General features: G+C 39.0%; 9 protein-coding genes and 4 non-coding genes across 17 annotated transcripts; 5 read left to right on the top strand and 8 right to left on the bottom strand.

The window, feature by feature from the left end:
• The first annotated feature begins 1,955 nt into the window (after nt 1-1,955).
• Nucleotides 1,956-14,590, top strand: LOC141587509 (putative pectinesterase 11). Its single transcript, XM_074408991.1, has 4 exons — nt 1,956-2,090; nt 12,533-12,994; nt 13,418-13,615; nt 14,109-14,590. The coding sequence occupies exons 1-4, from the start codon at nt 1,956-1,958 to the stop codon at nt 14,487-14,489; spliced, it is 1,176 nt and encodes a 391-aa protein (XP_074265092.1). The 3' UTR covers nt 14,490-14,590.
• Nucleotides 14,591-16,523: 1,933 nt separating this feature from the next.
• LOC141586323 (putative pectinesterase 11) lies at nt 16,524-19,356 on the top strand. Its single transcript, XM_074407515.1, has 4 exons — nt 16,524-16,951; nt 17,579-17,767; nt 18,524-18,759; nt 18,890-19,356. Exons 1-4 carry the CDS (start codon nt 16,553-16,555, stop codon nt 19,035-19,037), a joined length of 972 nt encoding a protein of 323 aa, XP_074263616.1. The 5' UTR covers nt 16,524-16,552; the 3' UTR covers nt 19,038-19,356.
• Nucleotides 19,357-19,965: 609 nt separating this feature from the next.
• Nucleotides 19,966-25,913, bottom strand: LOC141586317 (AT-rich interactive domain-containing protein 5-like). Its single transcript, XM_074407502.1, has 14 exons — nt 25,798-25,913; nt 24,795-25,134; nt 24,522-24,658; nt 24,346-24,385; nt 23,693-23,745; nt 23,493-23,538; nt 23,129-23,221; nt 22,175-22,291; nt 22,009-22,060; nt 21,835-21,904; nt 21,622-21,688; nt 21,471-21,521; nt 20,610-20,702; nt 19,966-20,323 (listed from the first exon to the last, which is right to left on the bottom strand). Exons 2-14 carry the CDS (start codon nt 25,113-25,115, stop codon nt 20,216-20,218), a joined length of 1,248 nt encoding a protein of 415 aa, XP_074263603.1. The 5' UTR covers nt 25,116-25,134; nt 25,798-25,913; the 3' UTR covers nt 19,966-20,215.
• A 1,755-nt stretch (nt 25,914-27,668) lies between these two features.
• Nucleotides 27,669-31,909, bottom strand: LOC141586321 (purine permease 3-like). Of its 2 annotated transcripts, none has more exons than XM_074407512.1 (5): nt 31,470-31,909; nt 31,112-31,201; nt 30,234-30,547; nt 28,857-29,287; nt 27,669-28,234 (listed from the first exon to the last, which is right to left on the bottom strand). In XM_074407512.1, exons 3-5 carry the CDS (start codon nt 30,508-30,510, stop codon nt 27,881-27,883), a joined length of 1,062 nt encoding a protein of 353 aa, XP_074263613.1. In that variant the 5' UTR covers nt 30,511-30,547; nt 31,112-31,201; nt 31,470-31,909; the 3' UTR covers nt 27,669-27,880. The 2 variants fall into 2 exon arrangements, with proteins under 2 accessions (XP_074263613.1, XP_074263614.1); XM_074407513.1 differs by having other exon boundaries at nt 31,112-31,204; nt 31,470-31,780.
• A 12,124-nt stretch (nt 31,910-44,033) lies between these two features.
• Nucleotides 44,034-51,577, bottom strand: LOC141586319 (chaperone protein dnaJ 1, mitochondrial). 3 transcript variants are annotated; one of them, XM_074407509.1, is made up of 20 exons: nt 51,234-51,577; nt 51,080-51,140; nt 50,858-50,956; nt 50,670-50,761; nt 49,743-49,826; nt 49,619-49,657; nt 49,265-49,399; nt 48,999-49,040; nt 48,801-48,888; nt 48,174-48,238; nt 47,879-47,941; nt 47,715-47,787; nt 47,533-47,624; nt 46,843-46,914; nt 46,637-46,693; nt 46,071-46,119; nt 45,875-45,944; nt 45,689-45,778; nt 44,856-45,050; nt 44,034-44,486 (listed from the first exon to the last, which is right to left on the bottom strand). In XM_074407509.1, the coding sequence occupies exons 1-19, from the start codon at nt 51,288-51,290 to the stop codon at nt 44,951-44,953; spliced, it is 1,428 nt and encodes a 475-aa protein (XP_074263610.1). In that variant the 5' UTR covers nt 51,291-51,577; the 3' UTR covers nt 44,034-44,486; nt 44,856-44,950. The 3 variants fall into 3 exon arrangements, with proteins under 3 accessions (XP_074263610.1, XP_074263611.1, XP_074263612.1); XM_074407510.1 differs by having other exon boundaries at nt 44,856-45,085; nt 51,234-51,533; XM_074407511.1 differs by lacking the exon at nt 44,034-44,486 and having other exon boundaries at nt 45,028-45,102; nt 51,234-51,533.
• A 6,016-nt stretch (nt 51,578-57,593) lies between these two features.
• LOC141586316 (serine/threonine-protein kinase PEPKR2-like) lies at nt 57,594-61,244 on the top strand. The gene is made up of 4 exons (XM_074407500.1): nt 57,594-57,860; nt 57,944-58,756; nt 59,932-60,228; nt 60,674-61,244. The coding sequence occupies exons 2-4, from the start codon at nt 57,967-57,969 to the stop codon at nt 61,030-61,032; spliced, it is 1,446 nt and encodes a 481-aa protein (XP_074263601.1). The 5' UTR covers nt 57,594-57,860; nt 57,944-57,966; the 3' UTR covers nt 61,033-61,244.
• Nucleotides 61,245-61,660: 416 nt separating this feature from the next.
• LOC141589042 (small nucleolar RNA snoR114) lies at nt 61,661-61,750 on the bottom strand. The gene has a single exon (XR_012519999.1). It is a non-coding gene; the product is annotated as a small nucleolar RNA snoR114 (small nucleolar RNA).
• Nucleotides 61,751-61,756: 6 nt separating this feature from the next.
• TRNAG-GCC (transfer RNA glycine (anticodon GCC)) lies at nt 61,757-61,827 on the bottom strand. Its single transcript has one exon. It is a non-coding gene; the product is annotated as a tRNA-Gly (tRNA).
• A 10,496-nt stretch (nt 61,828-72,323) lies between these two features.
• On the bottom strand, nt 72,324-72,411 carry LOC141589041 (small nucleolar RNA snoR114). The gene has a single exon (XR_012519998.1). It is a non-coding gene; the product is annotated as a small nucleolar RNA snoR114 (small nucleolar RNA).
• Nucleotides 72,412-72,417: 6 nt separating this feature from the next.
• TRNAG-GCC (transfer RNA glycine (anticodon GCC)) lies at nt 72,418-72,488 on the bottom strand. The gene has a single exon. It is a non-coding gene; the product is annotated as a tRNA-Gly (tRNA).
• A 294-nt stretch (nt 72,489-72,782) lies between these two features.
• Nucleotides 72,783-76,011, bottom strand: LOC141586315 (bet1-like protein At4g14600). The gene is made up of 4 exons (XM_074407499.1): nt 75,646-76,011; nt 75,340-75,466; nt 74,134-74,190; nt 72,783-73,189 (listed from the first exon to the last, which is right to left on the bottom strand). The coding sequence occupies exons 1-4, from the start codon at nt 75,681-75,683 to the stop codon at nt 73,028-73,030; spliced, it is 384 nt and encodes a 127-aa protein (XP_074263600.1). The 5' UTR covers nt 75,684-76,011; the 3' UTR covers nt 72,783-73,027.
• Nucleotides 76,012-82,807: 6,796 nt separating this feature from the next.
• Nucleotides 82,808-93,752, top strand: LOC141586314 (uncharacterized). Its single transcript, XM_074407498.1, has 6 exons — nt 82,808-83,103; nt 91,670-91,768; nt 91,879-91,920; nt 92,934-93,063; nt 93,160-93,261; nt 93,367-93,752. Exons 1-6 carry the CDS (start codon nt 82,888-82,890, stop codon nt 93,495-93,497), a joined length of 720 nt encoding a protein of 239 aa, XP_074263599.1. The 5' UTR covers nt 82,808-82,887; the 3' UTR covers nt 93,498-93,752.
• Nucleotides 93,753-104,344: 10,592 nt separating this feature from the next.
• LOC141586312 (putative inactive cadmium/zinc-transporting ATPase HMA3) lies at nt 104,345-110,386 on the top strand. 2 transcript variants are annotated; one of them, XM_074407497.1, is made up of 11 exons: nt 104,346-104,480; nt 105,530-105,713; nt 105,871-106,128; nt 106,556-106,653; nt 106,741-106,996; nt 107,084-107,221; nt 107,559-107,886; nt 108,164-108,366; nt 108,444-108,634; nt 109,132-109,990; nt 110,081-110,386. In XM_074407497.1, the coding sequence occupies exons 1-11, from the start codon at nt 104,427-104,429 to the stop codon at nt 110,293-110,295; spliced, it is 2,784 nt and encodes a 927-aa protein (XP_074263598.1). In that variant the 5' UTR covers nt 104,346-104,426; the 3' UTR covers nt 110,296-110,386. The 2 variants fall into 2 exon arrangements, with proteins under 2 accessions (XP_074263597.1, XP_074263598.1); XM_074407496.1 differs by having other exon boundaries at nt 104,345-104,480; nt 109,132-110,386.
• Nucleotides 110,387-114,955: the final 4,569 nt, after the last annotated feature.

The following is a 114,955-nucleotide window of genomic DNA, read 5'->3' as shown; positions in this document are numbered from 1 at the left end:
TGATTCAAGATTTTAAACAAGCAAGATCAAATGAGAGAAGGGACAATATTACCTTACCTAAGGCAAGAGCTAGAATCAAACTACCATGACAATTTTACATTGCCCCAAAACAAGATTCAAAACTAAGAAGGTTAGGCCTAGACATTAGTTAATCAAAATGCAAAGAGATGAAGAGCATGAGTTTACCTTTTCCCCCTCTTGACATCATCAAAAAGGATAGGGATGTCAAAGGCATTAGAGTGCAGATAATCACAAGAAAACGCAAAAAGACACATGTAACCGTGACAAGGTAACAAAGTCAACACAAACATATAGTTTAACATAGGTTAACCATAGTTCACCATGGCTAAATAGAGTTTAAGATACACCACCAAGCATCAAAATAACAAGTAAAGAAAATAGTCTTAGAAGGGCACAACAAGGTGGGACAAAAGAAAAGGCAAGGACAAAGGTTAAGGGGGCCGAGAATAAAAGGGATAGGCTAAGGGGAGGAAGCTTGTTCACCATCCGAACCACTACCCAAAGGATCATCATCCAATGGAGCATCATCACCATGTTCCTTTGTTGAGACAAGAGTGGAGATGATATCCACCTCACCACGAATGAGGTCCACGGTGGAAGCAAGGGCCGAGATTGCCAAATCCTTTTGATGGGCATCTTGCTTCATCCAAGCACTCAACTCAGCCACGGCTTGAAGAACTTCCCGCATACTACCCGAATTCACTTGACTAGACGACCCAACCTCAGGATCCGTCTTAATTGTTACAGAAATCAATTCATCATTTTCCACCTTGATGAGCATTTTCCCCATTTGACCATTACTCATAACATCGCACATGTCCAAAGAACCCAAGCTAGTACTCACTAAAACCCCTTGTGCCTTGAGCACAACCGACAACCACATTCCATAGGGCAAGTGAAGCATGCTAGAAGAGGGTCTACGAAGTTTGGTCGAAATAAGATGAAAACGCTTAAACATTAACCCAACTAAGTTCACCTTTTTGTGAGTTGCAATATGATAGATTAAATATTGTTGGGCTATGGTGAGTTTTCCCCGATCACCCGAGTGATAAATTGATTGACACAACATATTAAAAATGATTCGAAGAGGAGGGGGTATTTGGGTATTACTCACTGGACCACAAGTGACGGCTTTGGGACACACGACTTGAGCAACACTAAGGGGTGAGGCATAAGGTAAAGCAACCCATGTTTCGGAGGGGAGTTTGTCATAACCTCCGGCTGGGATATCAAGGGCGGTAGCAAAATCAGATTGAGTAAGTTTCACAGGCTTACCATTCACCTTAGCCGTGAGGAATTCACCCGATTTGTCAACTCGGACGGATGCAAAGAATTGAGTCACCTCACTCACAAAAACCGGTTCACGCATTGCCAACAATTTTTCCCAACCTTGAGCCAATATCATGTCACGGACAGTATGAAAAGCAGGAGGCTCGAACCAAGTTTGGTTGTAAACCCAAGGAGAGTGGATAGTTTTGGGATTCATCAACCTCTCACAATTTTTGTAGATAGAGGTAGGAAGATCTAGACTTTCAAGGTGATCCCAAACAAGAGCCAAATCCCATTTAGAGGTTAGGGAAACCGAATCTGAGGGAGAAAGGTACACTAATTTCTTCTTTGAGGGTTTCGATTTTTTCAATGGTGGTTCACTGGGTGTTTCAACAGGAGGATTAACAGTAGGGTTTTCGATGTTGCTTTGCTCGACACTTTCAGAAATGGGGGGTAACTGGGATGAGGAAGCTTTTTCTTTCCTTTTGTTGTTTTTCTTTGCCGGAATCGGATCTGATTCGGCAGACTTGGTTGGATTCTCATTCAAATCAATTTCATTTTCTTCAATATCATCAACATTCACCATAACCGGTTCAGAGGAAGAGCTTGGGACGGTAGTACTTTTCTTCCGACCTCCTCGAGTACGACGCCCGACCATAGTGGAGATGGGGATGTCGTCTGGTGATGATGGAACAGTGGAGAGCGGTGATGGATGTGGGTTTGGTGGATCTGGGTTAGGTGAAGGAATCGTGTTTGAGGTTTGTGGAGGAAAGGCATGGGAGATTTTGGGTGAAGGCATGGTTTGAGTTGTTGATGTTGGTGGGTCAGATGTGACGGGTGGTGAGGTCATTCTTGTGGGTTTGATGGGTATTGTTGTGTTGAAAGATGTTTTTACCATGGTGGGTTAAGGTAGGTTAGTGGGTAGGTGAGATGGTAGGATTTGGGGAGATGAAGGGATAGACGGGTTGTAGGATTTTGGTGGGTTAGTAAGTTTGGACGGGTATAGGGATAGAAGGTGGGTTGAATGGAGTAAATGGCCCGATAAATGAGGGAGGTGAGGTAGTTGGCCCAACTAAACACATTTAATTACTCGAAATAAAAACGCAAGGTAACATATAATAAACGTAAATTTAGATATGAGGTTGAGTGATTACCGACTCACAAATACGGTGTCAATTTTTGGTCTAAACATGATGTCAATGCACTTAGAATACTTAATGACATATATCCAATTTTAATTTAATCAATTAAGGAAATTTGTAAAACTCACACTAAAAATCACAAGCAATTAATTAACCCAACTTCTAGTCTAAATTTCTCAAAATGTTCTCTTGCAAGTGGCTTAGTAAAAATATCGGCAATTTGATTTTCGGTCTTGCAAAAGATAAGTTTAACATGTCCTTTCTCCACATGATCACGAATAAAATGGTGACGAATATCAATATGTTTGGTTTTAGAGTGTTGAATAGGATTTTTGGAAATATTTATTGCACTCGTATTATCACACATTATGGGAACGGAGTCAAAAATAATACCAAAATCCAAGAGTTGTTGTCTTACCCAAAGTAATTGAGAACAACAATGTGCGGCACTAACGTACTCACTTTCGGCTGTTGAAAGAGCTACCGTGTTTTGTTTCTTTGAGCCCCACGAGATCAAGCAAGGACCCAAGAATGTTGCAATTCCGGAGGTGCTCTTTCTATCAACCGTACATCCCGCATAGTCCGCATCCGAAAAGCCTATGAGATCAAAAGGACAATGTAAGGGATACTACAAGTAAAGATTTTGTGTTCCAATCAAATACCGAAGAATTCGTTTAACGGCTTTAAAATGTGATTCTTTCGGATTTGCTTGGAACCTAACACATAAACAAACACTAAATAGAATGTCGGGACGACTTGCGGTCAAGTAGAGAAGTGAGCCTATCATACCTCTATACACCTTATCACTAACATTCTTACCGAGTTCATCTTTGTCCAATTTGGACCCGGCTACCATAGGTGTATCATGAGGCTTACCATTAGTCATCCCAAATTTCTTAAGCATTTCCTTAATATACTTTTGTTGATGGATCATGATTCCATCTTTTGATTGCTTAATTTGGAGCCCAAGGAAAAATCCTAGCTCACCCATCATGCTTATTTCAAACTCCGATTTCATTAGTTCCGAAAAATATAAGTAAAGGAGTTCATTTGTTGCACCAAATATAATGTCATCAACATATACTTGTACAACCAACAGTTCGCTGGACTGTTGCTTCAAGAACAATGTTTTGTCAACGGAGCCTCTTTTAAAACCATTTTCAATAAGAAACTTAGACAATCTATCATACCAACACCTAGGTGCTTGTTTTAAACCATAAAGAGCTTTGTCTAATTTGAAAACATGGTTAGGCAAATCATTGTTCTCAAAACCCGGTGGTTGTTCTACAAAGACATCTTCTTCCAAATATCCATTTAAGAAAGCGGTTTTGACATCCATTTGGAAGAGTTTAATGCCTTTGTGAGCCGCAAAAGCTATAAGTAATCGTATGGCCTCAAGTCTAGCTACCGGTGCATAGGTTTCATCGTAATCAATACCCTCTTGTTGGTTATAACCTTGCACCACTAGTCTAGCCTTGTTCCTTACAATTTCTCCCAAGTCATAAAGCTTATTGCGAAAGACCCACCTAGTACCAATAACGGTACGATTAGGCGGTCTAGGGACTAAGTGCCATACCTCATTTCTTTTGAATTGATTGAGTTCTTCTTGCATGGCAAGCAACCAGTCTGCATCAGTCAGGGCGACTGTTACATTTGAAGGTTCAATTTGAGAGAGGAAGGCATTGTGGGCACAATACTCATTGAGATGAGCGAGATTGTTGAGGGATGATCTTGTTCGAATTCCCGAGTTGAGATCACTAGTGAGATTAGAGAGTGGATGAGAGCTTTGATGTTTCCACTTCTTTGGAACAACGGTTTCTTGTTCCCCCTCAGGCAACATCGATCCACGGTGGTTTTTCTTTTGGCCTGGAGTGATCTTCATCATCACCGTTTTTTTGGGTTACTTGATTACGGAGGTGGAGGCAACGATCGTTGGGTCTGTTGCTTCCATAGAAGAAACAGTAGCAGAGGTGCTACGTGTTCCCCCTGAGTTGCTGATCTCTTTTGAAGGTGACAGTCTCTGTGTCTGTTGCAAATCAGTGATGGGTGCTTCTTCATCCTCGAACACAAAGTCCTTTCGAACAAGGCCAATCTCAAACTCATCGTCATCGCTATCATCATCATCATCATTCACGTTTTGTACCTGTTCAAGCACACTAGATTCATCAAAAATGACATGAATGCTTTCTTCAATTAACAAGGTTCGTTTATTGTAGACTTTATAGGCCTTGCTATGGTCGGAGTACCCAATAAACACTCCTTCATCACTATGTGGATCGAACTTACCCAAGTTGTTTTTACCATTGTTATGAACAAAACATTTGCTTCCAAAACATCTAAAATATGAAATGTTGGGTTTTCTTCCACGTAGCGATTCATAGGGAGTTTTATTCAAAATACTCCTTATCATGACACGATTATGAATGTAGCAAGCGGTATTTACCGCTTCGGCCCAAAAGTTCTTGGGCAACTTACTAGATAATAACATTATTCTAGCCATTCCTTCAAGGGTTCTATTCATCCTTTCAACCACACCATTTTGTTGTGGTGTTCTAGGAGCCGAGAAGTTATGGTCTACACCATTGTCATCACAATAAGCACCAAATGATGAGTTTTTGAATTCGGTTCCGTGATCGGTTCTCATTGAAACAAGTTTTAAACCAAGTTTGTTTTGAATCTTTTTTAACCAAATTAGAAACTCATCAAATGTCTCATCCTTAGAGCTTAGGAAGAGTGCCCAAACGAACCTAGAGTAATCATCAACAATGACACACACATAACGACTACCACCTCTACTTCTAGTTCTCATTGGTCCACACAAGTCGATATGTAAAAGTTGCAAAGGTTGAGATGTACTCATAATTCTTTTGGATTTAAAGGAACTTCTAACATGTTTGCCTCTAGCACATTCATCACATACTTTATCAAAATCAAACTTTATGTTGGGAATACCTTCAACTAAGTCAAGTCTTTTAAGAGTATTAAGAGTTTTTGTACTAACATGACCAAACCTTTTATGCCATAACCAAGGATCATTGTTCATTACACTCATGCAAGACATGGTGTGACCGGATAGAGTGTTCAAATTAGTTAAGTATACGTCTTTGATACGTCTTCCTTCGAGTATTAGTTCATTAGTAGTGGCATCAAATATTCGACACAAATTAGCACTAAATTCTACAATATTACCCTTAACACAAAGTTGAGAGATACTAAGGAGATTATGCTTCAAACCTTTGACAAGCCGCACGTTGTCGACACAAAGTAATGATGACTTACCAACCTTTCCAATGCCAATTACTTCACCTTTCTTGTTGTCACCAAACCTTACCGTGCCACCATCATATGCTTTAAGTGAGAGGAATTGGCTTCTATCACCCGTCATGTGACGAGAGCATCCACTATCCAAGTACCAATTGCGGCCGCCTCTCACCAAGCCCTACACAAAATTAGTTTTTGAGTTTAGGAACCCAAATGAATTTGGGTCCCTTTTTGTGATCAACATGTCTTGTGGTGTCTTCCTTAATGCACATTTGCTTTATTGTTTTGGTATTCTTGTTAATGTCATCAAATCGTTTTGTACATCCATTAAAAACATGACCATTGTCACCACAATAATTGCAAATGATGTATTCGGGAAGACCCACGTATTTCCTTCCTCTAAAATTAGTTTTAGGCTTCTGGATGCAACAGTCGGTCTGACCGTTCCATTTGAACCCCAAACCAGCAACTTTATCACATTTCTCGGTTTTATTCGTGAGGAAATTTAACACGGTTTGACTTCCTTCCCACTTTTCAGTGATGTTCTTAGCATTAACAAGTTCATTGGTCAAGTCATTGACACGGGAGAGGAGATGCAAATTCTTTTCTTTTTCTCTTTTGAGTTCATCATTGTTGACACTTTCTATGGACAATCTTTTCTCAACAATGAAGTCATGGGTGTGGTTGTTGAGTTTAGACACGAGATGCATGATTCTTTCTTTGGACTCTTCATATTTAGATGTCATCTCGTCAAGTCTTTTGTTTAGATCAACGATTTCATCGGATCTACGATGAGGAGAAGACCTAGAAGTGCTACATTCGGGCATACCTTTTTGAAAGAAAGTAAGCCTATCATGGAGGACTTCTATTTCATTCTTGAGACAAACAACCTCACCCTTAAGACACTTGTTTTCATTTTCCAAACATTCAATCTTTTCTTTAGACTTGTTTAAATCCTTGTCAGAAGCAACAGTCTTAGACACTGTTTCTCTTAGGTCTACAACTTCAACTACAAGGTCATAGATCTCATTCTCAAGAGCGTCTTTGTCCTTCAAAAGATCATCACGTTCCTTGGTTAGTGAGGAAACTTGCATCACCAAGGTAGTGTTGACATTTTCAAGGTCAGAGATGTCCGTGGGGGTCAACCTAAGACATTCTAGTTCTTTAGTCAAATGTTTGTTTAACTTGTTGACTCTTTTAACCTCATCATAAGCCTCAGATGTGACAGTGACGCTGTCTGTTGCTTTTAGTTTATTTTTCAGATTAAAGTTCTCTTGAGCAATTTCCTCAATCTCATTTTGCATTACCTCAAGCTTGTCATTTTGAAACCGACACTTATCAAAAAGTTGGTCAAGAAGCTTACATACTTTCTCTTTGGAGTAAGTTCTAGCCTTGGCCTTTAGATGATTTACCTCGTTGTCGGAATCGGAGTCGGAATCGTCGGGATTAGCCATGAGGCATCTTAAGTGTTCAAGTTTTGAGGTTTTTGAGACTTTTTCTTTACCATGATTTGCAAGACACATTTTAGCCTCAAGTTCCTCCTCGATGAGTTCCTCATCTTCTTCGGAGTCGGACATTCCTCAAATAGCACTCATGACTCTATGTTTATAGTCCTTTTTAACCTTTTCTCTTCTTTCCTTTGATTTGATTTCTTCCCACTTGGGACATTCTTTAATTTGGTGAGTTTTATCACCACATTTAAAGCATCCCACGGTGGAGTTAGGTCGTTTCTTAGGAAAGCGTTTTTTCGAGTAATTATTAGTGAACCTTTTGTTTCCTTGTCCATTGACCAACCCAGCTAGATTCCTTGTGAACATAGCAAACTCGTCTTCCTCCTCATCTTCTCCATCACTTGGAGAGGATGTGAGGGCGAGACTCTTTCCCTTTGATGACTCACTAGAATGCTTATCGAGGTTAAACTCGTGAGCCATTAGTGATCCCATTAGTTCATGAAGAGATAGGGTTGACAAGTCTTTAGCTTCCTCTATGGCGGTGACTTTAGGTTGCCATTTAGGGGATAGACTACGAAGGATTTTTCGAATGATGTCCTCGGACTCGAAATTCCTTCCTAGACTTTTAAGCTCATTAATAATACAAGAAAAACGTGAAGAGAAACTATTTAAGGACTCGTCTTTTGACATTCTAAACATCTCATATTGTTGCATGAGAAGGTCAATACGGTGTTTTCTTACTTGGGACGTCCCTTCATAGGCAAGTACAAGAGAATCCCAAATAGATTTTGCCGTAGGACATCCGGAGATTCGACTAACTTCCCCCTCACCAACACAACGTTGAAGAATCGACATTGCTTTGGAATTCTTTTCGGCAAGCTTGAAGTCGTTCTCATTGTAATTTCTTTCCTCTTTTGTCTTGGTGAAACCGTTTAGAATATCGGTTTCCTCAATAACTAGAGGTCCATTTTGGATGATGTTCCAATATTGATAATCAATACTTTTGATGTAATGTTCCATTTTGAGTTTCCACCATCCAAAATTCGAACCGGTAAAGACCGGGATCTTGGAGTGTTTCTCGGAATCCATTACCCACGAATCAAACTCTAAGGCGATTAGCCTCGATCAAGAGCACGAGGCTCTGATACCAATTGTTGAGTTTATGGATTCAAGTACCTAAGAGGAGGAGGGGGTGAATTAAGTACTATTTTAAAAAATTTAACTTCAACTTTATTGAATTAAAGTGAGTTAAGAGAACAAAAGAGATTAGAGGATACTTCGAATAATATTGAAAGACTAAACAAGTATCGAGATAAATGTTTGCTAAAGTATGAAAGTAACAACTGTTCTGACTGTAGCTATTTGTCTCAGTTTATGGAATACGTACTGCAAACCAAATGTGACAGTATGATGAACTGTTACTTCTAAGATTAAGCAAAGCAAAACAAACAAACAAAGTAAATTGCAGCGGAAATAAAGTAAGACAATGGAACACGAGATTTTTGAATTGGTTCGGCAAGAAACTCAAGTGCCTACGTCCAATCTACCTTTTTATTGCTTTCTTTTAGTGATCTACTCGGACAACTAAAAGACCCTTACAATAAAAGACACCAACCTACTCCGGTTATAAAGCTAGTACAAGAACTACTCCGTTCTTATGACAAGCTAACTCGCAACCTACTCCGGTTGCCAAGAGTTAAAAGACTACTCCGTCCTAAACTCTACTAACACACTTAGAATGTTATAGGATCAAGTTTCCACTAACATATTCTTAGCAAAGAATAGAGATGGACAACTTTTACAAGATCAACAATTCATAAGCAAGAGAGTTTACTATATTAAAGTAACAGTAGCCACGACTGTAACAACTTGAAGACTTTTAAAGGTTTTTGCAAAGACAACGATTTTTAAGCTTTAAAAACAATTTGCAAAGTTGGAAAATTATTTCAGAAAAGTCTTGGGATTTTATGAGGGAGATGGCTCGCCTTTTATAGAGGAAATGGGTGAGGAGGTTGCTAGGGTTTTGAAGGGTCAAAGACCACACATGTGAAGGGCATTAGCAACCACCCAAAACTTGCACCAAAGAGGGCTCTTTTGCAAAGGCAAGAATAGAGAAAGAGTGTTTGAAAGATATCCTTAAAAGCTCATGCAATTTCAGAAAACAAAGGATGTGAGACAAGTCACATGATGACAAGTTAACACAAATATGGCAAAAAACATTTCTTGTTTTCTAAAAGACCAAAGGGTTGAATTTGCATAAAGAGGAAACATTTTGAAATTAATAAATATTCAAACCACTCTTTGTTGAAGACCAACTCCTAATAAAATCTGAAGTTTTATCTTTGAAAAATAAGAGTCACGTGAAAGGTTTTTGAAAGATAAAAAGGGCTTCAAGTTTTACGAATTGTGGCAACAAACCAAGCAGCTGTTTACTAATGAAAGCGACGGTCGTCTTGACTGTTTCTATTACTCTAAGATACTCTACTTTCTCACTTGTACATTAGATGACACTAAGACTCAATACAATGGGATGATTAACAACTTCAACACTTCTTAATCCATGCTTGATTTAATCATTAATCCTGAAAAGGTAAACTAAGATAACACAAATCAAATGGGCATGTTATCATCAACATAAGGAACCCAACAATATATATAAGGGGTGTTGAACCCGTCATTTGGGACAACTCCTACACCACTTTTACATGTTTTTCATACCTTTATTTCAGTTCTTAGTTTAGTTTAGTTTAGTTTAGCATTTCCTTTATGTTATAAACAATTTCAATTAAGCATTTCTAGTTATATTCAAGTTACAATTCACGTTATTTCCATTTGTTATCTTGTTTTTCATTTCCAAGTTCTATTTCCATTGTCAAGTTAATCTCATTTTTAGTATTACTTTTATTATTCATTTACTAGTTAGTATGTTCATGTTTATTATTTCATATGTCATTGGTTTAATGTTCATTATGCAAGAGTAGTTTATTTGTCTAGGGAAGCCATGTATAAATAGATTTTGCAATTGTTGAATTAGGATGCATGTTATAGTAATCGTATAATAGTTTCTATCACATGCTTGTATTGATTTGTTATTCTTTGATTGTCAGTCACTATCTTAGAATAAATTTGTTAATTCACTTTTATAAGTCGAGAGACACGAAATTGAATTAAACTAAACATGTTTTAGTAGACCGATCTAGCCATATCGCTAGAACCCGTTCTATGGTTGACAATAAGGCCGAGAGGTGGTTGTCTTTAAACCTAAACAATTATCGTTTTATCAATTTCCTAGTTTGGCATGAGCATTTACATAATTTGCATGTATGAATCGACTTCTCTAGGCTCTTTCTTTATTATTGATTTCTTTCATTGCTTTATCTTTATTTTACAAACCCAACTAAACATTCATACGATAACCGACCTTGATAGAATTCACTCAATGACAACTTGTTTAGCAACTCCCGTCTCCTTGTGTTCGACCCCTATTACTACATTCATTTGTCTTAGGGTATTTATCTTTGACTAGGTTGCGACATCCTATCAAATTTTGGCGTCGTTGCCGGGGAGCACGATTTTGTTTGCTAATTAGTTGTTGAATTTTATCTTGTTATATTTGTCCCGAGGAACACTTGTTCCCTGGGACCGTTCTCACGGTTTCTTTGTAGTTTTAGTGCCTATTTTGTAGGTAATAAAGCTTGGCATTTTATAATGAATGATGGATTCTGATTCCCACAACTCAAAGATGAGCCTTTTCACGACTATCTTGAACGGTTCTACTACTTTCGCAATAGTCTAATCTCTCCTGGATACTTCCTTGATGAGGATTACTTGGGTCATCTCGTGCTCGATGGCATGGATTTTGAGACCCGTAAATTGACTCTAAACTTGAGTAGTGAGAGTGTCTACTACATGGTTGGGGCGGAATATATACGTATTTTAAGTTTTCTAACAAAATATGACAATGATAACCAATTATACCATGACCTAGTGGTTACCAGGGGCGTCTTAAAACAAATGGAGGCTCGGTGCGACACGGGAAAATGAGGCCCTAAATATGAATGCACAAGTCTATTACAGTTCAATGTTTGTATTGAAGTTTATTTATAAAAGCTTGTAATCCGGCGACCAAAAGTGGAGGCCCGGTTCCCACGCCCGTGGTTGCCCGTGGCCTTAGACACCCCTGGTGGTTACGAGCCATACACTCTAGCATAGGATCAAACATTGATACTTCATCAACCCAAAAAAGGGCATAAACCCTCACTAGAATATGACAATGATAACTGATAAGTAAGACGTTCATTCCTCATTTTCTCTTCAAAAGTAATTACTCGTATAGTCGTATTAATTAGTTATTCTTTTCCAAGAAAATATTCGATCAAATCGAACTTTTATAAAAAAAAAAAAAAAAAAATACCCCCTTCATTTTGTTATATTTTTTCATTTTATCTTTTCACTATATCTAAGGGAGATCAAGTTACACAATTTTACTTTCTTAACAGTTATGATCAAAGTTTTGAAACTTTGACCTTCGGAAAATTAATTAGAAGAACATAAACTAAATTTATCGAGAGAGTAAAATTTTTTGTTGCCATTATTATTAACATAGATGGGTTTCGAATTTATGTTATGTTGACGACCGTGACGAGCACGACGTTCATCCCCCGTTCCTAAGTTAATTATGCTTATAGTGTTGGTTAACGGCGCACAACGGTATAAGCACCCGTCAAACAAGAGACATCCATTGAATGTCTTAAAAAGAAAGCGATATGACATTTTGACATGGTTTGCTACATGTAAATTTGAAGCAACTTAACCATGTTTATTTCTTTGATCATATCCGTTAGATTATACTACTTCGAATCGGATTAGTTCTCTTTCGATTAACCTTCCACAACTACGATATCTATTACTCATGGGTCTAATTTATTTCCGCATCTGATTAGGTTTCCCAATCTAATTACAAAACTATTAGTAAGGTTTTCTACTTTGCTTAGAAAACTTTATTTGAGATTACTATATATAAACTCTCATACGTAGTAAATTTTATTCATTCAGAAATCTATAATCTTCAAGATCAATTGTAGCTAACACATTGTTACTGAAACACATAAACCCGTATTATTTATTTGTTTTCTTTAATTCTTTCTTGCTTGCATCCATCAAAACAATATCTCTTATATTCACTTTTTTGGACAATTATTTAATCTTTAATGTAAATAGCAAGAAATCAGGCGTTAGTACATCCCCTTAATCACAATATTAAGTCATAATTACATCTTACTAAGTAACGTTGCTAGCAAAATAAAACTTCTATATATAATCAAACACCATATCTTTGTTCTTCATAACTTCCAAACTCTAATTGTTTTTTTTTTTTTTTTGTTAAAGGGAGCAGCAAGGACGATTTTGATACTGCCGGGATTCCAAACTCTAATTAGTGAAAAACAACAATTACTAATGGCGGCATTACGTAACTCTTTTTCCATGACCATATTAGTGATACTTGTATTATGTTGCTTAACTACCCATGCTAATGCGCGGGTGCCTAGCGAGAAATTAAATTGGAAACGGCTAATAATTGTCGATCAATCGGGCAAAGGCAATTACACGAAGATACAAGATGCGATCGACGCAGTTCCGAGTAATAATGTCGACTCGATTCTTATTAGAGTTGAGCCAGGAATTTACGAGGAAAAAGTTTTGGTGCCTTTAGATAAACCGTTCATAATACTTAGTGGAAGAATTGCTGGAACTACTATAATCAGTTGGGCTGATAGTGGTGATATTTGGGATTCTCCTACTCTTACTGTTCTTGCTTCTGATTTTGTGGGCCGTTATCTTACTATTCAGGTACACTTCTTCCGTCCTTGTCGATAATTATCTGCATTATTTATTTTAGAGCGTCTCAGTTAATAATTACTATAATTTTTTAAAATTAAGTTCGTGTTGTACCTAGTAATTAAAAAAATTATTCTCAGTTTTTGTGATATGAGCGTAATTTTTATGTGCACGATTAATAATTTATTTTGTTCACGGTCCAAAATCACTTGTTATCTCTTTTATGGATTTTAATTCATAGGTGCAATGTGCATATGATGCTTAAACTTGTCTTAAATCTCTTTAATATTATTTAACAAGTTCTCGTATCAGACGGTCCTCAAAATAAGATTAATATTACTTTGTGACAGCTACAGAAGTATTGAGATAGTCATTATTTATCAATTTTTGCCCAATACTCAAATAGTGTATTAACTAGTTTAATGTTTTGTTGTGGGATTTCAGAATACATATGGAGAAGGAGCGAAAGCAGTGGCATTGAGGGTGACAAGCGATAGGGCGGAGTTTACAGCATGTCGAATCACTTCATATCAAGATACACTTCTAGATGAGCGTGGTAGGCACTTTTACAACAACTGCTATATTGAAGGAGGCACTGATTTCATTTTCGGCAATGCAGAGTCTCTCTTCCAAGTAAGTTGTTACTCTTTATCATTACTAGCATTTGTTACACTATAGTTTTCCTTATGATCACGCGTTATCTCACTAGACCTAGTAAAACTGACCTAACCTGAATGACCGGACTGCAACGACCTGAATTAATTCATCTAAAATAAAACTTAGTAATTATGGCTCGAAACAATGAATCCATCTAAAATGCTTGATATCAACATTGATTCAAGCCAGATGTCAACTAGCTTAGTTGGTAAAGTCATAGGAAGTGGTAGTCATGACCTGGTTTGAACACTGCTAGTATCAAAATCGAGCCTGGAGCTCCATTTACACCAAAAGAAGAATACAATGACTCAAGCCACCTAACCCGTATAACACATTTGCCAATTTTATCATGATTATACCACGATAAAAACACTTTATTATCACACCCGCAAACTAAAATAAGACATTGTTCGGAGAATATTATAGAACCCTTTGTTAACACGTACTTACCTAATATTTTGTGATGCAGAATTGTCACATACATTCGATATCAAAGCGAAACGGAGCAATAACGGCACAAAAAAGGGAAACAACAGAAGAAGAAACAGGATTTTATTTCATGGGAGGTCGGGTCACAGGGATCGAAAGTTGCACACTAGGAAGGCCATGGGGTCCTTATTCAAGAGTAGTGTTTATGAACACTTACATGGGTAACGCGGTAAATCCTGAAGGATGGGACGATTGGGGTAAACCGTTTACACATAATTCGGTTTACTATGGTGAATATAAATGTTACGGTCCAGGGGCAAATCGGTCAAATCGGGTTCAATGGTCTCTTAATCTTACTGATCAACAAGTGTCGGGATTTTATAAGTATCTTAGGAGTCCTACATCTTGGCTCAAACGTTGATTCTATTGTGTTTAGGGAGTACTACTTGTTAGATGTATATATCTGGTAGAAATACTTGTGTGACTATTACGATAATATTAGAGTCTTAATTCCAAAATAGTTGTGTGATAATTTGTTGAATTTGTTCTTGTGTAGATTCTTTTTACTGCTTTGATTCAAATTCCATTGATATTATTTAATTTTTTGATATTGTATCAATTGTGATCACACCTTGTCATGCATGTGAGCGTCGAGGATGCTCTTTAACGATTCTGATCAATTGATTATGAGAAATATGCCTCGTACTTAGTTTATTCTAACTTGTACGACATTATTATAACATTTAAAAATCGATCAATTTCGTACCTCTTATTCTTCTAATTAAGTCAAAATTCTTTTAAAACAGCAATATTCATTTTAATAGTAAAAAATAATCTTACGATTTATATTTCTGGTCTCACTTACGGTCATCATAATTAATACTCGTATTAACACAAGAGCATATCTCTTTCTTGTCTACCGGCGGTAGTACAACGTTCAACGGTCCATTTCAAAAAAGTAAGGCAAATAAGCTAATCATTTGGTAAGATTACACTTAGAATGAAATTATGGTACTCGTATTGAATTAGAATTACGGCTGTATTTAACATAAAAATAGTGTTTAATGTTTGATAATATTTTGTCCCTAACCCACTAATGTTTGGTCAAAGTCTCCTAATTTACCATCATGTTTCACAATAGCCAACGAACTCTTCAAATCTACCTAATTTATTTATTTTTGCATATAATTATTGAAATATACATAAACTCGTGAGAATTTGTTATTTTCCCTAACTCATAAACATTTGGTCATAATCTCGTTATTTTACACTTGGTGCATGAACTTGCATAATTAGTTAAATAAGTCGACAATTTTATGTCTTACGATATTGATTTCCATGTAACTGTTGATATTGTATCGGTATGTACTAAGACATTTTCTGAAGAAGTATTGGCTATCTAGTTTATTGGGTAGACGTACATAGTTAGTTTTAAAAAGTATAAAACACAAGTTTTAAATACTTAAAATGGTGTACCAAAAAAAAATACTTAAAATGACTATTAATAAATAATACTCCCATATTATTTTAATTTTCTCATCACTTCCCCAATTATGTAAGGGAAATTTGAGGATCGAGAAAAAAAAAAACAAAAATACAAAGATAGTACTCCCTCCTAGTTTGAGTGTTGGTTCCCCTTTCCATTTCCATGCTAGTCGGCTGTTGGTTCCTCTTTCCTTTTTTGGTAAGTTTTGTGTGGTCAAAATTCAATTCCATGTGGGGTAGGGTGTTTTGTGTGGTCCAATTCATTTCCTTAATTTTGGTGCCCAAAAGAAAGGGAACCAACACTCAGACGAGGAGGGAGTAATATATACTCACTCCGTAACTTTGAGCATTTAGTGTCACAACAAACGAATTCTCGGCGCGTTAAGCAGTTAAAACGGTTTCAAAAAGTCGAAAACAAGATTAGTTCTCGAATAACAAATTCAACAAAACATGTTTTCCATCACAACCAAATTCTACCAACCCATGCAATAAAACCAACTTTCTTTAACCAACAGAATTAAAGCAATATTAAGCTATGATAACATTTGCACACAAAATTTGTTGCTAAAAAACCAAACCTAACTTGGCTCGTTTACACAAACGTGGGTAACGTGCATTTCAATCACGTTGACCTCCCTATACATCAATTTACTTGACTAAAATAATGCTTTTACTTCTAACTTTTTCCTCATTTTTCTTGTCAACCGCAACTATTTAATTTATACATCCCATAATTTCATGAATTAGTCTTGTGTAAAGCGGTTTTATACTAATATAAGTGTAAACAGACCCAAACACAACCCTATTAACGGTTAAAAGTGGTTATTAAAGATCCTGTTTTACGATAAATTTATATAAAACCGTCTTGTACAAGTATTTGGGCAATTTTTTAATTTTTAATTTTTAATTAGTCATCACTTATATATAAATACACTCAATCCCATTTTCCATACTTCATAACTAGATTACATTTTAAGTTAACTTTGATTTTATATACTCATGAAAATGGGGATTCCACACCATTTTTTCAGTATATTGTTTACGTTTGCTCTTTGTACAATGGCGGCTCCTAGGGCGGATACTCAACCTACAACCACAAAAAGGTCGACAAGGGAGCGGATTGTAACGGTCGATAAGTCCGGTAAGGGGGACTATAAGAAGATACAAGATGCCATAAATGACGTTCCATCTAATAATGTTCATCCTATTTTTATAAGGGTTGAACCAGGAATTTACAACGAGAAAATTACTGTACCTGCTGATAAACCTTTGATTACACTTAGTGGTAGAAATGCTGAAACTACTGTAATTACTTGGAATGACAGTGGTGATATTATCAAATCTCCTACTTTTACTGTCTTGGCTTCTGATTTTGTCGGTCGATATCTTACTATTCAGGTAAGGATGATATTGGGTGTTACTGAGTTTCAATTTTAAACATATTCTCGTTATTAAAAAATTGTTTTTGCAGTTCCCTTTAAATAGAACAGTTTTTTGGGAAAATGCACGCTGTGCTCTTGAAGTTTCAAATTTTACCCGAAATACCCAATTTTTTGTTCCAAAAAACTTTAAGAGGTTATAACTCGTGTCTACAAGTTCAGAAAGTGATAATTTTTTCTTTCAAATCGATTATCTTTCCGAGAACTACGATTTGAAAAAAAAAATTGTCGTATTTGGATCTCGGGCTAGGAGTTTTTGTACGTCAAAGTTTTTTTACCGAACAAACTTTGAGTGACCATATCTCTTGGTCACGAATTCCAAACTCGACAATTTTTTTTTTCAAGTCATAGTTCTCGAAAAGATAATTAATTTGAAAAAAATCGTCACTTTCTGAGCTCGTAAACACGAGTTATAGCCTCTTAAAATTTCTGGATAAAAAAGTTGATGTATTTCGGGCAAAATATCAAAGTTCAAGAGCACTGCGTGCATTTCCCACAGCTTTTTTTGACATTGTATCGGGTTTTTAACAAAAAATATCGTGTTAAAAACGATGACATTATGTGTAACTGTATATATATGGTGCAGAACACGTTTGGTTCGAAGGGGAAGGCAGTGGCATTGAGAGTAGCAGGGGATAAAGCAGAGTTCAGTGCATGTAGAATTCTGTCATACCAGGATACACTTCTGGATGAAACCGGCACGCATTTCTATAGCAATTGTTACATTGAAGGAGCTACTGATTTCATTTGTGGCAATGCTAATTCTCTTTTCCAGGTACATACTATGAACTTCGCTTTTTTTTGTGAAATGTAACTAGGTCGAGTTGTTTCAGGTCGGGTCATTTGATCTGTCGAGTCAACTTGGGTCTGGGTTGTACTTTTCATGTTCGGGTGAAGAGGTCAGTTATAGTCGAGGAGGTTTTTTTTTTGGATATTCTCTCGCCTACCCCTGAACTTTTTCGTTTTCTAAGGTGTAACCCTCGTTTTTCACAAAAAAAAAAAACTTTGACCGACAATAATTATCTGTTACGAGTTCAGAAAACGATAATTTTTTTTTTTCAAATCAATTATCTCATCAAGGCCTTGAATTTGAAAAAAAAATCACCGCTTTTTGAACTCGTAGCCAGTAGTTATTGCTGGTCAAAGCTTTTTTAACGAATAAACTTTGACCGACCATACTTCCCGACTATGAGTTGAGACGTCGGTGAATTCTTTTTCAAACTGAAAGCCTCTTAAAGACGGTTAATTTGAAAAAACGTTTATCGTATTCTGAACTTGTAGCCAAGAGTTATTGACAGTCAAAGTTAATGAAAAAAGTTGAGGGGTACACGAGAGAATATTCTTTTTTTGTAAAGGGAGGCGATTTTGATGCTAACGAGGTTTGGACCCACGTCATGAATACAAATCTCATGACTTTACCAACTAAGCTAGTTGACATCTGCATAGTCGAGGAGGTTTGGTCTAACAAAAAGCCTCGTATGTCGAAAGCAGATAGGGATTGTTTGTGGTAATAATTTTGTTAAAATTGTAGAAATGTCATTTGCATTCGACATCAAAGAAGAAGGGAGCAATAACAGCACAACAAAGGAAGTCATCAGAGGAAAACACAGGATTCTATTTTGTAGGATGCAAGATAACTGGTGTCAAATCTTGTACACTAGGAAGGCCATGGGGACCTTACTCGAGGGTCGTCTACGCTCAAACTTACATGTCTAGCGCGGTTTTACCTCAAGGTTGGGATGATTGGGGTAAAATTTCTACCCACAGGTAATTTCTTACAGGCTTCTCTAGATCAAATTTCGTTATTAAACAGTTTTTATTGTAAAATTCAATCCGATTCTCATACTGTATGAGTCCGTCTCTTAATATTCATCATATCATATGAGTTTATGTGCAGAACCGCGTTTTATGGAGAGTATATGTGCTTTGGTCCCGGAGCAAACAGAACAAGACGAGTTGAATGGTCGCGAAGTCTGACAAACCAAGAAGTTTTCTCCTTCATGAGTTTGAGCTCGGAGAATGGGAAGACTTGGATTATGTCTTAGCTCGAAACAGCGATGTACACTTGGGAGAGTTATTCAGCTGCAGTTCCTTAGTGATTAGCGAGTTAATTACGCAGTATATTAGTATGTATATCAGTTGTATTAAATATATCCTGCCATTGATTTGTAAATTATAAAGAACATTGATCATCACTAGAGAAAATTATTTGATTAGTTTTTTTTCCTAAAAGATAAATGTCGATCTAAATACTTCATTGTCCCATTCAATTACTTAAAACCATTTTTTTATTATAGACTACGGGAGTACGGACTATCAGTATCTTTTTTCAGATAAATTAGTGAGTGGTTTGATTTTACAAAAGTCTTCGAGTAAATAACAAGTCTATTAAAAAACGTCCAAAATAATGGTTTGTTGTAAATAAGAATTTGTGCTAGGTAAATAATCGTAAACTAATGAGTTAGTTACTCGTATTTAATAAGTTTTTCCAATTTAGCAATCAAGCATTGGGTGCTCGTAAGTAGAGCTGGCCATCAGCACGGGCTGACCGGGCCCGGTGCGGACCAGGCACGCCTTGACCCAGCCCAGCCCTAGCCCGGCATTAACCCTGGCTGGCCCGGGTCCTGAAATTCCAGCCCAGTCCGTCTAGCCCGCCATTTTAGCAAAAATAAAAAATAAAATGGCAAGGCTCATCAGCCCGGCCCGGCCCGCACTTGGCCCATCTCGAGTCCTGGCCCGGGTCAAGCGAGCCCGGCCAAGCCCGCCACTCCCCTTGGCCTGGCCTGGGTCTGATCAGGAGAGCCCAGCCCACTCCTTGGCCAGCCCGGCCCGAGTACAGGTCTACTCGTAAGTGGAGTAGCTGGGTGCCTGGGTTGAGCCGTATAAAATGTCTCTTAACCATTGTAGTGGACCGAGTACTGACTGCAGGACTATGGCTAAGAAGTGGTAGATCTTTTAGAGAGAAAAAAATGAGGCCGAAATATAATGGTGCAACTTCTAGTAACATTTTTTTTTCAGTACAAACAAATTCTAGTAACATAAAATGTGAATTTTTTACACAAATGAAACTCAAACTACCACAAACCTACAGATATTCAGGGAATGGGAAAATACACTACAAGAAACCACCATCTAGATATCCCTGAATTGATCTAACCTAGCCTAAACCATGTCAGCTACTCTTTGTTCGAGATTAGTACCTCCAACTTTAGAGAAAGGAAAATTATTGGATGGTGTGCCGCGCAAAAGGGACTCGGACAAAGAGCCTGCCGTGCAGGCTGACAACAGCCGATGTATGTAGTGTGTCGATTCTTGCTGGCAAGTTTACAATCTGCACAACATTAGCAACAGATTAGGGCACAAATGTGGAGGGAGATGGGCGATATTCTCTATTTATTCCAAGGTAATTAATGGTCTGTATCGCACCAACAATTCTCATATAATTATGGCCTGCAGACTAGCAAAACTAAACCGGCCCGAACATTTCTCATATAATCTCAAGCATTCAAGAGCACGGGGCATTATACACCCTTATCAGCTTCAAAACACGTCAATGTCAAAAATCGTTCTTATGGCAATAATACCAAAAAAAAAATCTCAGTGTTATTGGAAAATACCTTCTTGAAAGGAGTGATTCCCCAAGGATTGTCTAGTTGCTCAGGCATACCAGTAATGACCACACGTCCAGAAGCATCTGACTGTACTCTGACCTGAATCATTACAGAACATATGTGTTGAACTTTTTATTATTGAAGTACACCTTTTTATCGAGCACACTCCAAGCAATGACAGCATGTTCACATAGCCATAAGATAATCGAATTGAGAAAATAATCACACGAAAGAAGCTGTCAAGAAAGCAGAATACGTCAAGGGTTGAAACCCTCAAAATGTACACAGTAGGTGTACAAACGACAAGTCAAGCTGCCGATGGCTCAGTAGCATATAGAAGTTAGGAGTACACGACAAAAAACATCAACTTTTATACTGGCATGCCAACTGAGTTTATATGAAACCTTTCATAGGTAATTTAATGCCACAAGAACTGAGTCTGGTCTCAGTACCACTACTATGACAACAGCTGATCTTTATAATTTTTGTTTACATGATTAATTGATCATCCCAATTTCATTCACTTCCCTATCAGTCTATCTTGGCACATGTACTGTGTACAAGTAAAAACTCCAATACATTCCACGGTACATGTACTGTGTAGTGTGTACAAGTAAACCTAATTGGCCGTAAAAAAAAAAAAAAAAAAAGGTTCTGACCATATATCTAACCCACATATTGAAATGTCCCCACGATTCACGATAAATACAAGCATTGCCTTAACAAAACCACATGAGCACAAAACCTTTCTAATGAGCAGATGAAGACATTAACCGATATTCACAATGCACGATTATTTAACAGATCATCGAACCAGGAGAATGTAAGGAACATAAAAACATTTACTTCAAGAATCAAGGACAATACCTCCTCACGGAGAAGCCCAGGAATTAATGCATAAACTTCAAAACAATCCTTCTGTATAACAAAACAGGAACATAGTGTCATGATGATCTTTATGATAGATAAGAAAAGATAGGGGTAAACTTGATGACCTAATATTAACTTAGAAACTCACACATTCTCGGACATTGATTTTAACCCAATCAGCAGGGGGTCCAACGTCAATAATTGTGGCCACGAGTCTATCAATAAAGGAAAACAAGATCGTTAGAGAAACAGAAATAAGAATGAATAGATAGTCCATTACTTACAAGGCTAAGATAGACTGATAGGGTGCGATTAGAGAGAAGAGATAAAATAGAAGAGAGAGGGAATATGAGATCTTAACGGTTTTTCTGTTTCGGCTAGCATATCATCTTCTTCATGCTCGAAATTACTTGGTTTCCTTTGCTTTACACCTGAAATAGTAGATTGTGAAAACACGTCAGCATCTGAACACCAGGAAATGTTCAGAAAATGCAAACATATAGGCACATAGCATGCTACATGTAAAGCAACATACCAATGTTTTTAAGATGCTTTTCACGCTTATGTGAAGAACTGAGATTCTTGTCCTGACAAAATAATATACGGTTTTAGGAACATCCAGCGGCAACGTGAAATTGAAATTGAAAGAGAGATGGCTCAGACCATCATAGTTATATATATTCTTTACGTATCAAACGCACCTTTCCTATTGGCTCCCCAACTTCTCCATAACCAGATTTTCGTTGAGCATGCCAACCCTGCATTGCACGAGTAGCTGCATCTCTCCTCACCCTACCTGAACTAGTAATTCCTCCTCCCTAAACAGAAACAGTACGAGTGGAATATAATGAAGAGAAGGTCTATTTGTACTCAACAGAATTCCTGCACTCCTATGTCCTAACCGAGCATATTTTTCAAGAAACTTTGGGATGATAAAAAGGAAAATAGCACCTCCCACAAAGAAAACGAGTCAGGAAAGAATATAAAAAAATCAAAATTGTGTCTGGGCTCAGAATATATGTGCAGGGAAAAGATCAAATATAATCTAGAAGCTGCATTCAACCTCGAAATAATACAGCCAATATCAAGTAGCCTACTGACTACAGTAAATGCTGAAGTATATACCAGTCCACTAACAGTCACAAACTCACAACCTATAGAAAACCCTTCAGATCAGAGAAGTAATTGAGTGCAATAATATTACACATCAGAGAGTGACGCATTTTTTTTTTTTCATTCCTTTGTCCCCTTTGAAAAAGAGAATTACTTTCTTTCATTTTAAGATTGAGAGATCAAGTTCTGCAATGTTTTGCTGTTAACCTTTCCATTACATAATTCATTCACACAATACACAAAAAGAAAAGTACACATCATGCACATCAAGTTCTCGTTGTTGAGATTTTATTTTGCTCTTCTGACTAAGACGGAAGGCGGAACTAAGGCCAAACACTCTTGCCACCGAAGAGGTACCGTCAAGTGATCAAAACGATGATACAACATATACACTCTTGTCACCGAAAAGGTAAACGCCTCTTAAGGCCAAAAACTCTTATTATGCAACATCTACATAATCACATATACGCAAATAAAAGTACCTAATATGGATTCAACACGATGATACATACAGCTGAAGCATTCAGATAAATAAGACCTACCTCAATTTCAGCAGAAGCACGCTCGGCGGAAGGAGAATCTGGAAATTCAACCTCACCTATCTCTATTTTATGTTTCTCATATTCCAAAAGTGCCTGCACAAAATAGCCAACAAATCAACCTTGAGGGTTTGAAAATTGAAAATTTAATAATTTAAAAGCGTAGCAAAAATAAGAACAAGCACGTGAATAACAAAAATAAAGAAAAAAAAATCTGTATCAAGTGTGTTTTAGCGGCCAAGCAGAAAGCTTTATAGTAACCTTGTGCTTTAAAGCTACAAGAGTAAGGACAGTAGGAGAAATAATTTGAAGCAAAATCCAGTGTTTTCATTGAAAGAGAACTTTAAACTAAGAATGCAGGTGTTACCTTTTCGTAGAAAATTCGAAACGTCCAAGATATGGTGGTACAAGTTCTGAAAAGAATGACAGCCATTATTTCAATCCGATGCATAAAATTACTAATCAAAATATTTGAAATGTCAACTACAACGTGTCTGCTGACAGAATATGCACTGATATCTCACGAAACGTAAATAAAGAGTAAAGAGAATGGGTGTCGTATCTTACTTAGGTGGATGGAAAGATTCTCCAATTTGCCGCCAAAGCTTGTAAAACGTTACCTAGCAACTCAGAGAAAGAGAACTCGTAAAACACTCAAGTGCACCTAGACAGCATACATAAAGACATATTCCCTCCATCCCATTTATGATTGTCCCCATTTGATTAAAAATCATATTTACGTTCTGCTGATGAAAAATCCCTACTACCTCTTGACCTGCAGAATTACATGTAAAGATATAACATTACCTTCGTCATTGTGTCATTTTTTATTTTACCCGGTATAGAAATAGTAAGATGACCCAAAAAGTAAACACTAAAACTTTGGAGAGACGGTCTCTCACTAAATTATTGAGAGACCAACCTTTCGTACCCTTTTATTTATATTTCGTACCCCTTTTGTTGTTGATCGTATTATAGTACTTTCGTACCTATTTACATAATAAATGTACCCATTTTATCATTAATCATGATTTGTACCTATTTTATTACCTTTAGTACCACTTTTTCTTAAAATTGTATAATGGTCTCTCAATAAAACTTATTAAGAGACAGTCTCTCAGGAGACCTACTCAAAAGTAAATGAGGACAATATAAACTCGATGGAGGAATACTATAGTATCCACCACCAAAAGTCAACATAAATGTGCAAGAAATCATACCCTATCATATCCACCCAATTTAACCACAGCTCTCCATAACCTAGTACAAAAGAGAGGACGATAATAACTAATGTTAACAACCATTCAACACTTCGAAGGCATCATTTCATAATCGAAATTTAAGGAAAATAGAAAATAAATTATCAAACCATAACTCCTAAAGGGTGGTACCATACTTAAGTAAGTTCAGAGGAACCCCATAGAACTTGGGGGGTCTAAAGTCCAGGTATCTCTCCTTGCAAAACGCTTGCAATTCTTTCATAAACTCAACTTGTTCTTCTTTAGTTCCTGCCTCCTCGTCATCCTCAATTGTCTACAAGTAATCAAAAAGTCGGAATTATCCTCCAAACAAGTAACTCAAAAGCAAACACCACTACCAACGTATTCACAATCCCATCCTCAAACACAAAATTTAACTCTATTATGAGAAGAAAGAACCTAACAGGCACCTTTAATCTTTTGCGACCACTCCCGGAACGTCCACCAGGAAGAGACCTAGCCAATAACCTTCCCGAGATACGAGCAGGAGTTGGTTCAACAGAATTCCCACCATTTTGAACTTTATTAACGGATTCTTCTTCAGCCACCCGAACCTTCTCCTCAATCATCTTCTCATTGCCATTACCATTGACATTTCCATTCCCATTTTCATTCAAGCCATGGCTTCCATGGTTGTAATCATCACCCATTGAAGGTGAATCACCTTCATCAAGCTCAGCTTCTTCATCAGCACCATTACGCACCACCATTTCCGTGTCACTGTTCCCCATTTTAACCCTTACAAAAACCCTAATTCAAAAACATCAAATCTCCGAACAATCAAACCCTAATTTACATAACTATCACACAGCTCAAAAGCACTAAATTTTTCACAATTAACAGCAAAACTTTCTTTCTTATTTCACATGTAATTAAAAATACAATTTGGTAATTACAAATAGAGCGAGTCTTGTTTAAAACCGTCTTAAGTTCACAACATAGTCATTATAACCATCACTACATAAACAACCTCGCATCGAAAGAGGCCGTCTTAAACAACATCAAATCAGACTTTGTCTTACAAGTAATATCAACAATCAAACCTACAACATTCTTATACATGCAAATCTACTATTCAAACACCTAGATATAAACTTATATTGGCACTGTCTCGGTCATTTATTTACCTTTGATTAAAATACCCCTCACAATGAAGACGGAAGAGTATTTAAACAGCAAATTGAAAGAATCAAATCACCAATTATAAACTGTATAGAATAAGACCGTCTTATAGTATAGGACGGAACTTTTTACGGGTGAGACACTCGTTTATTACTGTTAACAAATGAGTGACGGTCTTACACGATAATTATTGGAAACAAATTGGGGGAAATGTAGTAATGTACATATTTACATAATTAAAATAAATAAATTTCGCAAAAAAAAAATAGGATAGAGAGAAGAAAACGATACCAGGTAGAAAGAGAAGGAAGAGACGGCGAAACGGAGGGTGAAGGAAGTTTAGCGGGAATTTGGGAAGAGAGAAACGGGGAATGTGGAAAAAAAATGTATTTACCCGTTTGTTTACACAATTCGGGTTAATATGGCCTACTTATCGGGCTTTTATAATACCGTTCGAAAACATAGGACCGAGAATTGGTAAATGGATCAATCGGGCTGGGTCAGTTCGGGCCACTTCGAATTAGGTCATTTTGTTATCGGGTCACTTCGGATCGGGCCATTTTGGGTCGGGTCATTTCGGATGATGATTTTGCATTAATTCAATCACTTCGAGTCATTATGGGTCACCCAAGTCGGGTCACTCCGGGTTGGGTCACTTTCTCTTCGGGTCATTTTTGGGTCTTGAGTCAACCTTATCGGGTCGGGTCATTCGGGTCAGGGACCTTAAAGTAAAACAACAATCAATAAGAGCATTAGCAATAGATGAACCTTCAATAGGTTTGTTCTCATACCACATAAGATAATATACAAACTCATTTACTTACAAACCTCATAGTAACAATAGATAAACCTCTTCAAAGTTCATAACATGGCCCACTATACTATTTCTTCTCTCACATTCCCTATCCGCAAACCTGGTTTAACTACAATCAAGCTAAATCTTATTCAGGAGGATCTCAAGTGAGTGGCTTTGGGATGTCGGGCGGCTATGGAGGAAGAGCCGCTAGTGAAGGTGGTGGTTTGAGATGCTATAATTGTGGTGACCTTGGCCACAAGAGGAATGAGTGGACTAGCACTCCAAAGAGGCCCAACTGGAGGTTTGGGCAAGGTAATTCTTACCCCACCCCTTCTTAAAGTGGAACTAGCAACCGGAACTCGGGAACATGGAGCAACCAAAGGAATGCCAACTCGACCTACGATGGTGGAATTAAATAACCGTGGAAACTTCAACCAGGGAGCACCATTAAGGGCAACAAGCTACATTGGAGGCAACACTTCGGGGGCTAGGCCAACGAACTCGGCAAGCACGGTGCATGCAAGGAGAGCCCAAGGCTAGTGGCAAGCTCTTTGCCATGGACAAGAAAAGCGTTGAGGAGGATGCTCATGTGGTCTCTGGTACATTTCTTATTAATTCTCATCCTTGTTTCGTTTTATTTGACTCGGGAGCCATACATTATTTTGTACTAAGAATCGTATGTTGACCCTAGGTGTGTGGGGGGGGGGGGGGGGGGGGAACTAGCTAATGACGACGTGTCCCTATCTTCTGGAGAATTATTGTGTGTTCAAGGGTGTATAAATAGGAGTCGGTTTTGGTACATGAGACAAATTTTCCGGTAAATTGTTTTGAATTTTCTTTGGAGGGGTTTGAAATAATTTTAGGAGTCGACCAAATCTGAGGTGAGATTTTGAAAACCTTGTGCCCTATCTTTGAAGGACATTGGGGTGACTTCATTTTCAACGACTGGACTTGGCTAACTCTGTCAAGTGTTGGTGATAGAAGTATATATCAATGGCCATAGTCGATGAGTTATCTGAATTCATGGTCAATTCAATTGAATAAAGCTACCCACCTATATGTGGGTTAAGTTATCTGAATTCAGGAAATCACTAATATGAACGGTTTTTCGCTTAAACTTCTTTGGTAAAGGAGGGAAGGGCTGGTCATTAGGAACCGGGTATCAAGGAAAGGTTTTTCAGTTGGAAGATTACTGTTTTCCGGCCGAAAGTTAGAATCAAGGACTATTTTTAGGCGATTTTTAGGAATTTTAGAGAGGAATTTTTAGAGAGATGTCATGTTATATTATGATTTATGAGTATATTACTCTCATGACTGATCAGTTATATTAGCTGACATCTGCAAAACTGCAACACTAGCGATATAAAAATAGTACAACCACATTGATGTAGCATCAAACCATAAAATAATCTTAAGCAGCAAATAATCCTCCCATCAAAAACAATGGAGGGTCTTTGTGATAAAAATGTTTGCACCTTTACATAAACCTAACTTTGGGTAGTAAATTCCTCAAACGATAATATTCTTAAACCTTAAAAAAAGAAACATTTAGAATTGCAAATCTTCACAATTGAAAGACTAATTAACAATCAAAGACACATCATCAATAGAATCAATGTGCTTCAATTCCTTCATCCTTTGTTTCTTGTTCTCCGTAACTTCGCCGTAAAAATAAGAGAGAAAACCCCAAAGAGAAAGAATTAGAGAAACACCTTTCTCGACTTGGAAGTTTTCGTGGTAGAAAATGACGGCCATAATTTCTGTGATCGGAAGTGCAAGTGCTATTATAACTCCGGATAGTAACGATGATCCATAGTGTATTACTCCGGCCGCGCCCAAGTAGAAACATTGCCATATTATGGCGTTACATATCATTACAACAAAGTACATTGTAGTACCAAGCTTGTAGTCTTGTAGTTCTTGTGCATATGTCTGCAATCATACGTTTTATAATGAGCTTCTCATTTGATATTTTAAGGTCAAAATTCGCAAAATTTTGACCTTAAAATGATCTAAAAATATAAACGTATTTCACAAAGGTATATATTTCAAAAAAGTGATGGTCTAGGGGTTGTCTTTCGACATTATGAAAACTCAAATCCCTCTTCAAAATAATTTCATCATTTTATTTTTTGAGATCAAATTCTAAAAACCCGACCTTAAATAAGTGTTAAAATATTAAAAATTAAAACATGATTATAAAATATTTTACATCCATCATAGAAATGTACTACGGAGTATTTTATAGGAAAAAAAATCCTGACTAGAAAAAACTAGCGTATAAATAATAAAGAAATATAAAGTTAAACTGATGTTTCGGAGACTGAAAAAAGTCAAATGAAAAGATATATGAAGTTTGAGAGACTAGTAGTAATTTTGTGACCATAATAAACCCCAACATTAATCATCCGAAAAACATTATGAATTGTTTAATTTACGATTAAAGTGTTGTCTTAAATTCAGACGCGTAAAATGAAATGGTAAGACAATTTTACTATAATGAACCCTATTACCAAAAAAAATGAAACTTTAATATAGACAAAAGATTATTTACCTTATAATCACCACTAGCAAACATGCCAAGAGTACACATAAGAGTAGCAGAAAAGGATAAAACCAGCTGAAACTCCATAACCAAAGAGTAATTTATACTCTGTTTAGCCTTCTTGTAAGCGAGTTCGATCAACGGAAGCATAACAGCAAAAAATGCAGATGAAGCAAGGGTTAAAAAGAAGCCACTGTAATACTGTAAACTTGTTTCACCTTCTGGTTTATCACTGCTTACATGAAGTGCTAATACTATTGCTCCAAAGGTAAGAAGTGCAACTGCATTTACTGAGTATGCAGTAAATTTTTGACCTACTAATATAAATGCAAATCCTGCTGTGAATGCTAATTGTGTTGCTAATATTAGGGATGATGTTGAGACTGGTATGTGTTTTACTCCGTATGCATAGCAGTAATCTCCTGCTCCTGCTACTATTCCTGCATGTCGCCAATTTTATGTTAGAATATAAAACCGATCATGAGATTTCAATTTTATGTTAGAATATAAAACAAATTTTATGTTATACTGGTCGATTCATGCAAGACTGTCTTATTATAAGATTTGCATGAATCGACCAGTATAATACCGATCATGAGATTTCAATTTTATGTTAGAATATAAAACAAATTTTATGTTATGTTGGTCGATTCATGCAAAACTGTCTTATTATAAGATTTGCATGAATCGACCAGTATAATAGGCTGGCTAGATAACATTTTCTTAGGGTTGGTGGAACATTTGGTTAAATAAGGCGGTCTCACGTTAAAAATAAGACGAACTATTAAATAAGTTTGTTCCAGATAAATAGTTTGAAACCGTTTCTGAAGATATTTATTGTAATTATATGTTATTAGGGTCGGGATGTCATTAGGGTTGTTATAGCTAGGAGTCGTTTGGTTCAACATACGAAGATAGAATTCCCGGGAAGATTAAATTCATATGAACTTGAAAATCATGTGAATTGTATAAATGTTGTTTGGTTGGATGTGGGAACTTCAATTCATGTGGGAATTTCCACTTACCTAGACTTCCTACATCATGTAGGAATTGAAGTTCCATAGGAAGTTCCATTTCCCATTAATTGGACAACCAAACAAGACTTCATTTAACTACTTCCCATGATTTTCCAATTCCCATGAATTTAAAAAGCAACCAAACAACCCCTATAATGTCGTAAAATACGAGTAGCATACAAGGCTAAAAAGTACTTAGTTGGTCTTGAACTAAAGAAAGAAGCATTCATTTGAATTATTTCATTTATTTATTTACTTATGATTAAAATCTGCTTTAAAAAGAATAAAAATGGTAAATAAACGATTCGAACAGATGCAATTCAATAACATGAAATCGTTTGCATTAGTGTTAAGCATAGAAGAAGAATACCAATGAGAGCAGCAAAGAGGGCCGTCATGGGCCGAATATAAACAAGCTTGGAAGCCCGGTCAACGGCCCGTCGTCGAAAGTAAGCAACAAGAAGAGGGACGATCATAATAGGCCAACCACCGGTTTCTAACCAAGAAGAAAGCCATATACTTTTGCCACCATGCAAATAATATAATCTCATTACTAACGGTCCACAACTTATACCCGTTGCTAATATCACACAATTTAATATTAGTAAAAATTTCTTCATATTTCTGCTTGTATCTCTTGACTCCATTTCTCTTGTTAATTCTTCTCCTTTTAACTTCTTAAATCTGCAATTTTCATGTTTATAAGGTAATTAATTAACATGTTCAATTAATCAATTATCCGTCTTTTTCTACCATTTTGGTATCGGATCAATCCAAAAAAAATGCACGCGTAAAATAATTTACTCACGAGTAGGTCTTCTGAGAAACGGTCGTCTCTCAATAAATTTATTGAGAGACTATTTTATAATTTTAAGAAAAAAGTTGTATTAATAAAATAGGTATAAATTATGATTAAAGATAAAATGAGTACATTTATTATGTAAATAAGTACGAAATTACTACTCATATGTTACAGTCAACCACAACAGGATCACAAAATACAAACAAAAAAGTACGGAAAACTGGTCTCCCGTGTTTCAATACCTTATTGAAAAACCGTCTCTCCAAAGTTTTAATGTTTACGAAATTACGTGTGAAGATTTAGGATAACTAGTTAGATTAAAAGTGTCAAATTATTGATACGTAACACCTTATGAAGTAAAAGAGGTCTTCGCCTAGTAATTAAGATAGAAATACTCGGAACACGATATTGCAAGTTCGAATTAAGTAAAGGATATATAGAATTACCTAAGAAATAGAAGGCCTTGAGTTGTTTTGCCGTGGTGATGAGTAAAACTCTTCCTTGTGGGGCCAGATTTAGATGTATGATATTAATCCCTGCTAATTTTCGGTACAAGCAAAAAGATTATTAAAATTACAAGTCGTAGATTAATTGGTGACGCTTCTTTTTATTGTGAAATCATAACTAGAACGTTATCGAATTATAAGATTGTTATTAAAAAAATAAGTAAAAATTAGGTGACCTATAGACAGTTTTTGAGATGATCCAATTCGAGAACGAATTGGAATGTAATCGGATGCTTTTTAAAATTACACTCACTATCCATTATACAATACACGATATAAATAGCAATTACAAACGTACCTTAACCCGGAACGTACGTGAAAAATGTTGGCCAATAATAAACTTGATCGGCAAGAGTTGGATAAAAGCAGGAAATGGTGAAGCAGGAGAATTAACAAATTATCCAAACTGCTGCTTATAAATAGTGAATTATCACGGATAATATATTTTATTATGGTAATATTATTAGAATGGAAAGTTTAGATATTTGAATGGAAAAATGCTATAAATTATAAGATTATTGGGCAATTAATCCGGAAAATAAAGCATGGCAACTTATCAATTTTTACTGTCAATAACTTATAGGGAGATGATGATTCTCAAAACAGAATATTTGTGATAAGTAACTCCCCTTTTCGCTTTTATTTTATGAATAAAATCCCACAATTATGATTTATGATGGATGTGATTAGATATTGAATTAGACGTCAAATATGGCTTCGCATAAATAGGCGGCCTATATCAACCACACAAAATCTCATTGAAGACGGCACGTATCCGTCACTTTGGAGTGACGGATATCATTTCCTCTCACAAATGACCCAAATAGATGAGAGAGAACCACATGGGGTGCCCCACCTTGTCCCCCGTATCCGTTTTATGAGTGGCATTACCCGTCACCTGCTCCGACCCATCTTCAACAAGACTTATTGTATCAACCAAGACACTGGATTTGTTTGCTTGTGGACACATACACTCTTGACTTTTCAATGCCTCATAAAGTGGGTAAGGGCAAATTGGTAAGCAAGCAATATAAGTTCCGTGTTTTAGTTGATTTGGTTAGCTGCTCTTTCTCTCTCTTTCATTTATTTACTTTTTTTTTTTTTTTCTTAAAGTTATACAAATAATCCGGCAGATAGTTTTAGACTTTTAGTAGTGGAATAGTTGGATTTGGACTCTAATTCTTGTATAGTAGCGGAGTGGTTAAACTCTAATTCTTGTACTCCCTTCTATTCTAAATAATCCTTTTTATTTTTTTCGTCTATTCACAATATTCTCTTTATTTTCTTATTTGACAATTTTTTATACTTATTTTAATCACCTCACCCCACACCACAACAATATCCCATAATACTCACACTTTATCTTATTTTAATCACCTTATCCCACAATAATACTTATTTTAATCACCTTACCCTACAATAATACTTATTTTAATCACACAATACCTTCCCTCTCTCCAATCTCCTACCCCCACACAAATATTTTACCATATAATACTCATTTCCTTAATTCTTGTGCCTCCCTTGAATAAGGAGGGTTATTTAGAATAGGAGGGAGTACATTACGCCATTCATTTATAAAATGGTCACATATGGCCCGTCTAAAGGTTTCAGATGAAAATGGCCGTCTGAAACAAAAATTTGTTTAAATCATGTTTATAGTTATTTTACTCATTTATATGTTACCTCATATTCTCTATGTTCTTCCACAATTATTTTTTGGTTGAATTTAGAGAGAGGATGATATGTGGAAGTAAATGAAAATAAGAGAGAAAATGTGAGGTCACAAGATACTATAACCACAAAAAATAGATAAATAAGGAAAGTAGAAGATCTTTGTGAATTTGCCGTTTTAGAAAATGTGGAAGATGTTCCGGGTGTAATTCCGGAGCAGGATTTGTGACCACGTAAGCTTGTAGAATGACGTCTTTTGCTTGTCTCTTCCTTTCGCTCTCTCCTGCAACAATGAACAAACTGAGGACTCGGCTTGGTACCGAACGAACTCACTCCGACGCTCAAGTCAGTAAACTTAAAGAGATTAAGTTGTGTGTTACTTGGCAAAGTATATTGTAGAGAGATAAGGGAGTTTATACCAGATTAATAGTGAGTTTTGGGATAGTTTTCGGATCCTTTTCTCAATGAGAGAAGTGGAGTATTTATAGGCTTTCACCTTTTGTCACGTAGTGGCCAAGTGGCCAAGTGGCTAGCAGGTGGAAAGACCGTTCTACCCTCGTACGAGTGACCCATGGCGGGCGTGAGCTGGTTGACTCCATGCCGAGGGGACTTGGATGTGAGTACGCGGATATGTCTCTCGGCCGGCTAGATGTCGAGACCGAGACCCAAGTGACAGGCCGACTGGCTGAGTCGGTTAGGCTGCCTAATACGTTGACTTGCTTTGACCTTCCTCAATATGTTGACTCGGTCAGCGGGTGCAGAATATGCCCCATCAATTTGCCCCCAGCGTAGTCTATGCCGTGGCATGGACCTTCGATGAGTGTTGAGCGTATTCTGCGCATGTTGGACTTCTTCCCCGGCTTCTTCTTCCTCGGCTTGGTTACTCGTTTCAGCCGCATCAGATCCCCTCCACATGGATGTGTAATGGACATCAAATGTGGAAAAGAAAATGGCGGCGCTGGCCGAGATCAAGGTTGAGAGTGTCGTGTGCTTTTGATTGCCCCTCCCGGCCGGTGCTGCCAAGCTTGGCTGATCAGCGGGCCGGTGGCAAGTAGATACCAAGGAGCGTGTCGAAGAAGATTTGTAACTGTATGTCGATTGACATTCCGTGGCTGCATGCTTGACACGTGGCTTGGCATTGATTGGTGGACGTTTCATGGGCTTTGCCCTGATTGGTCCGCCTCATAGGCTTTGCTCTATAAATAGAGCAGTTACCCCCTCATTTTGGCCATCAAAACTTCGTTTTCTCAAAAAAATTCCTCTTTCTTAGCTTTTTCGAAGAAATTTCTCTCTAGTCTTCAAAGCGTTATTCGGCGTAACACTTTCTTCCAAGGTAAACAAACAAATTTTTTCCAACTTTTTACTTGTTTAAATAATTGTTACTACTATGTCTTTTGCTGATGCCATGCCTAGTACCTCTGCGCCGGGGGGCGAACCGTCGCATCCTGATGAGCAGGAGCCACTGGTTGTCACCCCGATAGGGTTCGGGGGCCCCAAGTCTCCTTCTCCTGGAATTGATGAGAGATTTTTGGAGGGTATTGATGATGATGATGATGAGGCGACACCTTCTGTCGTAAAAAGGCCGCATTTCTCGTGGCACGGCGACGCCTGTTCGATCAATCCTGATCGTGCTTGGACGAACAAGTTCGCTAGTTGTTCCGGTTCTGACCTTTTTGAAGATCATTACTCCTTCGGCGAGGGGTATAGAATAATTGTTCCTGAGGGTGATCAGGCCGTCTGCTGCCCTCCCGAGGGTTGTAACGGCGTGTACATCATACACCTGGAGTATGGGCTCCGGTTTCCTTTTAATGAATACGTTGCTGCCATCATTAAAGCCATGAATGTCGCCGTGGCCCAACTGCATCCGTTGGCCATCAGGACGATTGTTGGCTTTGTATGGTTATGTCTTTTTAAAGGGGAGGCCCCAACGGTGAACCTCTTCCGCCGCTCCACCATCTTCGACGGACTACCCTAGGTGGCACGGGGTGGTACAAAGATACTGAGACCGAGGCGGGTTACGTTACCATTTCCAATTTGACATCTTGCAAGGACTGGAAGGGGCGGTGGGTATACGTCGAGGTTCCGGAGGACTATCCGCCGCCCTTGGTCCTTTCGAGTCGCGTCACTTTGCGGTGTGAGAATCAAGGGGAGCATGACGGATATGTCTCCGGAATAAGCTTAAGATGGACGCCTTGAAGGTCTATCTTAATGAGGACGAAAAGCGGACAATGAGGCTGTTTGAGGTCGAGAAGGATGGCACGCCGAAGGGATGGATGCCCCGACGCAGATCGTTCTTCGAGGATGAGCCGCTTTGCCACGTCGACCTCATACCTACCCTCAACCAGGGTAAGTGGGGTCGGTATGAGGCCCATCTTTGCTTTTTATGTTTCGTACTTGAGCCTTGGTTTATTTCTTTTGCTTAACTCCCGCTTCGTTTCTTTTCCGGACCGATTTGGCCGGAACCGCCCTCTCCGTCCTCGAGAGGTTGGGACTTGACGAGAACGGGAGAGTTGTTGAGCCGCATCCTAAGGCCGCGCCACGTGATCGCAGACGCCCCTCACGAACTTATGGAGCAAAGATTGAAGGCAATGGATGTGGCGGCGGCTCAAGCGCAGATTGCTTTGTAACGTCTTGCGTCGGAGACCAAAGACAACGCTCTGGCGACAAACGGCGTCAACTCCAGCTCAATCTTCAATCCCCGTAGTCCAAAAGGAGCGGGTGGTCGTCGATGTTGAAGAGGAGGTCACCGTTGTGGAGGGTCCTCCTCCTTCAAATAAGAGAAAAGAGGCCGAGCTCGCCGCTAACGCTTATTCGAGGCCGGGAAAGGAAAGGGACCAGTAGGCCCTCGCCCCAAGAAGGCTAAGACTGGTACGGATCTAACCCATGGCTCGGATTTAGCGGGTTCATTGGGCATTCCTGATGACAGGCTCTCTGACATGTCAATGAATGTTGACATGGATGCTTTGTCTGGGTTTTTTGTAGATCAGCCGCCGTCAGCTGTCGTTCTCACTGAACGGCAATTGGAGAAGCAGCCTGTGCAGGCGGGCGTTAGAAATGTCACCGTCGACTCCTCATCCCAAAAGGTTTCCCCCGCTCAGCTTGTGGCGGAAGGCAGAAGGTTGTCCAAGAGGCTGGGGAAGTGGACTGAACTAGCCGCCAATCATATTATGGAGCAGGAAGAGGTCATGGCTCAAGCTGGCCCCGTGCTCGAACGGCTTAGGATCGAGCTTGCGGCTTCTAAGAAGGAGGCCGAGAAGTCGAAGAAAGACTTCCAGGCCGCCATAAAGGACTTCCTCCCTGAGCGAAAGCTTAGAGAGGATGCTGAGAAGGCGGTCCTAGCCAAGAGGACCAAGGTTTAGGCTGCATTGGCTGATGCCGCTAAGCTGCGGGAGGAGCGGGACAAATTTGAGGGCGGCTATAACGCCGTGGTTGGGCAGAAGGAGAGATGGAAGATTCTGCATTCGGCGGAGGCGAAGGAGCACAAGAACACAAAGGCTATCCTTGCCCAGAGGGAGAAGGACATTGAGACGCTGAAAACCGTCATCATCCCTGACATGTGTGCCCAGTACCGGGACCAGGCCGAAGATGTTACCAGGGAGGTAATTAAAGAGCTCCTTCCCGTGGAAAGATTTTGACCGGCTTCTTGATGAGAAGGCGGCTGCTGCATAGGCAAAGGCTGCGGAGAAGGCAAAGGCGGCGAAGGCCGCTGAGGAGGCTGCGGAGAAGGCGGCTCGGGATGCTAAGGTGAAGGAGGCCAGGGAGGAAGCTGAGAGGGTAAAGGCAGGTGAAGCTGCCAAGTCGGCTTCTGGGCCGCCCACTGATGGTGATGCTGCTACTGCTGCCGGTGGCGAGCAGAAACAAGTATAGGGAGACGGGCGGTCGTCACCAAATTCACCGGCCCTTGACGGCTTCACTGTTCGGGGCCAACTATTGAGCCTTTCCTCCCTGCCATCCTTTTGGCGCTTCAAGTCTTATGTCTGTAACCTTTTGTTGTACCTTTTGTTTTTGTTAAACTTTGGTAGGTTGTGTTTAGGCTATCCCTATGGGGACGGCCGTCGATTTTGTTTTGCCTCACCTGTAAACATTTTTCAATAAAGTTTGTTTATTTTGTGTCCATTAAGTTGTCCTCTTACGTTTCAACATATTGAGCGCTTTTTCGTTTTTACTTTCGGCTTGGCCGAGGCAGTTAGAAGGCGCATCTCAATTGTACTTAAACGTTTTTAAACATGTTAGCATGTCGGTCGCTTCCTCCTCCACTCCCGGTCTTAGCCGAGGCGGTCAGATTTGCGCTTCCCAACTGCTGTTGTAAACATGTCTTCAAACATGTTGGCATGTCGGTCGCTTCCTCCTCCACTCCCGGTCTTAGCCGAGGCGGTCAGATTTGCGCTTCCCAACTGCCGTTGTGAACATGTTAGCGTATCGGTCGTTGTTTCCCCGTCACTCGCGGCTTTGGCCGAGGCAATCGAGGTTACGGCTCGACAGCGTTCGTATCTATAGACATATTGATCGCTTCCTCTGCCACTCCGGATTGGCGGGGCGGCAGATTTGCGTTCTCAAATGTACTTATACGTTCTTAAGCATGTTGGTCGCTTTCGCGAGTATCAATCGCATTGGTAGTGATTGCCGGTTGGCGTCTACTAAGCATGTTGGTCGCTTTCGCGAGTATCAATCGCCATTGCGGTGATGCCGGCCTTGGCGTGGCGTCTACCTTGGTACGACTACGGAGGGGACTCTTCATTTTGATGGAAAACTTGGATCACTCTTCATTAGATATAATCACGCTTTGGGGTGCCCACAACGGTCTCGGACACCTCCGCCGCTATATGAAGTATTTTCTAAGGTTGTCGTGTTCCAATGGCTCATTAGAGGCACTCCCTCCATGTCCGTGGAGCCGTCGTCCCCGGCCTCATTTCTTCAACCACTTTGTAGGGTCCTTCCCAGTTGGCCGTCATTTTTCCATGGACGTTTCCTTTGTTTGTGGCGGCGACTTTCTTAGGACTAGATCTCCTACTCTTAAGTCCCTTTTGTGGACCCTACGGTTGTATGCTCTTCTCATTCGGTTTTGATATCTTTGCCGCCAAGTTGAGCCGTGCCGTATCTCGACTTTCTTCGACCAGTGTCTAGGGAGGCTCTCGGGCATTCCTCATTTTCGATCGGGTCAAAAGTTTGCGTTCTAAATGTCGTCACCGGCCGCTTCAATTGGCGGGACGACCTCGGACCCATAGACAAGGTGGAATGGATGCCCGTTGCTTCTTTTTCCGTGGTTTGAAGTGACCACAGGACGCCGGGTAGTTCATCAGCCCACCTTCCCTTTAGATCTTCAACCTTCTTTTTCAACCCGTTCAATATTGTTTTATTAGCTGCATCCGCCTGCCCGTTGCTCTGAGGGTGGCAGACGGAGGAGTATGCGAATTTGATACCGAGCTCTTCCAGCTAGTTCATCACCATGTCACTCCAAAACTCTCGACCGTGGTCAAATACCATGACTTGGGGTAACCCAAAACGAGTTATGATGTTCTCCCAAATCACCTTTCTTACGGCCGCCGTGGTCTTGGCGAGTGTACCGCGACGACCTCGACCCATTTGGTGAAGTAGTCAACGGCGACGATCGGGTACTTCCTTCCTCCGGAGGTCAGTCGGAAATGGTCTTAGTAAATCCATCCCCCATTGTGCAAATGGTAGGGGACTAAGTCACCGGGTTGCGAGTCTCGGGAAGGTGCATGTATTACCGGAGCATGCATCTGACAATTCTTACACTTCTTGGTCTTTGCTCTGGAATCTTTCAACATGGTAGGCCAGAAGTAGCCGGCTCGGAGAGCTTTGTGGGCCAGCGTTCTTGCCCCCATGTGGTGTCCACAGATGCCTTCGTGAATCTCTGTCAGTATTAGCTCCGCGTCGGCTGGGCCAACACATTTCAAAAGTGGTCTTATTACGGACCTTCTATACAATTCTCCTTCGAACACCAAGTACCTTGCTGCGATCCTTCTCATCTTCTGAGAGAGACTGCGGTCCTCCGGTAACTCTTTTGTAAGTTTGTATTTCATTATCGGAGTCATCCACGTCGTCTCGGCTTCGATGTCGCCCACCATGCCGATGGTCTCAGTGATGCTTTTAGCATTCCTGATATCCACTAGCACGGTTCGACTGACATTCTTGATGCTTGAACTGACAAGTTTTGAGATAGCGTCGGCTCGGTTGTTCTCAGACCTGGGGATGCACTGTATTTGGAAAGATTTCAATTTTGCGGTGTCGGCTTTTACCCTTTTCAGGTACCTCGCCATCCCGTCGTCTCGAGCCTCATACTCTCCTCTGATTTGATTGGTCACTAGGAGTGAATCTGTCTTCAACACAATATGCTCCGCCCCGGCAGCTCTAGCTAACTCGACTCCAGTTATCACCGCCTCATATTCGGATTTGTTGTTTGAGGCCGAGAAGGTAAACTTCAAGGCGTACTCAAACTCGTCCCCGTTAGGGGCCTGGTGATAAGGATGCGGCTCTGAGTTTGTTCGCCGTGGAGGACCCGTCGGTATATACTTCCCATACACCGGGATGTGATTCTTCTTGATATGTGCACTCAGCCAGGAAGTCTGCAAGCGCTTGCCCCTTTATCGAAGGTCTCGGCTTGTACTGAATGCCAAAGCCGGAGAGCTCCACCGCCCATTTGATAAGTCTGCCGGATTTTTCGAATTTTTCTAACGCTTTCTCCAATAGCTAGTCGGTTAAGACCGTCACGGGATGTGCGTCGAAGTAGGGTTTTAACTTACTTGCGGCAACGACGACGGCGAAGTTTTATTTTCTTCCCGGACAATTACGGCACTGACCGTGGCCGAGGTAACTGCTAAGTATAGATATAGCGTCTCCCCCATCATCGGCCTGGACAGGGTCGGCAGTGTCAGAAGGTGAGCTTTCAGTTGCCTGAAAGTTGTGCTCTGTTGCTCCCCCCAGCTAAAGTCTTTATTCCCTTTTAGCACCGTAAAGAACGGAGTGCTCTTGTCGGCCGACCGAGAGATGAAGCGGGCAAGAGCTGTCATTCTCCCGGTCAGTGTCATAACCTCTTTTCGATTTCTCGGCTCCGGCAGGTCTAGTATTGCCTGGACTTTCTCTGGATTGGCATCAATTCCTCTGGCGCTGACAAGCACGCCGAGGAACTTGCCGGCCCGGACACCGAAGTTGCATTTCATTGGGTTAAGCTTCATCTTATATTTCCTTAGTGAACAAAATGTTTCGCTCAAGTCGGCCAAGTGCTCGCTGTCAGACTTGCTTTTTACAATAGCATCGTCGACGTAAGCCTCGATGTTTCGCCCTTTTTGATCTTGAAACACTATGTCCACCAGCCTAGTGTAAGTTGCGCCAGCGTTTTTCAAACCGAACGGCATCATTTTATACATGTATGTGCCGTTACCGGTGATGAATGCGCACTTAGGCATGTCTTCTTCGGCCATAAACACCTGATGATACCCTGAGAAGGCGTCTAGCAGGCTTAGCATGGTGTAGCCTGCCGTTGCGTCAATTAAACTATCTATTCGAGGCAAGGGATAACCATCTTTAGGGCATGCTTTATTAAGATTGGTGAAATCAACACACATCCTCCACGCCCCTGATGACTTCCTCACCATTACAACATTTGCTAGCCACTCAGGGTAAGTACAAGGCATGATAAAGCCTGCTTCTAACAATTTGTCTACCTCGGCCTTGATGGCCTCATCCTTCTCGGCCGAGGAGTTCCTCATCTTCTCTTGCTGACAGGGCGGCGGTGGAGAGTACGTTCGGCTTGTGAACGATCACCTCCCGCTCACGCCCGACATCTCGGCGGGCCGAGTACGCGAAGACGTCTTTGTTCTTCCTCGCAGTCCGGAGATTGGCTCGAATTTTGGCTCCGGGACACCGACAATCGCAACGATTACGGTGCGCCCGGGTCAATTTCCACTTCCTCGATGCAGGCTCCTTCGACCATGCTGACGTTGTTGGTGCTCATCGGATCACCCTCCCGTTGTAAGGATGGGCTCTTCCCTTTCTCTCGATTTTTCGCCACTTTGAGGGATTGCATGTTGCACCCCCAGCGGATACTTGGACATTGACTATTTCGTCTCTTTCGTCCTTTGAGATGAGCTTTTGCGCTTCCCCGGTCAGAGATATACATCAATGTCGGGGCCGGATGGACATCACTGCGTCGGCCTCGCTCAAAGTGACTCGGCCTATGAGAACATTGTAGGCAGACGAACCACCAATGACCACGAACTCGGATAAAACATTCTTGGCCGCATCGGCTGCCAAACATCACCGTGATCGATTGACCCCGGGGGTACCAGGCCGGAGAAGTCAGTATAGCGGGTTGGTGCGAGGGGCTCGGTCTTCATCTTGAGGCCGAGATTGAGAAAGCACTCCATGAACATGATGTTTGTGTAGGCGCCTGTGTCAATCATGCACCTTTTGACCAAGTGGTTGGCTATGTCTAGGTGGACTACAAGCGGGTCGCTGTGCGGAGCAACGACTCCCTCGTAGTCCTTCTTCCCAATGGTTATATCGGGGATTGTGGAAGCGGGGATCGTTGTTTTGGGCACAAAGTTGATGGCTTGGTATAGCTCATTCGGTGCCGTTTGTGCCCATTAGTGACCCACCGTTCTCGTTCCCAGATGACAACCTGGATCACTCCCATTCGAATGGAATACGATTTTCTATTCACCCCGTCGGAGCTTGTTTACGGCCTCCAACTACATACTTCTTTGAGGGCCCCCTTTCGGATCGGCTCCTCGATGGCGTTCTTCGGATGCTGCGACGTTGTAGGTCTTATGGCCGCTTGGCCATGGTAGTCGCAAAAGCGGCTCATGTCGCCGTCCCCCTCGCCTTGGGGGCCTTGCCCATTCGCCCTTCATTCTTGCTTAAGGCGAAGACCTCGGCCCAGGTGATTTGACCGGGGGGTGAGGCTGGCATCCGCTTCGGGTGTATGGTCCCGAACTCCCCCCGGCACCCGCCGAGTTCTGCTTCCTATTAAATCTCTCAGGCCGTGACCGATTCATGTCACGGCGACCTTCATCAACATTCTCCCGTGGCTCTTCCTCTCTCGAGTGCCCAGTTCGCCGTGGCCTACCCAGGTCTTGTGATAGTCCTCCACCTTTACAGCTCGGTCGGCCATCTTTCTGGCGGTGTCTAGGTTGAGGTCCTCGCATTTGATCAGCTCGTTTTTGAACTCGCCTTTCGGGAGGCCTTTCATCAGTGCGAAGGCCGCTAGTTCGGTGTTCAGCTCTCGGATCTGCGAACCTTTGCGTCGAATCTCTTCACGTAACCGTAGAGACTCGTCCTCCCCCTGTCGGATAGTGAGGAGATCCGATGTCTCCACGACCCTTCTCTTGTTGCAAGCATCTTTGGGCTATGAAGTTATCCCTTAGGTCGGCGTAGCGATATCTAGAACCATTAGGTAGCCCCTTGTACCAACTCCGAGCCATCCCATGCAGGGTCGTTGGGAAGACTCGGCACCAAACCTCGTCAGGTTGCTCCCATACCGACATGTACGACTCGAAAGCCTCGGCATGGTCGGTTGGGTCGCTATCCCCTTTGTATGATAGGGCGGCGGCTTCGGTTTAGTCGGCACGAGAGACTTCGAGGACATAGGCACTGAGGGGCTGTCTGACCACGTGTCGAATGACACGCGGCGATCGGCTCCTTGCAGCCCTAGTCCGGCTTCTCTCCATTGGGCGGGAAGGGCTTCTTGTGGTCCGACTTTGGAGAGTCGGGCTTCTTTCATTTCTTCGGGGCGGGCCTCGTTGTTGCCGCGGCGAGCTGTCCTCCCCTCGAGTGGGGAAGGACTTTGTGCCGCCACGGCACCACGGGCTTCGGCGGCGTCCTAGCTTGCGCGGCTCCTTGTATCGCCCCGGACAAGTTGTTCGGGGTCACTTTATGGGCCCTGGTCGCCCATGGGTGCGCTGCCGTCACCGTCGTTGCGGCGGGGGTGATCGGCGTACTACCCATCGTCAGTCCGGGAATAGCTTTAGTTTGGTCGCATCGACCACATGTCTCACGACGGTGACTTGGCGTGGCGGCGGTGTTCGGCTCTCTTGGCATCCCGTACGCCGGTTCTATGACCCGGCTGGGTGGGACTCACCCGATCTCAGAATTAGGGAACGTGTCATCCTGGTAGAATGCAGTTTCGTCGCTCACAATTATTTCTTGTTGTTTTGACATCTTCTTAGCTTGCTGAGTGGGTTTTGTTTTTGTTTGGGTTTTTCTCAATATGTTGACTCGGTCAGCGGGTGCAGAATATGCCCCATCAGAAGATATTAGAGAATAGGATATAGTACTAATTTTTGTTAAATATTTTACTTCATAAAAACCCTTTTTCGCAAATGGGAATACAAGTATCAATTTGAAGACTTTCACCTCAAGAAAGCAAGATGTTGGGTCTGGGAAAAGGGATTAATATTAGGCCTCGTTTGGTCGTCATACGGGAATTAATTTCCCATGTTTTTATAAAACACATGAATACGTTTGGTTGGCATTCGGGAGTTAAATTGACACGGGAGTTTCCAACTACCTAGGGAGGCTAGGTAATTAAACTCCTCCATTATGGGGAGTTGAGAATGCCTAGGAAAATAGAATTCAGGGGATTTTGGGTAAACAAACTTCTATTTTCCCAATTCATGGAATTTTTCAATTCCCCCGTTTTTAATGTGCCAACCAAACGAGCCCTTAGTGTCAATTCAAACACTTTCAATGAACTGTAAAAATGACTTTAACTATAGCAACTTAGCAAGTATTGATCATTTATATAGACAATTGAGAAAGTTCGAAATTTCGGGCATCTGATTTACACATGATATGGCAGATATGCAGCAAATCAATTGTCCCAATAAATCATTTTCATTAAATCCATCAATTCATAAATACTCGGTATAAGTCTATATGTTAGTCTATATTTGATATTTAAGAAATACTTCGTACAAAATAGTACTATAAATTGGTGATTAGGACCTACGATCAGGGTCTCAAACCATTAAACTAAGACATATTCGGCACCCATCTGTAGTCGTCGTGCTCAGCCCAATGCACTTAACACTAGCACTATAGAGTAATGATTACCAATCTTAACAAGACAGTAGGAAGATCTTAACTACGCTTTATGGCCAGTGGAGATCGAAGCCAGACTAAATCGCGTGTAAGATGTAACCAAGAAAAACCGAGGCAAATTTGGGTAGTCCACGGCAACAAAAAAGGAAACAATTACAGTTGCAAAATTGCAATATACTCAAAGATGAACAAATAATGCTAAAGACGAGTCTTGAATCAGGACTTCTACATTTGGTTAAAGCAACTCAAAATATGGAGCATGGACTACGAAAGGCTGATACTACTCTAGCCCCAAACTCGCAAAATTTTGTTGCAAAATAGTCTATCGAACGCCTTAAAAGTTGCAAAATACAAATTGCTACCCCAAGTTCAAAATCCACACTCCCCCATCAAAATTGTTGGCTTCTAAATCCTAAACGTGTTCGGAATGTATTACTTGTTCCCATACGGTTTAAATGGCTTAAGAAAATCATAATTACAGTAATGGTGCGCCTTTGTATCAGTGTCCTACCTGAATGACAACTGTGTGAAACATTTTCTTGGACTCCAGCGAACAACCTTGGTTCAGTGAAAAGCACGACTGAAAATATGCAACATCGTTTTGTTAATCCTATTAGTCATAAAGATCTTCAGATACAAACAATAATATCATCAATCATCACACCACCTCAATGGCATTTGCCTGTGGCAGGGTAAATGAGTAAGATTTGTTCAACTAATTATTATGTTTAAAGCATAGATATACAGAATGAACATAATGAAAATTGAGTCGTAAATGCATAGCATTACAGGGAAGTATCGAGAGCTTAGTGAGTCATTTTGGCAATATTTCATCATATTCCATAGCACAAGCCCATAAAATAAAGATCAGTATGAGTGCAATCCAAGAAACATTTACCCAGATTAAATTGAATTATATGCAATACTTGTAAAACAATATTGACTATACCTTCAAAATCGTCAATGATCATCATCAGGTTGAGCCTTGGGAGAGTGAAGATAACAAGCAAAGTATTAAGCAAGGAGGATTCGTCTGTCATAGCCTCAGAGCATGATTTTCTTCAAAAATAGAAGGATCAACAGGAGTAGAGACGCCTCTAGCAATAGTTTGGAACTATTTCCGCTTTGCAAAATCTGCTGCAACCTGAAAGTTAACCAGTAGACAGCTGCTGGTGAAGCCTGTTCATTTCCAGCATCTATATCAAAATCAGAAGGGCAACAAGACTAGAGGCCTCACTTCCGACAAAATTGCAGAGACGTGAAAAAATGGTTCACAAAACCAGTATCCCTATAATTTAAATGCAAAAACACCAGGATACGGTTTGGTTTTCCATGAAAGACTGTCCCATACAAGACTTAGGATTTTCATTGAAACATCTAATCCTGGCTAGACAAATCAGACGAATCTGCTTATGTGGTTAGTGAGGGAGCAGCTGGTTCAAAGATAGCTCATTGAGCTGATAACTTATTTATTACCACGTCAATGCCCCAATTCCCCAGCGACTCTTACTAGGATCCTGATAAGGAGAGAACAAGGATCTGTATGGCCATAACCATAAACCATATGATTGCAAAGAGACTGTTCCCATAAAAAGGAATCATAGTAACATAAGCAATTATGAGGAGGGATCCTAGAAATGTCCTTTTGCATGAGCCCAAGATTCCTATAAATTCCCGTGGGCATAACTGTAATCATCTAAGGCAGTTAACATTTATCAGAGTGGCTCAAGCTCCCAAAGTGAGGTCACGAAACAAACATCGAGATTTGTTATTTAAACTCACCAACTCCCTTCAAAAGATGAATCTTCTTCACGATTCATTTCTTCCATCTCAAACTCTTCAAGTATAGCTCTTTGGCGTTCATTTACCTTCCTAAAAGAAATTAAAAGCAACCAGTCAAAATCCAGGACAGTTTCCACAATGCGAAGTAATCGACCATGGGTTTGAGGGAAAACTGGAAACACTTACGTCGGGAAAGTTACACGAAATATCACATGTTGATCACCACGTTTGATAAAAACACCACGTTTTGGCAATCCTGAAACAAGTGCTTTTTGAGTACATGATCGCAATAATTGTCTTTTCTACAGTCATTGAGGAAGAAAACAACAAAATACATCAAAAAATACATAGCGATATAGTATACACTATCCATAATGGTTACCTCTCCCTCTTAGAACCACCGCCTGTCCTGGCTGTACACCCTTTGGTATCTGAAGTTAAAATCAGTTGGTCAGGAATAGTAACTTCACATATAGGTGAACATAGGTTGACAAAGTGTCGTATTATAGCATTTGTTACTTTAGCAGACAAGAGATAAAAAGGTAAAAGCATTGATCAGGAAATAGGCAGAAGATAAACATTGCATGCCTCCCTCCCTCCCCCTTTCAATATTTGATTTGACGGATGCAGCCGGAAAGTTGTGGTCAAGTATAATAAAAATAAAACAAAAGAGCACAAAAGTCAATAAATATGTAATAATTGAGTACATAGGCTTGCGATGCCTGAATCAACATTTCTTGGTTGAATAGAAAAACTATTGTGTGGTATATAAGTTCCATCATGCTTGGTTGAACAGAAAACGCAATACATTATGAAACTTATATACCACTATACACCCAACAAAATATCACAATCACTCTTGCAAGTTCAAGTGTCAGATCTTATAGGGAAAGAACAAATGTCAAAGCCAAGAGAGAAAGAAAAAGAAGCAGATAGAGAATTTCATACATCCAGTAAAATCTTTCCTGATAGAGTTGGCACCTCGACCTTGCCACCAAGCATAGCCTACAGGATTTGACAAAAAGAAAATATCAGTTTCTAGGTTTATGACATGCAAAGACCGGTTGATAGCACAAAAGATATTGATTTACTATTTACATCTACAAAAGATATCGAATTGACAAAACACAAATAAATGATGAATATTTTTCTACCTGAGTAAAGCTTATATTAGCATCCACAAGAACATCTGAATCACTTCTAGTAAATATAGAATCATCAGCAACCTACATATATTAGAAAAGATTACAAAAGCAAAACTACGACAAGCAGGAACAATTAAGGAGAATGCCTTCCAATTGGAAGCTTACACAATGAACTCTCAAAATTACTGGCTTGTTCATATAATGGGAATTGATGGAAGATAGGGAAGCAAGAACCAATGTTTAACATAAGATTGGGAGGTATAGGGTAAAAATAACTTAAATCAGCAAGCACCATTCACCCTTCATGTTCTTGACTATCTTCTTTCTCGAAAGTTGAAAGTTGGAAAGTAGAAACAAACTCTCTCTCCTCTCTCAACTCCCTCCTCCTTGGCTATCTTCTTTCTCAACTTTTATCTCCCTACTTGTTTCGCGTTATTCTAATTGGTTCATGTTCTTTCTCTCCCCATCGTTAACCTGCTGTGTTATTTCCAACTGTCCATTTTTTACATCCGGATAAGCTAGGGCCTCCATCAGGCTCCCTTTCAGACATCGGAATGGTTAATTATTTTACCAAACACAAAAACAAGTATATTCAATTATCTTCAGCGATCGGCAAAAAAAGGGAAACTCGTCTTACTATTCCATGCTAATGGAACCCTTTTTTTTAAACGAAAGCTAAGCTGCTAAAGAAAGACACACCTTTAATCGAATGTACAAATTGCCAGGTTGTGCTCCAAGCCCCCCAGAATTACCAGCTTCACGGACAGTGATTGTGTCACCAGAATCCACGCCTAGCCGGTCAAGGACAGCAACAGGAGGCATTGAGTGGAAAACCAGAACCTCAATAACTTGGCAAATCAAGAACAATATACACTACTAACCAGGAGGTATTTCAACTGTAATTTCCTTAGAGCCTTCAAGCACGCCGGTTGCTTTGCAAACCCTGCATGTTTCCTGGAACATACGCATACATGTTACTTAAGACAACAGTACTTTGTACCTTGAAATATTAGGTGTTAGAGCAATCGAGATTTTGATTACTCACAGTAATAATTCTCCCTGATCCTTTACAATTATTGCAGGTGGATGAAAAAGGAGGAATCGTGACCTGTCAATGGTGTGACTCTTATCATAACAAGCTCTCATATGAAGTAATAAACTAAACTTTAGGAATTTAGTAACAATCCAGCATAATTCAAAGACACCAAATACAACAACATTACCTTAGTGCCTTAGAGAGCAAAACAAACTATGAAGAAATTCAAAAATAAAGGTATAGCAAGCTATAAGCATCAGAAATACAGAAAAGACGCAAATAAACAAGATGCTTCTAGACTTACCTTTCCAAACCCTCCACAAGTTGGACAGGTTCTAGTTTTTGCATCCATTGGGTGTCCATGGCCATCTAAAAGCACAATTCAAATCCATAAGCAAAAGTCGATACAGGCCAAATGAAAAAAAAAAAAAAAAAAAAAAAAAAAAAAAAAAAAAAAAAAAAAAAAACGGAACGCTATAGAAATCTCAGCATAAAAATACTACGGAGTACATTTTAAATTAAGTATGTCAATATGTATCACCATTTTCAGCCTACTACACTTGTGTAATTGTGACCTAAGTTCACTTTTTACACTCCCACTGAACTGCAATTTGATAAGATCAGGACATGACCCATATAATATCCACGTCAAACAGCACAGGAAAGCTTTAATAAGCCCCCATGGCCAAGTAAAGATTTCATCAGAAACGCCAAAAAAATTAAAAAAAAAAAAAAGTAAAACAATACTACAACCTTAATTCTATTAACTTTTTAGTAAGGAGCTAATATCAACATCATCATAAGCTTCCATCTACCATGTTTAAGCAATAATAACTCTTGGCTGGAATTTTTTTTATCAAAAAGGAGAGCCTATTCTTCCATGACTAAAAAGCAGTGAATATTTAGGAACATTTAAGCGATGTATACTCACGACACGAGCTACAGGGGATGTATGATTTATAAGAGAAGCGCTTTCTGCAGCCTTGTGCAGCTTCAAAAAATGAAAGTGACAATTCCTCCTGAAAATGTAAAGGCAAAATTAAATCGAAGTATTAGGACAGACTTTAATAGTACTAAGAAAAACTGTTCTTTTTTGCAGACGGAGTGAAACCATAAGATGAGTGTAGACCTGTACATCAGCTGCAAAGGTTTCCACTTCATCTTCAAATATCTGAAATGGAGAAAAATCGGCCATACTGTCAGTTGACAAATTAAGTTGCAGCACACCAAAGAACAATAAATAGTACATCAATTAGTAAGAAGGCAACTTCGAAGAAATATCATCAGTGGGAGTAAATCGTTCCATAGACTGAGCAATGAGCACTAATGGAATGATGACTACAGATCACAATCACAACAAACTGGCGTATAGCAGGACATAAATTCAGGCAATACCTCAGAAAAGATTTTATGGAACGATGATGAGAATTGAGTTTTATAAGCACGTGAAAATGCTTCAGCGTCGGCAAAACCATGTACATCCTCTGTACTCCTGCCTCCAAAATCATGCCTTGAACCCATGTCTAGGGTCTGGGGGAGAAAAGGAAAAAGAAAAATTGGTCATATGACGCATCAGCTACAGTGATGAATATTAATACTCAAGCCACAAGCTTTACATACAAAGACACAAAATGGTGGACTCGGATCTAGAACATACAATACTCCCTAAAATACTAGAATTTGTAATCATAAAGTAAAATCATGAAGTGACTAAATGAAGCAAACAATATCATAATAGTCGAGGCTTACCATGTCATACTCTGATCGTTTTTCAGAATCTTGTAGCGTCTAAAACCAGAATCATGAAGACAGAAAGTCAGCCTAAGGAACTCCATCGAAAATGGCAATTTACTTCTCAGCTAAAAAAACAGACCTCATAAGCATCTCTTATCTCTTGAAATTTCCTCTTTGCAGAAGGATTATTTTTATTCGTGTCTGGATGGTATTTCTTCGCCAGCTGCAATTTCATAAAGTGAAAATGAAAGAAATATACGATTCAAGAAAAATGAACTTAGGAATTGGAAATATGTCTACAAAAGAGCAGTAGAATGATAAAGGTGTGATAATCAATCACTCATAATATACAGAAAAACATTAATAGTGCTGAACTTGGATCAATATATGACAAACCAAAATTAACATCCTCTACCATGTAAAAATGAAGCCACAATGGATCAGATATCAGATACAGCAAGACAATTGAAAAGAATGTAAAGTGGCAAATAAAGATTAGAGTGATTAGATCGATCCCGTAATTTATGCTTCTTAATATTCTAATCCAAAAACACATATTTCGACTCTCATTAGCAGACAGTCTTACTGCTGTAGCTGCATTCCTGCCATCATAAAGCACGCGGCTGTACAACCATGGCTGTGTGACAAACTCTATCTGTATTAATCTAAATTCGCTCATTTTGTGGTCAATTACCTAACTAGATAAATACGTGCCAAATACTACTTCTCTATGTTTGCTCAGACTCCATGGAAGAAGTGGCTAATGTGCACAATATCCTATTGTTGGTTTACTTAGTTGGATTGGTGGACACGTCAATGTAACCTAGCTACCTACAGTACCCAATCTCGTTTACGGATTACTCATTTAACAGATTTTATAACATGATCACATTACAAAAATATCGTATCACATCTCTTACGTTCCAAACCAAAATTAACAGGCTGCTAGCTCATATAAATAGCCTATGCCAGCAGTCATTAACTCAACACAAAATCATAGTAGCGAGAAAGAATAAAACAAACTTCTTCAGAAGTGGCCTTTAACTCGTCATTACACTATAATCACCTGATGAAAAGCTTTTTTAATTTCCTCGCGACCTGCATTCCTAGAAACTCCCAAAATGTCATAGTAATTCCGCTCATTTCCGTATAATGGCCCTGAAATAAGCATACACGACCTAAATAAGCAATTCGGAACTAATCACACTAAGAAACGACAGATAACTCTCCAAAATTACACAGAAAAACTCTAACCTGTAGCATGAAAATGTCGTCGAATAAACGAAACTGAAAATACAGCTTCATCAATCGGTTTCGCAGTAATTCCAGCTATGTATCTATAATTGCACAACCCTAGAAAGCATTACAGAAACCTAATTAACATTCCGTCAATCGAAAAAACAAAAATTCATCAAACTTCGCCGCAATTGAAAATACATCAAGTCAATAACAAGCAGCTGAGAAATGAAAACATACTTGTAGCATTAATCAATGAATGTCGAGCACCGCGAACAAAATTGTAATTAGACTGTTGCGACTACATAATCAACCAAATTACACACTGAAATTAGCATCAAAACATTAACATTAAGAAATTAAAACGAGCTAAACAACATAATCGGCGACTTACGGAAAAATTGCGAGCAAGAAACTTTGAAGCGATTCCGATGTACTTCAATTTCCTCATAATTGATCAGCGAGAATAAATTAACCGTATGAAACTGCCGAAAATGAAAAATCAACAAAAATGACTAATTTTCAGAGAAGTATGTCAAGAACAGTGAGTTGAAAAATGGTGTGTTATTGAGGAAATCACTAGGATGCATAATAATTTGAGTAATTATCGAGTGTTCTTATTGCTGGAGAAGCTTGAGAAACAAGAAATTAGCGAAAATGGGACTGCGTTTTGCGTTCTGTGTGTTGGTTGTGTTCGTCTGCTTCTCTCCACCGGGTTGGGTTAATTTGTGTAGGGTTGGTGTGAGGTTTTCGGTTCTCTCCGCGATGATGAGACGGTTTCACCATAAGATTTGTTGTACGGAGTACAAATTATAGAGTACTATGATTATGGAATATAGGCAACAAAGCGTCTTTTTATAGACAAGGGATATTCGTTTATAGTTATAGACGAGTCAAATATCCACTCACTCTAAGCAAAACGGGGCTAATGTCACCACTCACCACCTTAACGCCAAATGTCACCAGTATCATTTTCATGTGATAAACTAACTGTTGTAGCTTAGGAAATGGCACTGGTGATATTTGGCGTTAAGATGCTGACATTTGGCTTATTTTGCTTAAAGTGAGTGCAATTTGGCCCGTCTATAACTCTATACGGATATGCGTCGTCTATAATGAGAATTTGTGTATAGGCAAACTGTAAATGTAAAATCATTTTATAATAAGGCGTCCGAATCAATAGTTCTCAAGGCAGTTCTAGATAGATTTTGGTCATGTTCTTTTAACTTAGTTTCAGTTCATTTCAATACAGTTCAGCTTCATTCAGTTCATGTAAGTTCAGTTCAGTTCATCTCTTTACAAATTAACTCTTACTTCATGTCAGTTCACTTTAACTTCATTCATTTAAGTTCACTTCAGGTATCTTTTCATAAACTAACTCTTACTCCAGTTTAGTTTAGTTCAGCTCCATTAGGTTTAAATTAGTTCGGTTCAACTTTTTTCAACCGAAAAGAACAAAGCCCTTGTTTAAGACTGTTCAAGTTAACCCCTTAGGTCCTGTTCTTTTCAAAAATAATTGAACTGAAATTAACGGAATTTAAGGGGTGTTTAGTTTGGGGTGTTGGAATGGAATGGAATGGATTTGAGTGATTCTAGTGTTTGGTTGGGGCATTTTGGAATAGAGTTAGAATTCTGATGGATTCTAATTCCACCCCAACCCCTTAGAATCTCATACGCACCTTCCCACTTAGGTTTCTAACTCCGTTCCCCCTCTATATGATTTTATATTGAACCAAACAATAAATAATAGGTATGAGTTTCTAAATCCATCCCTTCATGGTATCTCATTCCATTCCAATCTATTCCAACCTTTTGAACCAAAAGGGCCCTTAGTGGAGTCGAACCAACTGAACTGCATGGAGCCAAGTTGAACTCCATGGAGCCAAGCTGAACTCAACTGAAGTAAGAGTTAATTTGTGAAAAGATTAGCGGAACTGAACTGAAATGAGCTGGAAATATATCCAAATAAACAGGGTTATACATTTGTGAAGAGTTTAGGATTCTAATTACCTAAGAGTGGGAGGGGGTGAATTAGGTACTATTTTAAAAATTTCAACTTAACCTTTATTGAATTAAAGCAAGTTGATTAATGATATGAATAACAAGTGGATACATCAAATAAATTGATTCATTAAGAGTGTATCACGTTGTTAAAAATGATTGTTGTAAGGCAACAATTGATATGACTGCTGCTTATTTGTCTTAGCATATGAGATAAGACTACTGACCAAAAGAAACAGTATCAGGAACCGTTGTTAAATAAAAACGTGAGTGAAGAACAAGATAAATGCAGCGGAAATTAAAGTAACGAGAGATCAACACAATGCTTTTGAATTGGTTCGGCCAACACTCTAAGGGCCTACGTCCAATCTTCTTTTATTAATAAGTTAAGTGATCTACTCCGACTACTTAAACACTTACAATAAAAGGACCAACAACCCACTCCGGTTGCGACACGAGTTCTAAGACTACTCCGTCTAGAAACTCAATACTCTAACTAGAATGTTTACAAGATCAAGTTCCCTCAAACTGATTCTAGGAAAGAATTGATAAGGACAACTTATTGATCAAACGATTCTAGGTAAGAGAATACAATACTTAAGGCAACGGTAGTGAAGACTGTTGTCACTGGAAGACTTTGAAATATTTTGCAAAAGAAGTAAAAACTTTGAGTTCTTTAGAAAACAATTTTGCAAAACATTTTGAAATTCTAAGGAAAGTATTAAGAAATGAAGGAGAAGAGTGCTCCTTTTATAGGGAAGCAAACTAAGGTTTGTAGGTCAAGACATATGATAGAAAACAAATATTTTTGACTTAACCAATTTTGCATAAAAGGGGGCATTCTTGCAAAGGTTGAAGAAGAAAAAAAGCTTTGTTATTATCTTTAAAAGGCCTTTGAAAATCAGTCAAAGCAAGATTGACAACCAAGTGAAGACATTTTTAGAGAAACAATTTTGGAAAAAAACAAGTTCCTCTTTCCAAAAGCTATGATAAAAGATGTTGCCAATTTGAGATAAAACCTTTTGAAAGATCTATTTGAATATTCTTTTATTAAAAACAACCTTTCATAAAATTTAAATATCAGAAATGAACATTTCAAAGATAGAAGTTTGTATTTGAAAATATGAGTATTTTTGAAATTGAAGACTTCCTTCAAGTGACACGAGCTTACTGTTGCCTTAGTACCATACTCTCTTACCCTTACATAAGTGACTCTTATTACAACACAATTCTTGGGTAGCTTTATCAACACTTATTGACCTTGAACATTGATTAATTCTTGATTGGGGAAGATGGCTAAATCCTGAAATGGAACATCTTAAAGCATGGTTAAAGTAGGCATGTCATCATCAACAAAAGTGTTCTAACAATTTGTTCTTTTAATTTACTTTATTTAATTCAAATGGCCCTAATCAATAGTTTGTGACTATAATTATTTTTGAACTAAAACCCAAATAGTAAATCCCTCTTGAGATCTCGCTCACTGTTCTGGGATGAAAACGGTTCAAATATGCTCTCACTTGAATATATAATAGGGTTTTTTTTTGTCAAACACAACCTTTAAAATTTTTTTTTTCCAAACACCACCTTTAAAAAAAAAGTTTGTGAAACACAACTTTTAATAAATTTTTTTTTGTTAAACACGACATTTTGGCTAGAGGTTGAACACTTGCAATGGGGTGACTTTCAGTCGATGTTTGAGATAGCAAACGAGGTCGGTTTGAGGTGTTCTTAGACTCTTTGGAAAGGTGGGAGTACAAGCTTTCCGGGGGTTACCAATACGGTGGTGATAAGTGGCCTTATGTGCGGTATATTGGTGTGTAAAGTAAGGTTGGTCAAGGAGTGAATTGGAGGTAAAAACAAATCAGAAAAACACCAATTCACTCCTTGACCAACCTTAATTTACACACCAATAGACCCCATATAAGGCCACCTATCACCGCCGTATTGATAACGTCTAGAAAGCTTGTACTCCCACCTTTCCAACGAGTCTAAAAACACCTCAAACCGACCTCGTTTGCTATCTCAAATATCGACTGAAAGTCACCCCATTGCAAATGTTCAAACTCTAGCCAAAATGTCGTGTTTAACAAAAAAAATTTTATTAAAGGTTGTGTTTCATAAACTTTTTTTTAATGGTGGTGTTTGGAAAAAAAAGTTTTTTAAAGGTTGTGTTTGACAAAAAATCCTATATAATAATATGAGAAAAATGTTGATTATAGTTTTTTTAAGGGTTTTTTGTCAAACACAACCTTTTAATTTTTTTTTTTCTAAACACCACCTTTAAAAAAAAGTTTGTCAAACACAACCTTTAATAATTTTTTTTGGTCAAACACGACCTTTTGGTCGGGGGGGGGGGGGGTTTGTGAGACTTTTATTAGGGTTATGATGCTTTGTTTGGTCTGAAATTTGGTATGTAGGTAGAGGGGAGTGCAAGGTAGGTCGTAGTTGTGGTGGTTGCGGTAGTTGTTGCTTGCAAGTGGTGGTTCGAAAGGAGTAAATTGACTCACGAATGAGTCATACTTTAACTTTTTTTTATTTGTATTTACCTCCACTTCGCTCCTCCATCCCTACTTTACACACCGATAGACCCCATATAAAGCTACCTATTGCCACCATATTGATAACCCCTGGAAAGCTTACACTCCCATCTTTCCAACGAGTCTAAAAACACCTCAAACCGACCTCGTTTGTTATCTCAAACATCGATTGAAAATCACCCCATTACAAGTGATCAAACTTTGGCCAAAAGGTTGTGTTTGACAAAAAAAAATTATTAAAGGTTGTGTTTGACAAACTTTTTTTTTAAAGGTAGTGTTTGGGAAAAAAAGTTTTTTAAAGGTTGTGTTTGACAAAAAAACCTTTTTTTAAAAACCACTTTTTGAAATGGAGGGGAAAAGATTTAGAGGGACCTAATTTTCCTCTTCCAAGCCTTATCAAAATTTCTTCACTAGGCAAGATTTGGAGGAAAATTCTATCTAAACAACCACACTTTATTCTCCCTCCATTTTCCTTCTCTCCTTTTCCCTTTCCTCCTTCCCCATCCCCTCCCTTCCCTCCACTTATTGCTATCTAAATACACCCTTAAAGTTATTCAATTAAAGATAAAAATAAGAGAAAAGAGGATGTATGAATACTTACTCTTCAAAGTAAAACCGTCAAACGGTGGCATCAATTTGTCACTCATGATCTGGAGCTGTAATTTGACAATAGGGAATGGATTTCAATAGGAATAATTAGGGGGGAAATTTATAGAGTGTCAAGGAAGATGAGAGGTTTTAGTGTAAATTGATATGTGTTCCGGGTTTAATTCCAGAGCAGGTGTTTGTTACCACTCGTAGCTAGTAGAATGATGTCCTTGCTTGAATCCTCCTTGCGGTCTCCTGAAACGACGAACAAACTGAGGGCTCGGCTTTGGCCGAGCGTACTCACTCCGACGCTCAAGTCAGTGAACTTAGAGAGAGGTTGTTGTAACCTGGCTAAGAGTGTATTGTAGAGAGATAAGGAAGATATTACCAGATGAATAGTGGTTATTAGGTCAATTTGTGGATCTCCTCCTCAATGAAGATTGAGGAGTATTTATAGGCTTTCACCTTTTGTCACGTAGTGGCCAAGTGGCTATCAGGTGAAAAGACCGATATACCCTCGGCCGATGGACCTGTGGCAGGCTCGCCGAGGGTCTTGGATATGAGTACGCGGATTTGTGTCCCGGCTGGCTAGTTGTCTGGCCGAGACCCAGGTGACAGGCCGATGGGCTCCATCGGCAAGACTGTCTAAGTCGTTGACTTTGCTGTGAATACCCTTGAATAAGCTCAATGTGTTGACTTGGTCAGCGGTGCAGAATATGCCCCATCAATATGAAAGGTAATAATTTGGAGAGGAGGTAAAATGACATGAACTGGGTAACTAGGCACTCAAATAAGAAAGGGTATATCGGTCAGATTTTGACAAAATTCACCGAAATTCTCAAGTTGCTGCAATTTTAGAAGAAAAGTAATATTTTGGATATAATTTACAAAGAAAAATATATAAAGCTGTAATTTTCAAAAAATTGTTTTTAAAAGGTTGTATAATTTTCTCTAACCATATAGGTAAACCTGACGAAACTGACTCGATTCAAAATATCCCAGCTCGAATAACTTGAATTCGCAATCGAATTGAGGACCCGAATATGAACAACCTTGTTCAACCCAGCCAGAGTGTTTATTATCGCATACCGACCATTTCCCCTAAATTAGTTAATATAACAACCTATCCGAAAATGGCTCAAACCCAACTCAAATACTTGTAAATCGAACAACTCGAGTCCGAATTGGTCCAACCTAATTGATCCGTTTACCAGGTTTACATATAAGATACTCATTTTGTTAGTCCTTAGGCAATAAGCGTACTATTTTTTTGCATCTACTATATTAAACCCGTTTATACTTGACCTATTTAAAGTTTAGTTGTCTTGCTGAAGACGGGTCGGAGCAAGTGACGGGTAATGCCACTCACAAAACGTATAGGGGGGACAAGGTGGGCTGGGGGCACCCCATGTGCTTTCCTCTCTCCTCTATTTGGGTCATTTGTGAGAGAAAATGGTATCCGTCCCTCCAAAGTGACAAATACGTGCCGTCTTCAATGAGATTTTGTGTATAAACTTTAAAGTTTAATATAGATCACCTTCTTTGAAACCCCAAAAGCTAACTTTATATTTTCCTTTAAAAAAATAAAAACGTTGTCTTAAACATATACGGAGTACTCTAAAGGTAAGTATATAAAAATCTCACATGACACCGACCAAGAATGCGACACAATTGCCAGTTTGCCCCTACCATTTAATCACAATTTCAGCATTCCCCAAACTTTTCTTCATCTTTCCACCTTCGCAACAAATCTCGATTTCTAATTCTTTTCCTTCCTCCGTCGATTTCACGCCATCTTTCCCCAATTTATACCAACACCCTTTAAATAATCCTATTTATTCTCCTCACAAACCCTAATTCCACCCCCTTTTTCCCAGTTAATTGATTCACAGGTTCGTTCTTTATCATTAGCATTAGGGTTTGATTAATTTTTCTGGGTTTGTTTTATTAACTGGGTTGATTAATTTGATTGCAGTGTTCAATGTATCTTTTTGGAAGATGAATAATAAGAAGAAAAGAAAAGGGAGTGGAACAAATGATGATTATAAGAATTTAACAAAAACCCCAATTAATCTTAAGTTTGATGATAAGGGTTCAATAATTAGGTCACATTTATCGTTAGAAGATTGTGTTAGGTTAAAGAAGAAGTGTAAAGAAGATGTGGGTAGTGTTAATTTTGATGGAAATTCATCTTGTGCTACTAGTAGAATTGTTGGTGTAACTACTGTTCCCCCTTGTGGTGGTGGATTAGGTTTATCGTCAGTCGAACCGAGTCGAGGTTTGAAGCGAAAGATTGGGTGTATTGATGTTGCAACCCAAATTGGTAGTCAAGTGAATAGGCTTGAGGATGATTATTTTAAGATTAAGACTATTGGGAAAGGGAGATTTGGGAGTGTTTGGTTGTGTAGGTGTAAGGCTAGTGGAAGGGAGTATGCTTGTAAGACGCTTCGTAAGGGGGAGGAGACGGTTCATAGGGAGGTTGAAATAATGCAGCATTTGTCCGGGCATCCGGGTATTGTGATGTTGAATGCAGTTTATGAGGATGATGAGTATTTTCATCTTGTTATGGAGTTGTGTTCTGGTGGAAGGTTGGTTGATCAGATGACTAAGGAAGGGAGGTATTCGGAGCAACGAGCTGCGAATGTAATGAAGGAGCTTATGCTTGTTATTAAGTATTGTCATGAGATGGGGGTTGTTCATAGAGATATTAAGCCGGAGAATATTTTGCTTACGAGTTCAGGGAAGATGAAACTTGCTGATTTTGGATTAGCTGTCAGGGTTTCTGGTGGTGTGTTTCCAAAACTTGCTCTCTTATGTTGATTTTGATTACGTACTATTATTATTAGTTGCTGATTGTGCCGTTTTACTGCATTCTGGTGTACTGATCACTTGTTATGCCATATTGCTGACTAGGAAAATAACAGCGTCCATTTGGATATTGTTGCCCTGATTCCGATAGCAGTTGTCTACTCAATTCTTGTACACCCGACCTAAGAGTGTTTGTATGTGACTAGGTAGGGCTTGTGAATGTTTGTAGTTTTGAATCTGAATTTTCTGAGTAGTACATACTACGCTGTTGTCTAATCCAAGAATTGCTATCCTTTAGTTCTAGATTATGATGATATATACCAAATTGGAAAATGGCTGCGCTAGTCATTCGGTGCAATTCGGACGCAATTTCATCATGGGTCGTTTGGAACGTTGCTTTGCATTGTTATTTCCGGCCATAGGGGTAAGGTAGCTTACATCCGATTCTCTGTCTCACCGTTGCTTGGAACACCTTTGAGGCATTGGGGATGATGTTGATGTTATATACGCGTTTAGCCGTTTACAGTGGATATCGGATACTTAGTTTACTGTCTGAATGAACAGGTTTTAGATGTTGAAATATTGGATGTCAATTTTGAGTTCAATATCACGTCTTTTGTATGATTGCTGGAGCTTTCATTGTACAGTTGGTGCGTTGGATTAAACAGTACATTTTTTATGCTTACTAGTGCGTTCATTACTCCATTGTAGGTAAACCTGAAGTACATTTAACATTTGTATGCTTGCTAGAGCCTTCATTGTATAACTGGTGTCTTGTGATTTTTTTTATACTAACTGGTGTCTATTATGGTGAACCTGAAATACATATGTGATACCTAGTTAAAGTTATAAAAAAAAGGGCAGTCTGGTGCACGATGGCGTCCCCGCTAGGCGAGGGTCCGGGGAAGGGTCCCACCACAAGGGTGTAATTGGGGCAAGCCTTCCCTTGCCATTTTGGCAAGAGACCGCTCCAAGGACTTGAACCCGTGACCTCATGGTCACAAAGCAACACCTTAACCGGTGCGCCAAGGCTCCCCTTCAGTGTTGAGGCTTGCGTTATGTTTGCTTTTGTCGAGGATTTGCATTATGTTGCTTTGTGTGTTATTCATGTGATTGATATCTTAGTTCTATTGTCTGGCTTATGTCTATTCACAGGACAAAGCTTGACTGGAGTAGCTGGAAGTCCAGCCTATGTCGCACCTGAAATATTGTCAGGCTCTTACAAGGAAAAAGTGGATATATGGAGTGCTGGAATCCTCTTTCACGCCCTCTTGACTGGTGGCCTTCCATTCAAAGGGGATTCTTTAGAAGAAGTTTTTGAGGCAATCAAAAGTACCAAACTAGACTTCCATTTCGGCATATGGCAGTCAGTCTCAAAACCTGCTCGAGATCTAATTGGGAAAATCTTGACTAGAGATGTTTCATCAAGGTTTTCAGCAGATGACGTTCTCGGTAAGTCTCATGTCCCAAATAATTTTTGGTCTCTTCTTTCATTTTCTTGTGTCTGGTCTATCCTTTTTGTTGACTCCTTTCCAACTTTATAACACCAATCATATCTGCAGACATGTACATTGTTTTTCCATTTCAAGTAGAGCCAAAGATTAATTATTTTTTAGTTCTGCATTATGATACTCGTAGAATAAAACAAAATGGATTTGGTTATACTCCTTAGTTTTGCATTGTGAAGGGCGCAACTCTTGATGTAACTTTAATATTGGGTCTTTCGAGACATCATCTTTGTGTTAGAGGGTAAGGTTGTGTACTTGTGTATTCTGCCGTTTTGCAGACCCCTTAATGCACTGGGGTAATGATGGAAAAATGTTGTAGACATTGGTTGGGTCCTTTAAATTAAGCGTATTTTCTAGAGAGAGTTATTTACAATTCCACTGTTTTGCAGGGCATCCATTCATCATGTTCTACACAGAACGAATACTGAAATCTCTTTCCATCAAGTCAAAGACAGGAATCGCATTAGAAGCACTCTCTCATAAACTAGTTAGTACCTCACTGCCAGGGTCCGATAAACGTCCATCCAAGTCAAATTCATTAAGCGAATCCTCGAGTCTGGTCATGACATCCAAACAGCGGGAACCCAATTCCGTAGATGGTGAAAAGCAGGAAGACTGTTGTCTAATGGATGCACTAACAGTAGCAATTGCACAAGTTAGGATTTCAGAGCCAAAAAGGAGTAGACTCTGCTTGTCTAACTCGATTCAACAACCTTATTCAACCAACAGCGTCTGCGAAGCATTCTAATTCTTACTACTTTGGTTAACCTAATTTAACTTGCAGCATTTGTATAAATTGCGGTTAGTTTCATAGTTTGACAATGTAATGTTACTGATTACTCTATTAGATAGCATTGTTCCTGACTGCCAATAAATAGAAATAACGAGCTTACTGATGCCGTCATGATGTACATAACACGTTATAGTCTCTTATAAAAGAAGCTGCTATCGTGTGTGCAATTATTAATTTAGATTTTCTCGATTCAAGTTTTTTTTTTCGCTTTATATTAAAAAAAATATTTCCTTATCTTCAAATCTACTTTGTCAATTTACAGCACTGTGTTTTCCTCCGTTGACGGTTTCCACTCTTTTCTTTCAATTATTGATCTTTGATGGTTAACTTTGTCAATTTTTCATATCCCACCTTGTCCGAATTGTCTCAATGATCATGACCACCACAATTTTTTTACGAGGCAAACACTTGATAAATAAGATTGGTTTATATCAAAAGTTTGTAAGAGTGTTAACAAATGTGTCTTACATGAGATCTAACTAGCTTGTCAATATACGAATTCCGGGTAAAAAAAAATTAACAGCCATGAGTATATCTTAAAATTATAATGTTTGGTTGCATAATTAATTGGGAAAAAAAATGAAAGCTCAGATGCGCAAGTCTCATCCAAGAATTCAGGGAATGGTGGCAGACCCAAATCAGCCACATATGCGCTGTATATTCATCATTGCTTTCAGCATGCACCAGCCGGGAATCGAACCCGGGTCTGTACCGTGGCAGGGTACTATTCTACCACTAGACCACTGGTGCTTATTGATATATCCTAGTTAACAGTGTTATATGTACAATGTGGTGGTCCTCTATTTCTCCTCGTGCCCCGTCTTTCCTTATTCGAGGAGGAATAATTTCATCTCTCATTTACTCCATCTCATCCAAATCAAAGGTATACTTGTTTCATGTGATGAATGTTATAAGAATATCTATAATTTTAAAATTGTGTAACTAAAGATATTCACGTTGTAAAACGTAACTCGACAAATGTGATAAAATACTCCCTTCTATTCATTCATTTTAAAATACTAAAGATATTAATGTTAATATCATCCCATTTTAGTAGTCCTGTCCTTTATTTTTCCTCCTGCCCCATTCCTCCATTTATTTCCTTAACTGTTTACATTTTTTGCTTAGTGAAGGCCATTTTTAATCAGAAGGTTAACCAAATATAGGCCCGTTTTACGAGGTGATAACGACTTTTTTGGGTCTGGACTATTTCATATAAAGTTCTAGATCTTTCTCTTAGCTTTCTAACGCCACAGAAATTACCTTAATCCGAGTCTTGTAGAGAAAGTTATGCCTAAAATACGACAAGTTGTCAAACACGTTTTTTGCGCAGAAGAATACTACCCGAGAAAGGACGCACCATTAAATTTGGATTGATATTAGTAAATTACATTATACTTGCATATTTTATTTTTTAGGAAATCGCCAAATTACTCTGAAATTATTTTATTTCTCTTATACATTCCCCACTTACTTAATTTTCAGTTGAATTCAAATTCAACTTTGACATAACTCGAAATTTATAAATAACTATGGTCTTTATATTAGAATTTTTTTGGCAAATTGGAGTTAATTAGCAAAATAATTAGGAAATTGAGGTACCTTTGAAACTATTTTGCTCCAATGGTGTCCACGTCATAACTTTCATTTTTTTTTTTTCCAATTTTTAGGCAAAGACGCTAAGTTTCTTAGCGGCTTTGTCTCCTTGTCAATTTTTCAGATGATAGATGTCATAAGTTTATGAAAAATAAAGAAATAGGGAAGCCGCTAACTTTCTTAGCGACTTCAGTGGTTTTTCATTTCTAGAATAGGCTGCCATCAGTGTTCCTCTAATTCTTTTCATACTTCTAGACTACGACCATCTTCATCAATGTAAGCTACCGAATCACTACCCTGACACCGAACTGTCCATTTCAGACTCGACCTCCCTAATTCACTTCCACATACCATAGGCTTTCTCATCAGTGAACTTCGAATACAGGGCACACTAGACATAGTGATAAGTTCCGTTATCGGGCTTGGGCCGCACCCGCATGGAGGATAGAGAGTCCGGCTTATAAGTCCAAGAAGGTTCTATCCCAAAACCAATTGACAATAGGTGGAGTAACTCCTTTGTTTATATGATAGACATCTCTCTCCTCTTTTTTCAATGTGGGATACTCACATGTGCATTTATCATGAGTGAGCTGTATCTTGACACTCCCCCTCACATGTGAGGTCCCTGTTCAAGCAGATTGGATTTTTTAAGTCTTTTGTCCAACTGCTATTTTTCTGGCCCAGTTTTTCCTTTTCTATTTTTCATGCCCGGGTCTTTGTTTTAGGTTTTTCGACCATGAGCTCTGATACCATGATAAGTTCCGTTATCGGGACTGAGCTGCACCCGCATGGAGAGAGTTGACTACCAGATATTAGGCCCATTAGGGCCGCCAACTATCGTCTAGGGTTTAGAGTATTAGGGTTTGGATTTCGGTACTATAAGTACATGTATTGTTATCCTAAGTTACACAACTCAATAATACAAGATTCATGAAATACTCTTCCCCTTTATAATAATCTTAACATGGTATCAGAGCATCGTTCTTGAGGTTTCTATAAACCGCTTCCGCATTCTTACCGGTGGGTGGCCGGAAATTTACACCCACCGGTAGGATTTTCAACCACAAATAATAATTTCTGTTTTGAATTAAAAAAAAAAAGAGAAAAATATTAATAATAATTTTCTGATGTAGTTTAATTTTCTGGCTATATGTTTGCAATTTTCAACGTGTTGCCAAATACCCAAAAAACAAATAGAAAAACACCCTATTTTGAATTCCTCTATTTTGAATCTTGATTAATGATTTCTTCTCCGTTTAAGGTGGTGCTTAAATTGACTGGCGAGTAGTTACGCAATTAAATTTGGAGTCAGAAAAACTTAACGTTCTCCAGATCTTGAAATTTTGACGGATAATTTTCCGTTTTATTGATATTTGTCAGGTTCGATTAGGGTTCCTGCAAATTAACTCATCCTTTCGACAAGTCCGACAAAATTAACGTTCTCGTTCGAAAAAAAATTTCTAGCGAGATCTTATTTTCGTTTACCAATCTTTGCGGAGATGGAGATCTTTAATGACGATGAAGAATAGATGATGATTTCTTTTTATATTTTTTTTTGTATTTCTTTAATCTTAAAGTTCGTACAATGTACTGCCTTTACGATTGAGGAAGGGTATTAGGATATTAGGCCTATTAGGACCGCCAACTATCGTCTAGGGTTTAGAGTATTAGGGTTTAGATTTCGGTACTATAAGTACATGTATTGTTATCCTAAGTTACACAACTCAATAATACAAGATTTATGAAATACTCTTCCCCTTTATAATAATCTTAACACATAGTAGACCGACTCACACCACCATTTCTCCTCACATTTCTCGAAATAAACATTCTTGCAACAGGCCGTACATTGCCTCGTTTTTCACACCCAAACACACTAATCCTAGACCCAAACTTCGGCCGCAGAAAAGCTTTTGCATTCAACGCCATGAATTAAATTCGAATGCTTAAAACTAACCTATTGACGCCTATAGTTGGCCAAATCAAAACTCACCTGCTCAAACAATAAAGTAAACTTCCTCGGAGCAATTTCTTCAATGCAACACAAATTATTCGTAATATTATCGAAAAATCAACATAATCATGAAATGATGAAGCATAAATAAACGATTTACAAAGCATGAATTAACACAGCTAATTCTCCTCGCATTTCTCGAAATATACATTCTCACAACAAGTTGTAGATAACCTCGTTTTTCACAAGCAAACAGAGTACTTAGTCCTATACCACAATTTCGGCCCTAGAAAATCCAAAACTCAATATCTTTCTCACAACAAGCCATACATTACCTCGTTTTTCACTGCCAAACACACTAGTCCTAGACCTCAATTTCGACCGTAGAAAATCGAAAGCTCAATATCTTTCACATTCGATACCATGAATCAAATTTGACTGCTTAAAACTAACACCTACGTCCATTATATATATAAAGGTATTGAACAATACCACTAGACCTGTCAAACGGGTCGGGCGGGTCGGGTCGGGTCAGAATACGGGTCGGGTCGAATACGGGTCGGGTTATACAGGTCACGGGTCGAGTTAGGGTCAGAATACGGGTCAAGAAATAATTTCTAACGTCTTTTTCAAACGATTTTTTTAATTAAAAAAATATTTTTTTTAAATGTAAAACATATTTAAAATTAATATTTTAATCATATTCAACTTTTTCATTAATTATATTGGCATAATTATTAAAATAAAATTTTCTTAATAATTATTTTGTTATTAAATATTATAAAAGTTATATAAAATTAACTTTTTAGTTGTTTTTGTGATTTTAAGTAATAAAATAAATATTTTTTAACTACTTTTTCAAATATAATATATAAATATTAATATTTTAATAAAATTCTTGATTTACCTTTGACCCAACGGGTCGACCCGCTCGTGTCGGGTCTCGACCCTAAAATAACGAGTCATTTCGGGTTCGGTCAAACGGGTCGCGGGTCAAAGAAACCGGGTCTGTAACCCTAAAAAACGGGTCGGGTGAGTCGGGTTTTCGGATCGGGTCGAGTTTTAACAGGTCTAACACCACCAATCAACCAAGCTACTGATATAGTGATACCTACCGTTGACCAAATCAAAATTCACAGGCTTAAACAACATATTAAACTTCATAATATCAATTTGTTCAACGCAACACGCAAATTATTCATAATTTCATCGAACAGATCAACATAATCGTGAAAATGAAGCATAAATAAACGATTAACAAAGCATGAACTAACACCGCTACTTCTCATACTTCTCGAAATATACATTCTCACAATAGGCTGTATATTGCGTTATTTTTCACGACCAAACACACTAATCCTAGCTAAATTTCGACCGCAGGATATATTCGAAACTTGAAATCTAACTTCTTAAGCGCAATTTCCTCAAAAGCAACTCATAAATTATCAAAAATATTAACGAAAAATTAACATAATCGCGAAAATAAAACATAGAAACACAATTAACGAAACATAAAGCAACAAAAATTAGAGAATTAAGAGATAATGCGAGAGAATTTGGAGAACGCGAAGCTACTGATACTCACAGTTGACCAAATCAAAATCCATTATATCATAAAGGTTTTCAAAACAATATTAACCATTCAATCCACTTTAAATTATAGTTCACAAATAAAAATATATAAAATTTGATTTTGAAAAATTTCTTTTAGGTTGAATTAATTACATAGATCAACTGTTTTTTATTGAAATAACAATAAAAGATAGAAAAATAACCGAGACGAAAAGCGTATAATAAAAAAAGAAAAAAAAGAAAACAATAATAACAATAATCGTGGGAAAACACTAACAAACATAGCAATATTCGTGACAAAATACTAATAACCCGTGGCAAAGTTTAGCAAATTCTGGTCATATGCATAATAGTAAATATACGTGGACGATAAATTATCACAAAATACTTTCTCTCGCATGTCTCACAAAAAAAAACGTCGTCGTCATCTTCGTCTCAATCTTCTGGTGAGCCTCTATATGCTTCTCCGATTTTACTAATTAACTAAAGCTTAGTTTTTTATCGCTGAATTTCTAATTGTTAATAAATTTATTAGTGTTATGAATGTCGTCATTAAATGGAGATTTAGGTGATTTTTGACTCTACTCCGTCCTATATCACATATTCATATGCTTAGTTTGAGTCGATACAATTTTTGTCTTTAATTTGACAAATTTTACTCTTATTTCAATTTATATCAGATGATTTATTTATTTTACCGAATGATTTACTTGTGAATGATTATCATAGTTGACTGATTTCGATTTCCCCGGGATCTATTGGTGGAAATCGTAACAAGTTATTTGCCATCAATTGACGATCTTGTTGTTTTCCGTGTTGTTTGCCCTACATAGAAGGAGGTTTTTGACAATTGCAACAAATCTTGGATTCGACAAAATCAAATCCGTAAGCAAATGCCTTAGCTTATGCTTACGGATCAAAACCACAAGATTACTCCTCTTATGATCCGCATGTGGGGATCGTGTTTTACCATGAGAAATCAAGCATAACTACTTGAATTCAAGCCAATTTTATTTAGGGTTAAATTGCATTTTGTGAAACTTCATCAACGATCAAAATTGTCCTATTGTCCTTTTTTTTGGTACTCCAACCATCTGATAGTTAATTGTCAGGTAATTCTTGGTACATCTTAATGCGTGCATTTTATATAGGTATTTTGTATTTTATTTGAACGCATTTCAATGCATTTTGTGTAGTGTTTAGCTACAAACGTCCCCCGAATTGTCTACTTTGGTTTGTCTTGTATTTTTTGCAGGTATGAACCGAAAAGGAGCATAATCAAGCTTAAAACATGTTCCTATGCATGCATTTAGGAGATGAGTTGAGTCGGAACTTGGAAACTACTAATTGTGATGCGCATAGAAGCAAGGAAGCTAGGCGAGCAAAAGAACAACTTCAAATTACTAGTGCCTACTTTGAAGAGCTATATCTCGAGTTGTACAATATATTTTCAAGATATTCCAATTGGAGATGAAATCTTGTTCACTTAGCTTTCCAACGCCAGCGGAAACGCTCTGTTTGCTCAAGTAACAAACAAATTACAGCCGTTTTAAGTTCAGTGCGCGAAGCAGGAATTGTGCGCTGGAAAGTACTCGATCGAGTACTATCTTTCTTCGATCGAGTAGTTATTGTCTTCGATCGAATGTTTTATTTTTGATAGTGTTCGATCGAGTACCTAAAGTCCTCGATCGAGAGGTTTTAGGTTGGATTTTTCGATCGAGTGATATAAAGTTGCTCGATCGAGTGACTAGCTTATATACTCGGAATTTTTATCCCGTGTTAGGTTTATTTTATGTTAATAATCACTTCCCTATATAAAGGAAGTCAGGATTAGGTTAAAAACATCATATCATACTGTTTTACTCTTAATCTCTGTTGCTACCTTGTTCTTATTGCAGGATTCACTCTTTTGTAATTTCTTTTCTCTTTTTTTTTTTTTTATGTTATTTCCCTTGTGCACATCTCTTTTTATCATGTTGTTTATTATTTCTTTATCTTTCGCCCTTAGACCGATACAAGTGTCCGATCTGTGACCTTAGCTGCAATTATCTGACATTCATTGGTATCCGACAATCCTAGTTCTCTCTCTTTATTCTCTCTCTCGACTCTTACCTTTATTAGTTTAGTTAAATTACTCAAAATCCCCGAATTGTGACCATAGACGGACTGAATTAATGAGTAGATAGTGAGGGCCTCCCTGTGGAGATCAACCCTACTTACCGCTGACTTCTGTTAGTAGTAATTAGGTATTTATTTTTGGTACTAAACGACGGTATCAAATTTTAGCGCCGTTGCCGGTGACCGGAATGAGATATTCATTGCCCTGTAGATCGAATTTGCATTGACCTGAGACCTTAGATTACATTTCTTGAGAACCATGGTGAGCCGACTGTCTTAGCTGCTTTCTCTCTGCTTGTTTTCTTTTTACTCTCTTGTTCTCTTTCTCACCTTTGACCTCATTAAATTAGAATAAACAATTAAAAAACCCCAAGATCTGATTACCTCGACGGACTAAATTGAGCTGACATTTTCCCATCTCCTTGTGGAGATCGACCCTACTTACCACTGACTTCTGTTAGTAGTAATCGGTATTTATTTTTGGTACCTGAGGACGGTATCAAATTTTGGCGCCGTTACCGGGGAGGCAACTATTTTATTTGCTTGTTTATTTTAGTATGTCTTTAACCTCAAGGAATTTATTCCTTGAGGCAGTTTTTATCTTTTTCCTTTAGTGCTGTTTTGATAGGTCCTACAGGTCCTACTTAGGCAGGTCTAGGTTAAAGATCATCAAAGGGAAGGCTTGAGTACCTTTGATCTTCCACCTATGTTCCATCATATGGCGCAACGGGTGGTGCATTATTGCGAGAGATGTGGTGCTGCTGGGCACAATGTTGTTATTTGCTTGACAGGGAACGGCGAAGTCTATGCGTTTAGGCAGCGGATACAAGCTAGTTATTCCATTGCATATGTGCCACCACATCCGTTTCAACAACGAGGCTATCAAAAGCCTCCATTCGTTTGGCTACCGCAACAACAAGCTCCTCCTTGTGATAAACAGAAAGAAGCGATTGCTGAAGTGAAGTCTTTGATTAAGACACTTGCACTTAAACTGCATGAAGATGATAGATATAAGGAAGCTCAATGCTGGAGTCTCAAATAGCTCAGTTAGCTGATGAGTCGAACATTAGGCACTCAGAGAAGGTACACGCTGCCTACACCGATAGCAGTCTTTCATATGAAGGACCTGGATTGCCTATTGACGACAATAATATGTAATTATGTATGACTCGGAATACGAAGATCTATCTGAATACGAAGCGTTACTTGAAGATTTCTGCACTATACAACGATATACACTCGATCGAAATAGTTACAGTATTCGATCAAGTACATTATTTGAGGAAGTGTTCGATCGAGCAGAAACTACCACTCGATCGAACTGTCTTTATGAGAAAGGCCTCGATCGAGCAAATCATGATGTTCGATCGAGTAATATTCAGAAGGAAAGTCTTCGATCGAGTACACTCTTTGCTCATTCGAACATATCGGCCACGGAGAGCAATGATATGTCATCTTGGTCCCTTTCATATGACGATTTTGAAGAAGACAATGGTTATGGTGAATCCCCCATTTTCAAAGCCGAGTTGGATGCTTTAGAGGCTGCGATTTATGGGGTAGAACCCATAAAGGAGGGGAATGAGAAAGTACCTGAGTCCGGTAATGTTCCTAGCACGATAGAGGTAATACATTCTTGGTATTAATAGTAAACTACCTCGTATGACTTATGCTATATATTTCAATACTCCACCCTCTCCCAGTTGGATAAATAAGCTTATAAAGTTTCACCATATTTGTCATCGAAAATTTGTTAGGCTTAGACGGTACTTTATATTGGTTTCATATGCTCTTTCTTTATTATGGTGTTTAGTTTTGTGTAGCACATGTGCAGTTATTTGATCGGCTGCTGCGTGCTTTGAGTTGTTTTGATTGGGCTCAATTGGAATGGGTGGATAAAGAAAATAAAGGTCGAGCTGGGGCCTGTCTGAAACTAACGCTGTCCGGGAGGCAATCCGGAGTTTAAATTTTTAGCTGTTTTACATTTCATTTTTGTGTGTGTAATAAGGGGGCGTTTGGTTGGGGGGAATAAGGAAAGGGGAAGAGAATAAAAATGGTTGATTCATTTTGTTGTTGTTTGTTTGACACAAAGAAAGGGTAACCCATACCCCCCTTACCCCTAAAACCATTCTCATCCATACCCCTCCCCCCCTTGGGTAAGCTCATAACCCCATAATCCCTTCTTCCTCCTACTCCCTATTTCTACCACTCCCACCAACACCCACCACACCCTCTCACACCGTCAACCACTGCCACCTACACCCTACACCCACCACACCGACACAACCACCACCAGTGACACCGCCTGTCCACGCTACCCCATATCCTCATCCACTAAACATCACACCAACACCTTCAGTAACTCTCCCACCCCACCAACCACCACCAACACCTTCCTCGGCCACACCACTGCAACCGCCCGACGCCGGCCACACCAGACCTGGTGTTTTAAGGGGTAGGGGAGGGGTTTTCGAAGGGTTGTGGTGGATTTTTTAGAATGAATAAGATGTTTGGGGTCGGGATTGTGGTGTTTGTTGAGGGCGTGAGGCGCGGTGATTAGGTTCGCCATGGGGTACCGTGAGGAAGATCGTCGGCGCCGGTACTTGTGGTGGTGTCGGTGTAGATAATGGTGGCAGGTGGTAGGTAATGGTGGTGGAGGTGGTGGATGTTGGCTTTTAATTCCTTTTCCCTCTAATTGTCAACCAAACACCCAAGTATAATATGGGTGATCCCATTCATTTCCCTCTTTTACCCTTTCTTGATTTCATTCTCTTACCCTTTCCCGTACCAAACGCCCCCTAAATGGTTTTTGCAACCATAGACACTGAACGATCTAGGCTTGGTTTTTGGTCGTATTTGTAGTTGCTATTTGCGTCTTTGCAGGTGTTTCCTTTACGCCTAAGAGTTGCGCAATAAAGAGTTCTCGATCGAGCAATCTTCTACCCGATCGAATGACTTACTCCCTTCATCGAATGCTTTCCATCTTTGATCGAGCATCCACATACACGACTGCACTGGGTAGTGATGGAAAAGTGTTGTAGACATTGGCTGGGGACTTCAAATTTAGCGTAATATCTCTAGGCCGAGTTATTTACAATTCCATTGTTTTGCAGGGCATCCATTCATCATGTTCTACACAGAACGAATACTGAAATCTCTTTCCATCAAGTCAAAGACTGGAATCGCATTAGAAGCACTCTCTCATAAACTAGTTAGCACTTCACTGCCAGGGTCCGATAAACGTCCATCCAAGTCAAATTCATTAAGCGAATCTTCGAGTTTGGTGATGACATCCAAACAGCGGGAACCCAATTCCGTAGATGGTGAAAAGCAGGAAGACTGTTGTCTAATGGATGCACTAACAGTAGCAATTGCACAAGTTAGGATTTCAGAGCCAAAAAGGAGTAGACTCTGCTTGTCTAACTCGATTCAACAACCTTATTCAACCAACAGCGTCTGCGAAGCATTCTAATTCTCGCTACTTTGATTAACCTAATTTTACTAGATTTTTTACAGCATTTGTATAAATTGCAGTTAGTTTCATAGTTTGACAATGTAATGTTACTGATTATTAGATAGCATTGTTCCTGACTGCCAATAAATAGAAATAACGAGCTTACTGATGCCGTCATGATGTACATAACACGTTATAGTCTCTTATAAAAGAAGCTGCTATCGTGTGTGCAATTATTAATTTAGATTTTTTCGATTCAATTTATATTTCTTTATCTCTAATTCTATGTTGTCAATTTACAGCACCTTGTCCGAATTGTCTCAAAATGATTACGTTATTATCTCGATCATGACAACCACAATTTTTTTATGAGGCACACACTTGATAAATAAGAGTGGTTTATATCGAAAGTCGAAATGGCTATTATGGCTAGCAGGCTAGTAAGTGTGTTAACAAACTAGCATGTCAATATATGAAATTCTGGGTTAAAAGAAACAACATCCATGAGTACCTTAACATTAAAAATGATTGTCCCATAATAATTGGAAAAAAGGAAAGCTCAGATGCGCAAGTCTCATCTGAGAATTCAGGGAACGGTGGCAGACCCAAATCAGCCACATATGCGCTGTATTCATCATTGCTTTCAATATGCACCAGCCGGGAATCGAACCCGGGTCTGTACCGTGGCAGGGTACTATTCTAACACTAGACCACTGGTGCTTGTTGATATATCATAGTAATTAATGTTATATATACCCTTCCTGTCTCATTTATTTGCCTAACTGTTCACATTTTTTTTTTACTGCTTAGTGAAGGCCATTTTTAATCAGAAGAAAACCAAATCATTGAGACGGAACTTGGAAGCATTATTCAACTTGAAATCTTTCGATCTTTCAAATCATTGACGGACTTGTTTAGTACTCCCTACCATCCAATAGACTTGGAGATAAGGATAATCAGATTGAATCCATGCAATAAACTTAAAAATAAGGATAAACAAGATTGAAACCAATAGAAAGAAATTTTGAGTTAATCTGATAGCGATAATATTATCACGAGTTTTACATCTCCTGGACAGCTTGTGTATTCCTCTTAATACTGATGGAAACCGTGACATTTAATCAAAGTTAACACAGCAGCAAACTCGACTTTTCATTCACGGGGAAAGATCTACAACATAGGTTTCTCCAGCCTCGTGATTCGTGAACACTAATACACTTTCATGACAAATTGTGCACGCAAAATATTCACAGTTGTGTTCAGTGCCTGGAAAATTTGGCCCAAAGGTAAACAAGGAAGCAACAAAATAGCGCAAAAAGGACAACGTGCATTATGTGGCTTGAGCCATTACGGACCATGCTTCGGTTTAATCTCCTCATGTTGTTCTTCAAACTAGCTTGAGCTTTGATCATAGTCATTTGCTGCATCACACAACCAAATGAGGATATGTCAGAAATTCAGCACGCACACATGATGTTATGATAATTGATACCACGCATAATCCTACAAGATGGGTTCAACTTGATTACTACAAGGACTCAAGAATGAACTCTAGCCCTGGCACAGCTGACCAGACCCTAACTGACTCAACCCATTTCCGAGCAGAATAACCCAAATATGATCTGATCTGAACTTTACTGCTCTGAGGTGATTCACACTTCAAAATGACCCGATAATAACACGATTAAAACATACCAAAACTTCAAGTGACCGGACTCGTACCCGAATTCAACCATGAATACTCCGATCCGTGCCCAAATCGAATGACATTTGCCAAAGGCTAGAGTGTTGTAAAGCAGTGAAGGTACCAAAACAATTAACAGTTCCAAGACTAGGAGAAATTCCAGCCATTTAATAAAAACCCTCTGTATCTCTCCATCTTCTTCCCATTTTTAGAAATCCCCCTCATATATATTTTGAAGAAGTACTTTAAAAAATGGGAAAACTCTGCACAAATAGCATTATACCTCCAGTGGTACAATAGCATCATACAACCAAGTTATATCTTATCGAGCTTATGTGTAATTTTATTGAGCTTTCTTAAAGTTAATTTTTTTTATGTTTAAGTGAGTGAATTCAGAAATTTTATGGTATAGCTCGACTTCTTTAAAACAAAACTCGAAAACTTTATTATATAGCTCGGATTCTAGAGCATACAACTGAGTACAACTGGTTGTAGGATCTATTAATTGAAAACTCTGTACGGGAGGTTAGTAAAAGCTATCTTTGAAACTAGGGGAAGAGGTGAAAATAAAACATCAAAAGTTAATTTCATCTATCAAAAAACTGTGTCTGTGTACGTGGCAGCCAGCATAAAAACTTAGTCACATTTTATGGACATGAATCAACTGTGTTTGTGTCTTACCAGTTCATTCATGAACTCATTCTGATATTTCGCTTCACCTTGTATCTCTTGCGCCACCTATAGAATGTTTGTAAACAGTAGGATCATCAAAAATGTGCATAATAACACAGATAACACAAAAGAAGATATTGTTTAAAAATGAGGAAGCATAGTTTCACATTTGCAGGGCTGACTATTCGACTTTGTGGCCAGTTTGGGACATTCATGTCCTTCTAGTAAGGTCGAAAACCATTGGCTTTCATTTTCTCTCTCATCCGAAAAGATGAAATAGGCTGGTCATACATGAGACAATCATCTTAGTTTTCTACCCTTGTGGAAAATATGAGCAATCTTGTTGTAAGGAAGTAATTGATTAGCTGGACAGATCCCCTTGAAGTTGATAACGGTGGTTTAAAAGATCTAAAAGTAGCGGAACCAATATTTGAAGTTAGGAAGGGAGGGAATGAAGGGGAGCCTTGGCACACCGGTTAAGGCATTGCTTTGTGACCGTGAGGTCACGGGTTCAAGTCCTTGGAGCGGCCTCTTGTTAAAATGGCAAGGAAAGGCTTGCCCCAATTACACCCTTGTGGTGGGACCCTTCCCCGGACACTCGCCGGGACGCCATCGTGCACCAGGCTGCCCTTTTTTTTAGGAAGGGAGGAAATATGAGCGGAAGGGGGCGTGTGGGGGTTGGGGAGGATGAGTGGATAACTAGTAATGCGAAAGAGAAAAGGGCTAACTCTAGTAATCCCTCATTCCGTCACCGTGTCCAATTAGCCCACAAAATCCACCAGCCTTACCGATTTCCCAACTGATGCACATATATTACAGGAATATATTACAGGAATAAAGACCTATGCAACATCGGACATGAGTACATGACATGCCACATACTCTAATAACATCAAACACAAACCATCTCTAGCACTCCACCCCAACATCATAACATTGCATTTCTCAGTAACCAGTATAACAAAACCAATTCCGCAATGTGGTGGTGATATTAGACAGAGGGGCACAGATTAGTCGGGCTGTCGCCCCAATCAACATAAATTCAACTTCTTTGCCAGAATTTCCAATTCTGGTTTTTCCCAAGTTACTATTTTGCATTATTACCTTTAAATAATCGACGTATAACAGAGATGTTTATGTTTCAGTTACACACACAATATACAAAAGAACACAAGAGGTTAACCAAACAAGAAGAAAAGAGATAAAGATAATTACATATTTGAGCTGACGAACTTGAGAACGAAGGCCAGTAATTTCGTTATCTAAATCGCCATGCATCGGATCAATCGTCAACTGTATCTCACCCGACGACGAACCCACCTGCCTTGTACTCAACCCATCACTGCAAACCCCAAAATTCAAATTCAAATTCAAATTAAACTGAACATACAAGAAACTATCATTCCAAATTCACAATACGCTAATTCTTTTATAAGACGGTCTTACAATAAGCTTATCGACACGAGAAATTGAGGAATTAATCATATAATTAATTGATTAATCGTAAATTTGTGATCATACCTTGATCTATAGGAGGTAGTACCACCACGGGCAGCCATAATTGAACAAAAAACACACAAATTATACAGAAAATCAAGTAATAATTAGGGTTTACTATCGAACAATCTTTTGAAACCCTAATTAATAGATGGAGGTAGATTATTGCTTAATTGGAGAAATTGTTCGCCGATTATTGAAACGGAAATGGAGAATTGTGTACCGATTTGAAGAACGAGATTATAGTAGCAGAAATTTGGGGAAATTGGTGGATATAATTGGGGATTTATTTTGATCTGGAAAATAAATAAATCGGATTTCCCTTTGGATGATGGAGTAATTATATTTAGTTGAGTTTTTTCTACGTGGAATTTTCTTATTGGGTGTCTTGCGTGTAATTACGTTTCCAGTTGACACTTTTTTGTAGGTGGCGCGGTGATGGCTGGCTGGATACGGGTCAGGCCAACCTGTATAAAAAGTGTCCGACGAGCCTAATTTTTATTTTGGTATCTACTTCAACGGGCTTATTAAGGGTAAAACAAGTCAACATTTAGTAAATTTGGGTAAATTGGGAATCAAGTGTTTTTTTTTTTTTTTTTTTTTTGAAAAAAATCATTATCATTAATAAAAAGTCATACGACATCTACAACATATGCCAAGCTCAATCGGATACAAATCGATTACAACCATAGGAAATAAATTCTTGTTCAAAGAATGAAACACTGCAACAGAGTCTCTATCATCGATTCGCTGCAAAAGGCTTTCATCCATAAGAGGGTCTCCGAATCTTCCTTGACGAGTATAGATTTTTTCTGACGTGATTGATTGTAGCCATGAATCGGACAAAATATGTAAAACCATATAACGATCTATAACAAAGCTGATCTTCTGCTGACTTATTAGAAAACTGCAAACGAACCAGAAAACGAAAGCTCTCAAACTGGGAGAAGGACACCACCGATAGACGGGGACATAGCCCTCAGAAAGAGAGACGAAACAAAAACGAAAGCGGAAATTAAACAAAAACATAAAGGAAACAAAACGGAACACAGGAAAAAAACGGAAGTCACCGCCTCCCTACCAATCCACAACACCGCCAGATCCAAGCACCACCTTGCCACACCACCTCAACAAACTCGTCCGATAAGACCCGAACAACCCACATACACCACGCGAGGCCAGAGTGAAACGGCACCGTGCGATCCGAACCGGGTGTGGGTAAGAAAGGGGAGGAGGGTTAATCGGAAGAGAGGAGACGGGTCGCCGGAGAAAGGTCTTGAGAGACCTCATCCCCGGCGACATGGTAGGGGGTTGATGGGTGGCGGTGAGAGGAAGGAGGAGAACGGCGGCAGCAAAGGGGGAGAATTTAGGGTTTTGTTTTTTAGAGAGAAGGGGGAGAGAAAACTAGAGAGTGATAAGTGTTATTTTTTTTAATTAATTTAATTGGGTATTGGATTGTTAAATGGACCCTAGTTAATTAATTAGTTTGGTAAATGATTTTAAAGAAGTAAAAATTACTCGTACATCTTAATAGCATAGCGCATGACACAGCTTACTGTGGCTATGAGGCCTTTCTTTACAAACTTTCTTTACTTTCAAAAAAAAAAAAAAAAAAAAAAAAAAAAAAAAATCATAAGCTTTAATTAGCGGGTCTAGTCGGTTGTCCAAGAACATTTTTATTTAGTCCTATACCCGTTTATTAACTCAGCGGGCCGAGTTTTCTTTGTCCATTAGCCATTTTTTTGAAATCCCGTGACCAAGCCCGCACAAGTAGCGGGCCGGACTGGACGGGCTAGCTCAAAGATTATCAGCACTAGTTATGTTATCTATTTAACCCGTTTTAATAATGAAACGAATATGTTTCGTTATAAATACTTATTTGGCCCATTTTAAATGGATAGATTTAGTTACATCTCCTTCCTTTTTTTTTGAGGAAAAAACCCGAAGGTTAACTAGATTAACAATAAATCAAAAAGTACAACACTGTTTGCAATCGGCGGCAAAACCTCTGACCACACAAATCTACCCACAACGCTAGGTGACGGATGAGCTAACACGTGCGCCACAAAATTGTTAACTCTACTAGTATACGACCAAACAATAGAAATGAACGAATTACATAAAACAAAAATGTCATCCAAAACCAACGAAAAGATCTCCTTCCTTTATTCTCCGACTTCAAAGCTTCAATAACAGTCAAGCAGTCACTTTAAAAAACGATCCTAGTATATCTGTTCTGCAAAGCCTCCTTTACCCCTTCCAAAACAGCAACAGCCTTCGCAACATGGGGCTCCCATATCTGCTCCTGCACAATCGTCATCCCCCAAACCACCTTACCCCTCCATCACGACACACCACTCCCAACCCCACACCCTCTCCATCCTTGACCCCCGCATCCACATTGACCTTCACGTAATCCCTCAAAGGCGCAGTCCATCCCCCACTCCCGCCATCCCTTTCCCTTCGCACCTCTACCTTCTTGCGCACAAAGCCCTTACTTCTATCTCCTCCACAATATCAGAAGCTCGCCTAATGACATGCCATGGTTCCACACGCATAGCCTAAAAGACTATCTTGTTTCTATATATGCTCCCATAAAACCCAACATCCCACTCTAAACTTCCCATGTTCCCATTACATCCCCTTTCTTGAGCAAATGGCGAATCCACGCCTTTTCTTAGGCAAATAGAAATTTTAGCATTCTTGATCATGCTGGGGATGATTTACATGTTAGTAGAGACGATCTTTTCCGTGTTTGTGCCGGACATGAGTTGAGCCAATAACAACAATTTTGTCCAATGAAGCCAAGGTACAGTAAAGTTCGTCTGCGTAATCGAGCCTAATTATGGGTCCTTGCTTGCCCTTTCCTAGCGGGTCGGGCAAACTACAAGCTAGCAAGCTTCTATATATTTTCATAAAAAAGTTACAAATATATATATATATATATATATATATAGGATTATTTAACAAGAATACTCCAAACTATTGATGCTCTTCCCAAAATACTCCGAATTTTAGTTTAACTCACAATATACCATACAATTACCTCCATCTTCTCATATTATACTTGGGTCATTTTTAACCTGTAAAACCAGATTAAAAGTCATGTAGGTAGCAGTGGGTCCTATTGCTATCACTACTCCACCTTCCCAAACACCATCAAGAGTTCCTTCTTCTCCATTCACACCTTAGAATCCGACATCTACATCGACCACCTTCCGGCCTACGCACCACCACCATCAGTGCACCTTGCTTAAGTGCTTAACCTACCACTCACGCCACACTTAACTATCGACCACCCTATTCACTCCACGTTTCTCCACCACCATAACCACCCTCAAATCATCGTCATCTTCTTCCTCTCAAACCAAAACACCGCCATTCACAATCAACAACAACATCGAGCCACACCACCTCCTTTTCTTCACTACCTCGCTTCTCTATTCCGTCTATAGAACATAGCTGAAATCCATCCCTTTCTTCTCTCCTTCGACTATCGCAACTCCGACCTCGTTTATCATGGCAGACGTGCATCTCAGTATCTCACCTTTTCACCTTCGTGATCGTCGCCCTTCCCTCCTCGATCTAATAATTAGGGTAAACCCTAGATCCCCAAATCAATTTGGGAATTTTGGGATTAAATACTAATTTCAGGTTTTGGAGGATTCACGGGGATATCGGTTTGGTGCTTGCCGATGGAAAGGAGGTGTAGGCGATTAGATGGTTGTGGTTGTCGTTGTTGGGTTGGTGATATGGGGATGGATACGGGCTGGGTAGATGATAGATGTATGAGTATATATGGCAGAGTGACCTCCTAAAGAGGTAGAAGGTCATCCCAGTGTAATATAAGAAGAGGGTGTTAATTGTATGGTATATTGTGAGTTAAACAAAAATTCGGAGTATTTTGAGAAGACCACCAATAGTTTGGGGCATTCTTGTTAAATAATCCTATATATTAAACCATTTTTTTATTAAACTAAGAATAATAATCATCACAAATAATTATTAAACCATTTTTGTATTAAATTCATTAAAAAATTGGAATAACTTACATTATTATTGTGTGAACATATATTTAATCGGGGAAGTGATGATTGACCCCCATAACTTTGTTTTTTTTTTTTTTACGAATGAGGGGCAAAGCCCCGAAGTCTAATTACTAGCTATTACACGGGGAATAGCTACCCAAAAATATCCTCCTAAGGATGGATCTAAGTACAATGTTCGGGTTGTCTAGATAAGTAGTAGTAGTACTCGAGTGAACTCCTTGATTAGCTAAGTAGTCAGCGGCCCTGTTTGCTTCTCTATAATTGTGTTCAAGCTTGACTATCCAACCGTCTTCGCGCATCAACTCCTGACATCTTCTAGCAATGAACTTAAGGTTGTTGCTAACGAGTTGGTTCTCGTTGATGAGCTCCATACACGGGGAGTTGTCCATGTTAATAATAAGTCTCGTGATATGCATCGACCTTGCTTTTTCTAGTCCAGCAAGAAGGGTGAGGAGTTCTGCCTTCATCGAGGTACAGCTGCCACAGGAAAAGAAGAATGCCGTGATGAAATTGCCTGTTTCGTCTCAAAAAATTCCACCACTCCCTGCCGGGCCTGGGTTGCCCTTAGATGCGACATCACTGTACCCCCTTAACTTTGTGCAATTGTGAAATTAACCCCCATAACTTTCAATTGAAGTGATTAGGCCCCATAACTTACATAATAAGTGAAATTAAACCCCTTTATCAAAATCTCACAAGAAATTCAATTTATCATATCACAAAAGTAAAAATGGTTATGTTCTTATGAAAAATACAAAATAAAAGTTTAAAAATTTAATTAAAAAATAGCATAAATTAGGTAAAATAAAAATAAAAATATTTTACGAAAATCAAACAATTTATTATTTTTATATAAAGTACATATTTTTCAAATTTTTGTAAAAAAATTTCAATTGAAAAATATTTTGTTAGGTAGTTGTGTTAAAATCAGAAGTCGGAATAAAAGATTTTCATGACAAAAAATTTAAAAAATATAATAAAAGGGAAACAAAAATATTCAAATATTTCTATATTTCAACAATTAAAAAACGTTTACACATAAAATTGTTAATTGTTTTTATTCCAAAAAAATCATACCGAATTACATACGTATGTAAAAAAAAATGGTTTAAGTATGCGATACGTATGATTTTAGTATGTTATATGTACACGTGTTGGTAAATAATGATATTTTGGTGAGATTTTTGAATAATTTTTAATTTTTTTTTTCGTATTTTTCATAAGAACATAACGTACTTGTGATATGTTAAATTGAATTTCTCGTGAGATTTTGATAAAAAGGTTTAATTTCACTTATTATGTAAGTTATGGGGCCTAATCACTCCAATTGAAAGTTGTGGGGGTTAATTTCACAATTGCACAAAGTTATGGGGGTCAATCACCACTTCCCCGTATATTTAATTCAAATGTTTTATAAAAACAAAACATGTTAATATATTCCGTATATTTTAACTGGTCTTATTTTAACTGGTTTTTCTTATTATACATACCCACCCATTTTACTTAGCATGCGAGACTTGACCCGTGAACACTATGAGTACTTTTTAACATGTTCTTTTGTATCATGAACAGGCTAATCCCGTCACAAGCTGAAGACCTCTCACAAAAAGGGAGAGGGGACAAGGTGGGGCACCCCCATGTGCTTTCCCATTTACATATCATGGGTATGGGTATTTTATGAGAGTAAATGGTATCCGTCACAAGGTTGTGACGGATATCGCCGTCTTCAATGAGATTTTGTGTTTTTTTTTTTATTAGACTCGTTGAAAAGAAACTCAATTGAAAGAACAAAGAACCTACGTTGACAGGCAGATGTTGCATACCTTTTGGCGCAACCTGCTCCCATTTATTGTGTTTGGAAACTACATACGGAGTACATCTGTCAATTGCTTCATCTATACCAAACTTTATGCCCAAAATAAACTAAGTGCAAATTGCAAATTTTGCAATCGTTCATGCTACTTCGATCATTACCCTCGTGATAAACAAGGGAATTTTATTCCTCTGGTTGTTACTTGTTAGTACGTACGACTGAGTAACCACGTACTTTGCTTCCCTAGTGGAGCAAGTACGAGAACTACGAGCCTAATATCAAACTGTTTACATTAGTTAAACTAAAAGAATTAGGTATAGTGATTCGTTAATGGTGTACAAATGATGAGTAATTACTCTATCCGTCTATTCGTCCCGGTCAATAATTTACACTTTTTTTAGGTGTTTTAGTCAATAATTTACGTTTCTATTTTGAGTATCTTTTACTCTCTATATGAATTAGTACCCGTTACACAAAGACATGCATGTCACATGTGTACCAAATGGACTAAATGAGAGAATTGTCAAGGATTAGAGATGGTCATTCTAGTGGGTTGTCCGACCCAGCTTGGGATCGCTTCCACCTGGCTTGCTTCCCGACTTATATTACACAACCTTGCAACGCTCACCCCTTTTTCGTGCCATAATCAACTCGGCACTAACACATCCAAAACCTTTTAAAAAATTAATAAAAATACGCATGATCCATTCAAATCCAACCCTAGCAGAGTCATGGTCAAACCTCAGCCAACCCGACCCACTACTCTCCCGAGCCAGTATTTTCAAAGAAACGATTCAAAGGAAAGATGACAACCTCGACTACCTCTTCATAACCATCAGTGGCGGATCTTGGAGTAAATAATAAAGGAGCCAATCTTTTTAAATATTGATTTCGTGGGTGAATATGTGTGTCGGTCAAGAAGAGCCGACTAATAATTTAGCATTGTATTATGACCGTTACACAAAGACATGCATGTCATGTGTGTCGGTCAAGAAGAGCCGACTAATAATTTAGCATTGTATTATGAAAAATCAGCAGGATCGAACCCCTTTCTCTACTAATTACTTTCGGAAGCTTCCGAACCCACCTCCTAGTTAAAGTGATAAAATGAAGGACCAATTGATTCCACAAATATTAAACTCTCAACTACACGTCTACACCAAACTCTCCAAAAAATAAAACTTAAAAACACGTCTACACCAACCAACAGTCCAACACACATACATGTGAACCTCTTTAAGTTGACTTGAACCTTCCTGTTTTTACAAATTTCAACAAACACCATTACAAATATTTATCATCAACCCATCATTTGTTCTAACATCACTATTATTACTCTACAAAAAAACCCAAGATATTAGAATCGAGATTCGGGAAAGAGTCAAGTTAATTACTTAACCAAGAATGGGAGACGACTCGAGTCGAAAACCGCGGTTTTTATGTTTACATGGGTTTCGAACCAGTGGTGAGATCATGAAGAAACAGATCCATAAATGGCCCGAAACCGTATTAAACAGGCTTGATCTTGTTTATCTTGATGGGCCTTCTCCGGCCCAAGGAAAGTCTAATGTTGAAGGCATCTTTGATCCTCCTTATTATGAATGGTTCCAAACTAACAAAGTATGTAATGTCTTTCTTCATCATGTTTTTACCCCAAGCCGCTACCTTTAATGCGCACTAGATAACATTGTTCTTTTTTTGCTTGTTGTTTTTGTTTAGATTTTATTTCTAGAAGTTTGCAAATTGCATGTAGAGTTTTGCTACTAGTTTGACATAGAGGAGAAAGGTTGCGTACATTTGAACCTTCTTAGATGCGTTCAGTCAAAAAAAGGATTTAGTTGCGGAGTTCAGATTTATAGTTAGGGGTTAAAAATTTAAGGGGGAATTACTTATGAACGAGCGTAAATTAGAGAAAAGGGTGAAATATTTAAACTAAAAATCGAAAATTTCTCATTGATTAGGGTCTACGTCGTGACTTGTTGTCATTTTTGGAATTTGGAAGTATAATGTAATGCTTTTCAGTCTGTCTTGCTTAAGACCGCCTTATTTCAGACTGCAATAAAATCTCACATAAGTGAGAAGCACATAGGTGGTGGGACACCCCCATGTGCTTTCCCACTCACACCCTAAATGAGTTTTTTGTGAGAGGAAATGGTATCCGTCTGACCATTTCAGACGGATATGGCGGTCTGAAATAAGAATTTGTGAATGCTTTTATGTAGTGGTAGTGGTTGATCCAAGACTTTTCCTTTTTGGTATCTTTGGCTATGATCATTTTGATTACCAACATTTTCAAACAATGTGTGGAGAATTTTGGAAAAACAAGGTGTCGGTGAGTACCAAAAACATTGAAATTTGACCCAGTACGGCCAGTATATACTGTCCGGTCATTTGATTATCTATTCTATTTTAGGATGTTTTATTTATCTGTTTACCTTTTTATATTCGGACGGTTTTTATGAATAATTTGATACGTTAATGGGACCATTGTCCACTTGTCATCCACTAAGTACACCTACAAATGGTTCCTTCCTATTTTCTTGATCTTTGTACCAAAAGCAAAGGTAAATAAATGATTGGGAACCAAAAGCAAAAAAACAAATGATTGGAACAGAGGAAATAAACTCCAATCTCCCACGCGCAACGGAAGCACCGATCGATATATAATGTAAAAGTAAAAATAAACCACAAGCTAATAATAAGTTGAGACGAGATTTAGGGTCAATACCCAGGGGAAAACCCTCCAAGACGGAGGTAAAACCCACCAGCCGAAAAGACTGAATCCACTATAAAATAGTGCCACTATAAAGATAGTGCCAGTACAACGTAACCGGTACCAAATTACACACCGAATTTGGACCCGACAATAATTTAGAAATACAAACTAGTACCCTCTAGACCACCAATTATACCCCTAGAGTAACCCTCTAAATTATTGTAAGAGAAGACCCGTTATACTGCCTCACACACTCAAACCCGGTTGAACCGTTATCCGAATCACAACCCCTTGTTTATTTGTGTAAGTACCTTACAAATACCTTAAGGTCTGCCTTGTACTCCACCAAATTCCAGTGAAGCACAATACCAAGGAACACTTAACAATTTCGATGTAAGTGAGCACCTTGCTTCTCTCTGGCTTTTGTGGAATTGTTGTGGATGTGAGATGATTTGCAATGCTCCGAAGCTTGGTATTTATAGTACTCAATACCCACTACATAGTGGTCACCAACCCACTACATAGTGGTACACTACACCAACCCACTACACCAACCCACTACATAGTGGTCACTACACCAACCCACTACACCAACCCACTACTTGGACTTCACATGGAGAAACCTTGGGTGGGACCCAACAATTCTCCCCCTCCCGCCCAAGGGAGTTACCGAGGAATTAACCATTGACCGATTTCAAATACCAGCTGCACACCCGAGTTAGTATCCTCAGGTCCTCACTTTAACTCACAACCACGGTCGATACACGTGTACTGCCATGCAATCGAGTCACCGCGTCAAATGACTCTGGAGAGGGACCTCCACCCCTCCACCTTTTCACCAGCAGGAATTTTACCCTTGCCCCCGTCTGTAACCTGGAAACAATTTACCTTCGCCACCTCTATCGAGAACGTAACACGTTGACGTCTTTTCCGTTCCCAGTCACTTTTTGAAGTCTTCACCGCCAGACGGTACAAACCACGATGCAACTCCCCCTTCATAAGGACCATACTACCCTTAGTCACCTTCACCACTCCCCCATGAGTTTTAGACTCATAACCTTGGGAGTCCAACTGACTAAGTGAGATTAGATTCCGCCGCAACTCTGGAACATAAGCTACCTTGTCCAAAGTATGCACCGCCCCACTAGATGTTTTGATTTTCACCACCCCAACACCAAGGACATCCACTGTTGAATTATTGGCCAACTTCAACTTCCCAGACACGCTTTCTTGGAGTTCATCAAAACTCTCTTTCCGGTCACAAACGTGATTCACACAACTAGAATCTAACACCCAATCGTCCTTGGAAGATACATCGCACTTATTCGTGACCGCAAGTAAGTCACACTCTTCGGTAAGGAAACAATCACTACTCCCTTCACGGGCAGCCAAGTTGGCGTCGCCATTGTTATCCGGCACATCTTTCCTAGGACAGTTCCGCCTTATGTGCCCAATGTCACCACACTTGTAACACTTTACTCCATCATTTCGAGAAGTGTTCCTGGATCGAGACTGCCATGCTTCGATCCATAATCCCCGTTGACGATCGTCCTCTCCCATCCCGAGCAACCATCACTGAGATGTCGCTTCGCATTCCATCCTTGTCCTTCTTCCTCGCATCAAAGGACAACAATGCCGCCTGTGCTTCCTCCATGGTAATGGTATCCTTTCCGCACAGAATCGTATCCACATACGTCTCGTATGTATCCGGGAGAGAGAGTTGAGGAGTAACAACGCTTTATCCTCCTCCTTAACCTTAACATCGATCTTCTTCAACTCATCTAACGATCCATTGAACAAATTGACATGTCCAATGAGATTTTCCGCCTCGTCCATCCGCAACCGATATAACCGTCGCTTTAGCAACAACTTATTAGTCAAGCTTTTCGCCATGTAAAGCTTTTCCATTTTCCCATATCGTAGATGGAGAGTCATCGTCGAGAACACGATTAATGACGGAATCCGAGATCTGTGACCTGATGGTACTAGCACACTTAGTACACACCTCCTCCCGGTCGGCATCACTCAACTTTTCCCATTGCTTGCCTTCATCTCCTTTCAAGGCTTTAGCCAAGCCAAGATGTACCAGGAGATCCTTCATCCTCCTCTGCCAGAGGGTGAAACTACTTTTACCATCAAATTTTGGTACTCCAAATCGAGACCCCATATTTGACATCCCTACCGATCAAACCACCGGACCACTCGGGCCAGAGCCGGGAAGTGGCTCTGATACCACTTGTTGGGAAATAAACTCCAATCTCCCACGCGCAACGGAAGCACCGATCGATATATAATGTAAAAGTAAAAATAAACCGCAAGCTAATAATAAGTTGAGACGAGATTTAGGGTCAATACCCAGGGGAAAACCCTCCAAGACGGAGGTAAAACCCACCAGCCGAAAAGACTGAATCCACTATAAAATAGTGACACTTTAAAGATAGTGCCAGTACAACGTAACCGGTACCAAATTACACACCGAATTTGGACCCGATAATAATTTAGAAATACAAACTAGTACCCTCTAGACCACCAGTATAATTGGAAATCACCACCAATTATACCCCTAGAGTAACTCTCTAAATTATTGTAAGAGAAGACCCGTTATACTGCCTCACACACTCAAACCGGTTGAACCGTTACCCGAATCACAACCCCTTGTTTATTTGTGTAAGTACCTTACAAATACCGTAAGGTCTGCCTTGTACTCCACCAAATTCCAGTGAAGCACAATACCAAGGAACACTTAACAATTTCGATGTAACTGAGCACCTTGCTTCTCTCTGGCTTTTGTGGAATTGTTGTGGATGTAAGATGATTTGCAATGCTCCGAAGCTTGGTATTTATAGTACTCAATACCCACTACATAGTGGTACACTACACCAACCCACTACACCAACCCACTACATAGTGGTCACTACACCAACCCACTACTTGGACTTCACATGGAGAAACCTTGGGTGGGATCCAACAATTCTCCCCCTCCCGCCCAAGGTTGTTACCGAGGAATTAACCATTGACCGATTTCAAATACCAAAGGACACACCGAGTTAGTATCCCAGGTCCTCACCCTAACTCACAACCACCACGGTCGATGCAGGTGTGCGGCCAAGAATCGAGTCACCGTGTCAAATGACTCTGGAGAGGGACCTCCACCCCTCCACCTTTTCACCAGCAGGAATTTTACCTTTGCCCCCGTCTGCAACCTGGAAACAATTTACCTTGGCCACTTCTACCGCGAACGTAACACGTCGACGTCTTTTCCGTTCCCAGTCACCTTTTGAGGTCTTCACCGCCAGACGGTACAATCCACGATGCAACTCCCCCTTCATGAGGACCATACTACCCTTAGTCACCTTCACCTACCCTTAGTCACCTTCACCGTTCCCACTCAAATTTCTAATCTCAAGGTTATGAGTCTAAAACTCATGGGGGAGTGGTGAAGGTGACTAAGGGTAGTATGGTCCTCATGAAGGGGGAGTTGCATCGTGGATGGTACCGTCTGGCGGTGAAGACCTCAAAAGGTGACTGGGAACGGAAAAGACGTCGACGTGTTACGTTCGCGGTAGAGGTGGCGAAGGTAAATTGTTTCTGTGTCACAGACGGGGCAAGGGTAAAATTCTGTTGGTGAAAAGGTGGAGGGGGGGAGGTCCCTCTCCGAGTCATTTGACGCTTGACTGACTCGGTTGCTTGCACAGACACGGTGCATTGACCGTGGTTGTGAGTTAGGGTGAGGACCGGATACTAACTCGGGTGTGCAGCTGGTATTTGAAATCGGTCAATGGTTAATTCCTCGGTAACTCCCTTGGGCGGGAGGGGGAGAATTGTTGGGTCCCACCCAAGGTTTCTCCATGTGAAGTCCAAGTAGTGGGTTGGTGTAGTGGGTTGGTGTAGTGACCACTATGTAGTGGGTTGGTGTACTGACCACTATATAGTGGGTTGGTGTAGTGACCACTATGTAGTGGGTTGGTGTAGTGTACCACTATGTAGTGGGTATTGAGTACTATAAATACCAAGTTTCGGAGCATTGCAAATCATCTTACATCCACAACAATTCCACAAAAGCCAGAGAGAAGCAAGGTGCTCACTTACATCGAAATTGTTAAGTGTTCCTTGGTATTGTGCTTCACTGGAATTTGGTGGAGTACAAGGCAGACCTTACGGTATTTGTAAGGTACTTACACAAATAAACAAGGGGTTGTGATTCGGGTAACGGTTCAACCGGGTTTGAGTGTGTGAGGCAGTATAACGGGTCTTCTCTTACAATAATTTAGAGGGTTACTCTAGGGGTATAATTGGTGGTGATTTCCAATTATACTGGTGGTCTAGAGGGTACTAGTTTGTATTTCTAAATTATTGTCGGGTCCAAATTCGGTGTGTAATTTGGTACCGGTTATGTTGTACTGGCACTATCTTTATAGTGGATTCAGTCTTTTCGGCTAGTGGGTTTTACCTCCGTCTTGGAGGGTTTTCCCCTGGGTATTGACCCTAAATCTCGTCTCAACTTATTATTAGCTTGCGGTTTATTTTACTTATACATTATATATCGATCGGTGCTTCCGTTGCGCGTGGGAGATTGGAGCTTATTTCCCAACAAATGGTATCAGAGCCACTTCGGCTCGGTCCGAGTGGTCTGGTGGTTTGATCGGTAGGGATGTCAAATATGGGGTCTAAGTTTGGGGTACCAAAATTTGATGGTAAAAGTAGTTTCACCCTCTGGCAGAGGAGGATGAAGGATCTCCTGGTACATCTTGGCTTGGCTAAAGCATTGAAAGGAGATGAAGGCAAGCCGGAAAAGTTGAGTGATGCCGACTGGGAGGAGGTGTGTACTAAGTGTGCTAGTACCATCAGGTTGTGCATCTCGGATTCCGTCATTAATTATGTTCTTGACGATGACTCTCCATCTACGATATAGGAAAAATTAGAAAAGCTTTACATGGCGAAAAGCTTGACCAATAAGTTGTTGCTAAAGCGACGGTTATATCGGTTGCGGATGGACGAGGCGGAAAATCTCATTGGACATGTCAATTTGTTCAATGGACTGTTAGATGAGTTGAAGAAGATTGATGTTAAGGTTGAGGAGGAGGATAAAGCGTTGTTACTCCTCAACTCTCTCCCGGATACATACGAGACGTATGTGGATACAATTATGTGCGGAAAAGATACCATTACCATGGAGGAAGCACAGGCGGCATTGTTGTCCTTTGATGCGAGGAAGAAGGACAAGGATGGAATGCGAAGCGACATCTCAGTGATGGTTGCTCGGGATGGGAGAGGACGATCGTCTAACAGGGATTATGGATCGAAGCATGGCAGGTCTCGGTCCAGGAACACTTCTCGGAATGATGGAGTAAAGTGGTACAAGTGTGGTGACATTGGGCACATAAGGCGGAACTGTCCTAGGAAAGATGTGCCGGATAACAATGGCGACGCCAACTTGGCTGCCGGTGAAGGAAGTAGTGACTGTTTCCTTACCGAAGAGTGTGACTTGCGGTCACGGATAAGTGCGATGTATCTTCCAAGGAAGAATGGGTGTTAGATTCATGTTGTGTCAATCACGTTTGTACCCAGAAAGAGAGTTTTGTTGTGCTCCAAGAAGGCATGCCCGGGAAGTTGAAGTTGGCCAATAATTCAACAGTGGATGTCCTTGGTGTTGGGGTGGTGAAAATCAAAACATCTAGTGGGGCGGTGCATACTTTGGACAAGGTAGCTTATGTTCCAGAGTTGCGGCGGAATCTAATCTCACGGAATCTAATCTCACTTAGTTAGTTGGACTCCCAAGGTTATGAGTCTAAAACTCATGGGGGAGTGGTGAAGGTGACTAAGGGTAGTATGGTCCTCATGAAGGGGGAGTTGCATCGTGGATTGTACCGTCTGGCGGTGAAGACCTCAAAAGGTGACTGGGAACGGAAAAGACGTCGACGTGTTACGTTCGCGATAGAGGTGGCGAAGGTAAATTGTTTCCAGGTTGCAGACGGGGGCAAGGGTAAAATTCTGCTGGTGAAAAGGTGGAGGGTGGAGGTCCTCTCCGAGAGTCATTTGACGCGGTGACTCGGTTCTTGTTGTACACGGTGCATTGACCGTGGTTGTGAGTTAGGGTGAGGACCTGGATACTAACTCGGGTGTCAAACATGTTATTTGAAATCGGTCAATGGTTAATTCCTCGGTAACTCCCTTGGGCGGGAGGGGGAGAATTGTTGGGTCCCACCCAAGGTTTCTCCATGTGAAGTCCAAGTAGTGGGTGGGTGTAGTTGGTTGGTGTAGTGACCACTATGTAGTGGGTTGGTGTAGTGACCACTATGTAGTGGGTTGGTGTTGTGTACCACTATGTAGTGGGTTGGTGACCACTATGTAGTGGGTATTGAGTACTATAAATACCAAGCTTCGGAGCATTGCAAATCATCTCACATCCACAACAATTCCACAAATGCCAGAGAGAAGCAAGGTACTCACTTACATCGAAATTGTTAAGTGTTCCTTGGTATTGTGCTTCACTGGAATTTGGTGGAGTACAAGGCAGACCTTATGGTATTTGTAAGGTACTTACACAAATAAACAAGGGGTTGTGATTCGGATAACGGTTCAACCGGGTTTGAGTGTGTGAGGCAATATAACGGGTCTTCTCTTACAATAATTTAGAGGGTTACTCTAGGGGTATAATTGGTGGTGATTTCCAATTATACTGGTGGTGTAGAAGGTACTAGTTTGTATTTCTAAATTATTGTCGGGTCCAAATTCGGTGTGTAATTTGGTACCGGTTACGTTGTACTGGCACTATCTTTATAGTGGCACTATTTTATAGTGGATTCAGTCTTTTCGGCTGGTGGGTTTTACCTCCATCTTGGAGGGTATTCCCCTGGGTATTGACCCTAATCTCGTCTCAACTTATTATTAGCTTGCGGTTTATTTTTACTTTTACATTATATATCGATCGGTGCTTTCGTTGCGCGTGGGATATTGGAGCTTATTTCCCAACAACCAGACTGCCTTTAAAAATTACGCAGTACTCCGTAAAATATAGTGTTATGCCTTGTAAGTTATTAATAGTGTCTGATCCAGAAAGTATGGCTTTAAGTGTTCAATAGTTAATGGATCAACCTCTTATGAGTTATGATCAAGGGCGGAACTAGAAGTAGGGGCATGGGTTCGAATATTAAAATTTACTACTTTACACTAGCAAGCGAGGGTAACAAAATACATATGTCGGACATTTCTTATATATTAGAACAAAAAATTTAAACGCATAAAATTATTTTACTACCTTCGTGGCATTAGTCATAAATCACGATGGTCGTGGCAATAGAGCCAGCCTTGTTTTAACCTTAAGAAAAATATGATATGATACTAATGACAACATAGTAAACATAGTTAGGCATATTATTTACTCATGTTTCTTATATATGGATATGGGTGTAGAGTCGTCTCTTCAAAGTTTTTACAGGTGTAAAATGTCGAGAAATTGAAATGTAACAGGATCAGACAGTGTACTATAACTTTGAGAAATGCTTGGATTACATTGAGGACTTTATGATTAAAAATGGACCCTTTGATGGTCTCCTTGGCTTTTCTCAGGTATTTACTATTTTTTTCCGCCTGTAATCGAATTTTATGCTTTCAAATAGTTTGATTAATTTTCTCTGAACATGTTATAAAATTTATTTGCCAACTACTTTTTGTTTTAGGGAGCATACCTGTCAGCTGCGTTACCAGGACTACAAGCACAGGTTGGTACATTGACTTATTTTAGGCAATTGATGCTATCTGCACTCTGCAGGGTTTGAATCAGCTGCTGTTATCTTTTTACTGTCAGCTAATTCCACTTCGTGAGTTATTGAGGTTACCAGGATTCGAACCTGTGACCAAATTGGTCACGCGGACTCTGATATTATGATAGATGAACCATCTCAACCAAAACCTTAAGGTGATGGTTGAGGTCCAACAATTATATTTATTTCCGATTAACGTCAACTGGCACTTGACGAGCTTTTAATAGGACTTTTGGGTTAGAATCTAACTCGAACTTACAAAAGAACCAACCTTTAGGGTGTGTTTGGATTGAGTGATTTGGAGGGAAAAGAAAGGGAGGGAGAGTAGGGGATTGAAAATCTTTTGTTTGGATAGCAAATAAGGGTGGAGGGAAATGGAGGGGGAGAGATTTGGAGGGTTCCATTTTCCCTCCTCCAAGGCAAATCATAATCTCTCCACAATAGGCAAGATTTGGAAAGAAATTGTATCCAAACACCCACATTTCATTTGCCCTCCCCTTCCCTTACCTCCCTTTCTCTTCCCTCCTTCCCCCTCCCCTTCCTTTCCCTCTACTTTTGCTATCCAAACACACCCTTAGGGTCTGTTTGGATACGAGGATTTGGAGGGAAAGAGAGGGGAGGGAAAGGAAAGGATGATAAATCCTTTGTTTGGTTAGCAAAATGGAGGTGGAGGGATTTTGAGGGGAGGGAAAATGAATCCCTCCACTTCCCCCCTCCAAGCCAAATTATTTCCTCTCCAACAAAGGCAAGATTTGGAGGGAAAATGACCTCCTCCATTCTCCCTCCCCTTCCCTTCCATCCCTTTCTCTTCCCTCCTTCTCCCTCCCCTTCTTTTCTCTCCACTTTTGTTATCCAAACACACCCTTAATGCTTAATTGTCACCTTGTCCTGTTTTCCTACTGTTTGACCGTCTTGCCTAAGAATCGCCATGAACATGGTGGATCGAACTTATGTTAGTCTCTTCGTTTCAGGGTGTGGCTCTAAAGAAAGTTCCGAAAATAAAGTACCTAATAATAGTTTCAGGAGCAAAAATGAAGGATATGACTTGGGCAGAAAATGCATATGCTGCTCCTATACAATGTCCTTCACTTCACTTCTTAGGTAAAACCAACTGCCTTTGTATCGCTCTATGTGACGACTTTGAATTGCAATGATGAGAATGCTTGATATGAACGAGATGTGATTATGTGAATGCAGGGAAGGAAGACTTCTTAAAGACATTCGGAGAAGAGCTGCTTGAATGCTGTGTTGACCCCATGGTCATTCATCACCCCAAGGGCCATACAGTTCCTCGTTTAGGTACGGTTTATCATATCCCGTAATCTGAAAGTTTTACTTAGTTCGACATATGTTTTACTTAAGCTGGTTGATATTTACAAATTGTAGTTACCTAAACATTTTCAGATGAGGAGTCTTTGTCCATCATGCTTAGTTATATCGACAAAATACAAAAGACAATCTCAGAGGAAGAGAGATACACCGATGTTCCACACGAGAATGGGAAACAGATGAACGATAATATAGCCATAGCTTAGCTATGGCGACTAGATCAGATGAGCTTATAGTTGGTTCTTTATCTTAAAGATGAATTGTATGAACAATTTATATTATGTATCGGCATTAATGTGCCTACTACATCAGAGTGCTATTTGTATTTTGGTATATGATGTAAAGATTGAGAATAACATGAATGATTTGTCTCCGTCTTGCGGATTGGCTTAAGAATGATGATTAAATTCAAGTTAAAAAGCAAATTTGAGCAGATTTGAGAAACTATATTCTCAACAAACTGAATAGTATAAATATGTTACAGTTGACTGTGAACATTCTGCTACCTTTGAATCTTTGATGCTTCTCTTGCATCAAATTTTATAATGTTATGAATAAATATATAGTTGCTCATTTCCAATTCATTCGTTACTACCACAAGGGCGGTGTTCAATGCTGATGGATTTCGACATACTCTGACAATGCTGATGGATTTCGACTTTCAGGTCTTTGTGAACTTTCTTCTTAGATTCCTGTTGTTAAAAAGGTTGCTATCTCTTTTGTCTGCAATTATTAGGGATTTGTGAGCTAATCTTCCTTAATCCATCCGTTTTTAACATGAAAACGGGTCAAGTATCATCTCACTTAATTGGCCACTTGTATATAGTACTCCCTCCTATTCCCTCGATTCAACTCCACTTTGCAACTTTCTATTTTGCGCACTATTCACAAGTAGACATTCAACTTCAATTTTCTTTCGATACATAAGTGAAAATATATTCATGTGGGATCTTATTCTATTCGTCTTTAAGAGTACATTAAAAATATCTAACTTTTATAATGAGAGAGTATTCTACAAGCGTCCCATTGTCCATTTTTTTCTATTCACAATAGTGTTCCATTGTCTATTTTCGGTAAACTTTTATACTTATTTTAATCTCTTCAACCCCACAACAATACCCACCTCAACCCAAAACAATACTTATTTTAATCACTTCACTCACAATAATACCACACAATATCTTCTCTCTCTCCAAATATCTCACCCCACCACAATACTTTACATTATTTAACTTATTTCCTTAATTCTCGTGTCATGCCTACAATGGGACTATTATCCAGAATAAGAGGGAGTATAAGACAAATTTGTTGCTTTTTTCTATACATTCTGCATTGGTTTTTTTTCATACTGCTCGACCCGTTTAAGCTTAAGACGGATATATTTGTCTTGAACAAGAATTTGTGATATCTAATTAACAGACAACTTTGCTTACTTCATGCTTGGTAGCATGAATGTAATAAAGCAACTATTGCATTGCAGATCATCTGGGGAAGAAATAATTGCTTTTAATTTAATTGAGTAGCTTCAATTATTTACTCCTTAACCAACTAAATAATTGCTTTTAATTTAATTGAGTAGCTTCAGTGTTATGATTAGTTTATGCTGCTATTTAGTTGATTTTGCATGATTACAGTAATTTCATCATAAATAAACAAACTAAAAGGGGGCATCCACTTCACCTCTTCTAAATGCCTTTATTAAATGGTTTCATCTCGGAAAATTAAAGTGCATTCACGCCTGGACGACTAATTACGGATAACGCTTTGGTTGCTTTTGAAACTTTTCATGCTATGAAACGAGGTGGAGAAGGAAGACATGGGACGGTGGCGATAAAGCTTGATATGAGTAAGGCTTATGATAGAGTGGAATGGGTTTTTCTTGAGGAAGTTATGAAACGGATGGGTTTTTCGTCGACTTGGAGGAATCGGGTTATGAATTGTGTGACTACAGTGGCTCACTCCTTCATTATAAACGGGAAGGCGTCGGGCTTGGTGAGACCGAGTAGGGGACTTCGTCAAGGGGATCCCATATCGCCCTATCTTTTCCTCCTGTGTGCTGATGCGTTTTCTTATTTAATTAAACAAGCAGGCGATGATGGCCGACTGCATGGAGCAAGAGTATGCCGAGGAGCACCAAGAGTAACACACCTCTTCTTTGCGGACGATAGCATCTTATTTACACGGGCAACGGTGAGAGAATGCTCGACAATAGCTGAGATTATCAGTAAGTATGAAGGAGCATCCGGACAGAAAATTAATTATTCTAAGTCGGAAGTTGTTTTTAGCAAGAAGGTGCTACAATCCGTGAAGTCGAATCTGTGTGCTACGCTGGGGGTTCGGGAAGTGGAGAGGCGTGAGAAGTACTTGGGGCTGCCTACCATTATTGAGAGATCGAAAAAAGCTATCTTCGCTTGTTTGAAAGAAAGAATATGGAAGAAGATGCAAGGGTGGAAGGAGAAGATGTTGTCTAAGCCAGGGAAAGAAGTACTCATTAAAGCGGTGGCTCAAGCTATTCCGACATATATGATGAGCCTTTTTGCGATTCCGGAAGGATTGATTGACGAGATGCATATGACTATGGCCCGGTTCTGGTGGGGTACAACGGAAAGTCAGCGGAAAATTCACTGGTGGCGATGGAAAAAGATGTGTAGGCCAAAGACGATGGGAGGGATGGGGTTCAGAGATTTGCGGGTTTTTAACCAAGCTCTTCTGGCGAAACAAATATGGAGGCTTATGACAAACCCGAAAATCCTGGTAGGTCGAGTTCTGAAGGCACGATATTTTAAGCATAGTTCTGTTCTTGATGCACGAAGAGGGCATGCCCCGAGTTATGCGTGGAGGAGTCTATGGGGGTCGAAAGCTTTGCTGCTGGAGGGCCTAAAATGGAGAGTGGGAAATGGGGAATCCATTAGAGTCTGGGATGAGCCGTGGTTGCCTGGTGAACGAGGGGGAAGAGTCCCAAAGCCGAACATTGAAGCGGACCCAGCTATGTGTGTAGCTGAGTTCATTGATAGGGAGACGGGAACATGGAAGGATACTGAGTTGCGTGCTATGCTGTTGGAAGACGAGGTAAGACTGGTCCATGAGATTCCTCTAAGCAAAAACGGACCGGAAGATCAGCTCTACTGGTGGCCTAGCCGGAGTGGGGACTACACGGTAAAGACGGGTTATTGGCTTGGTATGGGTCCGACAATGGAGGGGGCGATGCAACAGAGCACGGGGCATGATAGTGGACTTTGGAAAATGATTTGGGGCCTGCGAGTTCCACCAAAACTTATCCATTTCCTTTGGAGAGGATGTGCAGGTATATTGGCGGTAAATTCTAACTTATATCGTCGTCATTGTGGTCCAAGTGAGATGTGTACGTTTTGTGAAAATGAGACGGAGACTGAAGTGCATGCTCTGTTTTCGTGCCCTTGGACAAAACCGCATTGGGATGCGAGTGGTATTGGGGAAATTATGGTTGATGCCCCACAGCTAGCTTTTGGCGAATGGTTGAGATGGGGATTGCAACAGTTCAATGGCGAACAAAGAGGCAAGTTTCTTGCTTTAGTTTGGGCTCTGTGGACCATTCGAAACTCGCGGGTTTTTGAGGAAGAGCCGTGCAATCCAGCAGTGGTGATTATGAGTTTTGAAAGAATGGTGTCGGACTACCAGGGGTATGCTAGGATGGTGGTTGAGCGACATGAGGTGGGAGATGGAGTGGGGAGTGAGGGGTGGACACCGCCAGCTGCAGGGTTTATAAAAATCAACACAGATGCTGCTATGCTAGAGGATTCGACAGTGGGCATGGGGGTGGTAGGAAGGGATTCGTCGGGAGCTGTGATGGTGGTGGCGAGCCAGAGGATAAGGGCAAGATGGTCAGTGGAAATGGCGGAGGCAAAAGCCATGCTATACGGTTTGGAGGTGGCGAGGAGGATTGGTTATACCATTTCATTCTTGAGACGGATGCTCTTAATGTGGTGCGAGCAGTTAGGAAGAATATGGTAAGGCGAAGTCCGTTTGGTCTATGTATTAAGGATGTGTGTGATTTAGCTTGTTCTCTCGATTGTAGGGGCTTTTACCACGTTAAGAGGGGAGGTAATACGATGGCTCATTTGTGCGCTAGACTTTGTACGGGTGAGGGTGAGGAACGTTTCTTTGTAAACAATTTCCCGAGTTCCGTCCTTAGTTTGGCGGACCTTAATATAACTTAATAAAAGGTTACGGTGTTTTCCTTCAAAAAAAAAAATTATTGTCATTGATTCATGAATTTGTCACATAATGATACTTGTAGTTTTCACATGCTCCCTAAGTGTAGGTCATTTTGTTGTCTTATTTTATTTTAAGGTGTCTCAATTAAATATTATACTTTCACATTTTAGGAATGCATTTGATTAACAATTTGATCTTTCACACCCAATTTAGTTCACTCATCATTTACTAATTGGTCCCCTTCTCTTTCTTTGGTCTTTGTGCCATAACCAAGGAAAAACAATTAATCGGGACGAAGGAAGTATAATTTAAATTTATCCAATTTGTTGTTGTTTATGTGATTTGGTGAATTAATTTGGTTGTTTTTTTATTCAGAAATTGGGAAAGTAAGAGAGAAACTGCCCTCTTCTTCACTTCTTTCCGGCTTAACTTCAGCTTATTTTAGCTTTATTCAGTTTAGTTCAACTTCATTCAGTTTAATTTACCTATTCTTTTCACAAATTAACTCTTCTTCAGTTCAACTCTCCTCTTTTAAGTTATGTTCAGTTCAACTCCTTTCAGCCGAAAAGAACCACGCCTAAAATAACTAAAGTTGGAAAGAAGTCGGTATATTTGGAAAATAATTTGACGGTCGGGTTCGAGTAAATAATATGTCGAAGACATTCAATGATTAGGGTTAAGAACAAAATCGTGTATGGAGTAACAATTAAAATCATTAATGTGTATAGAGCATGTACAATAGAGATGATTTACCCTTTTTTTAGCACCCTCTCTTATCTAAGAGGAGGTCATCTTTAGAGCATGTATAATAGAGAGGATTTACCCTCATCTGCCCTCTCTTTCATCTAAGAGGAGGTCATTTGTATTGTGGAGTATGCATAAAGGATCCTTTTAGAAGGAGGATGTTCTTCACTTCCTCTAGTTTTAGAGGAAGTGCCTCTAGTTTTAGAGGAAGTGGAACATTGACCCTTGTACCAACTATCCAATTATATTTGTCCAAATTTAGTATTTGCTTTTTATTTTTTTATTTTAATATAAGTTGAAATGCAATTAAAATGTTAGAGGATAAAAAAGAGGATCCTCTCTATTGTAGGGCAAAATAAATAAGAAGAGGATGAAAATAGTGAGGATGGAAGTGGATGATAGAGAAAGTGAGGTGTCCAAAAAAGAGTGGGAGAAAGAAAAAATAAGAGGATTATAATCTCCTCTCTATTGTACATGCACTTATTGTGGAATAAAATGGATCATCCTCTTAGATAGAGGAAGTACTCAATTTCCTCTAAAATTAGAGGAAGAAGAACTTTAGCCCTTGTGCCAACTATCCAATTATATTTTCCATTTTTAATATTTAAATTTTTTTTTTCTTTTAATAGAAGTTAAATATAATTAAAATGGTAGAGGATGGATAAGAGGATCTTCTCTATTGTAGAAAAATATATAACAAGAGGATGACCATAGTGGAAAAAATGAATGTGGGTCATGTTGGAAGTAATGCAAAAGGCTAGTAATGTTGTCTAAATACATTGCATTGTAGAGAAGCTTTACATTACCTCGTAAGAGAATATCTACATTCTCTCCACTAAATGCATGTTTATAACCCCACTAACTCCATGTTTATGGTAGTGGTTATGCTTCTTTATAGTGCTAATTAAACACTATAAATATGAGAATTATGTAGTCATTTGAAATATACATCTTCCATATATCTCTACTACTTCTCTATGATAATTTTGAGCATACCATATGAGTTCCAACTCCTAATGGTTGACTACACAACTTTAGGAGTGTTGTGTGACCTTGGGGGACGACGCCTATATGGCTATATCAATTTGTACCGTAGTCGGGAAGATTTCGTTTCTCAGTCAGTGGCCTCCATACCACGACACAATAACAAATATTCTCTAATTATATCTTCGCCCCTATAGCTTAGTGATACTATATTTTCAACAGGTCATAGAGAAAATGATGTGTTAAAAATGAGAGGATACAAAAAAAATAAAAGGATGGTAATGTACTCTCTATTGTACCAACTAACGTTATGAATATACAGTGTTTTGCTGACGCTGGTAGTGGAGAGTGGTGACGGAGTTAGGATTTTAAGTTAGAGGACGAAAAATTTCTACAATGGTGAACAACTGATGTTATTAGGTTTAACTAGAAATTACATTATGAATAATTAATATATAAGTGGATTGAACTCGAAAAAATTCCGAAACTTAACTAGAAATTTTGAAATTTTCATTTTTCAACAGGGCGAGTGTCCCTACTAGTTTCCCTCGTAGCCTCGCTCCACCCGACCACCACCACTGTTTGGTGATGGAAGGCATAAGACTATAAGAGTAGCACAAGAGGAATGTGCATGGAGTGTGCATGGACTGTTGATACCACGTGAGGATTGTGCAATACATGCTCTACCCTACGCATCTCTTGAGAGCAAAGTTAATGGAGTGTAGCTTCATTCTCTTCTTTATCAACCCTAATTTCCCCCCACCTTTATACATTTCGCATCACATATTTGCTACCCTAAAGTTTTAACACTCTCTCTATCGAATTAAAGAGATGGGGGACAATGCTACAACAACTTCTCAATGACTGATCTTTTCACCCTAGTTTTGTTGTCTTCTTCCCAACACTTGCAAAATAAATTTTCAGTTTTAGAAAAAAAAACCCAAAAAAATAGTTTAAATTAAAAAGAGAATTTACGAGATTTAATTACCAATTTAGATAAATTGTAAAATGACAACCAAACAATACAACAACTACACCATTACCCCAACCAGTGCCTTAATGGTTCCCGCAAATTGCAATATAAGGGGGTCGTATGTATGCAGCTTTACCCTTGTGTTAGAAACACAAATAAAGAGGCTGTTTCCGAATGACCCAAGATGAAAATTGCGTCGAGAACTGCATCGAAGGACTGCTATTTCACAAGAGAAAGAAGCACATCCATTTTAGTAAGCCATTTTGCTTCATCATAATCCAGAGCCGAAGAGTAATGAGTCTTTGGCTCCATTGAAAATATGGAAAAGACAACAAGCAAACAATAACTCAAATAAAATATGGATTCAAAAATTCTTATGTAAAACGGGTTTAGGCAATTGTTATTGCAAAACCATGTATTAATTCACATAATTAACCCCGTAAAAATAATTTCTACTACTTACCACGTTTGGAGGGATATCAAGGTAGTTTGTGGATGGTTTATTGGTTTTACAATGTCTTATTATAAAACCAATAGTTGGTTGGCGCAGTGGTAGCATGAGGTTGCGCTTGGTAGGGAGGTCTGCGGATCGATCCTCCACAACTGCGATTGGGAGGGGTTTAAATACCGTAATCCTTGGACACGCCCCGAAATTCGGATTAGTCGGCCCAATGTGGTTCGGATTACCGGATGGTTTAGACCAAAAAAAAAAAAACAATGTCTTATTGTAAAACCGTTTTACAAGAAAATTTTGAATAAATGATTTATATATTTCACAAAAACCCACCAATTTGTATCTATGATTTTTCGAATTTGACATTTAATTAAAACCCCACGCATTAAATTCTACTAAGCCAGGCCACTAGCCAGCAAGCCAACAAGATTGGATTCCTCTATGAATTCAGAATTCTCTTCAAAGCACTATATAAAGAGTTACAGGTGGTAAGTGTCTGTTCATCCCCAATTCTCTTCCATTAATTACCATCTTAATAGTCATAATTTTATTAAGAGGCCGTCTCTCAAGAGACAAAATACTCATCAGTTGTCCAACGTTGCTCTTCAATCCAATTAATGGCAATCTTTGTAGAAGAACTTGTTCGTCTTATCGTGGAGAACGATGAGACGAACCTTAACAACCTTGGCAGCACCTATATGCGCGAGTGTGATGGGGATGACGATGACGACGATGATAGTGATCATGATGTTGCCCCGGCCGCTTAAAGAATACTCTCCTCCCTTACTTCAACCTTCTTCATATAGGTTCTATATAATATTGATGTTTATGTATTTGTCTATGAAACTCTAGAGTTGATCATGGTTTAGCTGAATCCCTAATTTTTGTTTCAGATCGACAACCTTAAGTTAAGACGTATTCACTACTCACAACCGATTGAATAATGTTAAAATGAAAAGGGGGATTGTGAGATGTCTTAACTTAATATCGTCTTAATCAAAACCTACTCAGCTAGCTGAATGGGGTGTAGTCGTGTAGCCGTGTAGTCCTATAGACGTAGTAAGTTCTTGTATACGTTATAGTGTTAGTGTAGATTCGAAGCTCATCAACTTAGCTTGTTGACGTTATTTATATGTATAACCCGATACGTAGTTCAATTTAATAAGAGTATTTTTCTATCTTCGCCATAGGATTAATTCCAATTTCAAATTTTACGGGCTTTTTTTTTGTTTCTACTGAAATTCGAGTACAATTGCGATGGAAGTCATACTAGTACAATAATAAATACAATTAACAAATTTTGAAAATGTATGATTACCAATAAACGTAAGGATTCAAGTATTACGCACATTAATTAATAAATTAAATAGGATTATGTATACGTAATTACTCGTATGTGGATATATGTATAAGTTGATCTGAGCAGCGGGACGTCAAATACAAAAGGTCCAACTGAAAACTCAAGAATTCGCACATGACATTTCCGCTATTCTTAAAACTGTGGTGGCCTCATTCAGTCGTTAACCCGCTCTCATCTCTCATTTAATTTAAGTTGGATATATCCGTCTTGAATAAGAATTTGTACAGTTTTTGATGATCTTTGTATGTCAGCTAGAGGAAGAAACAAAGGAAACAAAACATTTAGGGGTCGTTTGGTTCAAACATTATGAATCGAATGGAATGGATTCTGACTCCAATGAGGAATGGAGTTAAAACCTCATACATGTTTAAAGTTGTTTGGTACAACTCGGGAATGGGAATAATAATTTGTTGGATGGAATGGAGTTGGAAACTTAGAGGGAGAGGTGGGTATAATATTACAAGGGGTTGAAATGGAGTTAGAATCCATCAGGTATCTAACTCCATTCCAAAATGCTCCAACCAAATATTGGAAGGGACTAAATCAATTCCAATCCATTCCAAAAGCTCCAACCAAACACGCCCTTAGAGAGTATTAGTTTAGTTTACTGATCGATGTCATTTGGAATTCGAGTGTTGGACGAGATTCAGGTCCTCAATTCAAATGCAGGTTGAATTCGGGTCGAGTTATTTTTGTCAAGTAAGTTTTATAAGGTCTAGCAAAAATTAACTGAAGTGTAATCTTGTGGTATTGTCACGATTTAGAGCAACACTTATAAGTTATAACCAAGAATTACACCTTAATTTATACTCAACCATTGACTCAATTTGGACACTTAAAAGGACTGATTTAAACTCGAACAAAGGAGATCTAAAGACTAAGATGATTAAAGACTCAAGCTTGCACAATTTAAGACACAACTAAACTGATTTGGGACGTGACAAACAACACAATTGAGACGAGTAACATGCATGAAAACAATGGAAATAAGTTTGTAATTTAAATGCTTATGAATTAAACATTCAAATGACAATTTCCTTGGTTGAATTAAGACTCTAAAAACGATTTGCAAGGACTGAAACAACTCGAACTGGGACTGTTTTGACACGAGAAATGAACAAGTAACCGGGATATGACTTAAACTAGATCACGAAGCAGTTTAAGCCTTGGAATTAAACTCAAGATCACGAAGCAAGAGCTAATTCCGCCTCAAACACTAAGTAATGATGGGGGTTTCCGCACTAAACAAGAAGAAAGTTGATTGAAAACTTCAGTTTCAAACTCATATTCTAATTCACTCAAATTTGATTTTTACAAAGAGAAAAGAACTCCTTAAATAGAGTCTTTGTTGCAATCCTAGCCATCCATCTAAAGTAGCATCTAAGGCTAACGATGGTCTCCTAAATAGACAATGAAAAACGGCTCAAAAGGCCTTACAAAGCTGAAAACTAAAAGGCTAAAAGACAAGTACATAAAGAGGGTTGGTTGCATAAGTACAAGTTTCGTTTGGCATGCTCCATCTTATTTATCATATAAGGACTCCTTCAGCTAGTTGTGGACCGTTTAAAATGAGTATAGGACCCAAGACAGCAGCAAAAAGTACTTTAGAGCTTGCTTGGACAAAAGAGGAAAGCTTGAAAGCGATGTTTGCACGTTTCTTCAAAACCATATTTATTGTGACCACCCGGTTGGTGCTGTCTTTTGCATCTGATTTAAACCCTTTCAAGATTAATTATCCTAGGCAAAAAGGCTCTAAACTCATCATAGAAGAGTCTTAGGCCGGAAAATGGCATGTGTTCTTAGACGGAATTGGAATTGGACGTCATTTTAGGAGATGGCCCAAAACCGTGGAAAATGAAGCTTGGTGTTGTTTCCAATTTCACTTCATTAACCCGATCCGAATAACAAGATCCGACCCTGACTCGACAACTGAACTCAAGACCCAAACACGAATTGACCCGACCCGAATATTTATCGTTGCAAATTGATTATTATTTACAAATAACTTGATAATAATTGACCCAGAAATGACCAGGTCTGAAATTGACTAGACCCGAAGTCGACATACCCAAAATGACAAGACATACCCAAAATGACAAGGTCCTAAATTGACCTGACCCAATTAACGCGTTTATGAGGTCTAGGTCTAGCTGGTTAACACCATCTCAATCATTTTACGTAGGAGTCCATATTAAAAATATGAATTATCGCAACTAGTGAGCAGCACAATTGCACAAGGGACTACAATAAAGCGTTGAAATTGAACCGACTAATTTTAAAAAAAAAAAAAAAAAAAAGTCAATGCAAGCTGTGAGATGATAAAATAGAAATGGTATACATAGTTACATATACCCATCATTTTTCATTACTTGTATAACAAAGCATCAGGTTTTGATCTGAATATCCATATAATTGTCTTCGTCATCATGTCAACCGATATTCAGGAGCCATTATTATTACAGGTCAACAACCCAATCACTGTATGTTCTTCATCTCCTTTTTTGTTGTTGTTTTAACTATTGATCATCAACGACAGTCGACATGACAAATGTTAATTAGCTTAATTAGTAAAGACGTTAAGGACCATACTTTATTTTAGTTTAGGTAAATTTATCAATTATTTTCTGTGCATGATTAAGAGTTTTGGGTTTTGGTTCTTTGACTTTAATTGGCGTAGTCCGTAGATGAAGTGGGCTTAAAATCAATTCTTTCTATTAGGTCATGGGCCGCCCCTGAGTAGAGTCATAAGCAGTTAGGCTTGGTTAAATCGACTCGAAATTGACCCAACTAGAATAGCCTGACCCGAAGCCAACACAACCGAATTGAGAACCCAAATCTGACCTGAGACCCAAATTGATCCGGCCTTATTCAACCCGGTCAGAATGTTTATTATTCGCGAAAGTGGTAATTAGGCCCCTTAACTCTGTTCAATTGTGAAATTAGGCCCCATAAGTTTTATTTGGAGCAATCAAACCCTTTACGTTTCACCAAAAGTGAAATTCAACCCCATTTTCATAATTTTCACCAAATTCTTATATTAATATCACTTTTAATACAATTTATCAAATATAAAATATATTTTTTATAATTTTAGAACTTTTATATTTATATTAAATATTGAGAATTATTTTATTTTGAATTTTATAATATATAGACAATTTATTATATATGTATGAATGTTATATAAATTATAAATAATTTACTAAATATGTATGTAAAAGTGTTCTTCAATGATTAATAAATTATGTAAAAATTCGTAAAGTTGCAATTAGTAATTTTTAGTTATTTAATAAATTATTTAATACCAATATAAATTGTTTTTAATTAAAATTTTTGTGTAAATTTAAAAAATGGGGTTGAATTTCACTTTTGATGAAACTTAAGGGGCTTGATTGCTCCAAATAAAAGTTATGGAGCCTAATTTCACAATTGATCAGAGTTAAGGGGCCTAATTACCACTTTCGCGGTTTATTATTGCATACCGACTATTATTTCCAAATAACTTGATAACAATCCGCCAAATAAACAGGAAAAAGATGTGAAGTTAGAGAAGAGCTACTTTGAAGTGATGGGATTGTGTTGTTCATCAGAAGTTGCGCTTGTTGAAAGATTACTTAAACCACTTGATGGTGTTAAGGATATTTCCGTCGTCGTCCCGACCAAAACCCTTATTGTTCTTCATGATGTTCTTGCCACTCCTCCTTCTCAGATTGGTATTCATTCACAATTTCATCTTCTTTGACAAATTCTCATTTAAGACGAGGATATGATATTTGACCCGTTCTAATATTAAGGAAAACGACAAAAAGTTTTATCATGTTATCATTAACTGATCTTTGTTTAAATTATATATGGATGGTGAAATGGCAGTTGAAGTATTGAATAAAGCGCGACTACAAGCAAACATTCGGCCACGAGGAGAGGCTAACTACACGAATAAATGGCCAGGGAAATGGGATATAGCTTGTGGTGTTTTGCTTATGCTGTCTTTCTTCAAGTATGTTTATTATCCTATGGGATGGTTGGCAATTGGGGCAGTCGTTATCGGTCTTCCTAACATTGTTGGCAGAAGCATTGCATCTATCAGGAATTTAACTCTCAATGTCAATGTTATTGTCTTGCTTTCAGGTACTAGTCTTATATTTCAGGCTGAGCTCCTCATCGATTTTAGAGGAACTTTTAGGTGTCGTTTGGTTGTCTTTGTAAATCATGGGAATTGCAAAATCCCATGAATTACAAAAAATAGAGAGTGTTTGGTTGCCAATTTTTTTGGCAAAATGTAGGCATTCAATATTTGTTGGAGTTGCTGCCAAAAAAAAAAAAAAAATTCCTTGGAGTTTTGAATGCCTACATAATGGGGGAATTGAATTACCTAAATCCCCCTAGGTAGTTGGTAATTTCTTGGAATTCAACTCCAACATCCGCAACCAAACGAATTTTCCGAATTCATGTGAATTTGTCTATAGGAAAATAATTCACGTGAATTGGATTTTCCGGTGTTAGTTTAATTCTTGGATCAACCAAACGAGGTCTTCATCCGTTTGGCATGCTGCAGTTGCAGGAACATTAAGCTTGCAAGATTATACAGATGCTGGCATCATTGTTTTCCTGTACAATATAGCTCAGTGGCTCGAGTCAAGAGCTAGTCACAAGGTATACAATTATGATGATATACAATAATATATTCTTTTGTTTGGGTTGTTCATGCTTTTCTAAGATGTAATTTTGATGATATCTTAGGCAATGTCTGTAATGTCATCTCTGACGAGCATGACGCCTCTAAAAGCAACACTTGCTGAAACTGGAGAACAAGTCGATGTTGCGAATGTGAGTTTAGGAACCATTGTAGCAGTTAAAGCAGGGGAAGTAATTCCTATTGATGGAGTTGTTGTGGAAGGAAAATGCGAAGTTGATGAGAAGACGTTAACCGGAGAATCTTTCCCTGTTACCAAAGAAATCAGCTCTACTGTTTGGGCTGGCACCATCAATTTGAATGGTTAGTTTGGCACTCATTTCTATACAAGAGTAAAACTCGACGTCAGTAAATAGTAGAGTAAAGTAAAACTGATTAAAATTTCAACAGGATATGTCAGTGTAAGAACTACTATGTTAGCTGAAAACTGCTTAGTAGCTAGAATGGTAGATCTTGTGGAAGAAGCCCAAGGCAGGAAGGCTAGAATACAGACATTCATCGACAATTGCGCAAAGTGGTATATCCCTGGTAAGCACAAATACTATCCTACAACCAGTTGTATAGTAGCATTGTACAACCGCCTCAAAGTTATTGAGCTCTTACACAAAGTTGTTGAGCTATTTTACAAGTTATTGAGCTTAATAATTATTCTGTTAAGCTCAATAACTTTGTATCATAGCTCGATAATTTTGTTAGTAAAAATCGATAACTTTATAACAAAGCTCAACTACATTGAATAACCGGTTGTATAATACATTAACTGCCTGGTAAGCCCAACTACATTTCAGGATAAGATTTTCGCCAAAGATCAATTCTGTAGTTTAATAACTCCTTAATAATTGATTATAGCTTTTATGATTTTCAGTGGTTGTGCTGATATCAGCTGGTGTTGCTGTAATTCCAATTCTTCTAAACATTGGTGAAAGAACGCGTTGGTATCACCTTGCCTTAGTGGTGTTGGTAAGCGCATGCCCTTGTGCACTAATCATCTCCACACCAGTCACAATGTTCTGTGCACTTTCGAAAGCTGCAACAACCGGACTTCTATTCAAAGGCGGGGATTATCTAGAACTCCTTGCTAAAGTTAAGACCGTTGCTTTTGACAAAACCGGGACAATTACAAGAGGAGAATTTATTGTGACTAGTTTTCAGTCTGTACAAGAAACATTTACCACAGAGAAGCTATTATTCTGGTTAGCATCTTTTTTTTTTTTTTTTTTTTGATGACGAGGGGGTTAAGTCCCTCGGGTCCATGCATTCCCGCACCACCACATGCAGTGGCCAAGTGCTCATCGCCCCAGCTGGTTAGCATCTTGGCCGAAAGTATATGATCTTTTTCTTTTTATTACACACAGTCTTGACAAACGGGCAATCCAGGTCGGATTGATCAGTTTTTCCAGGTCTATTTCAGGTAGCATTCTGTTTTTCTCATTTCAGAACATGACAGGTCTGACTTCTGAGTACTTTCAGGGTTTCAAGCATCGAAAGTAAATCGAGTCATCCAATGGCAGCTTCAATTGTCAACTATGCTTTTTTGAAATCAATCAAACCATTACCAGAGAAAGTGGAGGAATTCACTAACTATCCAGGAGAAGGGATACACGGGAAAATCGAGGGTGAAGATATCTACATTGGTAACTACAGGATCGGCCTGCGAGCTGGATGTAAGGAAGGTGAGTAACTCAAAACTCGTAAACTCTGCTAAATTTCTTACTGATATCAGATGTTCATTCACTTCTGTCCTATCTAGTCTCACATACACCGGAAGGTAAATCAAGTGGATTTATATACATTGGAGCTACACTGGTAGGAACCTTTAGTCTCTCTGACGAGTGTCGGGTTGGTGCTAAGGAAGCAATTGAGGAACTAAACCGGACTGGCGTAAGAACAGTAATGCTAACTGGAGATAATCATGTTGCAGCTCAGCAAATCCAAAATCAGGTATATTAATTTATACGGATAATTCACGCGGTACTCTTAAGATTTGCCACTTTGCACGAAATACCCAATTTTTTGATCTGGAAAATTTAAAGAGGTCATAACTCGTGTTTATGAGTTCAAAAAGTGACGATTTTTTTCCAAATCGATCATCTTTCCGAGAACTACAATTTGGAAAAAAAATTGTTTCATTTGGATCCCGTTGCTAGGAGTTTTTGTACGTCAAAGTTTTTTCGACCGAACAAACTTTGAGTGACCATATCTCTTGGTCACAAAATCCAAACTCGTCAATTTTTTTTTTCAAATTGTAGTTCTCGGAAAGATGATCGATTTGAAAAAAAAATCATCACTTTCCGAGCTCGTTAACACAAATTATGGTCTCTTTAAAGTTTTTCGGATCAAAAATTTGGGTATTTCGTGCAAAGTGGCAAAGTCAAGTCTATTCGCATAATCTGTTTACACTTTACAGGTCATTTTTTTAATGCACTTAATATTTGCAGCTGAATCAAGCAATAGACATAGTTCATGTTGGGCTATTGCCAGAAGACAAAGCGAAAATCATCGAAGAGTTGAAGAAAGATGGAGTAGTTGCGATGGTAGGAGACGGAATAAACGATGCCCTGGCATTAGCCACAGCTGATATAGGAATTTCAATGGGAATATCAGGTTCTGCCCTGGCTATGGAAACAGGCCATGTCATCCTCATGTCGAATGACATTAAAAAAATTCCGGAAGCCATTCAAGTATCCAAGCGAGCGTCTAGGAAGATAATCGAGAATGTAATCATATCATTTTCGACAAAGGGTTTTGTCCTTGCATTAGCCATTGCTGGTTACTCTATGCTCTTGGCTGCTGTCCTGACTGATGTCGGAACGTGTTTGCTTGTCATCTTTAATAGTATGCTACTTCTTAAAGAGACTTCAGAACCAAGAAACGCAGTTAAAGTTAAATGTGGAAAATCAGTGGCTTCTGGCAGTGTAGGAGCTTGTAAGACGGCTCGATCAAGTAAAGGATGTTGTGAAGTTAAGTGCGAGAAATCAGTGAACAAAGAAGTTGCGGTTTCTGAGAACTCAGGAACTTGTAAAGCGGCTAAGTCAAGTAAAGGATGTTGTGAAGTTAAGGGTGAGAAATCAATGAACAAAGAAGTTGCGGTTTCGGAGAATGCAGGAACTTGTAAAGTGGCTAAGTTAAGTAAAGGATGTTGTGAAGTTAAGTGTGAAAAATCAGTGAACAAAGAAATTGCGGTTTCTGAGAATGCAGGAGGTTGTAAGGCGGCTCGATCAAGTAAAGGATGTTGTGAAGTTAAGCAAGGAAAAACAGTGAACAAAGAAGTTGGGGTTTCTGAAAGTGTAGGAACTTGTAAAGCGGCTAAGTCTAGTAAAGGATGTTGTGAAGTTAAGGGTGAGAAATCAATGAACAAAGAAATTGCGGTTTCTGAGAATGCTGGAGGTTGTAAGGCGGCTCGATCAAGTAAAGGATGTTGCGAAGCCAAGAGTAGTAATGTCGAAAAGCCAGAACAAAAGAGAGTTGATTGCTGTGGTCTGTCGGAAAGATCAGCGGAAAAGGTTGGTAGGACCGGTGGATGTTGCGATAGAGTTTCCGGCTGCTGTGCAGAAAGCAGGCCTTTAAGTGGGGGTAGTAACATAAGTGTAGTAATTGCTTAAGCACAAATTCTTGTTTTACACGGTATTAAATTAAGACGTGCTTAAAATCCATGTAAATAGTGTTAAGATGAAAAGGGCATTGTGAAAAGTCGTAACTTATGAGTTATGACCATCTTAAACAAGACTTACAATTGCTTAAGATTTTATAGAGCATACCGTATTAAAGGTTGTCAGGTTTGTGAATTTTGTGCTACTATTTGATTATTAACCTGTGTCAGATTGTGTGATAAACCTTGTCTATGCAAATTATTATTAAGGAATAAAACCAAACTTGTGTAAATATGAAAAATTAAAATTGTTCCCGATTAGAAAGGATGGATCTTCGAATTTCATTGTATGCAATAAAAAGAGTTGTAAATTCATAATATACTCGTGCTACCATGATTATATGTAATAGCGAAGGCAGAATTTATAGTTAGAGACAAACGAGTAATAATACAAGTAAACTCTGATTCTTTTGAAAAAATAATTGGATTATTAATTGTATGAGGAGGTGAACATCCCTAGTAATTCACCCAAGACAAATTCTCTCATTCTTAAAACACTATGAATGATTTTCCACAAATTATTTACACAAAATCTCACTTTATGATGGATATTATCCGTTTAAAGTTGTAGACGAGTTAAATATTTAATCACTTACATAATAAGACAAACAACAACTGGAATGACGGAGGTTACTTTTCAGGCAAAAATGAAATTATTTAACTCATCTATATCTTTAAACGGATATACCCATCTACAATAAGACTAATTGAATTATTTGATAGGGTCATGTCCTCATATAGTCCTTATATTTGTAGGGGTCAAATTGTGGGTCACTTGATAATCCATAGGACGGTCACACACTGAAAAGAAATGACCCAACAACTTGTTTTTGCCTTGTTAGGTCCATTTCAACTTGGAGGACTTCTCCATTTTTGGTCAAGACAATTATCGTTGTATCCGTTTTAAGTTTAAAACTGGTCAAATATATCCATGTGGATAAGATAAAAATAAAATATATTGAAAAAAATAAAAAAAAGTTGTCATATATGTTAATGTGCGATGATATTTGATCCGTTTTATTATTAAAACAAGTACCTTCATTTTAAGAAAAATCGACTAGCTATTTGGTCAAGGCAATGGATATTTTTAGGTTGGAATGTTCAAGGACACAGTGAAATAGGAGATGCAAGGAGTGAGGAAAAGCATAAGTCCGAAATAATTTGAGTTTGTGACGGACAAATTTCGTTCCGTCACAAGTTTGTGATGTGAGACAAAGAGATAAGTGGAAGGGGTAAATGAGAGGGCAAGTGAAAGAAGGTTGTGAGAGGTCACAAGCAAGATAGACTCTAATTTGAGTGAGGTACTCAATTATATCATGCTTTCAATTGACAAATACAATAATACGGATATTTAGAACTGTTAAACGGATCAAATGGGTCGATAACTAATAGAATACGAGTTGGGTTATTGGCTTATTGGTCAAGTAAATACTCCATATGAAATTGGGTTGATTCATGATCGATATCCAAATCTCCTCAAGTTCCGCACTTTCCAAATGATCATTACCTCACTAAATTAACTCGACCCGATTAATCCGTTTATCAGGTCTAGCTAAGAGGCTCCACTATAGTCAGCAATCTGGTCCATGAACATGTCAGTTGTCAACTTGTATACTTTAAGTATTGTGTTTTATTACCCAACTTAACATTATTAAGGCATCATTTAACACCAACCTATGATAATCAAACATTTCTTCCTGTGATTGGAGAAGATAAAAGGCATGAAACAGACGGCTTAACAGAAACTTCGTCTACTTCCTATCGAGTAATTGTTAATTTGTTATTCAGTATCTGTCAACACGAGAGCTACATAATAGCAAGGCTTGTAAGGGGTATCACTCGCTATTTTAAACCTCAAAAAAATAGTTAAATTATTGATCTCTGTTATCCGAAAAAAAATTAAACAAGAGGCATTAGCTGTTAATCATTAGAATACATATGAATATATTTTCCGACTATATGTTCCTTGGTCGTTACTTCTAGTATCTTTTCTGTAATTATTTAGGATATAGTTTAGGCAATTGTATTATTGTTTTTCCTATTTCTTCTACATGTAAATACTATAAATATTGTACTCATTGAATCAATACAATACATTCAAAACCCTATTCTTCTCTTCTCTAACATGGTATCAGAGCTTGTAAGATCCGACTCTCAAATTGCAATCAATTTTTTCCGGCCCCTGCCTCTCATTCACCCGTCCCTCTTACCTTCTTCCTCATGGCTCCCCACAGCAACCTTATCCCTAATTTTCTTGACCCAAAAACTCCCTTCATTGATGTTAATCTCTCTCAATGCAAGGAACTTACACCTCTCACCTATTTCAATTGGAAAAATCAAATTTCCAACATTCTTTTTGGCTATGACTTGCTGAAATTTGTGGATGGAACATATCCTGCTCCACCTGCCACAATCACAGACGAAACCACCAAGACAACAAAATCCAACCCTGACCTTCACTACTGGCAGCGCCAAGATCGTCTCATTCTTGGTGCTATTATTGGCACACTTCCCACAAACATAGCCTCCCTCCTCACCAACACTACCACCTCTCGTGATGCTTGGCTCACTCTCGCCAACACCTATGCCAATCCTTCTCGGGGACATATTCTTCAAGTCAAAGACACCCTTGAATCACTTACCAAAGGAAACCTAACCATCTCTGATTATATGACACAAATCAAATCCTATACAGACAAACTCGCAGCTCTCGGTAAACCCATGGACAACGAAGACATAATATCCAAAATTCTTCGTGGCCTTGATGATTCCTATCGATCCGTCATTGATGCTGTCCGTCATCGTGACACTACCATCTCCTTTGATTCTCTTCACGAGAAACTCATAAATCACGAACTCACCTTAAAACAAACTCCCTCCACTCGCTTTCCCCGCTTCTCTTGCAAAGACACACCCAAACCCGCTCCTCCTATAACCTGGTCCTACACTGCACCATCTCCTCAACCTCCCTGCTACCAACACCCACATCCTCTTCTTCCACCGACTCACAAACTCCTTCAAAGGACGCCCAAGATCGCAAGTTCACTGGACACTACCTCACTATCTGTCGCAAATTCAAACGCGACTTTCCGAATGTTCAACTACCCGACTGTTCCCACCTAAGTCTGCTCTCCGCCTACCTCCGCTCAACCCCACGCTCTTCTGCTGCTGCCCTCCACTCCTTCTTCCTCTCGCCCTTGGATTGTTGACAGCGGTGCTAGTCATCACATCACTAATGACATTGCTACACTATCTCTTCATACACCGTATGATGGCTCAGACGATGTGATAATTGGTGACGGTACCTCTCTTCCTATCTCTAACATTGGTTCCTTTACACTTTACACTGCTTCCTCTCCTTTACACTTTACCAATGTTTTACATGTTCCTAGAATTTCTCGAAAAATCTTATCTGTTTCTCAATTTTGTCGAGATAATCATGCTATAATTGAATTCTCATCCTCTTCCTTCTTAATAAAGGTCCTTCGAACGAATCAAGTGCTCCTTCAAGGCAATCTTGAAGACGGCGTCTACCTCTGGCATCCACCCTCTCCTCAAGTCAATCTCGGCATCACAACTTCTTCCGTCACATGGCATCACAAATTAGGACACCCGTCTAAATCTGTTCTAGCTTACTTACGTAATACTTTTTCATTCAAAATTCCGCATTCTAATTACTCTAATTGTAATGCCTGTGATATCAATAAAAGTCATAAACTAGCATTTTCCGAATCATCATTATTTACTTCCGCTCCTCTCGAATTAATCTTTACTGATGTCTGGACCTCCCCCATATTCTCCTATGATAATTATAAGTATTATGTAATTTTCGTGGACCACTTTACAAAATATGTTTGGTTATATCCCCTCAAAAATAAGTCCGACACCTTCACTGTATTCCATCGTTTTAAAGCTCTCGTCGAAAAATTCTTCAATCGTCAAATTAAACAAGTTTTTTCGGACAACGGAGGTGAATACATTAAACTTTCACCCTCCTTGTCTGACAATGGTGTCTCTCATCTCACCTCTCCTCTTCATACACCGGAACATAACGGGTATGCTGAGCGTCGTCATCGCCATATTGTTGAAACTGGCCTCGCTCTCCTATCCCACGCTCACCTTCCTCTTCACTTCTGGTCTCACGCGTTCTCTACAGCGGTATATCTCATTAACCGCCTTCCTACTCCATCACTATCCAACTCCTCTCCATATCTCAAACTGTTTCAAAAAGTGCCTAATTACGAGAAATTACGCAGCTTTGGCTGCTTATGCTATCCATGGCTTCGCCCATATACGTCTCACAAACTTGACCCTCGTTCTAAACCTTGTCTCTTCGTGGGGTACTCTTGCTTCTCGAGTGCTTATCATTGCCTTGATCCACTTACAAACCGTCTCTATACATCCCGTCATGTCAAATTTGTAGAGGACACCTATCCCTTCCCTGAACTCACAAAATCCGCTCCAACTACTGATTACTCCAGTACTCAATGGTGCACCATCATGATCCCCTTACTGTCACATCCTTCTCCCACGACTACCCAGCAACCCACATCTCCTGCCACACCCTCTGAACCCTCCTCTGATTCACCCACTTCACCTCTCTCCACTGCCAC

Source organism: Silene latifolia, chromosome 6 (genome assembly GCF_048544455.1).
Source record: "Silene latifolia isolate original U9 population chromosome 6, ASM4854445v1, whole genome shotgun sequence".
Taxonomy (NCBI): Eukaryota; Viridiplantae; Streptophyta; class Magnoliopsida; order Caryophyllales; family Caryophyllaceae; genus Silene; species Silene latifolia.
This window is presented reverse-complemented; position numbering and strand designations above follow the sequence as displayed.

Coding starts and splice junctions, on each gene's coding strand:
- LOC141586321 (XM_074407512.1), bottom strand. CDS start 30,510: ATGGAGTCAAGAGATACAAGCAGAAATATGAAGAAATTTTTACTAATA. Junction 29,288..30,233: donor CCTCTTTGCTGCTCTCATTG/GTATTCTTCTTC, acceptor GGCGACATGCAG/GAATAGTAGCAGGAGCAGGA. Junction 28,235..28,856: donor TTGCTAGTGGTGATTATAAG/GTAAATAATCTT, acceptor GTATGATTGCAG/ACATATGCACAAGAACTACA.
- LOC141587509 (XM_074408991.1), top strand. CDS start 1,956: ATGGGGATGTCGTCTGGTGATGATGGAACAGTGGAGAGCGGTGATGGA. Junction 12,995..13,417: donor GCCGTTATCTTACTATTCAG/GTACACTTCTTC, acceptor TGTTTTGTTGTG/GGATTTCAGAATACATATGG. Junction 13,616..14,108: donor ATGCAGAGTCTCTCTTCCAA/GTAAGTTGTTAC, acceptor TTTGTGATGCAG/AATTGTCACATACATTCGAT.
- LOC141586317 (XM_074407502.1), bottom strand. CDS start 25,115: ATGGGGAACAGTGACACGGAAATGGTGGTGCGTAATGGTGCTGATGAA. Junction 24,659..24,794: donor GTGGTCGCAAAAGATTAAAG/GTGCCTGTTAGG, acceptor GATTACTTGTAG/ACAATTGAGGATGACGAGGA. Junction 21,522..21,621: donor AAATCAATGTCCGAGAATGT/GTGAGTTTCTAA, acceptor TTTGTTATACAG/AAGGATTGTTTTGAAGTTTA.
- LOC141586323 (XM_074407515.1), top strand. CDS start 16,553: ATGAAAATGGGGATTCCACACCATTTTTTCAGTATATTGTTTACGTTT. Junction 17,768..18,523: donor ATGCTAATTCTCTTTTCCAG/GTACATACTATG, acceptor TTAAAATTGTAG/AAATGTCATTTGCATTCGAC. Junction 18,760..18,889: donor GGTAAAATTTCTACCCACAG/GTAATTTCTTAC, acceptor GTTTATGTGCAG/AACCGCGTTTTATGGAGAGT.
- LOC141586316 (XM_074407500.1), top strand. CDS start 57,967: ATGAATAATAAGAAGAAAAGAAAAGGGAGTGGAACAAATGATGATTAT. Junction 58,757..59,931: donor AGCTGTCAGGGTTTCTGGTG/GTGTGTTTCCAA, acceptor GTCTATTCACAG/GACAAAGCTTGACTGGAGTA. Junction 60,229..60,673: donor TTCAGCAGATGACGTTCTCG/GTAAGTCTCATG, acceptor ACTGTTTTGCAG/GGCATCCATTCATCATGTTC.
- LOC141586315 (XM_074407499.1), bottom strand. CDS start 75,683: ATGGCTGCCCGTGGTGGTACTACCTCCTATAGATCAAG. Junction 75,467..75,645: donor ACTACCTCCTATAGATCAAG/GTATGATCACAA, acceptor TGGGGTTTGCAG/TGATGGGTTGAGTACAAGGC. Junction 74,191..75,339: donor AAGTTCGTCAGCTCAAATAT/GTAATTATCTTT, acceptor AACATTCTATAG/GTGGCGCAAGAGATACAAGG.
- LOC141586314 (XM_074407498.1), top strand. CDS start 82,888: ATGGGAGACGACTCGAGTCGAAAACCGCGGTTTTTATGTTTACATGGG. Junction 93,064..93,159: donor TCCTTCACTTCACTTCTTAG/GTAAAACCAACT, acceptor ATGTGAATGCAG/GGAAGGAAGACTTCTTAAAG. Junction 93,262..93,366: donor CCATACAGTTCCTCGTTTAG/GTACGGTTTATC, acceptor AAACATTTTCAG/ATGAGGAGTCTTTGTCCATC.
- LOC141586319 (XM_074407509.1), bottom strand. CDS start 51,290: ATGAGGAAATTGAAGTACATCGGAATCGCTTCAAAGTTTCTTGCTCGC. Junction 47,942..48,173: donor CTTGTGGAGGGTTTGGAAAG/GTAAGTCTAGAA, acceptor CACCATTGACAG/GTCACGATTCCTCCTTTTTC. Junction 47,625..47,714: donor TACAGTTGAAATACCTCCTG/GTTAGTAGTGTA, acceptor TTGACCGGCTAG/GCGTGGATTCTGGTGACACA.
- LOC141586312 (XM_074407496.1), top strand. CDS start 104,427: ATGTCAACCGATATTCAGGAGCCATTATTATTACAGGTCAACAACCCA. Junction 104,481..105,529: donor AGGTCAACAACCCAATCACT/GTATGTTCTTCA, acceptor CCAAATAAACAG/GAAAAAGATGTGAAGTTAGA. Junction 108,635..109,131: donor CTCAGCAAATCCAAAATCAG/GTATATTAATTT, acceptor TAATATTTGCAG/CTGAATCAAGCAATAGACAT.